The 144,179-nt window shown below is 37.5% G+C and overlaps 2 long non-coding RNA genes across 2 annotated transcripts; one reads left to right on the top strand and one right to left on the bottom strand.

Moving 5' to 3' along the window:
• The first annotated feature begins 38,720 nt into the window (after positions 1 to 38,720).
• LOC123566930 (uncharacterized) lies at positions 38,721 to 101,729 on the top strand. The gene is made up of 4 exons (XR_006689651.2): positions 38,721 to 38,802; positions 51,775 to 51,886; positions 82,668 to 82,814; positions 99,833 to 101,729. It is a non-coding gene; the product is annotated as an uncharacterized lncRNA (long non-coding RNA).
• A 14,983-nt stretch (positions 101,730 to 116,712) lies between these two features.
• Positions 116,713 to 140,919, bottom strand: LOC141407605 (uncharacterized). Its single transcript, XR_012417271.1, has 2 exons — positions 140,787 to 140,919; positions 116,713 to 127,327 (listed from the first exon to the last, which is right to left on the bottom strand). It is a non-coding gene; the product is annotated as an uncharacterized lncRNA (long non-coding RNA).
• Between the last annotated feature and the right edge of the window lie 3,260 nt (positions 140,920 to 144,179).

Raw genomic sequence — 144,179 nt, 5'->3', positions numbered from 1 at the left:
GATCACTGAGAGGGAAGATGGAGTGGGGTTGAACAACATATGTAATTTATTGAATAAAAGTAAAAGTTGTTATTTTCCTTTAACCTGTCCCCCATCCGCTGACCCCAGAAGGCTCCTTGAGTGCAGCCTACAAGTTGCTCTGAAATTCCCAGACCTGTCCTCTCAGCACCATACAGCTACTGGTAACTATTGAGGGAAGTGACAGACATTTCTACTCGAAGCCTTTAATGTGGAATCCCTCTGTTCTGTCAAATCTGTCTGTCTGCCCTTAACCTTTCAGCAAAAAGCACGTAGCTCTGTTAGCAAGCACCTCCTGTAGAAGAAAAACTAAATTTACTCCCACTGCTCCACATTCCACACTGTGGGTGTCCCATCCCTGAGGTCTCAGGATACCAAATTGGGTGCTATTTCAGGCGTATATGCAGGTAGGCTTCTCTCAAATTGTGTGTACAAACTCAACTGGAGGTGGAATTCTCTGTATTAGAGAAGTATTTCGAAGTGTGATAATATTTAGCTCCCTGACACCTCTTAACAATCTTAATTATTCTGCTCCCTGGAGAGTCAAATGGAGTTGGTAATTATAGAAAAGAAAGTGATAAAGATCAACAATTTATTTCCCCCCAAAACATTCTCAGACTACCTGATTAAATCTTTACTAGGATCTCAGGCTTACAGTACCATAATATCAATCTTGAAGGGATTATATATTAATAAAACATATGTTAGTAATTCTATGAATAATTAACATTTTGAAATAAATGACAAACCCCTATATTTCACCTTCTGTGTACCAAGCAGTGTTTTAAATGCCTAATGTATTATAATTATTTTAATTCTCAGAACTTAATAAATTTGTCATTATTATTAGTTCTATTTTGTAGAAAGATTAAGTACCTCACGAGGATCACACAACTATTGAGTGCTAGAGGCAGTATTTAAACTTAACCTCTCTGGTTCATTATCCTGTGTATTTTACATCTCCAAAATCACATGCGTATCATCTACCTGCTTTAGGAGGCAGGGAGTATTTTTACATTTTGCAGGAAAGGAAGGAAAGATTGGGAGAAGCCATATGATATCTCAGAGTTTCGTGCAGAACATTTCTGGAGTTAATTCAAGACCTCTCCTTATACAACAACTTAAAGGGCACCTGCAGTTTTAAAATGCATGCTACCATCTCCTGTCTGGCACAGAACAGAAGTCATTTCCCAAACGCAGTTTTGTGTCCTTCTTACCCACTCCCATCACCCTAGTATTTGCCTCTCCAGTTGTAATTTTTGGTTTATTCATCTGTCTCCCACACTAGCTTGTAAATTCCTCTCGGGTAAGAGGTAATTTTCTCTTTCCCCCAACTTAAAATGGTTTTCCTGGGTTGTAAACTGTATTAGAAAAGATTGCATTTTCAGCAACTAAGTCTAGTGGAGACAGCAGAACCCTAGGGTCAGCTGAATCTAGGTGAAATTGTAACTTGCGATTTGATATTTCCGTGGTTTGGACTAGAGCCAGATAGGTTATTTTTCCAAATGAGCCATGTCCAGGTAGTTCCTGATATTTTAAGCATCATGATGACAATGTCAAGTAATATGTTACATCCTAGACTTAAAAATCTCAATAACTGCAGAGCAGATGTGAACTTTTTCTTTCTTCATACCTCTAGGCTCAAGAGCATGGATGCCAAATCCATACTCTCTGGTTGAAATGGAAATATGTGGGGATTGGCTTAAGTTTAATGAATGAAAACAGCATAAAAAGAACATGTCAATATTTACAACAACTAAAATTGTAAAGTGTGGTTTACAATTGGGGACAGGCTGGCTTTCAGTGAGGTCAGATGGTGGAAGAGAAGCCCGGAGAGGAGAGTCAAGTGCCACTCACACTGTCTCTCCCTCCTCTAGAACTTCTTTCCTCTTGGGTCACCATCTTTACAGTCAAAACACAGAGACTGCAGAAGTCACCGTGTGCAGTGATTAAGGATGATTAATTCCACATCTTATTCACTGGACCATAGAAAACACTGCCCACTTAAGTCTGGTTCAACACATCACCACTTAATACAAGTCAATTCTTCCTTCACAGTTGAGTCACAGAGTAAAAGATTTATGATTTTTAATGGTGAAAAGAAAGATAAGAGCTCATTGAGGCAAGTGGGAAAGAGACAGCTGTAGGCAGCTGTGGGCATCCTACCAGTTCCAAGACCAGAGGAAAACTGTTCCAGAGATGGATCTGCCAGACCAACAGTGAAAGCTAGGGATGGCACCATTGACAACGTGTGCAGATCACTCTTCAGCTCTCCACAGTTGTACTCCTTAAGTTCAGTATGTTGACATTTGACCAGCCTCATCTGTCTCACATCTCTAACACACACACACACACACACACACACACACACGCACGCACGCATACAGGTGTGGGCCTTCAGCTTGATGGAGGAAGACAGAGAGCAACTGCAGTTTGTTTGACACAAGAGATTGAGCCTCTCTCCAGCAGAGTATGGGGAACTGTGGTGACCTGCTCTTTGTAGAAGTTTTCTCTTAATTGCTGAGATCCTGGGTCTTGCACTGGAAGATAATGAATCGGTCTGTGGCCCAACATTTGTCTCCAGTTAAGCCTTGGGTAGATGAAAAGGGTAACCTAAAGGCAAGGTTGATGCTTGCTTGTGTACACAGGAAGCACAGTTGCTCTGACCAAAGATGTTGGCAAAAGTGCCTCCACATGCAGGTATTTTTCTCAGTGGTGCCGGCTCCTCCAAAGTCAAAGAGGGTACGTTGGGTGGGTGAGCTCCTGATGTTCTGACCTAGATGAGACTAGAAGCATCTCCCTAAAACTGTAGGGCATTTTCTCTTGTGACTGCAACAGATGTGCTCTGGCCATAAGCTCCCCACGTGCTCTGAATGTTGGTGGGTACAGTAGTATCTCCGAGCGCAGGTGTGGTGCTGACTGTTCCTATTCACTACCTGTGCTCTGGATAGGTGAGCCCCAGGTGCTCTGACTATACGCAAGAATAGTGGTATCTTCAAGCATATGTACAGTGCCAGCCTCTCCAACTGCAACATATGTGTTCTACCCAGGTGGGCCCCGAGTGTGCTGACAAATGGCAGGAACACAGGGACTTCCAATCACAGGCATGCTGCCGCTGCTTCTCATTGCATGGGTGCTCTGAACAAGTGGGCATCAGGTGCTCTGTAGGAAGGTGGGGCCAGAAGTATTTATCTCCAAGCACAGGTATAGTGCTTCCCCCATTACATCACTTGTGCTCTGGACAGGTGGGCCCAAGGTGCTTGACTCTAGGCAGGAATAATATCAGCTCCAAGCACAGGTATGGCGCCAAGCCCTCTGACTGCAGTAAACATGCATTAGCCAGGGGATCCCCAGGTATTCCAACAAAAAGTGGGAAGATAAGTATTTCCAAATGCCAGCATGATGTTGGTCCTTCTAGCTGTAGATGAGCTCTGATCGCAAGTATCCCAAGTGATCTGCGACGAGAAACAGCATTGTCTCCTCTGGCACCTGTTTTTTCTTAGTATTATTGTCTGCTCAATAGTAACAGGTATGCTTTGAATGATAGGGAAGGGGCTTCTGACCATAAGCAGGAAGAAAACGGTCCCCCAGGGCAGATTTGCTTTCCATAGAGTTGGCCTTTCCAACTGTAACAGGGGATAGACCCTGATGCTCAAGTTAAGCCTCACCAACAAGAGTAGTAGTGTTGGGTATCCTCCTGAGTCCTCAAGCAAGCTGAGGGCTCCAGATGCAGAGCTGGAGCATGAGGCAGCCATGCCTACCCCAAAGCTGCCACTACCCACAGGGGATATGGATCCTGTAAAAGTAAGTGGGTCTGCAGTGGTATTGGCTACAGGAAACTGCTAGGCATCCTGATTAGGCGCTAGAGCTAGAAGTAGTAACTAAGTGCTAGGCATCCTGATTAGGGTCTAGAGCTAGAAGTGGTAACTAAGCCAATGGGGAAAATACCTAGGATGTCACCAAATGCCAGCTAGGTAATGTCAGGGATGCCAAAGGTGGAATATTGGGGGGGCAAACCCTTAGATGGAGTTATGTGACCAGTGGGTGGCTGTGCTGCAAGGAGGTTAAGTCTGAAGCTTTTGTTGAGAAAGAGCCATCACAGCTGGTGGATTCAGGCTGCAACTCACTAGGGAACCCAACTGTGGGCTTAGGGGTAGCTCCTGGAGCAAAGGAAAAGCTGAAACTTGCAGCTGGGCCACTGAGTGACTGTGCAGGCAGCTGGTGGATGCTGAGGCTGAAGTAATGCTGATACTGGATGGCATGTTCTCAGAACAAGAAAGCACCATGGAAAATGGAAAGAAGCTCTCACTGAAGACTGCAGAAGATATGATGGGAAGAGGGAAATCTGGGAAGGAGGCATGGTATGTATATCAATTCCATCAGCATCAAAGGCTGAGTCTACAGGTTGAATCTACAAAGGTGCTGACTAGTGGAGTGGAGGCTTCTGGAAAGCTGTGCTAGGTAGGCCAGTACAGATAGGGTCACTGGGGAGAGTGGCTCCTGACTAGCCCCTATCAGGGAACCCAAATATGGACTGAAGGGTGACTCCTATGCCAAAGAAAAGGCTGAAAGTTGGGGTGGGGCTGTTGACCATGATTGCATGTAAGCTGGGGATATCTGCTCCACATTACAAATGACCTGGTCAAATGGGAGGGAGCCCAAGTTCATCCCAGAGCCTAAGGGAGACCTGAAGAAGCAGCTTAGCAGGGAATGGTGTTCATGCCAGTCACACCAATGTCCAAAGCTGGCTGCTGGGTCAAGTTTGCAGATGTGCTGGCTGCAGGGGTAGAAGTGACTGGGAAAGCAGAGATGGAATGGCTAGTAAAGCAGGCGGATACTGGCGGAAGTCTGGTGGAGGGGTCTGCATGAGTAAGGTGGAGAATCCACACACACAGATGTAGGTGACTCCTTGCTGTCAAAGACTTGAAGGACAGATTGAGGTGTTAGAAGGTGCAGAGAAGTCAAAATCAGATGACCCAGTAGCTATAACTGGAGAAATAGAATGCAAAGGGCTTCCATGCTTGTTCCTAAGTGAATTTCCCAAATATGGGCTTGAACTTAAAGAAAGAGATCCATGGGGAGAACAAGAGAAAGCAAGCTAGGAATTGTGCATTTTATTACAGAATTGATATCTGGTGTTGGGGTACGTACAGAGGCAGACAGGATTGGGGCCTGGCAAGAAGGTCAGGCAAGTTAGTAATTGAGATTGTGCCCTCAGTTGGAATCTACAAATGAAAATGGCCAAGGGCAGAGAGTCTGCAGTCTCCTCTGAAGACGGAGAGAAAGCACAGGGGGTCTGAGTGGCACTCTAGTCCAAGATGGGCTTAGTTTTATCCTGCAAGAGGATAATTTTCCATTGGTACTCAGCTTTCTTCTCTAAGCTGAGGTCCCAGCAACAACTATACCAAAACACTTATGCCAAAGGAGCATGGCAGATAGCGGCAGCCCAGGCAGTATCAACAACCTTGACATTTTCCATTTACAAGGCCTTCAACTCAAGATGTGGGTGGAGAATTCTTCCTTGATGGAGTCTTTGTTTAGGGTTTCAATTTCTTTCTGGTTCAAACTTGGGAGGTTTTATGCTTCCAGGAATTTATCCATTTCTTCTAGGTTTTCTAGTTTGTGTGCATAGAGGTCTTCGTAATTATCTCTGAGGGTTTTTACCTTGACCATGTCTTCGGAAGCTTTTCTCCCTGCATCTTCTTCCCTGGCTCAGCAAGGCTGGGGAGCTGGACCCATGGCCTGCATCTAGCACCTCCTGTGCCCATCTCTTGAGCAGCAGGGAGCATGATGCCATGGGCAGAGAGCCCTGCTGCACCTGGATCTCTCTGCAAATGCACAAACACCTCCAGCAGGGTTGTATGAGCTGGTGATGGTGCCGCCTTTGGTGAAGGAGCTACTGGGCCCACCGTCTTCATCCAGCACTCCTTTCTTACCAACGCTGTCTTCTGGGAATTTGCAATTGAGATTTCCTGCCAGAAGCTGAAAATTACAATGAAGAAAGTGAGGATTCCAGTGATGTCCGGAAGCCTAAATGATAATGGCACACTCCCACTGTATGAGGGGCCGCTTCTCTTACCGTCCTCCTCTTTAGCTAATCCTTCCTGGCACTCTCCTAGGGCTCTCAGCTCATTTTGTAATGGTCAAAAATGTGAGGGTGGGGGATCCTGGATGACAGTTCACCAGGTAAAGACAGTCAAGTCCATTCGTGTCCTGGAGGAGGAATCTTGATTGTTTCTGAATGGCAAAGAATCTTGTTGCCAATAGACAGCGCCGGCTTCTTGTGATAGAGGCGCCAGGACACTAAAGGAAGGCTCCCCGGAGAGCAGCACTGAGCCCACTGCATGGGACACTGCTCTCAGGGGTGACACCAAACCTAGAACGTGTAGACTCTGGATCCTGGTTTAACCGGTTGGTGAACAGGCCGAGGACAGGCTCGACTCAGGGCAGCGGCGTGATGCGGACCAGACTGCGGAACACAGCAAGCAGGGAGAAGGCACCGCAGGGGCGCAGCTTACTGGGGAGGTCACCCATGAGAGCAGTTTGCGTTTTCCGCGGCTCTTGTAGTGCTGAGGGAGACTCGCAGAGGTATCCCAGCTGCCCTCTCCTCCTCCGAGGCCAGCATACACTGTCTGTCGCATGCTTCTGACGCACCACTGGATGCGTGACATAGAGCGCGCCAGCAAAGGGCGTGAAGAAAATGCGTCAGGGGTCAATGGCAAGGGCGAGGCCCCGGCCGGGGTCTGCGGGGCCCTCATCAAGCAGGTCCCTCAGACTCCTCCCTGCCGCCGCCACTCAGGCGACACCGGCCTTCCTTTTGGATGATGGAAACAGTTCTATCTTATTTAAGTTGGTGTCTACGTTTGTCAAAACTTGCCGAACTGAGGATCGCTTGAGCCTGGGAATTTGAGGCTGCAGTGAGATATGAACACGCAGGTGAACTGCCATTGCACTCCAGCCTGGGAGGTATAGTGAGACCCTTTCTCAAAAAGCAAACAAAAAACGTACCGACTGTATACAGCAAATGGGTGCCTTTATTTTATGTAAAATGTAACATTAAAGGGTTAATTTGAAAAACGTTTGATGATGGAGATGCAGACTATCATTTCAAAATCATTGCTTTAGGGGTAGATTTGCTACAGAGATGAAATTGACAAAAATCCAGGAAACAAGGGTAAAGCCTGTTGATAAGTGTTCTGGGTTTATGACATTTTAGAAGATTCAGTCAGAAAAAAATAATGCGAATGTAGTGGCATGGCAGGCAATGGGAAGAGAGGATAGCCAGGCAAGACAAGGAAAGCAACACAGAAAGTGGAAGAGGTTTTGTGAACATATACACCAAGGTGACTGGCCCTTCTCAGAGCATCCACTCCTACATCCACGGAGAAGGCTTTGGAGAATGACATCCCAACTCCTGATACACATGCCTAGACGGAGGACCCCTGACTCAGACTGGACCAATTTCTTTCTAGATTGAGCTAATCAGCACACAGAGATAACAGTTCAGTTCTTAGAGAGAATCACTTATGGATGGGGCTGTCTTGGCTTCTCTATGCTAGCAAGTCCCTGGACACCAGTTTACCAAGATACCCTCCCTACCACCACCAATACTGATAGATCAGAGCTCAGGACACTGTCTCCCCCAGATTGACAATTTGCTAAAACAAACCAAAATCAATATTCTCCAGAAGAATTTTTAAAGGACCCAGAGTCTCATGGCATATTATTCAAAATATCCAGGACATAATCCCAGATTACTCATTATACAATGAATAAGCAAAATCTAATATTCAGCAGGTGCAAACCATGAGATGACACAACTGCTAAAATTATGAAAGAAGACTTTAGAGACGCTATCATATTTGATAAAGCAAGCTGGTGAAGAAATAAAAACAAATACGGAAGCTACCATAACTATGTTCCAAGATGTAAGGATGATAATTGTTAGAAAAATGGAAAAATAAAACTTCCCAATGAAGAAATAGTATTAATGGCTATAATTCATAGTTTATTTTCTCCTGCTTAATGGCACAGTTACACTCCATTTTCTAGTCTTCCTTACAGTTAGATGTGACCATGCAACTGAATTTAACTGATGGCTTGAGTGGAAGTGACTTTACAGAAATAAATATGTACCCTGCATCCCCTTTTTCCACTTTTGCCATCTGGTTGAAGACAATGAGACCTGAATTTAGAGCCACAATATGGAAGAGCCTGGGTTCCAGAGCCACTGTCTGGAGAACAAACACCTGCATCCCATTGGCCAGGAAAATTACACAGATAAGAAGTCTCATTCTATTGTCGTTGAACGGTTGCATATCTTGGGATTTCTTTGTTATAGCAATTTAACCTGTTCCAACTTGATAAACTGTTGCTCTGGAGATAACATTAAAATTGACATTTGTAAATTTTTCCTCTGCATATATAAGTGTGATCAATATCGACATCTATTAGATATATAAAGTCTTAAGGAAATTAGGACATTGACTTAAATCTCTTCCATAAAATAATACTCAAGTTTCCAAGTAATGCAAAATATTTTTTTCAAAAGAATGGTGAAACTTTTCTTTTTACTTTGGATGGTCCAGTTTTTATAAAGGTGGAGATAAAACAGAAAAAATAACAGAGACTCAGGAACCTATGGGAAAATATTAAAAAATCTAATATTCAAGCCATTAATGGCCAAAGGAAGGAAAAGGAGGGAGTTACCAATATGGAAAAGTGGAAAGCTAAAGTGAATACTATAGTATTGTATTAGAAATGAAGGAATCAGTAAAAAAATTAGAATTTTAATATAGATGATTCATTCATGTCTTAGTTCAGGCTGTCATAACAAAATGCCATAGACTAGGTGGCTTAAACAACAGAAATTTATTTTCTCACATTTCTGAAAACTGGAAGTCTGAGATAAGGGTCTTAGCATGGCAGGTTGCTGGTGAGGGCTCCCTTCCTAGCTTATAGATAGCTACCTTCTCACTGTATCTTCAATTGGGGGAGAGGAAGAGCGAGCTCTGTTCTTATAAAGGCACTCATTTCATCATGAAGTCCCTACCCTCATCACCTCATCTAAACCTAATTACCCTCCAAAGACCTAATCTTCAAATACCATCGTGGTGGAGGTTAGGGCGTCAACATATGAATTTGGGAGGTGACGCAATTCAGTACATAGCAGTTCATAAGTATAAAAATATGTGGGTTTGTGTATGGGTATGTTTCATGATTCAGTCTGTTAAAGAGGGTACCTAGCCTTGAGGACACTCCGTTAGTAATGAGCATAGCTAGCACCTAGTTCTTAGTTTCCTAAATACCATTCTATAATACAAGAAACCTGGAATCTTTCCAAAAATTGCTGACTTCAGACTGGATTGAAAATTTTCAGATGAATCTGAGATACCTCATACTAAAGAATAAGAAAATGGTCAAAGAACAGTGGGGCATTGTCAGTACAACACAGAAGCCACATAGGAGGGCCTCCCGCTGACCAAATGAGGAAAAATCTGAGCATAAAATAATGATAACAGATTATGATTTATAGAATGAAATAAAAACCCATGAGATTTGTGGTGATGTAAATGAACCAATACATATATATAGAAATAACTTAGATATAAAGGGAATCTATTCCGTTCACTGGAATGCCAATTAATAAATGTAGAAGGAATAATGAAATTACAAATTCATCTTTTGATAACAATCATAATTAATTTAGCAAAGCACAAATCATCAATAGGTTCTAAAACTTGTGGGTGAAAGTGTGATGAGAATTAGAATATTCACATTGTCTTAAATACTTACATGATCTTTTTCCATTTGTAATTAGTAAACTCTATAAAATAAGTTTATTATTTACAAATGGCAAAATAATGATTTTATGGTGAGAAATCTGGGAGACACACGTTAGCCAAATATCGAAGTTATCAGCAGTAATAGGATGAGTTGACAGCATGTTCTTACTGGTGTGACACAGTGAAAAGTGTACAGACAATCCCCAACTTAAGATGGTTTGGTTTAACAATTATTTTTGACTCTACAATAGCACAAAACTGACACACATTCAGAAGAAACCATACTTTCAATATTCAATAAATTATATGAAATATGCAGCATCTTATCATCAAATAGTCTTTGTGATAGATGATGTTGCCCATATGTAGGTGTTCAGAGCATGTTTAAGGTAGGCTAGGCTCAGCTATGATGTTTGGAATGTTAGGTGTATTAAATGCATTTTTGACTTACGATATTTTCAACTTACAATGGGTTTATCAAGATGTAACTATCATATGTAGAGGATCATCTGTATTTACTACATCACTGCTATGATACTCCTGCCAAAAATAAATAATTTTAATTTAGTCATGAAGAAACAACAAAATGAAAATGAGGTATGTTTCACAAAACACATGGTCTGAAGGAATGACTGGATAAAGAAAATGTGCATATGTACAATAGAATATTATTCAGCCATAAAAAAGAAGAAAAGAAGAAAATCCTGCCATTTGTGACAATATGGATAAATCTAGAGGACATTATGCTAAGTGAAATAAGCCAAACACAGAACAAACAAACACTGATCTTATTTATATTTAGAATGTAAAAAAGAACCTAGAGAGTAGAATGATGGTTGCTATGGGCTGGGGATGGGTTGACGGGAAGACTGTGATCATAGGGCACAAACTTTCACAAATAATATAGGAGGTATTAAGAAATTATTTTAGTAGTTAGCAAAGGTAAAAGGTCCTCAGTAAGTTTTTTTCTTTTAATAAAAAGCAGCCCCCAAACCATTTCTTTTCTAACAAAAAGCAGCCTGAAAAGTCGAGCTGCAAGCATAGATTAGCTGGAAGCCTGCATATGTAAATGCAGGCAGCTGTACTAAAAGCCAGGTTCACCCAATATGGTGATTCCCACTCCCTTTTCTGTGTCACCACTTGTGCAGGTTTCATGGCACTGGCCAGGTAAAGCCATGTGTACAGGTGTCATGGTGCAGCCAGACAGAGGCTGCATTTGCATAATAAAAGATCAGGGTGTGAGGGCCAGTCTTTTTGGGGGCTATGTAAATGGCACACCTGGTCAAACCAATCCCCTGGGGCCTATGCAAACCGACACGTCTTCTCAAGTTTCCCAATATAACCTACAGCTCTCCGTTCAAGCGGAGCTTTCCACTGAGATTCCTCCTCCCTCTTTGTGGGGGAGCTGTTCTCTTCTTTCGTGCCTATTATTATTAATTATATATTATAATATATATAAATATAATTATATATTTACATATAACAATATAATATATAACATATTGCTATTAGATATTATGAGATATGTATTTTATATAATGTATTATATATTTTAAAGATTATATATTATATATTTATATAGTATATATTATATAATAGTATATTATTGATATATTTTATATTATAATAATTATTAATTTATTAAGAAGAAGCCAAAAATAGATCATCTATTTTTTCTCTAAAAAGAAAATTTTCCTCTCCTTAACCCACTCCGTGTGTGTGAGTTCATGTCGTTACTCTTCACAGCGCAAGAAGATGAACCACAGGTATTTCCCCAGACAACGAAGCTGCTTCCATAAGATTAACAAATTCTGGGAATGGGTGAATTTGTTGGATGTAATGTAGAGTATGGGTGATGATGAATGGGTTAATTAATTTATTTATGATAATTGCTACACCATGTATATCTAACCATCACACTGTACACCTTAAATATGTACATTTATTTGACAATTAAATATTTTAAATTAATTTTTTAAATGTCAACTTCGTGAAAATTAGGGAAAACTAAGGATCTACTCTAGATTAAATGGGTCTAAAGGAACATAACAACTAAATGCAATGTATGATCTTGGAGTGGCACTAGAACCTGGAAAAAAAAAAGTTATTTAATGCTCCCCTTCCTGCAGGTTTGTGTATAGAACACATTATTAAGGCAATTGACAATGTTTGAGTAAGGTCAATAGGAACCAATAATTTAATTCATCAATATGAATTTTCTAAACTTTAAATTACACTGTAGTATGAAAGAAAATGTCTTTTTTTAAAGAAATTATATGTTTAAGTGTTTAAGGAATTGGAGCAACATATCAACAGTGTATTATCAAATACTAAGTAGAAAGTGTAATAGAGAAAAACATACCATTTACAATTGCAACACACTCTAAGATACCAAGGAATAAATGTATAAGTGTTATAAAATGTCCTAGAATTAGCAAAGAATAGCTAAAGAAATAGATAGATTTACTGTTTTCACGGATAGATTTAATATCCTAAAAAATCCAATTCTTCCCAAAGTAATCTCTAACACCAATAGGATTCTAATAAAACTTTGAATGGTATTTCTATAGAATTAAACAAACTGATTCTAAAGTTAATTTATTAATGAGAACCAAAAATAGATAATCTATTTTTCTCTAAAAAGAAAAAAAAAGGATCTTCCCTTATAAATATTATTATGGTAATTTAGACAGTGGAGCATTGCCACAGCAAATGAAAAAATTGAGCAATGCAATAAAGTATGCCTAGAAATTTTGCATAGATATGTGGAAATTTGGTGATGGTGACAAAGCCTGTCTTCTTGACAAAACTTTATTCAGGCTCCTCCAAGTTCCTTTCCCTATTCACCTTCATTCTTGACCAGTTGAGCCTAGTTTTAGCAAAGAATATTGCTATTCTAGTTTATTCAGAATTAGATATAACCCTTTACCTATGGTATAAAATGACAGACATCTTAACCTATAAAATAAATTAAGGATTGATATCTAATCAAGTTCCTCTTCTCCCTCACCCTGCCCATGAGCTATAAATCTCCATTGATCCTTCTTATATTTGGAGTTGAGTTCATTCTTTCTACCCTACTGCAATAGTTTCTCCCCTATTGTGATAGTGTTGTGTAAAACTTGTTATTTTTGATAAAAATTAGGATTTTTTTTCTTTAACAGTAGTAAAAGTAGACATTTAAATCTTTGGGGAAATGGAAGTTTTTTTTTTTTAATTTTGGTGTCAGAGTTGTATTCAGACAATTGGCTTCAGACCTTCATGCCACAAATGATGATGGTGATTAAAATCAAATGAACACTTATTTTATTTTATAGGTTAAGATGTCTGGCATTTTATACCATAGGTAAAAAAAAATCAAATGAAATAAAGATGTGAAAAATAAAAACTTCAATATTTTAAATTTAGTACTAATTAAACCTTAGTTGACCAGAGAACACAGAATTTGTTTTCAGGAACCCTGAGAGTCTATACAACTTTAGCACATATAAAGCCCTAGATTGGCCATTAGTCTTTGCTTCAGTAAATAAGAAAGACTAGGCCAGGGGCCTAGATATACTCCATGAATTTTCTAAAGAAAGATATGACATGTGACATGTCTTTTACTCATGTCATCTTTTTGTATAAAGTGTCTCTGAGACTAGTGTCTAGTATGACATTATGGGAAATTCCAATATAAATACCATCAGTATCTTTGGGGGTTGAATGAATTTTAAAATAAATTGTCTCTGCATATAAGAAGAAAGTATTTTAAACTTATTCATTTTTCCTTGTCTCTTGTGAGAGAAAAAACATTGTGACTAATGTGATGATAGATGACAGCTGGCCACCATTCTCTGTTTGACAAGCCGTCTAGAACTTGAGGTCAGTATTAAGTCACCTTTACTTTCTTCAACAGACCTTGCTAGGCGGCAAGTGAGCCGAAGACAGAGAATATACTGGAAATTCCTGCCTCACAGAAAAACAAGTGTGACAGACATTTTTAGAAACAAGCGTTTCTTTTGTCTCCGACACCTTAAGACAACTTAGTTCTTCCTATTTGTAGAGACAGTGAGCTGTCTTCTGCTGTACAACTAAACATATACATGTGCACGCACGCGCACACACACACACACACACACACACACACACACCCCCTCCTCACTCTGCCCCACCATAACATGCAATAAAGTAATGAGCTTCCAAAGAGTTATCTGTTTTGTGAGGACAGCACCCTGCCAGTTATTCCCAAAAGCAGCTAATTTTCATGTTTTAATGGCATTACAGAAAATCCATTCCCTACTCTTGTTAATACAAGGTCATCTGACCATGGTACAGCTCTGTTGATGGCTTCGTCAGCGCTTTCTTCATCTGAGGTCAGTCAGCATTTCCCCCAGCTCAGTTCAGCTTCCAAGAGCTCTCTAATCTGACCCTCTGTATTTCAGTGCACAGAAAGCTGGTGAGCAGGCACAGCAGAGAGAGAAGGGGTAATAGAAATAAACATTCTTCTTATAAAGAGTTATTCACAAGAGTTTGAATTTGAGGTGACAATGAAAAAGAAAAGCAATTTCGTAAGGTTTTCTTTTTGGTAAGGTTTTTATTTTATATATTTTTTGTCTTCATTACCTAACATTCACAGGTGGTTTTTATTATTAACATCTAAGAAAATCAGAGGCAGCTATGATGTTGCAGTATGTTGAGTTTGAATTCAATTTATGATTCTAAAACTCTGAACATCGAAATTTAGGAAAGTCACTAATTCTATTAATTTAATTTCATCATTTTCAAAAGAGGGATGTAATAACTGTGGCAGATTTCATAAGTTTGGTTCACTCCATCCCCATTCTAAATATCTCTACTGGCCCATTGTATTAGTCATGGTTTTCCAGAGAAATAGAATAAATATATATATGGGAAGAGACAGAAAATGAATAAATGTAGAGAGAGAGAGAATATACACCACACACACACACACACACACACAGACACACACGCCCCACACATACACACAAGAGAACCAGGAAGGCCAGTGGTATAATTACAATTCAGTTTAGTCCAAAGTCCTAAGAATCAGGGGGCAGATGGTATAAGTCCCAGTCCGAGTCCAAAGGCCTGCAAACCAAAAGTGCCAATTTTCAAGGGCAGGAGAAGATGGATGTCTCAGCTCAAGCAGAGAGAGTAGTGAATTTGCCTTTTCTCCATTTTTGTTCTATTCCAGCCTTCAATGGATTGATGATATTCACCCACACTGATGAGAGTGATCTTTTTCTTTACTTTTTTTTTTTGGTGGAGGGGCGGGGGGCAGAATCACATTCTGTCACCAGGCTGGAATTCAGTGGAACCATCAAAGCTCACTGTAACCTTGAAAAACTGGCCACAAGCAATTATCTTGCCTCAGCTTCCCAAAACCCTAGTGTTACAGGAGTGAGCCATTATGCCTGGCCAAGAGTTACCTTCTTTACTCAGTCTACTGATTCAAATGCTAATCTCTTTCAGACACACCCTCAAAGACACACCTGGAAATAACCTAGGGATTCCTTACCCCAATCAAGTTGATAAGTAATATTAGCCATTGCAACCATGTTTTCTAGAAAGCCAAAACTACAACCAGACCTTTCAATAATGCACCTTTTAGGCAGAGTTGGCCATGTGTCATGATTCTGGGCAATGAGACACAATCTCTGGAGTTTATGAGAAAGGCTATGCTTTTCCCACCCAGTCACCACCTAATCCTCTATCTCCCACCTGATTTGCCCTGCCTAGAAAATGGTTGAAATAATAGGCTAGAACAGCCAATCTAAGACCACGAAAGGAAGAGCAAAAGAAGCATCAAACCTCAGCCCTATTTTCCTTGAGCCATTGTAACACTCGTCCTTATATCCCAACAACATATATTTGCCACACAGAAGAGAGAGTGTGGATTGAGCAGGGGAAAGGATAACAAGGCTTAAGAACATTACCGTTTGACAGGAAAATAAGTTATAAAATGCTTCTGATGCTAGAAATAGGCTATGAGGGAGAAATGAAGGTGGAGGAGAGACGCAAAGTTCTTAACACCTCCCTTCTGTCAATACCAGGGAGTAAGGTAGGAAGTGAGTAGCAGAGACACCAGAGATATGTAACATCTTTCCCGTGGAGGCAGTTTTGCCCTTTGATTCCAAGGGTATGATTCGTGAAACTTGCAAGTGCTTTTGAACCAAGCTTCTTTAAATGTAATACACATAGGAATTACCTAAGGGTTTTATTAAATTGCAGATTCTGACTTATCAAGTCTAGAGAGGAGCCTTATATTTCTCCCGTCTGACAAACAACCAGGAGATACCAATGCTACTACACATTACACTTTGAGTAGACAGGGTCTGGAAAGCCAGGAATGTGAAGACCTCATCTTTTGATGTGGTAGAACAAGTGAGACACGGGATGGTGTGGGAGATGAATAGGGTATTGAACTGCCACACATGTTAAATAAAATGATTTTCATTAGTTTTGTTTATTTTACTTCCTTCAAAGGATGTAAGAGAAAAGAAAGGAAGTGGAATAAGTCACTTGGTAGGAGACTGGGACCCTAGTTCAGGAAAACAATTTAGGAATTTTTTGAAAGGCCAGAAATGTCTCATATCCTGTTGTTGATTAGATGCTTGAGGTTTCCTCTTTAACACTACTAAGATCTTCTACACATCAAAAGGTCTTTGGTTAGTAGGGATTTTTGTTAGTTTGTTTTAGTGTAACAAGTGGGACCATACACAAAGAGCTTTGAGTGGATTTGTACAGTAACTGAATAGAGGAAGCACAAAGCATGAGCTAGAGGCCGTGAAACGGAAGTCTCTTAAAAAGTTAACAGTCATTGGATGGAGATTGGAATTTTTGCAAGTTGTAGAATGGGAGTTTGAACCAATGCAATTTATATATTAAGAGACAGAAAAGTTCCAGCTATCTCTTAAGTTACATTTGCATCTAAGAAACACGTGAGAAGAAGCAAACATTAAAACAAATAAATAATAGCATTATAAGTGTGATTTCCAGTTTGGCATGTAAGGATCTTGGAAGTCTTTACTCCCATCCTCACAACAAAAAATAAAAGCTAAATAAACTAAAAATTAACAGCTCTTCTTAGATCTAACAGAAAATCTAGGTCATAGGACAAACCACTGCTTTTCAAAACTGGAGAGACAGAGTCAGAGAATCATAATTTACTGGAGCAGAAAACTCTGTGGTAACCAATAACTGGAAGAAAAACTTAATCCACAATTAACAAATTGCTGGGGATTCAATGTGGACAAGTTTAAAAGTTAACAGGTCTATATTCAAGAGAAATTATTTTACCAGATCCTAACCGATTGGGGTTTTACCACAGCATAACCTACTTGGGAGAAGGGAAATACACAATTCCAGCACCCTCTTGCTTTTCTGTTTCACCAAAGACTAACAAAATAAAACTGAGAAGCACTAACAAAGGTCACAACCCAGGGGCATAAGCTCACTAAAAGACTAATACCTAACCAAATAAATATAAAACACCTTCTCTCCACCCACATCTTACCACCACATCAACAGGACTCCTATATAACAGGGCAATCCAACTGAAAGAACTACATTAATCAGCTTTTTTAAGAATGGGTCTCTAAAAAAAAAAATAACAATAGAAGAGAGAAAAACAAGTTAACAAGATGAAATTTGAGCCAATGACACCTACAGCTACAAAAAATAGTAAACATGGCCTAAGTCCTAGATTAATACACATGAAACCTCACATAAAGGCCTATTTACTTCAGCCCCTTTTACACAGTACATCATATCAGACTTTCCAAAAAATTACAAAGCAAATGAAAAGACAAAAAGCAAAGTTTGAAGAGAGCAAAGCATCAGAACCACACTCAGATGTGGTAGAATTACCACATTTGGTATTTAAAACACTTATGATTAATATACTAATGGTTTCAATGAAAAAACAGATACCGTGGCAGAACAAATGGGTAATGTTAAACAGCGAGATAAAACCCTAAGAAAGAATCAAAACCCTAGAAAATAAAACTACTGTATTAGAAATAAAGAATGCCTTCGATGAACGCAATAAATAGAATGGGCATCACTGGAAAAGATCCAGCAAACTTGAAGAAGCATCAATAGAAACTCCTAAATCTAAAATGCAAAGAGAACTAAAAAGGATAAAAAAGAAAAGAATATCCAAGAACCATGAGACAATTATAAAAGATGTAACATGTCTGTTGGAAGCACCAGAAAGAAAAGAGAGAAAAATAAGAGAAGAAGAATTTTAAGAAATAGACTGAGAATTACACAAAATTAATGGTAGACATCAAAGTACAGATGCAGGAAGATCAGAGAACATGAGGCAGGATAAACACTAAAAGATTCACATCCAGGCATATCATATTCAAACTGCAGAAAATCAAAGACAAAGAAAAAAATCTGGAAACAAGCTAGAGAATAAAACACCTAATCTATAGTGAAGCAAAAATAAGAATTATGTCAGACTTTTCTTCAGAGACCACATATGTAAGAAGAGAGTAGAATGAAATATATAAAGTGTTGAAAGAAAAGAACTACCAACATAGAATTTTGTATCCAACAAACTATCCTTCAAAAGTGAAAGAGAAACAAAGACCATACGAAGCAAAAATTGGGGAAATTTGTTGAGATCAGTCATGTCTTGCAAAAAAGATGTTAAAAGAACTTATTCAGAAAGAAAGAACATGATATAGATCAGAAGCTCATGCCTACATAAAGAAAGAAAGGGGTTGGGCATGGTGTCTCATGCCTGTAGTCCCAGCACTTTGGGAGGCCGAGGCGGGTGGATCGCGAGGTCAGGAGTTCGAGACCAACCTGACCAAAATAGTGAAACCCTGTCTTTACTGAAAATACAAAAATTAGCTGGGCATGGTAGTGCGTAGCTGTAATCCCAGCTACTCGAGAGGCTGAGGCAGGAGAATTGCTTGAACCCAGGAGGTGGAGGTTGCAATGAGCCAAGATCACACCACTGCACTCCAGCTTGAGCAGCAGAGTCTCAAAAAGAAAGAAAGAAAAAGAACTAAAAGAGTAAGTAAAGGCAAAATAAAATATTTTACTTTTTGTTTTACTCTCAATTGATCTAACAGATAAGAATTTGTTCAAAATATTAATAATAATGGCAATACTGAATAACAGCAGTATTATAAGGAATAAAAGAGAGGAATTAGAAATACTCTTATAAGTTACTTGTGATACCTGTGAAGTGGTATAGTGTTATTTAAAAGTGAACTTGGATTAGTTGTAAATGCATATTGCAAACTCTAAGGCAACCACTAAAAATTGAGACATATGAGCAACATGAATCTAGACAAACTTACTTAAACGGAGGTCCTAGGGGAAGACATGATTTTCAGCACTTTCTCACCTTATTCCACATACTTGAGATCGTTTTAACATCCACCACCCTGAAATCTAAATCTAGCTTCCCCAGTGACTGAAGCCTAAATATTAAGAGAGGATTTCTTTATTGACCTAAAGTCTTTCACTTTAGCTTCCTCTGTAAGGATCTATCTCCTCCATATCTACTGACAGTAAGAAAGTGTTCACAATTTGTGTCAACGGTATACAGAAGCTGTGATAAACTAGTTTATGAGAGCCTAAAATTTTCAGGAATTTTTGCCAACCAGTTGTTAAATGCAGCCATTATTAAAATACAATTTCAGAAGCTTACAAATAAATAACTATATTAAAATAATGATTAAAAACTCCAAATTAATCATGTTTTTATTATTTTAAGTTTATTTATGTTCTTGAGGTCATTTGCCTATTTTACTGTGTGGTGAAAATACTATGAAATGGTCACCACCCAAATCCACATTCATTGTGTTGGAAATTTGAAACCCACTATGGTGAGATACCACATAAACTGACAAACTCCACAATCAGGGATTTTTGTTTTACTTCATAGAAGTGATTGTTAAACATTTACCACCTCAACACTGGGTTAGCTGTGGCTAACAACAGCTTATCCTTATTTGTTTCATAAAACATATGTTTTCCTTATGTGATACCATACATCTTTATATCTTTAACCCTTTAAAATATTTGATAATCTAATGAGTAAATATATCTCTCCTTTTTCTTCTTTTTTATGAATTTCTTGTGATATCCATATCCTTATACATTTCATAACAATGAAACAGTTAGTGCTGAGTAAAATGGCAAGAAACTTCAAAAAGTGTCAGTAATAGCAATCAATCTAAATGTATTAAATATCCATCTAAAGACACATCAACAAACCAATTACTTTTCTTTTTTTTTTTTAAAGCTACATAAATAGTAATTTAAAAAGAATTGTACCTAAAAGGAAAGGACTTGGAAATGCTGAAAAGTGTAAGAGATAAACTCAACGAAAATACAGCAGGTACAGTAATATGAATTTAAGACAAAATATAGTACAAAACAAATAAAAAGACCAAAAGGACATCTATCATAGTGAAAAAGTCAAAATTAAAAGATAGGTAATAAAAATCACTACATAATTACAATTGATAATGTACTTTAAAAATAGCAAAACTGAGAAATACATTAAGACATTTGCAAACTTATAATAGATATGATTTTTATCACACCATATCATAACTTAGAAACCAAAAGTCAAGCACTGCATGTACTCACTTGTAAATGGGAGCTAAATAATGGGTAGATATAGGCAAATGAAGGATAAGAAATTAGTTAATGGGTACAATACGCACTCTTTGAGTGATGGCTATACTAAAAGCCCAGACTTTACCATGATGCAATATATCCATGTAAGAAAACTGCATTTGTACCCCCTAAATCTATACAAGTAAAAAATAAAATAAATGGCAAATTTAAGCATGCTTTCTTAAAAAAAAAAAAAAAGATTTGAATATTATAGTAGATATGCTTGATTCAATATTGATCTTTTTATTTTACAAGGAACACAATTTTTTAAAAACTTGAATTATTGAAAAGAACTGACCATGCATTAGGCCTGATAATTTCCAAGTAGATATAATATAAACCAGTTTACTGAAGAAAATGTCAAGATGTTGTTAATTAAAAAGCAAGTGAAAAAGAAGAGCCAAAACATCTATTATCCTAGAAAATTTTTAAATCATTGTAAATAATTAAGTTAAATTTGAAATCAAATAGAAATTAAAACTAGTTTTAAATTGATAAAAATAACTATACTATATAGAAACAGCAAAAATGACATATTCACTAGAAAAAAAATTTAGAAGTGAAGTAACTATTTTATAGCTTAATAAGATAGAAAAGCAGCAACAAATTGAACGACAAATATTAGATGACAGAAATTAGGGATAAAATGTTAGCAAAAAATAATAAAATGGAAAATAAAAGGTAGAATTGATCAATAATATCAAAAGTTCCTTTTCTGAAAAACAAAAATTTTAATAGAAAAAGCTTTGATAGAACCAATCAACATGTATAATGGACAAGAAAATACTATCTTGAATGCCTAAAGTATACCAAACAATCTTGCAGAAAATAGGCAAAGGACATCAACAAGGAATTTATAAAAGAAAATAAAAAGGAGAGATATATTTATTCATTAGATTATCAAATATTTTTAGAGTATTTATAATATAAAGAGATAGTATGGTAAAAATAATACTTATATTTGAATTTTAGATTTCTATTTTGTGTTAATTAAAAATGAAATTCACAGTTTACTTCTTTCAAATCTACTGTATACACCTAAAGAAACACTTGCCCAGGTCCACATGGAGGAGTGTAAAATTGCTTGGGGCAGCATTGTTCACAATAAAAAAAATTTTGAAATTTTTATAAAAATCCACTGATGGAACAACATTGAATAAACTATAATATATCTTTATCGTGGAATGTTTTGCAATGGATATAAAGAAGGTTGATGATATTTATATATTAACATGAACATATTTTAAATGAAATACTGCTAAATGACATACCATCCTTTCCTTCAGAAAACTTTCTCTTATCACCTAATATTGTGTTATATGTGGTTCCTATGTGCTACCTACTTTCAGCTCTATCTATGTTGAAATTTGTTACTTGTCCAGTTATTTCAATGGACTATTGATTTCATGGTTGTAAACACTAATCTACATTGCTTATGAAGGCTTAGATTTTGATCCTCACTCAATCTTTCAACTAGCTTCAGTTTCTTCTCTCCTGATTGGCCTTCTTCACAGTCCAGCCACCAGGGCACCACATGCCTTTGTGGATGTCATGGAGATATCATCAGGTGGGACCTCAGAGCTTCCTTCCCAATCAGGACAATGGACACAGAAACCCACAGATTTAACACAATGGCCATTAGCGTTTAAGAGCACACACGGAGTTGATTCAAGAATGAGGTCACATTGCTCCTTCTCAGAGGGAAACTGCTTCTCTTGTGGGCAGCTCAACTTGTGTCCTGGATCACAGAATGCTACCTGATCTGAGCTCCTCTTCTAATCGGGTCACTGAAACCTCAATTCAGTACATATAGCCTGGAGTTCATTATAATAAAGACTAAACCTCTTTCCCTTAAGGGAATCTTGCCACCTAATAAATAGCAATTTATTTTTATTAAGCTACAGGTTTGAAAAGCACAGGAAATTTGCATTTTTGAGTCTCTACAGCATGACAGATGCTGAGCTTTGCATTTTACCTACTTCACATAATTTAAAAACCCTATGAGACAGGTCATCCTCATTTTAAGTGGAAGTTTGCAGCAGAGAGGTTAAATGGTTTGTTCATGGACACATAACTATTATTGATCAGATTCATAACTTAAACTCAGAGCTGTCTAATTCCAAAGCCCGTGATTTCTTCACCAGCTACTAAGATCTATGTACAACTAAAAGACAAGGAAATGTCTAGGACCTTGCTACTCAAGGTATGGTCTGAGGAACATTGGCATCATCTGGAATGTTATTAGAAATGAAAGCAACTAAATCATAATTAAAATTTTTAAAAGTATTCACACCCAAATTTTTATGCACATTAAAGTTGAAAGAGCATCTATCAATGATATGTGCCAGATTTGTAGATCAGGTCACCAAGTAGATGACCGGGTGTAGTTTGGGTGACCATCCACTGAGGTAAGGCAAAGAGGTACAGGAACGTATTGAGGAAGGGGAAAGAGCGGCCCACTTTTGAACAGTTGGAACTTATGCTGAAGACATTCAAGCAGAAGATTACAGAGGAGAATTGGATATAGTATGTTGGAGATCAGAAAGAGAGCCTGGCTGGAGATGTGGATTGGTATTCATCAATATAGTGTGGAATGTAGGACCATAAGTGTGCATAAGCCTAGAGGGAAAAAACATGTGGAAAGAGAAGAGAGCCAAAGACAGTGGTACCCCAGATGCTATTATATGAGAATTTGAAATTCCTCTGAACTGTTTGTCTTCAAGATGTAGAACTAGAAACTATATGTTGAAAGATGCTGGTTCAATGTGAGACAGCGATTTTCAACACTTGGAGTTCTGTGAATAAATGGGCTTTCTGGGGAAATAAGGAGGAGCCCTCCTTGTATCTCATCCAGCACAATACACTTGTTAGGGATGCTACAGAGAGAATTTAAATGCTGAAGCACTGGGACTATTCCTACCCTGAAATTCCACCATAACCAAGGCTAAATGATTACATTAAGAGTAAATGTCCCAGCATGTTCAAACTCTAGCATGCTTAACTGCAATTGCAACAAAACAGCATCAAGTTTTGATGTTAAAAATATACAGAGAATAAAAGGAGATAGCTGCCTCAAGTTTTGTGTGGCACAAGAATTTGATTTGTTTCAACCCTTACAAGTTGCTGTTGTAATTTTTGTGCCACTGTCAGATGCAGACTTGAGTTGTGTTAGGAAAACATAAAGCAAAGAGCAGTAAATTAGAATTCTTAGAAAACTCTATGATCCCTTTTCTCCATAATCCCCAATATAAAACCTTTCCTCCACTCTATTGCTAAAACTCTCATTCTAAAACAAGATCTTACCATGCTAGGTATTGGGTGAGATAGTGGAGAAAGATTACTTTTGAGGAAACCCTGTTGCCTTCAGTCTAGAATCCAACTTGTTGATTTATGAGTGGCAAGTCACAGTCTGACCCATCTCCTTCTCTAGGCAATTATTACATGACTTTTTCCTCTCCAAAATGGTGTTCATTTATTCTTCCTCTGGGAAACTCCTTCTCATCTCTTAAGATCCAATTTAAATGTCTTCTTCTTAGTAGTGCCTTTTCAATTTTCCAAATTAGATTTAATCATCCCACAACAATCTGAGCATACTTCTAATAGAGCAATTGAGACACTTTTCCGTAGTGATGGGGGTTAGCCATCTTTCTCGTAGCATTGTGTTTAGGAGCAGATTCTGTCCTTTTCATGTTTTGTCATCAGCACATTGACTGCCCTTAGAAGTGCCTATGGCTCCAAATGTTTACCAAAGCTGTGCCTCTCTGACAAGTGTGTGTGTATGTTTGCCAAACTGTGCATTTGCATTTGTACACACACACATATAAACACACACACATTCCAAATCTCTCTTTTGTTTGTGTGTGTGTGTGTGTGCGTGCGCGCGCACACGCACACCCACACCCAATTGGAGTTCTAATCTGGCTTTTGTCTTACTAAGTGGGCTCTTAAAAAGATACAAAGAAAATGAAACAAAACATAAATCCGTTTTTCAACAATCTAAAATAGATTATAGTTAGTTTATTGTTGTGGAAGATAAACAAAAGGGATTCCTTGTTTGTCTCAGCCCTCTTCTCACTAGATGATAGATGTTTTCTCCACCGTCTTTATTTCTGTCATCACCTGGCTTATGTATTAATCAAGGATTCAGAGGCACACACAGAAAAACCAGTAACCAAAATCTATGATGGAAGACTAACGAGTAACTACATTTTCCCCTTTCATTATCTGTGCAAAACTCAAAGTGGGGGTTGAGTGATCAATTGCATAATATGCACAGCATAACCAATGTCTGATTTAGATGAAATATTTTGTCCTTAGGTCTCTGTCTCTGTGTCTGTAATATAAGTAGATTTATAACTGCTATACAGAGTTACTTTGGAAATTAAATATTCTAACATAGGCCGGTGCTGTGGCTCACGCCTGTAATCCCAGCACTTTAGGAGGGAGAGGTGGGAGGTCAGGCTGGTTTTGAGGTCAGGAGCTCAAAACCAGCCTGACCAACAAGGTGAAGCCCCATCTCTACTAAAAGTACAAAACAATTAGCTGGGCATGGTGATGCATGGCTGTAGTCCTACCTACCTCGGAGGCTGAGACAGGAGAATCGCTTGAACCTGGGAAGCAGAGGTTGCAGTGAGCCAAGATCATGCCACTGCACTCCAGCCTGGGCAACACAGCAAGACTGTGTCTCAAAATAAAAAAAATAATTCTAACATAAATAAAAATTCTGAATATGTAGTAATAGTAGTTACCTTGTTCCCAAACACTTGCTACAGACGTCTGTCAACAAATGTACCCCTGTGCCCTTCACCTGCTCTCTGTTCTTTCAAGATTCTCAATTCTTATATCATATGACATGCTCCATACAGAGCACTAAACTGAGGAACCCCCAAGGATAATAGCTTATCCTATTTGATCAATTCATATCACCATGACTCTTGCAGGTTGTGTTCCCTGGAAAACAAACTCTGAAATAGAGATTAAAATATAGGAGGTTCACTAGAATGTGTTCTTGGGATTGATACCTATGGAAGGGAAGGAAACCAACTGGGAGAAGAGAGAAGTTGGGCTGCAGTGAAGTCTCAATCAAAGTCTCAGCTTATTTAACTCAGACATCTAAAAATGGCCTGGTGCTTCAGAATTGTCCTGCACTGGGACAAAAGGTTCAAACCCTTATACCTTTATATGAATCAGTTACTCCATACGGGTTACCACGAGAAGAAGGTACAACCATGGAAGGCAACTCTCCTTAGGTAAGTCAGTTCCAGAAAAGTGTGGATGCTGAGCATTGCCTATGAGAAGCTGCCTTTCCTGCAGAGGGAAAAATAAGTCTTTCAGCCTTGAAAAAGGATATGGGTGGAATATAATAATGTCCACTATAATTACATCATTTACAGAGCTCAGTACTGCCAAAAGTATTTAGGGGGAAAAGTTGGGAAGAATTGATTTCTGAAAGTTAAAAAATTTCAAGAACAGTTACATATTTGATTATTTTTTAAAATAATCAATTTTGAAAAATAAAGAAATGGTGGGTGGAGAAGAAAGAGAGGGCAGAAGGCCATTTGTGGGCTAATGCTGAGGGCAGCAAAATACAATCTATAGCCAAGGATTTGAATCTTGACTCTTGCTTAATAGCTATGTGGTTCTGGGAAGTCAAGTAACCCCTTGGACTTCTACTTTCCCATTTGCAAGTGACAATAGCAACTATTTCACATGATAGTTATAAAGATTATGAGATATTGTATGTGTAACCCATCATGGTGTAAAGGAAAGATGGCATGGAAAAAAATGGTGTCATTATTATTTTAGGATTGGCTTTTACATAGATAACTAAGGGAGTCACTGTGTTAGTCAGGGTTCTCCAAATAAGATAGATAGATAGACACATAGATGATAGGTAGGTAGGTAGAGAGATGAAAGAAGAAAAAAAGAAAGAAAGAAAGAGAAAGAAAGAAAGAAAGAAAGAAAGAAAGAAAGAAAGAAAGAAAGAAAGAAAGAAAGAAAGAAAGAGAGAGAGAGAGGGAGGGAGGGAGGGAGGGAGGGAGGGAGGGAGGAAAGGAAAGGAAAAGAAAAGAAAAAAGAAAGGAAAGGAAAGGAAGAGAAATATCTCTCACACACACACACACACACACACACATACAGATTTTATTATAAGGAATTTGCCCAAGTGAATATGGTGGCTAACAATTCTCAAGATTCTCAGTTGCCAAGCTGGAGAACCAGGAGAGAAAATGATGTAGTTTTGTCTGGGTCCAAAGGCCTGAGAACCAAGATAACTAATGGTATAAGTCCCAGCCTGAAAGCTTTAGGGCTTGAGATCCAGGAAGGGCAAGTTTCAATCTAAGTCTGAAAGCAAGAAAAAAACCAATGGCCTACCTCAAGCAGTAAGGGAGGAGTCTTCCTTTTCTGACAGGGTCAGCCTTTTTGTTCTATTCACACCCTCCATGGACTGGATAAGACCAACCCATATTAGAGAGGGCAATCTCCTTTACACAGGCCATCAATTAAAATGTTAATCTTATTCAGAAATACCCTCACAAACACACCCAGAATAATGCTTGACTAAATGCCTGGATATCCCATGGTCCAGTCAAGTTGACATGTAAAATTCATCATCACACACTTTTCACTCCAGATTCAAGCATTGTGTTACAACTCCTCAGTAGTCTACATCATAGAAGAAATTCTGGAGTGTATCTCCAACCAAATGATCTAGTCTCCATGAACTGTCTCTGGCACTGAGCCCCGAATTCATCTGACAACTACCCATCTGTAGTCATATCAGTGTATTCTTGAGTCCCTGTCATTACGGACAGCTTCTTAATCTGTTATTCTTCTGGTTTACTTTCCCAACATCCTGCTAAATGCACAGTTCTTGTCATTTATTTCTAGGCTCATGGGCATTTGGAGAAGAAAGACTTCTTCAATCTAAGGGTAAATAGGAGGAGGAACGAAGGTTCACGAGAAACAATATTAAAAATAAAACTAGATCTTTTGTCATTTAAGAATTAATTGCCCCAAGCCTTTCTCCTATATTTCTATGAACTAGAAAAAAATGGTGTCTTTCTTCTTTGCAGCCAATAAAATAACAAGCTTGACACTACCCTAGCATCTCAAGAGATCAGGCTCCCAGATGCCTTCCCATCACACAGGGACAGGACCTGCAATTAGTAGAGACTCAGTGGTTGTTGGTTATATGCCCAGTTTGATTGTTTGAGAGTAACTGTTCACCTCTTAAAGACCTTGAGCTTTTGGCTTCATAGACTCTAAATACTGTTAACACAATTTGTTTGAAGAGGGTCATTGCCCAATAATGCTGATCTATTTTTTTCCACTCAGCAAATGGATTATTTGATTGTCTCCTCTTCCCAATTAGCATCAATGGTGGATTTTCTAACGGTGTGACCTGAGCTTGAAGGTTAAACACAGAATGCTTGTGTGTTGTTCAAATCAATGCTGTTCTGACACAGCTATTCCTCACCTTAACTTCCATTGATGATTTGATTTAAATCAGCTGTTTTTGCTAATTCTGTAATTAGTGACTTGGCAAAGTACTAATCATATTGGGAGGTAGAGAAAAATAACTCAGATTTACATACGTAATGAAATTTCAGCATGAAAAGGTTGCTGCAAAGAATGATAATGCATAATATGAAACTCAAGTTTACACAAAATAAAAATGAGAAACTCACAAAATGCTCTAGTACCTTAGATCCATACAGGTTTGTATTTCTCCATTTCGTGAACACGTAGTGTATGCCAGGATTGTGCCAACTGCTATACATACATTACTATATTTTCCACAGTGACCCTAAAAGATATCTATTATCAGTTGCATTTTACAAATGAGAAACTAAGACCTAGGGATGCTCAATATTTTTTCAATGTCTCATGGCCAAAAAAGCAAAGAAGAGAGATTCAAACTTAGATCTGTTTAATCTCAAATTTCATATTCTCCAAATTATTTTCCACAACTCTTAGCTATTTTCCTCCACTCCTGATGAGTAAAATTCTACTAAAGTCACATCTATCACAGTTCAAGAAAGTTGAATGTTTTGTCCTTTTTCTGATTGTTCATGTGAATGGCTGGAATGTTGTGTCTAGTGGATCTACAAAATAAGTTGGTTATATGGAGCCTGGTCTCCATTTAAAGATCAAAAATTATCTGTGCATTTGGCCATGTGTTATAAATTTTTAACAATGTTGGAATTTCTGCTATTAATTGTGTGCACCAGCTGATATAACAGGTCTAGAAGTGTCAATTCCACATGCACGTAATTGCCGTGGATGTGCATTTCTTTGTTCTCAGCATTCTATAGCATTCCCTGTATTTTTGTTCCAAGAAAAATTCTGATGATTAGAAAAATGTGACTTCTTTTTCTATTATTCTATGCTATATTTGGAAACAAACATCTAAATGGTGGCTCGAGCTGCAATATTTTTCAGTTGTTTCCCCTTAGCTGTGGTTTTGCCTTTTCTGGTTTCAGTTATCTGGGGTCAATCAAGGTCTGAAATAAGTAAGTATAGTACAAAAAGATATTTTGAAAGAGAGAGTGTGTATGTGACACAGACACATAAATTTGACAACAGTATATTGTTACAGTTGTCCGATATTATTATTTTTTCTAATACATTTTAATCTCTATCCATTAATAGGCAAATTCACAGACTTTGCTTTTATTTAAAAAGAGATAATCATTCAACTTAAAATGATACATAAATGACAAAGAAGAATAACAAAGTAGGATAAATATATTAATATACATAACTTATGTTAATATAGATAAAATAAACAGTAGTGAACTAAAAATGAAAAAAATTAATAATAAATTCAAGTACCTTGTCTTTAAATAATTGGTTTAAAAAACCACTAGATTATCTAATCAAGTGTAAAGAATAAGAATAATAATAAATACATAGCAGGAATGATTAATGTGATTAAGCCACAGATATGGAGATTAGAAAAGTATGAGATATTTTATCATTTGCATCAAAATGTTACATTTTAAAATGTTATTTTATTTGATTTCTTTAATCATTATTTTGTTTTGTTTTTGTTTTTAACTTTTATTTTAGGTACAATGAATATATGTGCAGGCTTGTTACATGAGCATATTGCACCAAGGTAGTGAGAATAGTACTCGAATAGATAACATTTCGACCCATTCCCCTCTTCCTTCCCCCACCCCCAGTAGTCTGCAGTATCTATTGTTCCCTTGTTTATGGCCATGGGTGCTCAATGTTTAGCTCTCACTTATAAGTAAGAACATGCAGCATTTGGTTTTCTGTAGCTGCAGTAATTCACTTGGGATTATGGCCTCCGACTGCATCCATGTTGCTGCAAAGGACATGATTTCATTCTTGTTTATAGCTGTGTAGTATTCCATGATATATATGTACTACATTTTCTTGATCCAACCAACAACATATGGGCACCTAAGATAAGTCCATGTCTTTGCTATTGTGAATAGTGCAGCAATGAACATACAGGTGCATGTGTCTTTCTAGAATAATGATCTATTTTCAAAGTATATATCTGGTAATGACATTGGTGGGTCAAATAGTAGCTCTGCTTTAAATTCTTTGAGAAATCTCCAAACTACTTTCCACAGTGGCTGAACTAATTTATATTCCCCTCAACAGTGTATAAGCATTCCCTTTTCTCTGCATTCTAGCCAGCATCTGTTTTTTGTCTTTTTAAGAATAGCCACTCTGACTGGTGTGAGATGGTATCTCATTGTGGTTTGATTTGCATTTCTCTGATGATTGGTGATATTGAGCATTTTTTCACATGTTTCTTGGTCACTTGTAAATCTTCTTTTGAGAAGTATCTGTTCATATCCTTTGCCCTTTTTTTTTTTTTTTTTTTTTTTTGAGATGATGTCTCACTGTGTCTCCCAGACTTGGAGTGCAGTGGTGCAATCTCAGCTCACTGCAACCTCTGCTCCCTGGGTTCAAGAGATTCTCCTGCCTCAGCCTCCTGAGTAGCTGGGACTACAGGCATGTATCACCATGCCCACCTAATTTTTGTATTTTTAGTACAGATGGGGTTTCACCATGTTGGCTACGCTGGTCTCAAACTCCTAACCTCAGGTGATCCACCTACCTTGACCTCCCAAAGTGCTGGGATTATAGGTGTGAGCCACCACACCTGGTCTCCTTTGCCATTTTTTAATGGGGCTATTTGTTTTTCACTTGTTGGGTTGTTTAAGTTCCTTATCAATTCTAGATATTAGACCTTTATCAGATGAATAGCTTGGGAATATTTTCTCCAATTCTGTCAATTGTCTATTTACTCTGTTGATTGTTCCTTTTGCTGTGCAGAAGCTCTTTAGGTTAATTAGATCCCACTTGCCCATTTTGTTCTTGTTGTAATTGCTTTTTGAACCTTAGCCAAAAATCATTTGTCAAGGCTGCTGTCACAAAGGGTATTTCCCAGGTTTTCTTCTAGGATTTTTATAGTTTGGGGTATTATGTTTAAGTTTTTAATCTACCTTGAGTTAATTTTTGTATGGTGAAAAGTAAAGGTCCACTTTCAATCTTCTGCATATGGCTAGCCGATTATCCCAACGCTATTTATTTAATAGGGATTTCTTTCTTCATTGCTTGCTTTTTTGTAAGCTTTGTTGAAGATCAGATGGTTGTAAGTATGTGGCTATATTTCTGAGTTTTTTATTCTGTGCCATTGGACTCTGTGTCTATTCTTGTACCAGTACCATGCTGTTTTGGTTACTATAGCCTTATAGTATAGTTTGAAGTCAAGTAGTGTGATGCCTCCAGAATGTTCTTTTTGCATAAGATTGCTTTGGCTATTTGGGTTCTTTTTAGGTTCCATGTGAATTTTAGAATAGTTTTCTGACTCAATGATCTGTCTAATGCTGTCAATGGAGTGTTGAAGTCTCCCACAATCATTGTCTGGTTGTCTAAGCCTTTTTATAGGTCAATAACAACTTGTTTATGAATCCATGTGCTCCAATATTGGGTACATATTTATTTAGGATGGTTAAGGCTTCTTGTTGGATTGTACCCTTTATTATTATGTAATGTCTTTCTTTGTTCTTCTTATTTTTTGTTGGTTTAAAATCTGTTTTGTCGGACATAAGAATAGTGACTCCTGCTCTTTTTGTTTCCAATTTGCATAGTAAATCTTACTTCATCCTTTTATTTTGAGCTTATGGGTCTCACTACATGTTAAATGGGTCCCTTGAAGACAGTAGAGGATTGGGTCTTGTCTTTTCATCCAGGTTGCCATTCTATGTCTTTTAAGTGGGGAATTTAACTCATTTACATTCAGGACTATCATTGATATCTGAGATTTTGATCCTGTGATTGTGTTGCTAGCTGGTTGTTATATAGACTTGATTGTGTGATTGCTTTATAATTCCTGTGGGCTATGTCCTTAAGTGTGTTTTTGTGGTAGCTAAGCAGTTCCATGTTTAGCACTCTCTTAATGACCTCTTATAACTGGTCTAATGGAATTGTATTTCTTCAGTGTTTGCACATCTTATAAAGATTTTATTTCTCTTTTACTTATGAAACTTAGCTTGGTGGGATGTGAAATTTTGGGTTGGAATTTTTTTTAAAAGATGCTGAAAATAGGCCCCTAGTCTCTCCTGCCTTGCAAAGTTTCTTCTGATATGTCTGCTGCTAGCCTAATGGGGTTCCCTTTGTATATGACTTGACCCCTCTCTCTGCGTGCCTTTGAGATTTTGTGTGTGTGTGTGTGTGTGTGTGTGTGTATTGATCTTGATGAATGGCTACTTTGGGGGTGGTCATCTTGTATAGTATCTCACTGGGGTTGTCTGTAATTCTTAGATTTGCATGCTAACCTCTCTAATAAGGTTAGGAAAATTTTCATAGACTAGATCCTCAAGTATATTTTCCAAGTTTTTTATTGTCTCTCCTTCTCTCTCAGGAATGCCATTGAGTCATAGATGTAGTCCATTTACGTTGTTCCATATTTCTCAGAGATTTTGTTTACATTTTTTCCTTTATTTTTGTCTGACTGAGGTGATTTGAAGAACCAGTCGTTGAGCTCAGAGATTCATTCCTCAGCATGGTATATTCTACTGTGAATACTCTCGACTGTATTATGAGATTCTTGTAGTGAATTTGTTAGCTCTAGAAGTTCAATTTGGTTCTTTCTTAAAGTGGCTCCTTTAAGCTCTTGGATCATTTTACTGGATTCCTTAAATTCTTTGGATTGAATTTCAACTTTCTCAATGAGTTTCTTTGCCACCCAGATTCTGAATTCTATGTCTGCCATTTTAGTAATTTCAGATTGGTTAAAAACCATTGCTGGGGAGCTAGTGGACATATTTGGTGGTAAGGGGACACTGGCTTTTTGAATTGCCAGAGTTCTTATGCTGTTCTTTCTCATCTGGGAGGATTAGTGTTCCTTTCACTGTGGTATAATTTAAGTATAATCAGTTGGCTTCACAGATGTTTCAAGAGGGCCAAGGCCCCAATGCAGAGTCTTTATTTGTGGCTGAATTCTTGCCGTTGGTTTTATAGGGGCATGTATTAGCAAAGTATTTTTGGCATTGTATTGTGGGCTGAAATCCAGTATCTGGCTCCTAAGAATAATGACTGGTAAATAGACTGAGTGCCACATGGCTCCATTGTATTTCCTCCTGTTTGCAGCCATGTTCTGCAGTGAGACCAAGAGAGAGGTGACTTCCTCACCAGATCCACTCCTGCGCTTTCAGGGAGACCCCTCAGATCACTGGCACTGCACCCTTGTTTCTTTTGTTAGGTATTCTGGACTGCAGGGCTCCCTTGGGCAGAGGTCATGGCAGGGAGATAGGCCACACCTTTTCTTGGCTAGCCCTGTGGAGGGAGGCAGCCCTGCAGCAGCCCACAAACCATGCAACTCCCTCTACTCAGTGCTCTGGGAGTGTATTAGTCCCTTCTCATACTGCTATGAAGATACTTCCTGAGGCTAAAGGAGGTTTAATTGATTCACAGTTCCACATGGCTGGGGAGGCCTCAGGAAACTTACAATCATGGCAGAAGGTGATGGAGAGGCAAGTACCTTCTTCACAAGGTGGCAGGAAAGAGAACAAGAGTGAAGAGGGAAGAGCCTCTTATAAAACCATCAGATCTTGTGAGAACTCATTACCATGAGAACAACATGGGGGAAACTGCCCTTGTGCTCCAATCACCTCCCTCTAGGTCCCTCCTTGAACACGTGGAGATTATAATTCAAGATGATATTTGGGTGGGAACACAGAAACAAACCACATCAGAGATTGTGGGCTTTGCTCCGGCTTGAGTATCAGGCACCAATCTCAGGTTGGCACTCCTGAGCTGTGTGTGCACTGCAGGCCCGGGGAGTGCTCAGGCATTTTGTTCCCTCCCCAGCTTAGGGGCAGCAGGGGCACAGACCTAGGCAGTGGTAATGGCAGAGGACCTGTCACTTGTGTCTGTGAGCTCCACCCCAGAGAAACACAGAGCTCCTCTCAATTGGAATGATTAGCGAGGGGTGGAGTAGCTGCCCTGGCACTCTGTGCCAGAGTTGGGAAGGGGGGCTTCCTAGAGAAGAGTGGGAGTGGAGCTCACTGGGAAGACAGTCACAGGGAAGACTGTCTGGCCTCCTCTCTGTAATGTGGCCATGGCATGCTGGAGGTAGGAACAGAGCAACCAGATTCTTCATTCCCTTCCTAACCCTGTAATGGTGGCAGTGTCAGAGGTGCTGTCAGTTGCCTTTGGGAGCACCACTCCAAAGAAATGCAGAGCCACTTCCAATCAGAATGTTCAACTTGGAGTCGGGTAGCTGTGCTGAAGGCCCAAGCTGGAGAGTATGAGGGCTTCTGGTAAAGAGCAGCGGGTTAGGGTCTCACAGGGAAAACAGCCTGTCCTCCTCTCCATAGCATAGCTGCTGTAAGCTGTGGAAGCAGACAGACAAGCAATCAGATTCTTTGTTTCCTCCCTAGCCTGGGGGAGCAAGGGTGGATACTGCTGTGGTGGCAGTGGCAGAGAGCCTGCTGACAGTCTCCAGGAGCTCTACCCCAGAGAAACACATGGCTGCCACTGATTGAACTGATTAGGCAGGGGTAGGGCAACTGTGCGGGAGCCCAGGCCAGCAAGCTCTGTCCAGTGAATAGCAGCAGGGTCAGGGACCCATGTGGAAAACAGTCTTGCTACTTTTCCATATGGCGGCAGCAGCATGCTAGAGGCCCATGACAGTTCTCAGGTCAGGCTCGTTACTCCCTTCCCATCCTGAAGGCAGCAGGAGCAAGGATAATAGCAGTGGCAATTGTTGTGGGCCTGGGGATTACCTCTGGGAGCTCTGTGACCTGCCAGAGTGCTCAGGCAGAAGTGGGGTGGCTGCACTGGGGTCCCAGGCCAGTGGGCTTTGCTTGGTAACACGCAACAGACACAGGGTCTGCAATCCTGCTCCTTAGCACTGTGGACGCAGCCCCTATTGTGAGGGCTCATGAAAGAGTTTCGCTTCCCTTACCGGTGGGGCTACAGCAGCTGACAACAGGGTGTTCAAGGATCCAAGACCCATAGGGTTCCCCATGGGCCTGAGTGTGGCTCTTCTCAGACTCCAGGCAGCTCGCTGTGTCAGGCTGCAGGCCCCGGGGGTGGGGGGCTATCCAGAGATGATCTCTTGTGTTCCCCAGCATTGCAAAGGTTTGTGGCAGAAGTATGAGTCCCAGGCGCTCTCACTCACTCACTTTTTCCCCATGATAGAGAGCATCCCCTGGCCTTGGGCCAATCCCAGGTGGGCTGTTGTCCTGCCTCAGTCCTCTCTGCTTCCATGGATTGCTGTTGCTTGCTTGATTAATCCCAATTTGCCTTCGTAGACAATCCACTTCAAGAGCTAGTGTTTACCTGACACCCTGTCTCTTCTCTATCAGAGCAGCGCACACTAGCTGCTTCTGGTCAGCCATCTTGGTGCTTCTTTCTATTGTTAGTTATTATCGTTAATCTCTTACTGTGCCTAATCTATAAATAAAACTTTATCATAGGTGTGTATGTATAGGACAAAACATGGTGTACATAGGAGTGAGTACTATTCAAATTTCAGCTTCCACTGGAGTCTTGGTATATTCCTCATGGATAAAGGGGGGCTATTGTATATAGCAAATCACTTAAAAACAAATAAATACATCCAATGAAGGAAAAAGTATGCTTATTGAACAATCATCAGACAGCATTGTTTTATATTCATTACCTCATTCTATCTTTCGAGCAACCTTATAAGGTAAGGCTTTTTTGATGAAATTGGGGCAGAAGAAAGTTAAATGTCTTGAGCTAGTACTCAGTGAACTAATGATGATTAGTGCTTCTGATATCAGACCCCCCGTACTTTGCATCTATAAAACAGTTAATTAACCAATAGACTCTTGTGCCAAGGCTGGAATGCTTTAAGAACTCCCTCTCCACATTGAGTACGCAACACAAACATAGAGCTGTCTCAGTAGTCACTAATCAATTGATAGGAAGTGGCACACACTTTTAAATCCATTTCTAACTTTACCTCCAAGATACTGCTATGGCTTGAATGTCCCCTCCAAAACTCTGTTGGAACTTCATCCCCTATGTGGCTGTATTGAGAGGTGGGCTCTTTAAGAGGTGATTGGATCATGAAAGCTCTGTCTTCTTGAATGGATTAATCCAGTCATGGATTAATTGATTAAATGGTTAATGGATTAATGAGTTATCACAGGATTGGGACTGGTGGCTTTATAAAAAAGAGTAGGAGAGTCCTGAGCTCACAAGTGCAGACCCCTCACCAACAGACACCGTGCTGCCTCTGGATTCTTCAGAGAGTCCCCCCCCCTCCCCCAGCAAGAAGACGTTAACAAGATGCAGCTCCCTCAATGTAAAACCTCTCTTTCTTCATAACTGTACGAAATAATTTTTTCAAGTAAATTGCCCAATTTCAGGTATTCTGTTATAAGCAACAGCAGACTAATAAATACAGATACTAATATACTGGCAGAGCCTTTTAGACACTTAGAGAAGGAGGCAGGCAGCCACAAACACCCTGCTGCCTTGCCTATCTTTGGCTGGTTAATACATCACTTATGGTGGATCTGTGTGCCACCCTCTCTAATAGGTCACCCAGACCCAGGGCATACAGGTGATTACTTGGGTCAAGCTGCCCTCTCCAGAGACAAACACCAACAAGCTCAAGGTCTTATCACTCTGGGGGTCTGAGTCACCACTGTTTATAGGACTCAAGTTTCATTTAACTAAGAAAACACATTTTAAAATTGATTTTCTCTCAAAATGTATTTGGGTTTTGTAAATGAACACAGAAAATAGTTTTCTAAAGTTAAATAATTCCTTGGAGAGAGTTTGCAGAACAGCCTCTAAGTTAAACATGTGTATATAAGCCACATTTCTTTCTACACCACTCAGTGAGGTCTCTTTATAATTTAAATCAAGTAAGATGAAGAAGGCAAAGGGCCTACACCACACTCAAAACTTTCTCTTTTTATTCTGACTCCCTTTCTTCCTAAAGATCCCTTCCCTCAGATGCTTCTGTGAATGATTGACAAAGATTTTCAATCAGTTAAGTTCAATTTTAAAATTAAATTACAAGTACTATATTCAAAAATTTTTTAACAGAAAAAAGTTCAAAATTGCAAAAATCATGATTTTAATTATTTGTACCTAATATCTTAGCTTCATTTTTTACAACACTCTTTGAATTTATTCTTTAATAGATTAAAAAAATTAAAGAGAAAATGTATATTTCCTTTCAAAGAGAGAAATGTTCAAAGACACTATGGAGAAAGGCAGAGAATGTAGAGTCTATAGAAAGCCATTATATGTAATTATATTTGTAGAATAATATTTGTAGAAAACTAAGGTTTTCTAATTAAGGTTAAGATTAAGAAACAGTGATGTAGACCAAATCATTGTGCTACAAGAATAAACTATATTTGCTACATGATTTCTACTCAAAATATTTTTCTAAATACAATTATAGAAAATACAAACAAATAATTTAGAAAATAAATACATCCCAGTCTCACAGCACTTAGGCAAGATTGCTATTTGTAACACTATTGCTAATATTTTTATTATTTCCATCCAGTAATTTGTCTACATATAGACACATTTAAATATGTTTATTTTTATAAGTTTAGAATTTTATGTAAGTTTGTATATGTTTCTGTGTGCATCTGTGTATATATATGTGTAAACATGTGTATATGTGAGTATATGTGCATATACATTCAAACAGGTGTGTACATCTGTGCATGTATGTGTGTCATATGTACATATATGCATGTGTATATATATGTTTTATATGTACATATATATAATCATTTCTGTATTTGTACATGCCCAATTTTAGCTCAGGACTCTCCTCCTTTTCTTATAAAGCCATGTACATAAGGCATGTACAAATATAGAAGATTTTCTGTGTTTATCAGTATGAGTGCATGTGTCTTTGTATATTCAAATATAGGTATGTGTACACTTGTGTCTCAATATGTGTGTATGTGCATTCATGTTTGTGTTTGTATACCTGCATATGTGTGTATGTGCTTTTACTAAAAACACATGTGGTACTATAATTGTCATTTAACTCTAAAGAATTTTAAATGTTGGTTTTTTATTCTTTGTTCCTTTTGATCTCATATAGTTCTAGCCTTATGTTCCATAATTTAAAAGATCAAATAGTTTTACAAAGTTTGTTAAAGAAATCTCACCACATTTCTCATTCCTTTTAAGTAACTAATTTAAAGTCAGTGAGCCACATCTTCTGTTATTTGACTTAATGCATCTAAAGAATATACTTAGGTTGTTAAAAACCTCTAATCTTAAAATTATATATTGACTTTTCAAATATAATATGGATTCTTAGCTGTTTTTTACCGATTCTTTGCAAAACCACTCCCACCCATCCTAACACCCCCACACTTTTCCCAATATACTTTAATTTTGGCTAGATCGGTAGTCATGCCTACTTCAGTATGTCCATAAATATTATCCACCATTGATTATATTGTTGCCTGAACAACATATTATTTTCCTATAGTTTATTTTCTGTGAGCTCATCATTACTTCACAACCAAACTTTTTCAGCAGTGAAATTCTCATTACAAGAAGTTGAGACACATTAGGTATGCTGCCACTGTTATCTGCTTGAAGAGACCCTTACAGATTTTCTTAGATGCCTCAGGCTGGACAGAAGGGATCCCTGTCCTGCTAGGTACCTGCCTTTTTAGAATCTTACCATCTTCCTGAGGATTCCATTTGCTTCTGTTGCGTTGGATCCCTCTATTTCTTGGATTCCTTATCGTTCTCCTTCTTGATTTACTCCACCGATTTGGCGGGACATATCCTTTAGTGGTTTCCTGAGAAAGAGGGTGTGTAATAGGTAAAGTTTTAAAGTATTCAGTTTTGATAATTTCTTAATTAACTCCCACAATTAATTTGATTGGGAATAGATTCTCAGTTAGAAATAATTAATTTTGAAGGAAGTTCTACATTGTTTTCTAGCTTCCAAGGGTGTGATTGAGGTCTATAATGACTATCGAACCTCTGATTCTTGATTCTTTCTCTCTCTTTCCCTGTGTGTGTGTGTACATTATACATATACATATACATATACATATACAATATATATATTCTGTCCCCGTAATCACATAAGGTATTTTCATGTAGGTCTCTTTTCATTCAATATATTAGGTGAACAGAGTCTGTTCACTTTTTAAACACTTCTTTTAATTTCTGGGAAAATATTTTCCATTATTTCATTGATAATTTCCTTTCCTCCCTTTTCTTTCTTCTCTCAGGAACTCATTTCTAGGGTTAAACATTAGGTTACTGGACCCCCTAGACTGGTTCTGTAATTTATCTTTTCTCGCACATTCTCGTCTCATTTTCTGTGTAGACTTGCAGGATATAGGATTCTAGTTTGACTTTTTTCCTTTAAAAAAAAAAAAAGGGCTTTAAATATGTTATTCCATTGTCTTATAGTCTCCATTGCTGTTTTCTGATGAGAAGTCAGTCATCATTCTTACTATTGTTTTCTCTATTTAATATGTTTTGTTTTCCCTGGCTACTTTCAAGGCTTTCTCTTTATTTTTGGTTTTTGCATAAGACCCAGAGTACTGGTTCTCTATCTCTTCTCCATACTTAGGCAGATAAATAGATTTCTCTCTGATGTCTTCCCTCCAGCAAAGGTCTATGTATGCTTAGCTATTGCTGCACAACACTCTCCAAAACTTAATGGCTTAAAACATCAAAGATTCATTTTCTGAGAATTTCTCTGAGTCAGAAATCTGGGAGCCACCTAGCTAGACAGTCTGGCTTTAGAGTCTCTCACAGGACTGCAATCAAGATGTGGCTGAGTTGGGAGACGTCTCAGGATATGACTGAGGAAAGAGACTTCTAATCTCAAAATAACTTCCAAGTTCACTTATATGGGTCTCTCCACAGTGCAGACTCATGAGCAACCTAGAGAGAGTGAGAGCGAGCGATGGCAAAGAAGGAAGACAGAATTTCATATGTAACCTCAGAAGTAATGTCACTTTTGCCACCTTCCATTCATTACAATCTAATTAATATGCCCAGGCCAAACTCAAGGGGAGAAGATCGCTCAAAGGCACGAATATCATGAGGCAGGGATCACTAAGAACATCTTAGAAGCTGCCTATGACAGACTGTGTCTGCCTTCTAATCTATATAAGTGCCAGAGCTCAAGTGGGTTTATCTAGTTCTCCTCTGACCTCAGACAACAGCAGGCCCAGCATACCTGTATCTCAGATAGGGGTCCCTACCTTCACTCTTTCAAGAGAGCACTTACTTAATAAGGTCCTTGGAAAAGAGACAGTTATAGATTCCTTTGTGTCTGGAGCCCCCCAAGATACCAACCATTCCAGACCACAATAAGCCTTTACATTTTTATTTAAAAATTCAATAACAGCCACCTTCACCTGTGTCTATGGTGGCTTCTACCTTCTCATGTTACTCTGCCAAAGGTGAAAGCAGAATCCCAACTTGGCAAGAAAAGACTGGTAATTTCTGGATTTTATTTCATTAGGCTGCTTTGTGATCTCAGCTTTCTCATGGACATAAAATGACTGTCACTTTGTATGTTATCTGGTTAGTTATAATTACTACAGTAAGGAAGACATTGTATTATGGCTTTCCGCACATTATGTGGAAGCAGTACTGATTTGTTCATGTGTTTTCCAATTTCCTTCTCCATCCCCGTGTGTTCTTTCTACCTATCTTTGTCCTGTGGCTTTATTTCTCAAATGATAAAATTAAAACTCACCTTATTGTTATTTTGGTAAGGTTCTTTGAGAAAATGATGCCAAACATGTCATTCAGCTCTTCATCTCTTATATATATTTGTGAAAAATAATTAGTTAGAAGCAATGGGCATAGACGGTCTGTGGTTGGTTGTTTAATATTGAAGTGTATAGATTTGAGTATGATACTTTTGTTTTTTTTTTTTTGAAACAGAGTCTCACTCTGTTACCCAGGCTGGAGTGCAGTGGCATGATCTCGGCTCACTACAACCTCCACCTGCCAGCTCCAAGCAATTGTCCTGTCTCAGCCTCCCCGGTAGCTGGAACTACAAGGCACCTTCCATGACACCTGGCTAATTTTTGTATTTTTAGTAGAGATAGGGTTTCACCATATTGATCAGGCTGCTCTGGAACTCCTGACCTCAGGTAATCCACCCATCTCGGTCTCCCAAAGTGCTGGGATTACAGATATGTGCCACCACACTCAGCCCTGAGTATACTACTTTTATAATTCTTAACCTTTTTGACTTTATGCAATAAATGCAGCTAGATATAATAATATCTTGCAGCCATATATAAACATAATTTTTAGAAATTATAAGACTTCCTTTGTGACGTAAAATATGCTGAATTTTAGTGAATTTCTGAAATCTTTGGAAAAAGTTTATTCTCTATGTCTTAGCTGTAAAAATACTATTTTATCTATTAGATGAGTCTTAACATTATTCAGTCCTCAATATTCTGCCTTATTTTTATTTATATAACCTATTAATTGTGAGAGAAATATGTTCAAAAACTTACTCTGATTATTGACTTGTAAGCTTACTTTTACATTTCTAACAGATTTTGTAGTATATAGTTTATCATTGTTATATTATGGTTATAATGTAGACTTGATAGGTGGTATATTTTGTCACCACAAAATGTCTCTTTTGGTTCTTTTATCTACCTGTGGTTAGTTTTGGAAATATCTCTATTTGTTCTTTTTCTATTTTTAGTTAGCTTTGTATTTATACATCTTGTTCAGTTTCTAAAGTCTTTAAAACAGCTTTATTTTCTTGAGAATATCCATTTCAAAAAGAGAATTTCCTTTCCCCTTTGAATTGTGTTAGCAAATGTTTTAAAAAATCAGTTGACCATAAATGTTAGGGCTTAGTTTTAAACTTTTAATACTGTTCCATTGATTGTATGTCTGTTCTTGTGCCATGCTACAGGGTCTTTATTACTCTAGCTTTATAGCACATTTTGAAAGTTGGTACAGATCATAATCTCATAAGATACAATCCCAAACACCAAAGTCTCAAATACTGAAATCTCAGAAGATCACAATCTCTAAAAATCAAACTCCATAAAGTCTAAAAATTCCTAACATCTAAAATCCCAAAAATGATAATTCTGAAAGATTAAAATCCCGAATGTTGAAATTCTTAAAGCCAAATTCTGGGGAACGTTTAGTACATTTTTGGTTGTGCACAGTATAGTTGCATCATGTTAAGTGGAACTATCACCTTGCTATTGTCTTTATTTGGAAATTAAGTATAACTTAAGAAGATGTGAATGGGTGACAGGTTGACAAGGGATAGATTTGTGGACTTAATTTTAGGTGTTGACTGGATTAAGGGATACCTAGAAACCTAGTAAAGCATTATTTAAGGTATGTCTGTGACAGTGTTTTCAGAGAAGACTAGTGTATAAGTCTGAGAAGACTAGGTGGGGAAGATCTATCCTCAGTGTTGGCAAGTTCCATCTAATGGGCCAGGGTCCTGCAGAGAACAAATACATAAGCCAATTTGATCTCTCTTTCGGAGCTGAGACAGACTTTCCTTCTGCTGCCTTGGGCATCATAATTCCAGGCTTGCTGGCCTTTGGATTCCAGGACTTCCACCCCAGCTACTCTCCAGGTCCTGAGGATTTGGTGTGCAAACTTAGAGTTACATCATCAGCTTTCCTGGTTCTGAGACCTTTGGACTTGGATTGAGCCACTCAACCTGCATCTCAAGGTCTCCAGCTTGCCGACAGCCTGCTGTGGGACATCTCAGTCTCCATAACTGTGTAAGCCAATTCCCCTAATAAACCTCCTCTGATATATCGATCTACATATCCTATTTGCTCTGTATCTCTGAAGAATCCTGACTAGCACAGGTTTGGTACTGGGGAAGCTAAATATCATTTCCTCTTACTGTATTCCTTACAACACAGTGGACGAGATCTGTGAAATTGTTCCCTCACAAAATGGCTCTGATAAGTTAAGTGTACAAGGCTACATAATGGTGAAAGTTAAAAGTTTAAAAATTAATTATTATTGGTTCTACAAAAGCAGAAAATTGCTTACTTGCAATGGCCCAGCAATAATCAAACTTTTAAAAGGATAGCATATGCTTATACAATTTGTACATCACAATGACTCCCCAAATACAAGTGCAATGAGTGTTTCAAAGATCATAGAAGTGAAAACACATGCAAAAAATACAAGAAATTTTCCCTACCAAATTGTTCAGTCATATACGACATCTGCCCCTTCATCCATAGCACCAGTTTGCTATGCTATGCATTTTATCTTCACGTAATTTTCAATACTGAAGATATAAAGTGTATAAAGACTTTTAGAGAGCTCTAATTCATTTTATGCACTTTTCACAAATTTGACTCAACGAAAGTGCATTACCACAACATGGACATTGTGTGTAAGCATTGTATATGCATGTAAAAATGTGGACACTTCCTCACTAAATAAAGAGATGTCCTTTTTATACATCTGCATAACTTTTGTTAATGACAAGATTTCCTGAGATTTCAGCTCTTTGGGTGACTGCATACATAGTGGTGACCCGTTGTGTTTTTGATCCATCTCATCAAAAGACAGGTTGTCGACCAGGTGCAGTGGCTCATGCCTGTAATCCCAGCATTTTGGGAGGCCAAGGCAGGTGGATCACTTGAAGTCAGCAGTTAGAAACCAGCCAGGCCAACATGGTGAAACCCTATCTCTATTAAAAATATGAAAATTAGCCGGGCACAGTGGTGCATGCCTGTAATCCCAGCTACTCGGGAGGCTTAGGCAGGAGAATCCCTTGAACCCAGTGGGGGACAGAGGTTGCAGTGAGCCAGGATTGCACCGTTGCACTCCTGCCTGGGAGACAGAGCAAGACTCTGTCTCAAAAACAAAACAAAACAAGACTTAGGTTGTCCATCACAGCATTTCAAATAACTGCAGTTATAAAGCTGGGTGCACACAATTACCAACCATAGTGATTTACATTTATACATTTTGCTTTTTGACCTGTTTCTTCATGATTACAGTTTATTTGCCCATAACTGTTATATCCATGTAATTGTAATTAGTATAACTGAGTGGTTATGTTTACAAAATATGTAATTATTGCCTATTTTATCATGCAAAGTGGCCTATGAAGTGTTCTATCATGTTTTTATGTTTCTCAAATTAAAACCTCTTTACAAATGTAAGTAAATATCTTTAAAACATTTTTAGAATTATATTTTCAGGATTTTGATCTTTCAGGATTATGGTTTTCAGGATTTTAAACTCTAGAGATTTTGATCTTTTGGAATTATGGCATTAGGGATTGTGTCTTTTGGGATTATGGGCCAAACCCTTTGAAATGAAAACTTGTAAGTTCTATGACTTAGTTTATCTTTTTCAAACTGTTTGGCTATTCTAGGTCCTTTACATACTCACATACATTTTAACATCTCCTTGTTAATTTCTGCAAAAAAAAAAAAGAAAGAAAGAAAGAAAAGAAAAAGAAAAAAAAAAACCTGAAGTGAATTTTATAGGGATTGCATTGAATTTAAATTTTTAAAATATTTTTATCTTATTGATGCTATATAGTTAAAATTGTTTTTATAATTTCATCTTTGACTATTCATTGCATGTAGAAAAACTACTGAGTTTTGTATTTTGACCCTGCAACTTTGCTGAATATATTTACTAGTTCTAGTAAGTGCATTAAGAATTCCTTAGGATTTTTTACTTACAGGATTATGCTATCTACAAATAAAGACAGTTGTACTTCTTACTTTCATCCTGAGTTCCATTTCTTCTCTTTATTGCATAGGCTACAACCTCTAGTGAATTTTACAGCATAAAATTCTAGTATAAGATTGAATCAAAATGGAAAGAAAGGACATCCTTGCCTTTTTGCCATCCTTAGAGGAAATGCAGTCTTTCACTAAGTTAGATGTAGATTTTTCATAGATGACTTTGTAAGAGTACCATTCTACTCTATTGTTATTTGTTGACAACTTTTACTATTTTAGCTTTATCTCAATTTTTAATCTATTGAGATAATTATGTAATACTGCCTTTTAGCTTATTAATATTGTAAATTATGTTAATTGCTATTTTAATATTAAATCAAGCTTCTATTCCTGGGATAAGCCTCATTTGTTTATGGTGTATAATCCCATTTATCTTTAGCTGGATTTGGTTGCTAATACTTTGTTGAGAATTTTTGTATTTATATTCCTGAAGGATACTGGTCTATAGTTTTCTTACAATGTCTTTGACTCTGGTATATGAGACAAATACTGTCCCCTTAGAATAAGTCGGGCAGATTCCCTTTCCTTCCGTTTTTTCCTTTATCTTCAACTTACACTTTTTGTGGATGAGTTCGTGAAGGAATACTATTATTTCATCTCTATTTCATAAATTTTTCCAGTAAATACATCAAACATGGAATTTTGTATGCAGGAAGATTTGTAATTATTAATTCAAATTATTTGCACATTGTATGTCTATTCAGATTGTGTATTTTATCTTGAGTCATTTTTGATCATTTCTATATTTCTCAGAATATATCTATTTCAACTAAATTGCCTAACTTGTTGGCATAAATTTCATAGTGTCCATCAATAATACTTTTAACTTTTATAGCATTAGTAGTCATGTCCTCTATTTTATGAATTGTTTTTCAAATGTATGTTTTCATAGTTTAATTTTTGGCCAATATATCCAAAGATTTGTCATTTCTTTTTATACTTTTATACTTTCTAAAGTACACTTTTATACTTTATACATTTTATACTTTTTATAATTTTTAATTATATGTTTGTCATTTCTTTTTATACTTATACCAAAAGTATATTTGATATTTTATTTTATGTTAAATAGATATTTTATATTGTACCCTTTAATTTGTTTCTTGTTTTATTTTGTTGCATACTTTATTTATTTGTTGTTTTCAAAAATATCAGGTTGGTAAAAAATTTTGCACATTTTTAAGTTAGTTTCTTAGTACTGCTCTAGGAATTACAATATACACTCTCTTTTGTCACAATTAATTTCAGATTGGTACTTAATTTCATTAAAATACAAAATATTTGCTCCAATATAACTCAATTTCTTATTCCTTTTTTGTGCTATGTATACATGCATATATGACTTACATTTTATAACATGAAGTCTTTATACAATTTCATAATTATTGTTACATGCAAACATCTATTAAATCAGTTAAGAAAAAGGGAAAATATATATTTACACAGGCTTTTATATTTGCCTATATAATTATGTTTTCTAGTGATCTTTATTTATTCTTGTGAATTGGAGATACTATCTGCTTTGACTTCTTTTTAGCCTAAAAGGCTGTTATTTCTCCTAAGGAAGGTCTACTAGGAATACATGCTATCAGTCTTTGTTTTTCAGAAAATGTCTTTGTTTCACCTTCACTTTTGAATGATAGTTTTTATGGATGTGTATGTGTGTATCTTGGTTGATTTTTTTCTTTCGGCACTTTGAATATGTCATCCATTGTTTTCTGCCCTCCATTGTCATGTTAAGAAGTCAGCTGTTAATCACACTGTTGTTGTCTGTGTGTGATGAGCCTTTTGTTTTTCTTCTGTTGCTTCATTTAATTCTTTATCTTTGTCTTTGTCTGTCAGTAGTTTGAATATAACGTCTATGAGTGGATCTCTTAATTTATCCAACTTGCATTTCCTTGAAATTATTGAGTGCAAAAGATCAATGTTTTGCAACTAATTTGGGAAGTTTAAAACCATTATATTTTCAAGTAATTTTTCTGCCTCATTCCTACTCTTCTTTTTCTAGGACTCTCCTTCACATATGCTAATAAATTTGATGTTGTTTCACAGGTCTCTGAGGTTCAATTCTTTTTTCTTCATATTCTTTACTTACTCTTCTTTGGAATGTGTAATTTCTATTGCTCTATTTTTAAGTTCACTGTTTCTTCACTATATTTTTCTCATGATGGCAGATAAATTCTTCTAATAAATTTTAAAAATTTAAGTTATATTTTAACTCCAACATTTTCACTGAATTCTTTTTCTAAAATCTCTCTTTATTGATATTCTCCCACTCATTATTTTATATTTTAAAAAATTCTTTAGTCATGATTTTCTTAAGTTTTTGAAACATATATAGTAACCATTTGTATCTGCTAGGCACAGTATCTGCTCTCCATCTGAGATAGTTTTTATTGATTGAATTTTTTCTATGTATGAGTTACACTTGTTACTTTCTTGTTACTTGACATGTCTCACACATTATTTTGTGGAAGACCAGGCTTGTTGTTAGATAATATATTAAAGAAATTATTGGTTCTGGTTTTCCTACAAGGTTTTTATTACTGTTCTTTTCTGTTCTTTTTGTTTGTTTCTTTTTCTGTGACCTACCTGGTCTCATTCTCCTGTTACTTCCACAGTGTACAACTCCTGAGATATCTGCTCATTCTAATTTGTTCCTGTTTTTATTTTTAAGCATAGCTTCCTAAAGCTCACACCTAAGTCAGTATATATTAGTAAAGAGCCACCGACTGGCCAGGTGTTTTGCCCTGAACCTTGAACTGATCAGTCTTTCAGCATTTGCTTTTGAATGAATGTATGTTATGCAATGTATTCAAAGTTTTAAAAGTTTGCAAATATACCGCAGTTTTGTTTTGTTTTGTTTCCCCTGGGCCTCCTCATGTCTCCTCTGCATGTGTGGAATAACTCATATTTTATCCAAGGCAGTATAGACAGGTAGGGTTCTCCTCATTCTATCCTGTGCATATAAACAGTCTTGCAAGTGAATACTGCCTTCTAGACTGCCAGGACTATGTCAGAACTTGAGAACGCATACTATGGCTATCTTAATCCTTAGATCTCCTTGTCAAATTTATGGCTTGTCTGTCAATCTTGCTTGACTAAACTAATATTGCAACTTTAGACTGCAATGTTGGCCTCACCTATTTCTTTTGCCAGTGAGATCACCACTGTTTCATACCCAGAAACACAGCATATTGCTGACTCTGCTCCAAAGGAAGTCAACCTTCAAAAACATATCTGCTGTTTTTCGCAGCTTTCCTGGCCCTGGTAAAACTACCACACCTATAAACCTGTCAGAACAGCAATATGAAACTATTATTTCATTTGCTTCATGCATCAGTGTTGTGGTATGTGAAATGGTTTTGTGTTGCTTTGAGGTTTATGTGTTGTTTAATTTAATTTTTAATTATTGTTGTCTAAATAGTTCCTTCAGGCTCATTCTGAAGTTGTTTAAATTTCTCAATGTGAGGTTATATTTTTCTTTGCCCTGCTTATCATTCAGTGAGGTCTGTCAACCTAAAGGTCTTTTTTTTGAGGGAGAGGGATCTAGGAAATATTTTACTGGTTATTTATTTCCTTCCTGTGTCTCTAGTCTTTCCCTCTGGAACTTCTAAGAAATGGTTGTGGAACACCATGTTTTTCCATTTTTTAAATTTAAGGTTTCAGATTTTCCTTTTATTCTTTAGAAGAATTTCACCATTTATACTTGTGTTTTAACAATTTGCTCTTCAGTGGTGTTTTTGCTATATATTCTATTAATTTTTTAATGTATACAATTAGTAGTTTTAAGTGACTATTGGGTTAATGATAAGACAGATGTATTTTATGACACAATATCATTTCTTAAAGATCTGTTATTGAAAGCCTCTTTATTATTGTATTAAATCTGCTTGTTAGGATTGATGATACCTCTTCTTAATTCTATAAGTTTTTCTCAGGGTTTTCTAGCTTTTTTATGGGTTGTCATCTCTGTTTTTAGATCCATGTAAGCATGTGTGTTAATGCTATAATTTAATATTGACACCTTACTTTATGCCACCAGCCATGGAGAAGCAGTAGAAGGCAGTAATCAGCAATGCACAGAAATACTCATTTTCAGTAGATAGTGATGACCATACCACCTAGCCTTCCAGGGCACTGCACTGTCTTTCAGGCCTCACATCTTCATTATCTGTCATTGTCTGGTACAGATGTTTCTGATACCCTGAGCTTTGTACAAAAGGCATGAAAAGCAAGAGATCAAATAGGCTCAACAAGCAGATATGATACTGCAACCACCCAGCCCTGAGTAGTTTCATGATTCCTTTCTGGCCCCTGTGATCCTTCCATTTCTTCACTTGAAAAACCTTGACTACCTTGTATTCTTTTAAGCTAATTCTTTCCTCAGTCTGTTACAGGCTACTTTTTTTTTCAATAAAATCTTATCTGCCTACTGTTTCTTGAGGAATTCTCACAATATCTGGTGTATTAAGGTCACACTTTCTGTTCCACTGTACCCTTCCAAAGATTGTCATAGATTTAATATTAAAAACTTTTTGTCGATTCTATCTGTGCTACCTGCCAATTTTAAGTGTGCTAATAAACCACTTATTATTGTATAGTGATTTTTTTCACAACATTGCATAGTCTTGCCTTTTTTTGCCCATTGTGAAACCACCAAAACCTAGCACATTGGAAGTTAATAAATTTTGAATGAATGAAATATTTCTTGGACTAATTCTACGTATATATATGTAGTTTAATATTTTATAATTATAAATTTATTTAACACTTTTGAAAATATCATTTGTTTCTCAAATTTTAGTATACTAATGCTTCAGTCCACACTATCTCTCTGTGTTGCCCTCTAAATAATTATTTAATAACTTTTCCCAGTTGTATAATTTTGGTTTGCGTTATGCCTAATCTACTGTTATATTATTATTTCAAGTGTTTGTTTTTCAGGAGTTGTGCTTGTTACTTTTAAAGTCTAATTTTTCATAGTCTTTTGCTTTTTTATCTGTAGACTCCACTCCCATCTTCAGTTATTTCAAAAAATATTTGTGTTCCCCGTCTCTACTAAAAATACAAAAAAATTACCTGGGGATGGTGTCACACGCCTATAATCCCAGCTACTCTGGAGGCTGAGGCAGGAGAATTGCTTGAACCCGGAAAGTGGAGGTTGCAGTGAGCAGAGATCTTGCCACTGCACTCCAGCCTGGGCAACAGAGTGAGACTCCGTCTCAAAAAAAAAAAAAAAAAAAAAAAAATCGTGTCTAAGTACATTTATTTCTGAAGTCAAGAGAACGGTTCTACTCTGTTTTTTTGTTTTTTTAAGTTGGTTTTTAATTATAAGCTTATTTTCTTTGAAACTTTACTTGGGAGAACTCTTTGAGGTGTTGGATAAAGGTGGGTTACTTCTAAGAGTACTTATACTTGCCTTTTCCAAGTTCTTAAGAACAATATCAACTCAGAACAACTTAACATAAATTCTTACCCCATGGTTTTAATTGCTACCCTGCCAGTATAAATGTGAGCTGTAAACCCACATTAGTGTTGGCTTATGGCCTACTTACTTATTCCAAAAGGAAATTATTTTCCTCTTTACTCAGCACCAAAGGCCTAGACATAAATTATTTCTTTAATTAGTTAATTTAAACATAGTAAGAATATTTGTGTCTAACTATACTTATTCCTGAAGTCTTTGAGGGTACACAGGGAAGTAATGTACTTCTGGTCCACTGTGACAACATTATGTGGACTCCCTTACTAGGCTCTCATTCAAAGTTCGGAGTAGGCTTCTGTTTATTTGTTTGTTTTCTTTTAAGCCATACATCCTAGATCATAAGGTTACAAAAAACAAACACAAGGTCACTAGGATCCAAAAATTATGTACTGTTCTGGGTTCCCACTTTTAAATAGTTTTTGGAATCTGAAGTTTTTTTTATTTTCTTGTCTACCCAAGAATACATTCGCTAACCCAGCATTTTAAATTGTTTTTATTAGACTAGTCTGTCAAGGTATCTATTTTATCATAGTGCTAGAAGTAGATGTCACTTTTTTCTAATATGAAAATGACTAAAATCTTATTAAAATCAACCAGATGATATACTCCAGACATGGGGCACATTTCCCTAAAAACAGTATCATTGCACCAATTTGCATACTGTTATTTATGTTTTTCACTTAAGTTAACTATCCACCTCATATCTTCTTAGCCAAATTCCAAAGTTTTCACTGCTCAAGTTCAGCCTCCAACTTAAAGTTTGTCTGGATATTCCAGTCAATATTCATTTAAAATCTTTCTTGTTCATCTATTAGATACATAAATAATATGTTATGGGGTTTTAAATAAAATATAAATTATCATGTTGGGAGGTTGAGCTTAAGACTGCATAAGTTAGCAAACACTAAAATGGGGTTGTCCTTGAAGCTGTAAATAACACAGAACATCAAATCTTACTTATTTGTTTGCTGCTTACAATTGCCTCTGCAGGATGTAAACAGCGACAGTTCTTAAGGCTGCCTTGGGATGGTGGCAGCTTTAGCCACTAGATTGTACTTATCGGTGGCCCCATCAAAAAAAGCACTCCCAAAACAGGAAACGTAAGTAAAAATTAGTCCTGCTTCACATCCCTTCTTCAGCTGTGGAATGGAAGTGTTATCCGAGGTGTCATTATTGGCCCTTGGTGCTTTATGGTTCTGAATAGCCTGTCCTCTACGGACTGTGGCTGATGCCTTTAACCATGCTTCACCTTCAGAAGCAGTGGCTACAGTTGCAATAGTTAATTTTACATGTCTACACGGGTATCACATGGTGCCCATATTAAATATCCTTTCTCAGTGTGTCTGTGATGGTGTTTCCCAAAGAGAATGAGCATTTGAATTGGTAGACCCAGGAAAGCAGATTGCCCTCCCCAGCGTGGAATGGCATCATCCAATTCATTGAAGGCCTACATAGAACAAAACGTGGAGGAGGGAGGAGTTTGCCCCTTTTTCTCTGCCTCTCTGCTTGAGCTGGAACATCTCGTATCGTCTCCTCTTGCCCTCAGATTGTCTCCTTTGGTTCTTAAGCCTTGAGACTCAGACTGAATCACACCACCAGCTTTTCTGGGTCTGCAGCCTGCAGATGGCAGATTGTGGGACTTCTCATTCTATAATTATGTGAGCCAATTAGTGTAATAAGTCTCCTCTTATATATAAATAATATATTATCATTATATATACAATATAGTATATAGTATATATGAGACATATATATAATGTTATCTATAACTATATGTTATATATATATTTTTAATTGGTTCTGTTCCTCTGGAGAACTCTAATACACCCATTATGGACAGCAAGATGACACACACTCCCTGTGGGCCTTCCGTATGTCCCATATGGTCGCTGGGGCCATGGAGATAGAGGGCAGGAAACAAACATGATTTCTGTTCTCATATTGCAGAGACACATCAGAGTAATAGAAGAAACAGGCCTAAAAGAGGTAAAATCAAGATTGAATTCAAAAACGTGTATATATACATGAAGAAAAAAGAAAATGGCATCGTGATAAGTGTTAAGTCAGAGGAAATTTCTGAGCCATTATCCCTAACTTATTCAGGGTACAGAGCAGATACAGAGAGAAAGAAACATGTGCATGGAGAATTACGAATGTACAGAATATTTCAGTAAAACGGCAGCATCTTACTTACCATAGGGAGATACTTGAAGTTATATAAGAATGTATTATGCTTTACACTATTGTGTATTCTAGACACTATAGTGTAAAAATGATGGTTTATAGTCATAGTATAAAGACTATGGTATATAGTCTTCAAGAAGTTACTTGATTTTTAAAAGTAGAGTCCGTGGTACTAGAAATATTGACAGCAAGGGTGTGTGTGTGTGTGTAAATAAATTGGCTCACACAGTTGTGGAAACTGAAAGGTCCCATAATCTGCAGGTGGCAGGCTGGACACTCAGGAGAGTAGTTGCTATAGTTCCAGTCTAGGTCTAAATGCCTGAGAACTCGACATCCTATGGTATGAGTTCTAATCCAAGGGCAGCAGAAGACTGACAGCCTGCCTCAATCAGTTAGGCAGAGGAAAGGAGTAAATTCTCCCTTCTTCAGCCTTTTTGTTCTATTTATGACCTGACCAAACTGGATGATGCCTACCCACACCAGGGAGTGCCCTCTGCTTCACTCAGGCCACCAATTCCAATGCTAAGCTCACTGAGGACACCCTCAAAGACACCCAGAAATAATGTTTAGTCAAATCTGGCTAGACATTGACACATACAATTAATTATCACAGAGTGCTGAATTGACACATAAAATTAATCATCATGGGTGCTTGCATCATGGGCCATTGCTCCTCTAAGCTCCTCCTCAACCCCATCACACACTAGGGCTCCTAGGGAGCCACACCAGATAGGGAGCCACACCAGATAGCTTTCCACTCACGTATGTCCCCACACTGCAAGAGCGCTGACCTTACCTAGTACCACACACCCATGCTCACGGAATCCACAGCAACCAACAAAACAACACAAAACCAACAAACACCCACCACCATTCCCTCTTATACATACACCCACTCTACTGATAGGGCTGTTTAAAAAGAACAAATACATATGTCCTGTTATCACTTATAATTCAAGTCCACTTAATAACAATGTTGTGTATAAATAATATTTCGCTACATTTTCCAGATGAAGAGTAGCATTCAGAGAAGATAAATAGATTCCCCAAGCTCACACAGCAACATAATGACTTAGGTCTAGTGTCCCATGAGTTTCCAATATCAACACATCATGCTCTAATGATGTATCAATGTAGCCTCATCAATTATCACAAATGAACCACTCTTCTGGGGAATGTTGACGATGGAGGAGGCTGTGTGTGTGTGGCACTGGGGATATATGAAAAATCTCTGTACCTTCCACTCAATTTTGCTTTGGACCTAAAACTACTCTAAAAAATAAAGTCTATTTAATAGAATTACCCTCTGAAATATTGGGCAAATTCTAAGGTCTTGCTCAGGGGACAGATCAAAGGCTGGTTCCTCACATCCTTCCCCTTAGCTATCTCAGCACCAGTTTTTACAATTTCTGTGGGTGATCTGGGTTGGGCATCTTAACTTTCTGGCTTCCAGAGGAAACAGAAATTCATGGGACTATGCTGAACTTCTGGCATGGTTTGAGGTATATTCATGGTTCAGAAAGCATGTTATAAGTGATGTCTGTGATAGATGATTCCCAGTTCTGCACCCTAGAATTTCATGGTGGGTGAGAGTTTGAATTCCCATTGGTCAGTAGGTATTTTTGCTTATGATTCAATTGAGACACAGCTAGAGTTCTCAACTCCAGAATTCTCCTCTCAATAATATTCCACACACGTTCTCATTTTTCTGTCTTATATCGTTTGTCTCTCTGCAACCATCTCATCTGATCTCAAGAAATTACTCTAAGTAATATTTGGAGTTAAAGGAATGTCTCAAACTTGTTTGTTTTGAAATTTTTTAAAGAGTCAGAGGATTAAAATAATACCATGTTTTAGATTTAAAAAAACTTTAATAACCAGGCTTACTTAAACAAATAAAAATGAAAGATTAAAACAAAATATATTATGCAAACCAAAGATGCAATTGTTTAGTTGTTATTGCTGTTGTTGAGAAACGCAATTTAGTGGGATTAAGTACTGAGTAGAAAATCACAAACGACAGCACAGCTTTGTTTTCTGCATCTGTCTTATTACCTTTCCACACTCTGATTCTAAACCCCATTTGTCTTAAGGATGTTTTTTAAAGGTTATTTCCCATATCCCACTTCCTAATAACCTTGACTTCGTTCATGAATATTTTTGTACATCTACAAGATGTGTAGCATTGTATCACGGGCTCAGGATTCAATTACCTAATTTATTTGTCATCCCAGTTCCTACGAACCAGGTATTTTTTTTTTTCATGCGAATGCGTGGGCTCAGAAAGTCCAAGTGATTTGCCCAGGGTCATGGAGCTAGTAAATAACAGAACAGAATATAAATGTATGACCTACCTCAAACCACTGAACCAGACTGACTCTCCAATATATCAGGCTGCCATAGTTCTCAAAATCCACTCACTCCAGTTTTCTCACACACAAAATCTTAAGAAAACGAATGGGCAAGAATCCTGGTATGTTTCCTGTTGGCTCATGATATTTACAGCTGATATATTTTTAAGGATCTCAGCTTTACATATCAAGAGAATATTATGCCTTAATTTATCTGACTACAAGTTAAATCCTATCTATGAGATACATACACACTAAGTACATTCAATAAAAATATACATCCAATCATCACAGAATGTTCAATATCACTCACTCACACTCAATGAGTTTAATAAAATCAAGAACTAGCATACTTTAAGCATTTACTCTGAAATATGTCAAGTACGTTTGCATATTTTGCCTCCTTCAAGCTTCCCGACAATGTTATTTATTATTTACATTTGACAGATAAGAAAAGTGAACATTAGAAAATTTAAGTCAATGGTAGAGCAAGACACAAACTTCTGAATCTGAGTCTAAGGCCTGTGCCTTTAACCATAACATTCATCTGCCTATAAAAGGAGGAAATCAGGATTTGTAGAGCATGCACACATTTTATTATTGAGCAGGAATAAGAATGCAGGCCTCTATATGCCCACTGCAAAATGTACTCTGCCTTCAGATAGCTTAAGTTCCTAGGTATAGCCTTATGGTTAAGCTGTAGATTGCTAAGACCTAACCTATAATACAGTGCTTCAAACTGCATTTCACAGTTCTGGCATTTCCACCTGCCTCGTGGACTGGTTATCATTTTGGAATGAACCATTTGCAGTGCTAATTCCTGGGCTAAATAACAATAGTAATGATGACAATAATAAAAATATTCAGTAGTGGTGGTGATAATGATGTTATCACTACAGGTTCCACTCCAAGTGGCTTTGTTTGTCAGAGAATTGAGCAGAAAGCAAATCAGAAATCTGAAATGAAAAGGGTTAGCTGGTAAATTGCCATGTGTGAATCTGCTTTGATTTTTGCATTTTCTGCAAGACAATTTGAATTCTAAATGGCACTCCAACCCAGAGAGTGTGAAATCTGAAACCCGCACTGTGAAAGTCATACAACTGAGATCTGATAAGTAACCTTAAGTAATTTGAGACTTAATGCACCATTAAGATCATTTCTGTTACCATCTTGTAGCAATTGTGGGGCCAATTTTAATAGATAGATTTCCTTTTAGAAAGGCTGGGACCTTCCTCCAGTCCTGAATGGCATGCCTGGACTGTGAGATGTCAATGCATATACCATCTAGCCATAGTGGAAAAGTGACTATTCTTAAAAAGTTTCAATTAAGCTCCTCATTTGATCTTATTTAGCTGCCTTGTAAGTTGGTTAGATGGAGACTTCAAACTTTGTGAGCACATGTGGGTGCGGGGGGAGAGGTTTATGTGCCCGCCTCTTCTTGCTCTCTGTACAAGAAGAACGAGGCTTTATTAGGATCCTTCTCCATGGCAGATGAGTATTTACTCTATGGAATACTTTATAAGCAAAACAGCCCTGCCTCAGAAAGAAATAATTAATCCTCAGAAGAAAAAAATTACCTCTAAGAAAGGAGATTGAGGCTGAGCATCCCAAAACTACAGAGACTCAGGGGTATGATACCAGGCAGTGAATCAGACATCAAAATATGAACTATTGCCATAACTGAAAAACAAAAGGCAGATGTCTTTTCATAAAGGGGTAACTCTTATCTCCAACTTCGTATCACTGCTTTAGAAAAATGGCAGTATGCATGTAGTATGAAATGGTTCTTCTGCTAGCAAATTTTCAGAGGAGAAAATTTACTTTGAATCAAGACCCAAAACTATGCCTTATAACAGTAAGGTTTCACTCAGAAAATTAATATTAATTAATTAATTTAGACTCTGGTACCTAGAAGTGTTATGAGTGGCTCATTCTGTCCCAGACAAGCTACCATTGCTTTTCTGAGCCAAAACATGGGGATCCTATACCATCCATACATCAGAGCATAGCATGTGGCTGCTGGTCTCGAACTCCTGACGTCAGGTAATCTGCCCGCCTCATCCTCCCAAAGTGCTGGGATTACAGCCACTGTACCCAGTCAACAACTTTTCTACAAACCCATCAGCAAGGATTAAGAAGTATTAACCCTGTTTATAGTAATTATAGGCTTTTAAAAATAAAAACATACAATTCGATAGTTTAAATTTCTTACAACACTTTCATATAAGCATGTTTTTTAATTAAATTTTAGTAAAATGTGCTTTTTAATGGTTTCAAAATATTTTGTTATATGAATGTGTCAAATTGTATGTGCTTACTTATGCCTACTATAGCTACTATTTGTTTTTGAAGTGAAAAGAAAATTTTTCTAATTTATCAGTCTTGACTTTAAGTGCTTTATCTTTCTCCAAAATATAACCTACTCTAAAAAAGAAGGATAAAAAGAAGCAAAAAATATCAAATATCTACTACAAAACAAGCTTATAATATACCTTATCTTATCGAGTCCTAGAAATTCTGAGATATGCAATATTATGCCCCCAATTTTTAGCATTTCAAATGCAAAATTTTGAAAAGTCTAAATAGGTGGTTCTATGCCATGTGTCTAGGAATCTTCATAGACAGACTTTTTAACCCAGTAGTATCAGATTCCCAGTCCATGTTTTACACCGTAGCAGGCAACAACTGGTTTCAACAGAAGTAGAATGACAATTCCAAACTGTGTGTGCCATCTTTCATCACTTGTACAACTCAGAATATTTATACAGGCCACTTTGGCAGAAGAGAGACAAAGGGCTCAAAGTAATTTGGCTCTTGCTAATTACAAAACATAATCCAAAATCTTTTTTTTTTTTAACCACAACCACTTCAGAAGATTGTTCCTGTCAAATACGTCTCAGCACATCAGTCAATCCTGCTGCAATATTTCCCCCTCCTTGGCAACCAGGACCTTCTTGGATCTGCCCATAGTGACAGTTTGAGCAATTTTAATTAACAAGCACAATTAGGCTGGAGGAGATTAGTTCCCTAAATACCACTCAGTCCTGTTTTCTCTTTCATGCTTCCCAAAGATTGCAGCTGATACTACTGCCCAGCAGTGTGTTATGGAGCCTGAGGGCCAGCAATGTCCGGCCAGGGGTTCAGGCTCAGCCTTGCTGTGAATCAGATGGGGATCAGGAAAGAACTTGGGCAAAAGGCCCTTTAAAACCCATCCAAGATACAATCACCACCAGAGCCTTCTCCAATTTCTGGGATTTCATTTCAGGGAGAAGAAAATGTGTCAAGTTACTCTGTGCTTTTAGCAAAGGAAAGGAACTGGTTTTTCCAGGTTTCCAGCTGCAGGAGCCCATCAGCACACTCCTGAAATTGATGGCTCTGTAAAATCCTAATATTTGGAGGTGGATGGAAAGAGTGTATAGGAGGGCAAGTGAGATTTTAAAAAGCTGATTTATAGCTTTGGATATATAAAGATGAATTTATTTATTAAAATGCAGTAGCAGATTAAGGCATCATTCAAGAAGTGAATACATTACTAAGTGCTTTGAATGACAACTCTGGGAGTGTCCGGCATATTTTGTTTCTTTCTGTTCCATGTAACATCAACTAAAAAGGGGCTGGCTTATGTAAAGAATGGAAAAAAGAGTTTTAAGATGCAACTCACATAAAGGTCCAAACCTTGCCCCTTGTCCTAGTAAAACCTCAGATAACATACTGCAGCATTATTTTTACTTTACTACTACACAACATAATGGAACTATAAAATCAGTCTGCTTGGGTTGGAATTCTGGCTCTACATCTACTGGCTGTGTGACTTTGAGCCAGTTACTTATTCTCTTTGTGCCTTAGCTTCTTCACCTGTAAAGTGGAGTTAACAACAGTACCATACAACCTAGAGTAGTTACAAGTATTAAATGAGATACTATTTGTAAATTGCTTCAAACAGTGTCCTGAACAAGAATTTATTACATAACAAGTATTTTTTGAGTGCAATCATTTTCTTGTCTTTCTTTTTCACCTGGCCATTGAAAACTGAGCAACTCCAGGCAGGATGGGCATAAAAACATTTTGTCTTCCACGACTCTTACTCTGCCCCAATTTTCCTCTGAGAAAAGTGGGTCCATCCAGTTGAACATCTCCAATTTCCTGCCCCTACACACTTCCATGCATTTATACTGCCAACTTTCTCTCCTTTCACCCCGTAGCTTCAGGAAATTAGCTGTCTCTCCTTTTGTTCAAGGTGAACCCCTTCATCTTTCCTTAGTTCACATCCTCCTTGGAAATCTTACTATATTCCAATCTTCTCTCTTAGCAACTTATCGGCTTGTGCCTCCTTCAGTGTATAAACATGTTCAAGTCATAACAGAACAAGACTCTCCTAATCACTTGTTTCTTCTTTTAAAAAAGAATCATTTTTTTTGTTGTACTTTATTCTTTTTCTGCAATGTTTTGTCCAGGGTTTGTTTGCCCATCCTCTGACCCTCTGTTAGGATATATAAAAAAAAAAAAAATTAATGTTTTTTTTTGACAAGTTTTAGGTTTATAGAAAAATTGAGATGAAAGTACAGTTTCCACATACCTCCCCCTCATAGATTTCTCTGTCATGAACACCTTTCATTAGTGTGGTACATGTTAGAATTAATGAGCCAATATTGGTACATCATCATTCACCAAAATCCATTATTTATGTTAGGGTTCACTCCTTGGGTCGCCTGTTTTATGGGTTTTGCAAATGTATAATGACATATATCCTCCATTACAGAATCATACAGAATTTTTCACTGCCCCAAAAATTTCTTATGCTGCATAGTTTTGCCTTTCCAGAATGTCATGTTTGGAGTAATACAGCATGTGGCTTTTTTCACTTAATAATATGCATTTAAGGTTCCTCTCTATCTTTCTACGGCTTGATAGATCATTGCTTTTTAGTGCTGAATAATAGTCCATTCTCTGAATGCATTACTATTTATTTATCCATTCATCTAGTAAAGAACATGTTTTCTTCCAAGTTTTGATAATTAGGAATAAAGCTCTTTTAAATATTCATGCACAGGTTTTTGTGTAAATATGTTTTCAACTCATTTGTGTAAATACCAAGGAGTGTGATTGTGGTTCATATGGTAAGAGCACATTTAGTTTTGTAAGAAACTCTTGTCTTCCAAAGTGGCTGTATCATGATGCATTCCCACCAGCAATGAATCAGAGTTCCTGTTGTTCGACATCCTTGTCAGCATTTGGTGGTGTTAGTGCTTTGGATTTTGTCCATTCTAATAGGTGTGCCATAGTATTTTTGTTTTAACTGTTTCAATTTGCAATTCTTTGATGACGTACCATGTTGATCATCTTTTCATATGCTTAATTGCATCTATCTAGCTAACATTTTTTTTTTTGGAGGGGGTGAGATATCTGTTCAGATCTTTTGCTCATTTTGAAATTGAGTTGTTTCTTTATTTTTGAATTTTGGAGTTCTTTGTATATTTTGGATACGAGTCATTTATCAGATAAGAGTTTTATAAATATTTTTTTCCCAGCTGGTGGTTTGTCTTTTCACTCTCTTAACTATCCTTTGCAGGATAGAAGTTTTAATTTTAACAAAGTCCAACTTAATTGTTTTTCATAGATCCTGTATGGGGCATTGTGTACAAAAAGTCATCCCCAAACCCAGGGTCACCTAAATTTTCTCCTGTGTTATCTTCCAAGAGTTTTATAATTTTGTATTTTACACATTTAGGTCTGTGGTCCATTAGAGTTAATTTTTGTGAGGGTGTAATATCTGGGTCTAGATTCATTATTTTTACATGCAAAGTCCCATGGTTCTGGTACCATTTGTTTAAAATATTACCTGTACCCCAAAAAACCTATGAAAATAAATTTTTGTAGAAAAGAATGAAGTAATGAAGTAATGAAGACAGTCAAGTATAGCAAAAGAACAGACAAATAAAACAAGAGAACAGAATAGAGAGCACAGAAATGGACTCCCACAAATACAGTCAAATGATATTTGACAAAGGAACAAAGATAGTATTTTGAACACTCGTTTATTTTTGTCTACAGCTCCTTAATTTCCACCATTTCCATCATAATCACTTTTCAGATTGATGATTTTTCTGTTTTGTTTTTTTTTTTTCAACTAGGACTTTGGATTCCCAGCTGGCCCCCAAATGAAAAATCTTCTCCCTCTCAGCCTACCTAATTATGGAGCGATTTTAAAGATAAATAAGTAAATGAACATAAGCCAATTAACTATGACGAATCACCCAAATACTTGAAAAAACATTAGTCTTTGGCAATGCAAAGGGTATACTTCATGAAATAGGGTTAGAGTTTCTTGCCTGAACCCAAACCATACACTTTTGTAAAAGCCAGAAAGTAAAATCCAGAGGGGGTCAAAAGGCTCAGAGATAAAAACTCTCAACTTAGATAAGTAGGGTGAGGCCGTACTGGGAATGAAAGAATGAAGAAGGGATGAACTGATTACTTCTCTATTTCAAAAACACTCCTTCTCAATCTTTGCTCGTATTGACCAGTATGGCTAGTAGAAGGGAGAAAAGAATGGTTAGGTCTATGAGCCTTATTTTAGAGAAGACTGAATGTTAGGGTAACCAAATGCCTGGGAATTGGAGCCTTTATTCCTCCTCCAAAAACATTTTAACAAGGGGAAAACATGCTTTTCTTGTTAAATCCAATTTTACTGAAAATTCTGTTACCCAAACTATGCCATTTACTAAAACTTTTTGTTGATTGAAATTTTACCCTCATTTATAAAATCTACTCATGTCAGGTGATATTTTTTAATGAAAGAAAAAGCCAGCATATCACTGGAGAGAATTGTTTTTCACAGTTTGAAGACCTTTTCATAAGAGAACCATTGATTTTATAAGTTGCGAAGGATTTTTTCTTGAGTCATGCATAATTCAGATGGAGAAGAGATGGACATAACTGCTAGATGGATTGACCAATGCTACCACCCAGCGAGGATTATCAACCAGTCGGAGCACCCTAAAGCCCTGTGCTCCTACAGCAGAAGCCCAAGGGAATGAAAGAACAGAAGGCAATTTCCCTAATGTAATAAAAAACAGTTCTTTACATTTATGTAAGAATAAATATAATGTTTCATGGATAGAATAAATAATGATTATCAGAGCTCATCTTAGCTCTTACAGAAGTCAAAGATGAGATGGACCTTTTGCAACACTCACAATTCTAGGGTGAGTTAGAAGTAAAAAAAAAAAAAATCAGTTATATATGATTTTAAAGTTTTTATTATACTTTCCTAAGCTTTATTGTATCTTGTTTACTCAGGACAATTTATTCATCTATCTGCTCTGCTGAGTCACCCTTGTAGCAAGCCTCAACTTTGTGTTCACTTTCATGCGACCACCTCCGTAGAGACCAAGATCACTTGAGCATATATTATAAATTCAGGTAAGCTTTATGCTGAACATGGACTGCAAAATAATCTCTGGTCAAATGATAGCTATTATTTGAGCCAATCATACTCCTCATACAGAATTTTAGCTGAGAAGTAAAAGAACAAATTAGAATGGGCTATAAAGTTGATATGTCTGGGAGACAGAAAGCAAGCAGGAGCAGGAAAAGGAAATCACAACAGGTGCTCAGAGAAAAGCAAAGATGAGTCAGTGAGGACCCTGAATGGGAGACAGCAGTAAGGCAACTTCCCAACTGCTGTGTCTTATAAAGCCGTTCCTGTCTTTGGAATTCGGTAAAATGTCACTAGCATCCTTCTATTAACCACTAAGGCAGTTATTTCATGAGTTATCTGGAATAAGCTCCTGTTCTTTTGAACCAAAAGGGCCTTGTGCAGCCATCCTCATGACTGCCTGTGAAGATAAGCAGTAGTGTTATCACAGGAATAGAGAGAAGCAGTGTCAGCAATATGCTTGTCTAGTGTTCCATAGATTCAATTCATCAGAACCACCTGGGGAACTTTTTTAAAAATAAAGATTCACAGACTCATTCTGGTTCAGGATGGGCTCAGGAAACCAATGTTTTCTAAAGATCCCCAAATATTTCTCATGATAGCTAGTTTGGGGAACTTAAACTAAGGGCTCTTAATCTTGGAATTACAGATATCTTTGAAAACGGCATAATACTATGATCCTCTTTTATTATATGACATTCACATGTACTTTTGTATAATTTTAGGACACCTAACCCAGACCTAGCCCAGTGTCCTTTCTGGGAGTAGATAAAAAATGACCCATCCAACAGCCAGTCAATGGGAAGCAGCCAAGCCACACCTATTATCTGAGCTATTAGAGACATTTTTCAAATAACAAGAAAAAGACACAAGATACATTTCTTGGTGTCCCAAAAGAAACCACACTAGGTGTTTCAACAGAGTGTAATAAATAAATACAAAATTGGTTGTACAGGTGTTGAGGAACTGAAAGAGATAATAATTCCAGGAAGCCATTTATGACCCAGGGAAGTAGGGCAAAGAGTAGGGGCTAGGATTCTCAGAACCTCTTCCCCAAACTCGTGTTGGTACTCCAGGAGCATGATGGAGGAGCCCTGCAGACCCACGCCGCTGATCACTGTGGAGAGAATTTTAATCATTTGTTGCTGGTAAAATTAAAGAGAAAAATGAAGCTGATTCTGGAAGTACTGAAAGTAGCTGGGGGCTGGAACCAACTGCTGCTACTGGGACAATGCTAACAGGCATAGAAATCAAACTAGAAGCAAACGAAACCCTTGTTTTTCCTCTGCCTTGCAATTGTCCTCCAGTGCTCCTTATTGGTGGAATAGAAACAAGAAGTGTGGTGATTTGTAAATATACCCAGAAATCACTTCAAAAAGTGAAGGCTAATTCTACTCTCTTTCACTGTAGACCGAGCTTAGTGACTCACTTCTAACAAATAAAGTAAACTGAAAATGATGCTGTGCAACTTTGAATACTTTTCATAGAGAAGAAAGGGTGACTCAGAGCGCAGAACCAAAAGTCATGGAAAAGTATTCTTGGGCAAGATCAGGCTAAGAAAAACTTTTATTATTAGCCCAGCTGAACTTCAGATTTTCTATGGGCCAATGATTCTTTTGAATCCTGCATTCTTCCCCTTCTTGAACAAGAATGTGTAAAGCAGCTATTCCTTGCCTGCATCACTGTTGCATGTTGAATATGTGAGGTAGAAAATTTATCTATCTCAGAGGTTTTCAGGCTTGGAGAAAGTGCACTCAAGGAGCTCTATTTTAAAAATGACCTCTCAAGCAAAAAAGAGGCTCAAGCATACCTGGATCTGATTTAGATAATGAGATTATGATATCAGAATATTGGGGACCTGAGAAGGGGGTGTGTGTATTTTGCACATGAGGGGAATGTAAATAATTAGCCAGAGTGTACACTATGGTAGTTTTATTCTTGGACCTCAAATTTTTAAATATACATTTCTTCACGAAGTGGGGTCTAAGATTACTCCCCTTGTGGTGGGCTGGACTTAGTGACTCATGTCTTACAAATAGAAAAAACTATAAGGAACAGTGTGCAACCTCAAAGACGAGGTCATAAAAGGTACTATAGTTTTTTCCTTGCTCTCCCTCTTGAAGCAAACATTCTGGAGAAAGTTACCTCCCATGTCAGAAGACAATGCAAGCAGCCTATAGAGAGGGTCGTATCCGACAGCCTGTGAAAAATTGCCAACAACCATGTGAGCTTGAAAGAGATCCTCTTTCAGTCAAGCATTCAGATAAGAATGCGGCTTGGCTGAAATGTTGATTAAAACTTTGAAAGACCTTGAGGCAGAAGCATCTTGCTAAGCTGCATCCATGTTCATGACCCACAGACACTGTCAGAAAATAAATCTGTTATAAGTCATAAATTTGAGGATAATTTATTACACAACAATATATAACTAACACAGATGGCAAAAGGGAAACAGTTTCCAGAGTCTTAGATTCAACATCATGAAAGAAAATATATATTAGAAGATTTGGGACTGAGAGACAAATTAATCACTGTTATGGTCCAACATTTTCCTACTCAGCATCCATTTATACCTCTGTAAATATGTGTAAACTTCCGCACTAAAACATTAACACTTTTATGCTTAACAAGTTGCAGATATCATTCAACCAAGTAAAAGACACTCTCACCTTCTCTGCCAAAATAAGCAATTCAAATTCCCAAGAATCATGGTATGATCTCCAAGTGAAAGTAATCCCAGAATCCTTTTCTGGGCAACTTCTTGTTGAATGAGAATTTTCTTCTTTTCAGTACTAAACTAACTAGCAGAAGGCAAAGTTGTGATAACAGAAAGCATCTGCAAGAGGGTTCATAAGTATAATGAAGGGAACAGTTAGTTCTGAATCTCCCTTATTCTCTAGGCCACAAATCAAATGTCCAAGTTCAACCAAGTACAATAAATCATCATTTGCTCTAACCCGAATGTCCTCCAAAATTTATTTGTTAACATATTTGCCAATGTGATAGTATTAAGAGGGGGGGCCTTTTGGAGATGGTTAGACCATGAGGGCTCCACTTTCATAGATGAGATTAGTGACCTTAGAAAAGGGCTGGAGAACACTAGCTAGGCCCCTTTGTTGCCCTTCCATTTTTTCTGCCGTATGAAGACACAACTTTCATCCTCTGGTAGCAACAAAGCACCATATTAGAAGCGGAGAAAGCAGCACTCACCAATGAACCTGCTGGTGCCTTGACCCTGGGCTTCCCAGCCTCCAGAATTGTGAGAAAATAAATTTCTGTTCTTTACAAATTGCCCAGTTTCATATATTATGTTATGGAAGCACAAATGAAGTAGGATATCATTAGTATGCCAGCTATCTTAAATAATAAAACCAAGGCAAAGAGAATAATGTTACAACGTAAATATAATTAACAATATAGAATTGTACACTTAAAAATGGTTAAAATGTTAAATTTTGGCCGGGCGCTGTAACTTACACCTGTAATCCCAGCACTTTGGGAGGCTGAGGCGGGCAGATCACGGGGTCAGGAGATTGATCCCATGCTCGCTAACTCGGTGAAACCCCATCTCTACTAAAAATACAAAAAATTAGCTGGGCGTGGTGGCGGGCACCTGTAGTCCCAGCTACTCTGGAGGCTGAGGCAGGAGAATGGCGTAAACCCAGGAGGCAGAGCTTGCCGTGAGCAGAGATCACACCACTGCACTCCAGCCTGGGTGACAGAGCGAGACTCCATCTCAGAAAAATAAAAAAAAAAAAAGTTAAATTTTATGTCATGTATATTTTGTCACAATTAAAAATAAAAATAAATAACAGGAAAAATGAATAAGTTACTTGACCATTGTTACATGGCTATTAAGTATCAGGGCTGGGATTTGAATTTAGAATTTAAGAACAATTGGTCTTATTACCTAGGACTTAGTGAAGTCTTCTTTGGGTTGAATGTTATTAGAGACTTTCAGGCTTAGGTACCTTGAGGTCCATATCTCTTCCCAGATTTGGAGAGTTTTCAGCTATTATTTATTTAAATAAGCTTTCTGCCTCTTTCTCTCCCTCTCCTGCTTCTAGAAATCTCATAATGTGAAAGTTAGCTCTATGCTGGTGTCCAATAAATCTTGTAAGCATTTCTTCACGTACTTTTTTTCTTTGCGTATTTTCAAATGTCCTGTCTTTGAGTTCACAGATTCTTTATTTTGTTGATCAAGTCTGCTGTTGATTCTCTCTCTGTGTTGTATTTTTGCATTTCACTCATTGTATTATTTAGCTCCAATAATTCTTTTTTCCTGTCTCTTCACTGAACATTTTATTTTCTTCATGTATGTTTTATTTGATCTTGTTGTCTGTGTTCTCTTACAGCTCACTGATTTTTGAAACAATTATTTTAAATTTCTTATCAGGCTGTTCACAGATCTTCATTTATTCAGGGCTAGTTCTTGAAATATTGTTGTATTCCTTTTGTCATGTCATGTTTCTTTGAGCATTTCAGTTTCTTGAAGTCTTGTGTTGCTGTCTTTATATTTGAAGAAGCAGTAACTTCCTCTAGTTTGTACTGACTGGCTTCAGGAGAGAAACGCCTTCACCAAGTATCTCAGCTAGGAATTCTGAGACCTTTTCTATGGGTATACCCACTCCACACCTCTTGTTCCCTCTTGGGGTGTGGCGTTTCTTAAGATCGTTTGCCTTCCCTCCATCCTGCAAAGCCAGGTCAGGTGCTGAAAGCCTCCCATGTGTTTTCCCTAGGACAGTGCCCTGAAATGTTCAAGTTTATGTGCTTTGTCCCAGTCCCACAGAGTCAAACCAACTGTCTGTACCAGAGCTGTCTTGTGCTCATCATTTGCAAGGGCATGCTTGGAGAGCTGGCCTGAGGAGAGTGGTGAGGTGCATGCAGAATTCGAGTTGCCTATGGGCCAGTTGTGGGGGAGTCCACAGGTGAGATATTTTAAGCCACTCATGGATGAGCTGCCTGATTGAGTCCACTGAGCAGTTAGTACGGCCCGTGGCCTCTCTTCTGTTCCCAGCTTCTTCCAACTACTTAGCTATGTCCAGCACTTCAGTCTCCTGGGTGGAGCAAGAAAGAAGTGGGCCTATTGGCAGCATCTTGCATGGATGGGAAAACCAGACACTTATTCACCACATTTTTATTCTCCCCTGAGTGAGAAATCATGGGCCAAGCGGAGTCTATCTTGGCACAGAGCTGTGCCACATTAGGAGAAAGGGTGACATGGGTCAAGTGAAAATGTCCTTTGCACCCCCTTCAATGAATCTATTCTTAGATTTTTTTACTTCAGTGTGTACTGGGACTCCTCCATTGACTCATAGATTCCTGCCAAGGTACTCTTATTCCTGGGTGTTTGTCAAAATTGATGCTTTTGCAAGGGAATAAGGTAGAAAGCTCCTATTCTACCATCTTGCTGATGTTACTCTCCTTAGGAATTAAAAATTTATTACCAATACTCGTTATAAAGACAAAACTTATTTACATTTTACAGCCTTTTGCATTTTACAGTGGTGAAGAATTAACAGTGTAAGAATTAACAGTATGCATAACTAATGTAAACTTTCTCATTATATACTTGACAAAAAAAGAACATTGTATCTATTTTTCATTTTCAAAGTATTTAAGATTATAAATAACTAATATTTTATCCTTTTTTTTCCAGTCTGTGTATTTTCTGTGGAGCAACTAGAGTTTTTAAATTTTTTTGATGAAAATCTTTTAGTCAGATGAAGTCAATAACTAGGGGCCCAGAAAACTAGATGCTTTCTGAGAGTAAAGCTAGAAAGTAAAATACCAAAGGTGAATTTAATAGTCAACCTTCTTTTTCAGGGATAGGTCACCTCTATGGTCAAAGTAATAAAGAAGATTTGGGATCAAACCAAGGAAATATAGCAAAGTTTTGCATTATTGACAAAATTAACACATATAAGGGAAGAATAAAATTAGAGATCCAGATAAAGGGATGTCCAGAGAACAAAGATTTGTGACTATCTTCGGGAATGTCCAAGGAAGAAAACACTCCATCAACTGACACAGATATTTCACAGTCCTTTCCTTAAAACGTTAATGAAATAAGCAAGGAGTCTTATTTCATACTATAATTATCTAGGAATAATACTAAAATTAACAAGAATAACCATTATTATATAGTATATAGTAATAATCACTATCATTATTCTTGTTATCCATAGTATTATTAATAGCTAATTATCATGAATGTGTATGCTACTATTATTTTGTGATAGAGGTTGTAAGGAAAATTCACCTTTATTGCTTTCTTTAGGTGTTCCCCAAGCAGAAAATGAATGAATCGATTTCACATGTAGTTTTCTACCAGGCAAACATGCTAATATGGGCATAAACTTTTCATACCATTCTATTTTTCAGTGAAGTCAGTAACCAATTTATACAGAAGCCCCACATGAGTTTGGTGAGTGTGTCTCAAGTCATTAACGATGCTGATCTCTGTGTGCTGACAAAAAAATGAATTTCGGAACCAAAAATGTAAGGCCCTGACCATAAACCACAGTTGTCACATTTTGTCACCTCTCTGATAAGGACTTCAGCCAGTACCTTTCTACTACTGTTATCTGGAATCTTGCTTAATTCAGCATCACAAATATGTTTTAAGTGTTTAGTTTTTCATTCATGGAACCAAAGAAAAACAGTATTCTCTCTCTTTCTTTCTTTCTTTCTTTCTTTCTTTCTTTCTTTCTTTCTTTCTTTCTTTCTTTCTTTCTTTCTTTCTTTCTTTCTTTCTTTCTTTTTCTTTCTTTCTTTCTTTCCTTCTTTCTTTCCTCCTTCCTTCCTTCCTTCTTTCCTTCCTTCCTTTCTTTCTCTCTCTCTCTCTCTTTCTTTTTTCTTTCTTTCTTTCTTTCTCTTTCTTTCTTCCTTCTTTCTTTTCTTTCTTTCTTTCCTCCTTCCTTCCTTCCTTCCTTTTTTCCTTCCTTCCTTTCTTTCTCTCTCTCTTTCTCTTTCTTTCTTTCTTTCTTTCTTTCTTTCTTTCTTTCTTTCTTTCTTTCTTTCTTTCTTTCTCTTTTTTTCTTCAGCATTCATGTGTGTTTCTTAGGTGCTATATGCTGCTGCTGCAATATACCATGCAAGAACAAAGAATGGAAAAGTGTAATGGCTTATACCAGAAGTCTCCTGTAAAATCTACAGGATGGAACTTGGAATTTACTTTGAACTACCCTTCCATCTGGCAGAATAAGCAGAGCCTGTTTAACATTATGTACATAAATTTTCTCATACTGTCTTTAAATGAAAGCCTGTATGAGCTTCGCTACTATAGGTCCTGAAGATAGCTTCATGGTATAGGTCACACTTGCATCTCTTTCCCACTAACACCGTATTTCAAGACACTGGAATTTTCTGGTGGAAGGGTGGTGAGGAAGATGGTCTTATTTTAAGTCAAAAGTCCTGACTCATGTGCACAAAAAAATCATGTGTTATATGTGAATCAAGTAATATCGTTGGAATTAAAAATTCTCCCCTGGCATGGCCACATTTTACTTTTAAATTGTAGAAAAGAATAACCGAGTTGTACAGGAACTGGCTTTTAGAAAAATGTCAGGTACAGTTCTGCCTTGGCTGGGCTAAATAATCACAATATTAGCCAGGAGACAGGGAAAGTGGGTGCATCCCTCAGTTGGGGGAGTTAGGAGAAAATGCCTCTCTGAAGGCTGACCTGCATTCTGTGTCTGAGCTCATGGCAAACTGTCAATCAGTAGTTAAAGTATAACCCTGGATACAAAATGAAAACACGGAACTTAGATTCTCTTCAGTGCTTATCTTTTATCTGATGCATTCTGCTGAAATGGAAGCAGGTTTTCATAAGGAAATTTTACGGCTTTTTTGCATAATCTCTCTCTCTCTCTCTCCACCCCCACACACACATCCTCATCTTTTCTCTCTTGTCCCTCTTTATATGTTTTTCCTTTCACTGGAGTCTGCACCATGAATGATGACATGGATGTTTTGCAAAATTCCAAGCAATCGTTGATTTCTCTCCACAGTGGCTTAGTAGCTGCTTTCATAATTCTTAAGCTCCCAAACTCATTTCCTCCTCCTCACTTTCAAAGAAGGGCAAATTACCTGTTTTATTGATATAACTGGAATTTGAGAGAAACAGCCAGTGACTATCTAGATAAGAGGTAAACATTACCAGTCTTTCAGGCTCAGTTTTCACTCTAAACCCCATTCAATTCTTTTGACAACTGATTTCACCGGAATGTAGAAATGAATCTGTATGTGCCACGCTGTGTTACTGAAAGTTAACCCACCCCTTCTCTTCCCTTTTATTTGCGCAACAGAGAATTGAGGAAGGAAATGTTCAAAAGTCTATTTTTTCTATACCCTCCCTATTCAAAAGTGCATAACATTTGCTAATGCAATTTATAGTCACTTGGCCTGGTTCAAATGCTGGTTCTAGTACCTTCTACTTGTGACATAATCTCTCTGGCCTCCAGTGTCCTCATCTTTAATACAGGAATTGTAATAATCCGCTTCGTACGATAGTTGATTCAGTCTATGCTTATTGAGCACTGACTCTATGTCAGGCATTCCTTTAAGCCTCTTTCCTGCTTTAACTCAATTTATCCAACAACTACTTTTGATATAGGTACAATACTCCCCCTTTATCCACATGGGATACATTCCAAGACCCCTAGTGAGTTAGTGAGTACCTGAAATCAAGGATACCAGATATTTTTTTCTTCCTGTACATGCATACCTATAATAAAGCTTAATTTATAAATTAAGCACAGTGAGAGATGAATAACAATAACTAATAATAAAATAGAACAATTACAAAAGTATGCCAGTATAACTACTCTTGTACTTTAGGATTATTTTAAAATAAAATAAAGGTTACTTGAATTTAAGTACTGCAACACTGTGACAGTTGATCGGATAACCAAAGAAGGTTACTAAATGACTCGGGTGGGTGGAATGTGCTACGTGGATATGCTGGAAAAATGGAGGATTCATGTGCTTCTGGATGGCATGAGAGTTCATCAGAATGGCATGCAATGTAAAACTTTTGAATTGCTCATTTCTGGAATTTTATATTTAATATTTGTGAAACACTGTTGACCACAGGTAACTGAAATCGTGGAAAGTAAAACTGCAGATAAGAGGAAACTATTGTACTATCATTATTCATATTTTGCAGATGGAAAAATGTGAAAAAGAACCACATTATTAACAGCTGGGCAGTGACTAATGCTGCAATGCAGGACAATTTACTGAATCTGGATTGGAGCCCGGGATTTAGGTTCTGCGCCTAAGCTTCTGAGTCCCACGTCTCTGAACCCTGTATCTATATCTTGGAATGGTACCATTCTCCAACGAGCTCTGTGCTGTGGCAAATATGCTGAAACATACTTGAGGGCATTTCAGTGCACACTGATTTCTTCCTGACCCAATAATTATCTCACAAGCTAAGTGATCATTTTATAAACGGCTACGTTTTTGCAAAGGGAATTAGGAGGGGATGGATGAGTAAAGAGGCAATGCTGCAGACTCCCATTTCCCTTCCAAGCAGCTTTTAGATAGAGAAGAAGAAACTCACACAATGACTATGCTAGTAGCTTTTATTATCTCACGTTTAAAGGAGAAACACCCAAGACTTAAAGTAGTAAATTAAATTGTCCAAGGTCATCAAACAAAATAAGTAGTGGTTACATTTCTAATTCTTTCTAACTCTAAAGAACAAACTCTTCACTGCAAAAACCCTGCTTCTCTGTGATAGTTTTAAGGATGTTCACTGATTATGTTTGGCTCTCCATCTTACGGCACATGGTAGGTCTGCCACTGTATTTGAGTGGAGATTATTTTTCACTACTTACTTTCCTCTTCTTGTTTGTCTCAGACTGTTATTATTATGTAAAGTTCTGAACACAGAGGAATTGACAGGGAGGAAAAGGAGGTAGGCTAGTATGTAAGTATAACATAATTTTGTTATAAATGATTTGGTCTACACAGACTACAATGTGCTCAGCACATGTGCAAATTAGTAAGAGTTGATTGTGAGTCAGTTGATAAAGGAAGAGGCAAAGCAATGTGTTAAAGCAGGAACATTACAATATCTAGTCAACCCCTAGACTGAGTAGAGTCACTAAGAAATTTTGCAATATTAGGCAAATTCCATTTCATTGAATCTCTGATGCATTAACCACAAAATAAGGTTTTAATTCAATGCTTTATGTCATAAATCAGTATATAAAATAGAGAATGGTCACTATTACATGAGAGGCCAGTATTAACAAATTTCCCTGTGTACTAGTTCATTCACCATGAAAAGTTTTTGGACCGGCTCATGTTCCTATGCTTGTATCCAATTTTCCAAACATGTGTATAGTATACATAGATACTTTCTGGTTCATAAGTTCTGCGAGATGACAGGCCCATGCTAGCAGTAATAAAGTAATAAAAAATTTTAAAAACTAGCCCATGCTAGTCAGTTGTTGACTTTTTGTACTAGTTTTACTGTGTAATATATTTATCAATACTTGTATTTGTTTTTAGGGATCCAATTTATCTTTTCCAGAGCCTCATTCTCAATAACCACCTAACCCGATCAGTGCTAAATCTACCATCAGTGTAAAATCTAAAACAAAAAACAGAAGAATACCAGTATAAATATTAAAAAGCTTCAAACTCCCACCTGGCCTTTTGTTCAGTGCAACTAAAGTCAGTAGATATGAGTCAATGTAGGCAATGGATTGAGCCCACAGAATCCTCAACCCTTCTGTGCTCTGTACATCTCACAGTGAATTCAAAGCAGAGAGAAAAAAAAACTGTTTACCAAGTTAAGAACCATGTTGTTCTAGCATCTAAGATTAGGCAGTTTTCAAAGGCTAAGTCAGCATCCTGTTCGTTCCTTTAGAACACTAAATACTAGAGAGAACATAACTAATTTGTTATTGACCTAATTTTTATGTGTCTCGCCATGTAGAAGAGAACTCCATAAGCGGAATGATTTCAGTGTCTTATGTCTTCAGAGCCCACTAGAGTCCCTGGTATTGGGTAGACCTCGAAAAACCTTTGCCATGAATTTAAAAATATGAAATATTTGTGGGCATAACGCACATTTTTCATTCATTCATTCAATCAACAGATTTTGAGGTCTTGTGTATCAAGCACAATGGAGACGCACAGATAAAGAAATTAGATATGGAACTTACCCTCTGGTAGGTAAGATGGACATTAAATTATTATTTATATAATTAGATATTTAATTACAATTTTGAAAAGCACTACAAATAAGAAATGCAATTTGCCAAGGAAACATATTATTTGATCTAAGCTGTGTGAGATAGTTTAGTGAAGGATTCCCTGACAAAGTGACACTTTGAGGCAAGATGTAAGGAATACTTGGTAATTAATGTGACATGTCTCCAAGAAGAAAGGACATTCCAGAGGAAAGAATATGCTTCAAGGTCCTGAGATGGAAAGGCTAAAGCTGCATTCAAGGACTGAGAGCAGCTCAGTGTGACCAAGGAAGGGTGAACCAGAGTCCTATGGGATCAGTTTAATGAGGCAGGCAGGGATTGGCTATTCCAAGAACTTACAGGTTATGTTAAGGTTATTTTTTTTTTCATTGTCCCAAGAAGAAGAGGAAGCACTTGAAGGGTTTTAGCCATAGATTTGTTTTTAAAAGATCACTGTGGCTGCACTAATGATAATAGCTTAGAGAAATATAACAGTGTATGTGAGGAAACCAGTCAAGAGGCAAGGCCATGGAGGTGAAAGTGAAGATTAAAAAAAATAATAAAGAGGATTTGGAATTGGGAAGAAAATTATGTTGTAAATTTGATGACAGATGATGATTAAGATGTGGAGATGGGGTAAGAAAATGTTAAGGATAAATCTCTAATTTGTATCTTGCTTGATTCAGACACATTCAGACCAATTCAGGGCCATCTTATTCATTAGGCTCAGCAGGCACAGTGCCTGGGGCCCACAAAATTTTTAGAGGGACTGTCAAGAAATTTTTTGATTTTCTTTTAATCCAAAGAGCAAAATGAGCTTTAGGAAAGACAATACTTAAACATATAACATTAATATATTCTTCTTTATACCAATGCAATAAAATATAACTTTTAATATTCTTATGGAGGAAACAAGAGTGCCCAGGGCCCACGGAAGTTATAATGCAGCCCTGGAGCAACTGTCACTGATATAACAAAACTGGATGAAGACCAGGTGGGCGTGGGGCTGGAGGCTATGGCAGCACAGGGCAAGTTGGCTCTAACATCAGTTGAGTTCAAGGTACCTGCGAAACATCCAAGTGCAAGTGACAGAAAGTCCTTCAGATATACGACTTGAAAATTACTATGGCATTCTCAATGTCAAAATGTATGGAGTCATAAAGTGTGGATTTCAGTTCCAACTTCACCATTGTGGTAAACTTTGGTTACTCTTACTACCTTAAACAACATCATCTTTCCTCCAAGAAATGCTTCAAAATACATGGTTTTGTCGATGGTGACCCCTTCGCCCAATTGTAGTGAGAGGTTACCTGTGGGCTTAACCAAAATGAGCCAATCAGAGTCCTCCTGTGGGATTTTGTATCTGACAGTGGTTGGAAAGACCCCTGTGACTTTCTAGTAGTAAATCTACTAGAATGTGTCCTTGAAATTGCCAGGGAAAGGGTACACTACCACATACAGAAACTTGCTTGAGAAAATGAAGCCAACATTTACAAAGTGACAGATTCAGTATAGAGAAAATTCCAATGCCGTTGTCCTCCCTGTTTCCAATCCTACCACCACATCTACCCTTGCACTCTCTAGATCATTGACTGATAAATTGTCTAGTCTGTTTAGGGTAATAACACTTTTGATTTCTATCATTTTCAAAAGCAGGAAAGATGGCCAATATAACCACAAAACACCATGTGATATTGTCTAAGTCGTGTAATCTCCCCAAGTTTCAGTTTTCTGGTCTATAGGATGAATATGGAAAAACAACATCATAGGGTCATGATGATTACATGAGAAAATCAGAGAATTGCTTTAAAGTTCAGTGTACAGCATGCACATATTGGTTATCATTTTCACGATGAAGAAGAGAGAAAGCAGGAGGGACTTCCAGATGTCAACATGGGAGCTGTTTGACCCACACAAGGTCTGGCTCAGTTACTGGGAAGCCATTACATGTGGTTTAGAGAATGCCTTCTCAATGTGCACCATTAGATCCAAGAAGAGTCATTATTATTTTTCTGTGGTACTCTCCACTTCATGTTTTTCCTTTTCTGTTTTGTTATTGTTGTTGTTGTTGCGACTCCCTCTTTACAGAACATGTTGATCTTTACTAATTTTCCAACATTTGCCAAAAGCAGTGAGCTTACTCTGTATGAAATTCATGTAGAGCTGTGATGAGTTGCCTTCCACCTCACTTAATGCTCACAGTGAAAAATTCATTCCCTGTGTCCTCTAAGTGTCCTTTCCTAACTGTACTATTGGCCTCTCCTCATTGCAGTATGAATTATGTCCACTATCTCTCACTGATTAGACCGTGAGTCTTCGAGGGCAGACATATAGTCTCATTTATGTGTGTACATCCCCAGCGCTAATCACACAGTATGTACTCAACAAACATTAGTTCAATAAACAGATGAATTTAGATACATATCACAAACTCACAAAACACACATTAGCATCTCTAACACCAGTAATGCGTAATGTGTACTGTAGAATCTGAAATAAAATCCAAGCAGCTGGATTGAGATTTGAAAGTATATATGTGGACAAACAGGTAGTGCTCGGCTCGAGAGTGGCCTGCATCCCCTTTATGAGAAAGAGGCCCCGTGAAGGTAGATGTGAACTGTCTTTAGTTCAGCCTGTGGCAGGAGGCAAGCTCTCATTAGGAGTACCTGAAAAACGCATAAGACAACTGGTTGTTCAAGACACTGCAACCACACAGCTTTACTCTGTCTGGTTCTTACTTTATAGGTCTGTCGTTAGGGCATCTATATTTTATTTCTGTAAAAACTGGTAACGAAGTCAGAAAGAGCCTTTTGTGGCATCACTATTTGTAAATTATACAGGCATAAAAGAGCATCACAAAGACTAGAACTCATATTTTTCATTCTCCAATAAGCATACTATCAATTAAAAACTCAAGGTCAAGAAGCTTAGCCAAGTTTCCATCCAGATGGAATTGATAATAAGTGTTATAAAGCACTGAAAACAGGGGATTCCAGCCAAAGCAAAGACAAGTCATAAAAGGTACACACCTCCCTAATGTGGTAATAACACCACAAACGTGGGTCTTAGTTTGCCACAAATCTGCTTTTTCACTCTGTTTTTCAGCAAACATGTATCAGTGCCTACTATGTGCTGAAGAATGCATAGAAGCTGCGGTCATGAGAAGGTCCCTGAGAAAATGAGAAGAAATATATACGCACAAATTCAGACCCAGATGTACACGGATGCATACACCATGTGCAGCTAGTAGTGCAAAATCAGTCAAAGGCAGTCATTGGTGATCGCTTCTTCAAGCCTGTGGTATGGGTTGAATGTGTCCCTTCAAAATTCACGTGTTTAAGTTCTGACCCCAGTACCTCAGAATGTGCCTTGTTTGGTAATAGCTTTTCAGCAGACTTAATTAGTTAAGTTAAGATGAGATGATACAGGGGTGGGGTAGGCCCCTAATCCAATATGACTACTGTCCTTATATCACAGGAAAAGTTGGACACAGACACACATACAGCAAAAACACCATGTGTAGATAAGAGTCATGCTGCCACAAGCCAAGAAACTACCAGAAGCTAGGAGAGAGACCCGAAGCCAGTCTCTATTTCCTACTCCAGAGCGAGTGTGTGATTGGAGCATGGGATGGAATTTATGCCTTCAGAAGAAGCATGGCTCTGCGAACACCTTGATCTTAGACTCCTGACATCCAGAACTATGAGATACTATATTGCTGTTGTTTAAGCAATTCAGTTTGTGGAACTTTTTTACAGCACCCCCAAGAAACTAATACAACTTAGTTGACAGAGGATTAAATGACTGATGATTAAATGACATAGTGTATATGAAAAAGCTTTTCGAACTTCAAAGTTTAAAAGCACAAAAATGTACATCATCCATAGAGGTCTTTTGCACAGCCCAAATTATATTGTGTTCCCAAGCAAGTCTGAGCCCCAAGTTTTAGATTTCAAGAGCAAAGCACAGAATCTGGATCTGTACCATACAATCTAGGAGGCACTTGCCACATGGGAGCACCGAAATGTGCCTAGTTCAAAGTGAGATGTACCATAAGTGTAAAACACACACCAGATTCCAAAGACTTCCTTTGAAAAAAAATGTAAAATTATTCATTAATAATTTTTATATCAACTACCTATTGAAATGATAAAATTTTAGATGCATTGAGTTAAATAAAATGTTATTAAAAATAATTATTTCCCCTGCTTTTTCATTTTCACCTTTTTAATGTGCCTACTGGAAAATTTACAATTACATATGTGGCACATATTCTATTTGTATTAGACAGCACAATTCTAAAGGTAAAATGTATCCCTACATTTTCCTGAAATCACTGAAAATAGATACTATTTTCCATCTGGTTATGTGTCAATTATAACAGAAGGTCTTCCTTTAGATCACCGAATCAGAGCACTTTGCAGTTAAGTGCAAGGAGGTTTGCCTGCCAGTGGTTCCATCAGCTGCTCCCACCTCACCAGGGAAGGTTTTAAAAGTTCAGACCTTTGATCCCTTTCCTCTGCTTGTCTTCATTCCATCCCCTAAGGACTCCAACTCATCCAGCTGGTGACGAGATTTCAGATTTTATTTCACAATTAGGTTAGAAAGCCAGTGTCCTTTGCTCTTCATTGAGGAGGCAGTTTTTGAGAAATGACCTCCCCTTGGCCAAACAGAAAAGACTAAATGTTCTACCTTCGAAATTATATAGACTACCATTAAAGTTACAGCCTGTCACTTACTATCCTAGGACTTTTCACAGATACTTAGGGCTAAGCATTAGCCAGGTGATAGAAATACAGATAATTACGAAATAGATTCAGCCATTAGGGGACTGAGAAGCAATTTGGGAAACTAGCATTTACCTCCAGGGTTACAATGATCTTTGAATGACAGCTCATATGAAAAGTGCAGTGTTCTATATGGACACAATACCTGTTAGCAGGATTATCACCGCAAATTAAAAAGTCTTAGTACTGTGTCTGACACAAAGAAGTTTTTTTGTGATACAGTCCCCCCCACTTTTATTACCTCACAATTCACTACACTTTTCAATGCCCTGAAACGTCTCCCAAAATATTCACTTTAGATATATGAAAATTAAAATCCAGGAAGATATATGACACAACAACTCCCATCCCCCAATTATACACTCACTGTCGAGCAGGAAATGAAGAGAGCAGACTACTTTGTGGGGCTATCCCCAGTCTTAAGGAACTTATCCATATTAGACAGGATTGTGTCAACTGAAACTATGGGGACAAGCTCTGACCCTTGGTGATAGGCTGCCATGAAGTTGACAGGATGCCCCACCAAGCAGGAATCAACACAGGACAAAAGTATAATCCTCACATTTAGGATGCATGGCAAATTCAGGACCTGCCAAACACTGAAAAGCAAAGAATTAAGGAGACATTCCTGATATATTCCCAGACATATTCTATGGGCATCTCCTCGCACAAGGCTCCCAAGGTATATGCTCTTCTTACCTTTCCAGGATGAAGAACAGGATTTAAGAAATAGAGAAAAGAAAGCTTAGTTAACAGTAGCTTACTTCCTTGAAGAAACCAATATTAACATCAAAAATATGTTTCATTTAAGTCTTTTTCTCTGCTTATGTTTCTAAAATTGGTATAACACTTTATAAGTAGTTTTGTATTCTGTCTTTTCACATATATAATATGAATTAATCCATGTTAGAAAATATTCTTTCAAGTATCATTTTTAATAGAAAAACAACATAGCATTACATGTATGTATGTATACCCTCCATGATTTGTTTAACATTCTTTATAGTAATTATTTTGCGATAATGAAAATACATGATACAGTATACAAATGCCAGACATGAATATCTTTGGTCATCAGTCTTTGTTTCAGAACATCCTTAGATTGCATCAACGAGCATAAACAATTTAAAGACATGTACTTCATGTCGTCAAACTGCTTTCAAGAGAGTCTGGACCGCTGCAATTACACTAAGAGAGCAGGAAATGCACATTTTAGCTACACCTTGTTGAGTCAAAAATCATTGGGTTTTAAATTTGCTAATTACATATGCAAAATAATAAGATCCCATTTCTATTGCTATGCTTGCTTTGATACCAAGTAAAAAACAATTTTTAAAATATTTATCAGTTATTTGACTTTCTTTGAGAAATGACGATTCATACCCTTTGCCCACTTTATTACTGTATTAGTAACTCTCTACCACTGCTTGTAATACATATGAGTTCTGTATACACTAAGAATAGCAACACTTCATACCAATACTTCTTCAGAATATTCTGTGAATACTCTCCTTGGGTTTTCTTTATTTTTAATTTTTCTGTGAATGTTTTATTTTTGTATTTTTTAAATGTAATCAAAGCCATTATTTATTGACTTTGCAATTACCTTCACTGTTTTTATGTATACTTAGAAAGTCTCTTTCCTGCAAGGTCCAGATAAATATAGAAAATGTTTTTCTCTTTTAAAAGAATAGTTTTATTTTTTAACACCTATTTCAATTAATATAGTTGGAAATTACTTTACTGAACAATTTACTATGTCAAGAAATTATTTCTGATATCAAAGCATTTATAGATTATGCTGAGATAAAAGAATGTCATAAATGACTATATGTAAGAGATTTGATGAATTAATTTTCTTGTAGTGAAATTCTATGTTGTCTTAATAATCTTATTCTTGGAGAATATGTAAATCAGAAAAATGCTTATAAACTAGTATTAACTGTAAACAGCAACTAAAACAATTTTTATAATTTAATCTCTATAAATGTAACTGCATTTAAAGTTCTAACTGTATAAGCTGCTGTAATATAAAAATAAATATAGGTAGATTCTAAAATGTTAAAATTAGTTGTTTCTGGATTGTAAGATTACTATTGATTTTTATTTTATACTCTTTAGTATTTTCCAATTTTCCTACAATAGGCATTTATGACTTTTAAGAATAAAAAGTAAAGGAATGTCATTTGAATTGAAAATAAGGTATTGCTTTTCCCATTAACACTTTAATAATAATACACTTTTTCATAGGCAGTTCTTTTTTTCAAAGTGCTTCATAGTTGTTTTCATTTCTTATTCCTTTCATGGATAAAAGGAAAAACAAAGTGGAAAATAGTTCCCTTGAGGCATGTTTCTAGGTCTGGGATTAGTCAGACTCGTTGCCTGCCACCTCTTTCAACACTAGTCTCCCATTCGTGTTGTGCTTTTTGATTTCCTGTGAGTACACCACACCTTTACACCCAATTCATGCCTTGGCATATGATGATCACTTCCTTCCTTCCCCTTCCCCACCAATTTCTGACTGCTGACAATATTCCATCTCAAGATATTTTTCTTGGCCTTCCTGCCTATGTCCCCTCTGCCTTCTCTCTTCTGCTTCATCACACCTTGCAACTCAAGATCTGCCTCCCCTTCTGAGCCACGAACGTTCTGTTGGAAGCACTGTATCTCATTCATCTTTCGAATAACATGATTCTTACTCATTTGTAAGACCCAATACAATGAGACATATAGCTTCTTTACTTGGCTGCATTACATGTACTTTTCAGTAAACTCAAAAAACAAAAACATACACTTTCAGCATTCAAAATATATATCTATAGTAACTTTATTTCCTCAAATGTTAAACATAGAGTTAACATATGATCTACAAGTTTGACTCTTAGATATATGTCCAATAGAAATAAAAACTATCTTTACAAAAACTTGCATATAAATGTTAGTTAGCAGCATTACTCATTATTATTCATATTCATAATAGACAAACACTAGAAACAACTCAAATCATCCACTAATCAAATAATGGATAAATGAATGTCATATATTCATAAAATGGAATATTATTTGCTAATAAAAAGAAATAACATACCAATACATGCAGCAATATAGATAAACTTCAAAAACATTCTGCTAGGTGAAAAAGAACCCAGTTGAAAAAGATCACGTTATATAATATGTCCAGAATGAGCAAACCTATAGAGGCAGAAAGGAGATTACTGGCTAGTGAGGGATAGGGGTGGGGGTGTGTGTGTGTATGTGTGTGTGTGTGTGTGTGTGTGTGTAGGGTGGGAGGGATAGGGGAGTGACTATTAATGGGTACAATTTTTTTGGAGTGATAAAAATGTTCTAAAATTATGGTGATATAATTATGGTAAAAGACTATGGTGTTGGTTTTACACCTTTATAAATGTATTAAATACAACTGAATTAAACACTTTAAGTGGGTGAACTTTATGGTAGGTAAATTATTTCTCAAAAAACTATATATACACAGACATATATATATATATATATATATATATATATATATATATACAGCTTGAAACACAAAAATCCTTACTCACTTTTTTCTTTTTCTTTTCTTTCCTTTTTTTTTTTTTTTTTTTTTTTTTTTTTTGAGACAGAGTCTCGCTCTGTCGCCCGGGCTGGAGTGCAGTGGCGCGGTCTCAGCTCACTGCAAGCTCTGCCTCCCAGGTTCACGCCATTCTCCTGGCTCAGCCTCCCGAGTAGCTGGGACTACAGGCGCCCGCCACCATGCCTGGCTAATTTTTTGTATTTTTAGTAGAGACGGGGTTTCACCATGTTAGCCAGGATGGTCTCGATCTCCTGACCTCGTGATCCGCTCGCCTCGGCCTCCCAAAGTGCTGGGATTACAGGCGTGAGACACAAAAATCCTTACTCTTCATGGGAGTGGCAGCCCATCCCCACACTCTACCCCATAGCCTTGCCACTATCCACCACTGAAGGAGGAATGTGAAGATATGGTCATGGATAGACTCAGGAAATATGAGATTTAGGGACATCTATTGTAACTACTCTTGGAAACATTTTAATAATATTTTACATTTTGAAGCATCAGGCTGGCCAAATAGTCGCAAAGTCAAAACAACCCCATTAATTCAACTATATCAAAGTGGCTGTGTATAAAGGTGCTACTTTTCCACCTCTTCCTAGCCCCCTAGGGATTAGTGGTCAATGGTTTACTTCTCTGACTTTCCATAGATCCCTGTTTATAACTCTTTTATGTTGTGGTATTATTGGATTTTCTGTATATTTCTCCTAAAAGGTTAGACTCACTGAACTATGAACCCACAGACCATATGGATTCATTATGGAACTTCGTCTTCTAAATACAAGCTGGAAAATGGTAATGTTTTATGTTTACTGAATAGAATTTTTAAAAAGCCAAAAAATAAGAGATGGTATCACTGCTAACTTTAAAAGTATACGCTTTCTACCTCTATTCCCAGGAAGATGTTAAGCAATTTATTTGATGTCCTTCAAAAACCATCTTTATAATGAAACAAGAGAAACCATGATTAAATATGAAATTCAACTTGCTGCACAGCATAACAAAAGTACAGTGGAATAAAAAATGAAGGAGAATTTTGAGTCATGTGAGTAGCAGAAACCCAAATATCCTTGATGATTTAATTTTACCTGAATAAAACAGGGGCTAGGCAAGTTGATCTCAAATATCTTTTTTCCTGGGTCTTGTACAACTGAAATTTATGAGCAAGGTTGCTTCCATACCTCTATACAGACTCGATGCTGTGCCTCCACACCAGCTGCCGGAGAGATGACAAATGACAATCAAAGAAATCACCAGGAGACAATGGCCTCTATAAGGCCCACAGGCTTATTTGTTGTGAATTAAAATGCTCAAACTTCAGATTCACTCTCATCCTCTGTATTTATGGTTCCTTCTGCCTTGAAGCAAGCATAGTGAGTGCCATGATAAATTGTTGAAAGTCTGTCTCATTTCCAGGCAGACCCTGTAAATTTCTGAGCTGTGCTTTGCAACCCTTCATTCTGATTTGTAACGTTCAACCGCACTGTCAATGACACATAAAGGGTCTGCAAGGCCTTTTTCCTTTGGCTGAGCAGTGGCCATGAGGTCCTGGCCTTTCATTATCCCCAGAATGTCACAAAACCGTACTTAATCAGAGCATCCAGCCCTTTTCAATGAGGATGATGTGCTTGTCTTCCCGGTCAAGACTTTTGTCTAAGAAATGGCAGGTGCTGACCGGGGCACAACCTTGTCAGGATGTGTGATTTTGGAATATAGTAGGGAGGGTAAAGTCCTAAACAGAAGGTTCTCCCTGTACTTAGGATAAAACCCCAAAATATCAATCCCCTGGGACAAATATTCTTTTCTTAAACACATATTTATAATGTGCCCAGCACTCTTGTAGAAGCTTGGGAAATTGGAGAAAACAAAGCAGAGCAAGTCCTTGATCTTTGGGGCTTAGATTATGTTCCTTTCACTGAATGAACAAAGGAGTGAATGAGTGAATGCACATGATCTTTGTCTTCACAAGAGTTTGCTAATCCCATTGCTATTTAAATCATATCTGGCCCACTAAGCCAGGCTTACAGCACAACCCCGGCAGCTAGTGAAAGTAACCTAAAGGATAAAACAGTTTTTCGAGATTATTTCTCCGTACCTTTTCATACATGAAATATTAATACCTGGCCCCTAAATTCTGGTTTTCTTTGCCAACTTCAAGATTTTTCTCTGAACCTGTATGATTCTGTTCAATCTCTCAACCTCCTGCTTGGTGGGCCTTAACATTCACACACAATTTTCAGTTTCATATCCTCCTTCCACATTTGTGTTCTTTCAAAATTAACTATACATCAATAGTGCAGCTCAAGGTAGCACAGAAATTCACCTGCTCAGAGGATAGATACAGATCACTATGAAATAATTGTCTCCATGGAACCTAGAAAACAAAAGAGTGGGAAATTAAGACTTCATCTTTTCCCATTTGCCAGATAAAGGTGTACTTTGATGCTAGACATTTACTTACAAAGACTGGACAATAAAACTGAGACCCAATTAAAGCCTGGGGCGAAAGAAGGCAGAATAGCTGGATTTGTATCTGAGGGGTCTCTTTCTCAGCAGTGTTGAAGACAACCAAGGGAGCCTAACATCCAGGGTGGCTGGAAGGCTGAGCTTTCCTCAATCCGCACAACAAAGCGGAGGCTAGAACTATAACAGAGAATCAAACCAGAAGCCAAATACTCCAAAGCAAGTTCTGAATAGGAAACACAATCATAGGTATAGGTACATTAAAATACGAAGGATTAGGCAGTGACAAAAGAATAGCGATGAAGACAGGAAGGAAACACTCAACCCTTCACAGTCTCACAGGAGGTGCTGAGCACTTTCACATACAATAGTTCATTCCATATCCACAACAATTTGTGTGAAATAGATATTATTAAAAACTCATTTTGAGAAAGGACAACAAATTGCTGAAAATCTGAGAAGTGAAACAGCCTACATAAATCAGACAGATGATAACCAGAGACCCAGGAATAGACCCCTCATCTCTCTGGTACCAGGAGATTCATGGTTCACCTTCACTAGCTTTATCGTCATAGCAGAACAATGTGGAACTTTACATAAAAAATCTTCCATTTTTTTAACTTTTATTTTAGGTTCAAGGATATATGTGAAGGTGTGTTACATAGGTAAACTCATGTCATGGGGGTTTGTAGTACAGATTATTTCATCCCCCAGGAATTAAACCTGGTACCCAATAGTTATTTTTTCTGCTCCTCTCTCTCCTCCCACCCTCCAATAAACCTCAGTGTCTGTTATTTCCTTCTTCATGTTCATAAGTTCTCATCATTTACCTCCTGCTTATAAGTGAGAACATGTGGTATTTGGTTTTCTGTTCCTGCATTAACTTGCTGAGGAAAATAGCCTCCAGCTCCATCCATTTTCCCACAAAAGACAGGATCTTAAAAACCTCCCATTTTACTTGACTGGACTTAATGTTCTCATTTTTTCCCCTAATTTGATGGGACAGTAAATGATTTGGTCTATTGCTAGAGCATGAGGAAAGGAGAGCATAAATTGCTATTTACTGTTCATAATTACATACCTGTATCAGAATCAGCTTTTGAAAACATTGTAAACTAAATAGTAAAGTGTTTCCAGAGTTTATCTCCACTGTATTAAGAAGCATTGTAAGAACAGGATTGGGCTCTAGAGATTTGGGGTGACTTGGAAGATGAGAGTGCAAGTGAGGCATGTATTTTCAGCCTTTAACTGGCCTGATACCCTAAACCTAAAAAGAATTCCTCATATTAAGATATCATAAATATTGTTTCCTATGTATTATTTACTTTCATCTTCATAACCTCTAAAGGTTTGGGTATCACTGTTATTGCCCTTATATAGTAATACTGAGAAAACTGAAGCTCAAGATAGTTAAAATGTTATCCAAATTCTCTTCTAACAGTGAACTTGCTTGTGCTAGTTTATTGCCAAGTCAAATGTGACTTCAAAGCCAGACTTTGTCCTGGACATGACTTACTACTCACTAGGTGTGTGCTATGAGACTTTATTTGAACTATGAATATGAGTAGGAATCTGTGCAGTGTGTGTGTGTGTGTGTGTGTGTGTGTGTGTGTGTGTGTGTGTGTTTCCCAGCAGGTGACTTATTTATTAATACTACCAGCATGTTCACACACTGGATCCACCTACTCTTAGGCTAAACTCTGCATCAGCACTGTGGTAGACTGTTACTCAAACCAAAGCTCCAGTGGTCCTTTAGCTACATCTTGATAATAGCCAAAGGATAAATGCACACATGAATACCTGAGATCTTCAGTGCTACTGCTTTAGAACTGGTAAAATATGTTCTTTGAGCCTATAATATTGATACATTTGTATTTTTCTTTTAATTTTCTTGGCCCTGACTTTTTCTCCTTCTACTTTATGAGTTCATTCCATTATTTAGTGTGTATATATATTCTTATATATTATATATTTGTACATGATTGGAAGAGCATAAGGAAACAAGGGTGTAAATTATATATAATTTTTGCATATATACATGTACATTTATATATATGTGTAGGTGTGTGTGAATACCGTTGGCCCTTGAACAACATGAAGTACTGTTGACCAGAAGCCTTACTGATAACATAGTTGTTAACATATTTTATATGTTATATGTATTATATACTGTGTTTCTACAATAAAGCAAGCTAGACAAAAGAAAGTATAATTATGAAAACCATAAGAAGAAAAAATGTATTTACTGTTAATTAAGTGGATCATAATAATGGTATTCATCCCAGCCACCCTCACTTTAAGTAGACTGAGAGGAGGAAGAGGAGTGGTTGGTCTTGCTATCTCAGTGATGGCAAGGGCACAAGAAAATTGACATGTAAGTGGACCTGCCCAGCTCAAGCTTGTGTTGTTTAAGGGTCAGTATATCACACTACTATATGCCAGGCACTATTCCAGGCACTTGGAGTATGTTAGTGAACAAAACAGATGTAATTTTCTGCTTACTTTTTTGCAGAAGGCTTTAGAAAATAAATAATAAAAATAATAAATTATAGATACGTTAGGAGTTGAAGTGTTATGGAATATAGGGCAGCATGGGGCTGAAGAGATATAAGTGGGGGTGCAACTTTCACTTTTAATTAGGGTGGCTGGGTAGGCCTCTTTGAGAGGATGAACTCTGAGCGAATACTCTAAGGAAGACAGAGAAGACCATTTGGATTTGGAGGAGAGTTCTGGGAAGAGTGAACAGTCCGTGCAAAGACCATAAGGCACGAGCATGCTTGACATATTCAATAAATAGCATGGAAGCACGTGTATGTGGCTGAAGAGAGTCAGAAGGAGAGAATAATGATAAGTTCAGGGAAGTCTGAGGGTTGCAAGTCTACAGGGTTATTGTAAAGACTTTGTCACATACTCTGAATGAGACAGAAAAATGTCAGGAGAATTTGAGCAGGGAATGACTTTATTTGACTGACTTTTTACAAGAATCACTCCAGTCGCTATGTTTAGAACAGATCTTGTGATGGAAAGGTTGGAGGCATGAAACCAATTTACACACTAACGGCAGAAATTCAGGCCAACGATAATGTAGGCTTGGGTCAGAGTGATAGCAGAGGAGGTGCTAATAAGTTGTCAGATGCTGAATACATTCTGAATGTAAATCCAGTAAGATTCCTTGACACGTTGTATGTGGGGTGTAAATGAAAGATAGCAGTCAAGGAAGTTTCTAGGTTTTCGCCTAAGAAACTTAAAAGAAAATGTTACCACTAGTTGAGATGGAGAAGGCTGCAGGTGAAGCAGATGTGAGGGTGAGATTGGGAGCAGAATTCAAAGTTCTGCTTAGGTATGTCACTTTTGAGATCTTTATCTTTTCTGAGTGGAAAGTTCACGTAGGCACTTGGATATACACATTTAGACTTCCATAGAAAGTCTAGATGAGGTAAAGTTTGGAGTTATAGATTGAGATCTATCAGAATATAGATGTTATGTAAGCAATATGAATTAAAGTCACCAAAAGAGAGAGTCGACTTAAAAAGAAGAAAGCCATTACAACATTTAGAATTTAGGTAAAGGAGGAAGAAATGTAAGCAAAGAAGAAAGAACAACAAAATAGTATGCTGTATCACAGAAGTCAAGCAAGAGTACTTTTTAAAAATAGAGATCTTGAATCTAATTATAATTTACCTTAAAGTTGAGGAATTTGAGGAAGACATTGCATTCGGCAACACCAGGTTCATTGATAACATTAAAGCAGTAGATTTACTGGAGTTATATGAATATGAACCAGAGAGGAGAGAAAGAAAGAAAGCAAGATGAGGAAACAACACCTCGAATGGACAATTCTTTGCATGTAAGATAAGCTGAAGGTAAAGATTGTAAACTGTGAAGTCAGAGTATTTTCCTAAACTTAAATCACAGCTCTACTTATGTATTAGCTTTTGAAAGTTGCAAGCATTATTTCACCTTGCTAAGCCTCAGTTTTCTCATCTGGAAAATACAGTTACTAATAGTACTTATTTCACAGGTGTTTTTGTGAAAACTAAATGAAGCAGTCTATGGAAATCCCTTAGCACAGTACCTTGTATGTAGTAGGATTTTTAAAAATCCTAGCTATTATTATTTCTATTAAAGCCATTAATATTAATAAGCCTTTGAGACATTTTATTATGAAGAGAAGAACAGAAGCAGGAGTTTTATAACCTTGTACGTAGCTTTAAATATAATTCTAACTATCTTGTCATATATGTCATATATGTATATGTATACATATATATATACACACTCACAAGTGTACAAACATAATGACTCACATATGTTACTTGAAGTTGGAATAAAAATAGTCATGGTGCACATATTTAGTAAACTGTTACAATTTGTTTCCATTTTAAGATTTAAATATAACAGCAATTTTGATGTCCCTGAAAACCTCATTAAGCAGGATTCAACTGTATAAGCATTTAGATCAAAGAGCATAGTTCTTTTGAGGGAACTTTTAGAAGTATAGAGCTTTAGAACTCTATAAGTTACTCAACTATCAGATGATTCAAGTTGTCATTGAACCATTACTTTTTAAAGTAAGCATATGCTGCGGTTGCCTGGAAACCACAATCTATCTTTGAGTTCATGAAATTTCTGAACCAGAATTCTATATATGGGTCAAATATCATGTATTTCCACAGGATGAGAAAATCTAAAAGTTCGGTAAGTGCAATCAAAGACAATACGACAGAACTGACCCCCAGAGCTGCCAAGAAATTCAGAAGACTGGATCATGATTCAGGAACTAAACCAACTCATTGCCAGTAAGAAAACAAAACCAACAACCAAAACAACTGACAAAAACGTAAGTATTTCCAAAGCTGATTTTTAAAATAAAGTTTAAAACATTTATGTTTACTTATTTCAAGCCAGATTTTACAACACTCTATTTGCCTGTCTCAGCCCCGAACATCTTACAGGCTCTTTTAGTGCCATGTATCACTGGAGTCATTTATTCAGCGACTACCAAAGATACTTAGGAGGTAAGGTTGTTCAGATTTAGTACATTGGAGGTGAGAGAAAGGAGTATCGACTGATGGAATTCACTAAGAAAGGAGATGCAGGAGATGGACCAAAGTTGGGGCATGAGATCATGAGTTCAGCTTTGAACATGTTGATTTTGAGATTCTTGTTAAATCTCTAAGTGAAGATGTCAAGAAAGTATTTGAGTATATGAGTTAGTGGTTCAGAGCACAAGAAACTTAGTCTAGTGATAAAAACTTGGAAATAACAGCATGTAAGTTACCAATTGAAGCCTTTAATCTTGGGGAAAGGACGTAGACTGACAAGAAAATAGACCCTAACAAAAACCCTGAATAACGCTAATCTTCAAAACTCCTATCTGCTGGTTTAAGTGTCTGGGAAGGGTCCACAGTAATTCAAGAAAAACTAAAAAAATAGTTATTCAAGTTAAGGGAAACAAGTTTAAATAAATGGGTCATATTCAATTGATGAAATTCTATGAGTGGTTAAGTAAGATGAGAGCTAAAATATATATACTGGCATCAAGGCACAGAGGTCACTGATGTCCTTAGTAAGTAAAAAGTTGGTGAAGTGCAGGCATATATTTGTTTCAATAAAACACAAGCTGTTTAAGCATGAGAGGAAACAGAAAATGCATTCCTCTGTCTTTTAAGAAATCTGTGAATTGAAGCAGAGAGATAGAACTGCAGCTAAAGTAAGGAGTGGAGTCTAGAGATATTTGCTTTGATTTGGTTTTACATTACAATCTGACATGGTGTGGCAAAGTGAAAATAAAGAAAGAGAAGCGACAATATAGGTACAAGTTTCCTGAGAAGAAAGTGATAAGACTCAGAACAAAGATGCATAATGAACTAGCCATAGGTAGAAGGATGGATATTTCCTGAGAGAGAGAGAGGCTGAAGAGAGGCACACATACAGAGAGAGAGAGAAAGAGAGAGAGAGAGAAACAGGTGCAGATGACAAGTAGAGGTCGGTTTATAGATTGATGGCTTACATTAACGAGGGTCCTATTTAAAGATCTCCCACCTCAAGCCTCCATCTGAGAATTAAGGAGAACACAGGAGAGTCAAGATTTTGAGAAATATGAAGACTTGAAATAATCTTAGGAGAGATCACTGAGTAGAGAAAAATGGTCATGAATGTAGTGGTACCAACTGATTTTCAATTGCACAGAAAAAGAAAGATAGCTAGAAAATTGTGTTTTATTTAGAGTAGATGGGTTTACAAGAATTAGAAGGAAAGACCAAAGTACAAGCCTTGAGGACACTGGAACAAGAAAGTATTCGTGGGGAAAACCAGATTTAAATAATGTATCACAGACAGGAGAATAATATTCATTACTTATTCATTATTGTATCTCCAGCAAGGTGGGTGTGATCATTTTGTAAAAATTCATCTTGTAATATGATGATAAAATGTGCCCTTTTTCTATGTACATGCTATATTTCAATAAAACAGTTTTACAAATAAAAACAACACAAAAGTACCAGTGAATTACAAGTCCACAGTTGTATTCAGTCTACTCTAGCCAGAATGTACTTTTTTAAACATCTGCTGCCATAACAGGAAAGAGTATACTGAACCTGCAGTTTAGTTGTTTGATTTTCAAGACACTATGGACATAGCACACCAAGTCATTTAAAATGTATTGGAATAATGCTGTTATGATCCTTTTTTATGTCTGAAGGATCAATATCAATATACCTCTTTTTTCCTGATACTAATCGTTTTCTTTTTCTTGTTATTTCTTGATTACTTTTGGCAGGGGTTTGTCATTTTAACGGCTTTTTTCACTAAAAAAAAAAAAATTAAAAAAAAAAAACTATTGATTTTCTTCATTCTCTGTACCACAAGTTGCTTTTTACATCATTAATTTCTGTTCTTATCTCCTTTACTTCCTTCTATATCATTTGAATTTAATTTGCTGCTCTTCAACTTCTTGGTATCAATACACAAAACAGTGTTTTTAAGTCTCTCTTTTCTAATATACATTTAAGGTTAAGATTTTCTTCTTTCATTGTGGTAAAATTAACAAAAGTAAAAGCTACATATATTAAATGGACATTATAATGAATATTGGCAGATATATTTACCCATATAGCCACCATAACAATCAAAATATAGAACATTTTTTCTATCATTTCAGAAAGTTTCCTCATTATCTTTCCCTGTATTTCTTTATATAAATAGAATCATAGAGGTATTATTTGTATCTGTCTTATTTCTTTTAACATGTTACAATTTATTATATTTTAAAATGTTTGCTCCTTAATATTGAGATAAATTTTGCAACCAGTGAAATACACAGATCTTAAATGTATAATTTCAATAAATTTTGTCAAATGTGTAACCAATCTTCTCAATCAAGACATAGAATAATCTATCGCACCAGGAAGGTCCCTAATGCAACATTAGGCAACTACTTCTCTCAATCACATTATGCAGATTACTTTTGCCTCTTCTTTAGCTTCACATAAATGGAATTGTACAGTGTGTATTTTTTAGTGTATAGCCTCTTTCACTTGGCATAATATTTTGTAGATTCATGTATCAAGGGTGTAATCTTTCATAGTGTTAAGAAGTATTCCAAGTATCAATATATCATAATTTCTTTGTGCAAAAAGTGTTTATGCAAAATATTTATGCAAAATTATGTTTATTATTTAGCTACCATTAATGGACATTAGGATTTTCTCTTTAGTAGTTGATCATTATGAATAAAGTTACTTTAAACATTTTTATGTAAGTCTATTTGTGGATGTAGGTCTTCATTTCTCTTGAATAAATTTCTAGAATTACTAGGTAAACAGATAGATATAGATTTACCCTTATAAAAAACAGATAGTTTTTAAAGTGATCGGACCACTTTACTGACCTAAATCAGTGACGTGTATGGGTGTTCAATTTGTTCCACATATTACTCAACACTGGGGATTGTCAGCTTATTAAATTTTAGAAATTATAGTGGTAGGAAGTGTTATCTTACAGTGGTTTTAATTTGGATTTTTCTGGTAGCTAACAGTATTGATCCCTTTTAATGTGATTTGGGTCATTTATTCATATTTTGTGAAAGCTTATGTTCATGTCCACTGCAATTTTTTTGCATGTTTTCCAAGTATTGATTTGTAGACATTCTTTATATATTTTGGATAAAAAGTCATTCTCCAAATGCTTTCTATGCCTCCATTAATAAGATAATGTTGTTTTTCTTCATTATGTTAATATGGATATAAAGGATAAAGTGATTTTACAGCTGGATTAGGATACTATAATTACATGCACGGACGCTTGGAAGTTTGGCACTGACTCTTGACTCAGATATAGACAGTGTGATAAACAATGTTTATTGTGTGATGTTTAATATTTGAAACTCCCCTGGCAGCATGCATGAATGATGTATACTTGGCATAATCATATAGATAGTCTTCTTTGGCCGTATAGCCAGAGGGGCACCAAAACTCTGCTGGAAAATTTAGGGAACTCTCCTGAAGCAAAGTGTTACTGCTCAAATTTTAGTGGTTGAATCCAGAAGTGAAGGACAACCTTGTGCAAATAAGAAATACCCGCGGGAGCTGTGCCTGGAAATCTCTTGCTTGCCTGCACAGTCTTTCTCCTGTTCTTTCCTTCCGCCCACTTTTTCTCCTCTTTATTCTGCTGTACCCTAATTTTTGCTTCATAAAGATACGTTCTATGGCTTTGTAGGTCTTTTCAATTATCTATTACTGTTGTAATCTTTGCAAAGAGGAAATACATTTATTGATGGGCAACCACTCAGTTGAACTTCCTAGGATTAGCAGACTTAATAGACTGTGCTTTGTTTTTGTTTTCAGAATTTGGCTATTTCATCTAAATTTTTAGGATCTTAACATAAAATTGTTTGTGGGAGTCACTTATTGTACTTGTAATATCTGTAGGATCTCTAATGATAGCCCCTTTTTTCATTTCTGATATTGATAATTCTGTCTTTGTCTCTTTCTCTTCCTCTCTGTCTCTCTGTTGCTCTCTGTGTATGTGTCTAAGTGTGTGTGTGTGTGTGTGTGTGTGTGTGTGTGTGTGTGTGTGTGTTCTGGCATGCATGTCTGTCTCCTCTGACTAGTCTTGCTAGGGTTATATCAATTGCATTAATTCTTCTAGAGACCAACTTGGACTTTCTTAATTTTCTCTATTGCTATGCATTTTCTATTTTATCTTTTTGCTTTTATCTTATTTACTTCATTTTCTGTATTTTACGATTAAGTTGTCCCTTTTTTCTATATTCTTAAGGCAAAACTTAGTTTGCTAATTTTAAACCTTTCTATTTCTCCAATATAAGCATTTTAGTCTATAAATTTTCTTCTAAACATTGTTTTAGTCATATCCACCAATTTTTAAATATTGTGTTGTTATTTTTAGTGAGTTCAAAATATGTTTTAATTTTCTTATATTTCTTTTCTGACACACATGTTATTTAGAAGGGTAATACTAATATGATAGAATATGTAATTTTTCTGGGTTTCTTACTTTTTAAAAAGTTTTATTATATTAGAATAAGAAAAGAAATCATAAGACGTTGAATTCTAAAAATTATTGAGACCGGCCGGGCGCGGTGGCTCAAGCCTGTAATCCCAGCACTTTGGGAGGCCGAGACGGGCGGATCACGAGGTCAGGAGATCGAGACCATCCTGGCTAACACAATGAAACCCCGTCTCCACTAAAAATACAAAAAAAATTAGCCGGGCGTGGTGGCGGCGCCTGTAGTCCCAGCTACTCGGGAGGCTGAGGCAGGAGAATGGCGGGAACCCGGGAGGCGGAGCTTGCAGTGAGCTGAGATCCGGCCACTGCACTCCAGCCTGGGCGACAGAGCGAGACTCCGCCTCAAAAAAAAAAAAAAAAAAAAATTATTGAGACCAATTCAGTCATCATTATGTCACTTTCTTTGTTAAGGTTCCATGTGTATTTGAAAGGGATGTTGCTGTTCATATTCTTTTACAGATTTTATATATTCCTAATGTTTTTTATGTAACATTTATATCAATTATTCAAAGAGGATATTTAATATCAACAACAATAAGTATAGACCTGTCTATGTCTCTCTTCCCTTTTGCTATTTTTGCTCTGGGCATTTAAAGTTTGTCTCTCTTTTTTTTTTTTTTTAAGAGAAAATTCTCACTCTGTCACCCAGGCTGGAGTTCAGTGGTACAATCATAACTCACTATAGACTCAAACTCCTGGGTTCAAGTGCTCCTTCCACCTCAACTTCCCAAAATGCTGGGATTACAGGTGTGAGCCACTGTGCTCAGACTGAAGCTTGCCTCTTTTACCATTGTGTAGTATCTTTTTAAAATCTGGAAGTGCTTCTTTTCTGAAGTTTATTTCATTTAATATTAATCTAGCCACTTGAATTTTATTATGCATACATTTTTATAGCACATCTTTTTCCTCTCATTTTTGAACTTTTCTGGCCTGTATCATTAAACCATGTATCCTGTTGAGAACATGTTGTTGAAGGACTTTGCTTTTTTTTTGTATCTTATCTGAAAAATTCTATTTGCCTTTTTAGTATATTTACACTTAATGTAATTATATATATGTTTAGTCTAGGTCCATAATTTTGCTACTTGTTTGTTTAATACTTTTGTAGGTAAAACCTCTGTTTATGTGAAACCATTTGGCCCCTGCCACTCTGAGTTATCATCATCCTCACTGAATTCAGGAAGCCAAATTCAATAGCAACATCTCCCACTGTCATTTTTGGCCTAAGTAATAGCCACGATAGACCCACAAAATTAAATAAAAGAACTCGACAGTACTCGCCTCACTAATGTACTTTTAAAGGCTAGATGAAAAAAGTGTCCTCTACACTATCATGTGACACACAGGGAGTAAATAAGCAGGTCTAACGTAGTATTGCAGTCTAGCATTTCAACTTCCTTTAAGCTGGATACTTGTCTGTACTATACTAAGCAAATTTTGGCATTTTCTCTTCAATAATTGTAGGCCACCTTTAAGTTCATGTATCAGCCAACTAACAAAGCACACTTTTAAAGCCAGTATCAATTTGTACAATCAATTAAGAATCTCTGCTTACAGTACCCAAGTCAACAAATTTATTCCATGATAACTACATTTCTTCTACCTTTACTCTATGTCCTTAGAATTGTTTTCCAGACACCTTCTTTAGATTTCTATAAATATAAATTAGATAAATTTTGCAAAACACTGGGCAGAGGAAATTACGGCATACACCTACGAGTCACACTTTGTACTTGACTCTCGGGATCTGTTTGGAATTAAACCTGTTTATAAATCTAAGAGCAAGACCTCTGGTAGAAGTCTTTGGTGGAGGTGTTAAGAAATATCAGTAGTTTCCTTTAAGACAAACTTAGAAGAGACCATTTGCTTTCTTGTCAAAGGAGTGTTGATAGGGTGAGGGGCTGCTGTTTCTATTGACAAAGACAGCTGAGCAATATTTGGAAAATCAAAGTTCTTAGCATAAAAACCTGCCCAGAGGCTGTGTGCAGTGGTTCACACCTGTAATCCCAGCACTTCGGAAGGCTGAGGCAGGAAGATTGCTTGAGCCCAGGAGTTTGAAACCAGCCTGGGTGACAAAGAGAGACCCTGATTCTACATAAAATAAAATTACCTGGGGGTGGAGGTACACACCTGTAGTTTCAGATATTTAGGAGGCTAAGGTGGGAGGCCTGCTTAAGCCCAGGAAGTTGAGGCTGCAGTGAGCTGTGATTGCACACTGCACTCTAGCCTGGGTGACAGAGCCCCAGTACTTTATAAATCAATGCCCTAACTTTACCAAAAGAGACCTTCAAAGATTTTGAATTCATTTACATTGCAATCTGCCCACCCACAGGTTTAACATTTATGTGTGCTTTTTAGAAACTCTATCTTGTGGCTAATAAAGATATGGCATTTTTTTTCTGGTTTGTTGCCTAGAGCTTGAGTTAAAAAGTCTTGAGCTCAAAATTTTCTTTCTGCACATTTTTCAGTAATGTAGAGGCAAATGAACAATCCACAGTTCCAATATTCCATTTCCATAAAATGTCCTGTGGTATTAAATATTAGGCCATTCAAAGCTTTATTGACACTTAATTCCTGGTGACCACAGATGACAGTTTAAATAAGTGTTTGCCACAGCATGGTGCAGGCTGCCAATGCGTTTACTACCAGCATCAGCGTTATTAATGCCTCTAGATCTAGTCAGAAAAGAGAACCAATCCAGATTTGTATCTCTAAGATATTAATGAAAAAACTCAAACATTGTAAAACATTTCAAGAGGTTTTCTGAGCCAAATGTGAGGACCATGACCTGTGGCACAGCCTCAGGAGGTCCTAAGAGCATGTGCTCAAGATGGTTTGGTTATAGCTTGATTTTATACATTTTAGGGAGACTGAAGTTACAGGCAAAGGCACAAACTAATACATGTAAGGTATACATTGGTTCAGCCCAGAAAGACAGGATATCTCAAAATAGGAGCTTCCAGGTTATATGTGGATGCAAAAATTTCCTCACTGACAATTGGTTGAAAGAATTACGCTTTACCAAAAGAGTTGAAGTCAGCAGAAAGAAATGTTTGGGATTAAGATAAGGGGGGTTGTGGTAGCCAAGATTCTTGTTATGCAGATGAAGCCTACAGGTAGCAGGCTTCAGAGAGAATAGATTGTAAATGTCCCTTATCAGACCCTAAAAGGTGTCAGACTCTTAGTTAAATCTTTCCTGGATCAGGAAATGATCTGGAAAGAGAAAGGGATTCTCTATAGAATTTACATTTTCCCCACAAGGCACGGCTTTGCAAGATTATTCTAAAATATATTAAATAAATATATTTTGAGGTAAAATATTTTGATTTCCTTTAGAGCCTGTTACCTGTCATGTGATGTTATTCCAGGGTTAGGTTGGAATTGGTATCTTATTGCTACAAAGAGTCTGTTCTATCGGTCTTAGGTTCAATGTTAATGCTGGTCAGTTGCATCTAAAAAACAAAAGGGAGAGGGTATAGTGAAACTTGTCTCAGACCGTCTTCCTATCATGGCCTGAATTGATTTTTCAGGTTTCTTTGGAATCCTGAAAGAAATCCCCTCTTTGGCTGAGGGGGTGGGTTACATTCAGTCAGTTGGGGGGCGTAGAATTTTATTTTTGGTTTACAAAGGTTCTGTCTCTCTCAAACTCCTTCTGCTACTAATAACTGAATTGACTAGAGATCAGAGAATCAAAGCCACTATAAGTGCTATGGGATAAGAGAACTATTGTGGAAATTAGATCTTACAAAATTTTGAGAGGAGGTGGGGAAATGATAGTCTAGAAGGCAGAGTTGAGGGATCAGAGGAATAAGACATGAATCAGTCCTCCTGAAGCATTGATGTGAGGAGGTAAGTTAGAGCTTGAGAGAATCAAAGAAGCCACATGTGACCAGCTGCCAGTGGGGGATGATGAGGGGTTGATGTGTACGGATGTTGATGGGAAGTGAGTTCCTATGTAACTATTGCCTGTATGCATCTGCAACTAAGCATCTGGTAATAGACTGGGACCATCTGCTGGTGGGCCTTTGTGCCTGCTTGACTTAGAGCTTATGGAGAAACTGAACCTGTGTGACCACTGAAGCTAGATCATAAATTCAATACAGCTCCTGCCCGGCTCTCTCTTAGCACGCTTGCCCTTAGAATCCAGACACCATGCTATGAAGTCCAGATCATATGGAGACCAACTAAAGTCTCTGGCCCTCTGGCACAGCAGGGATCCCAGTCAATAGCCAGCACCAACTTACCAGTCATGTGCATGAGCCATCCTGGAAGCAGATCCTCTAGCTTTCAGTCAAACCTTCCCCGCTGACATTAAGTGGAGAAGCAACACACTTTCCCCACCAAGCCATACCCAAGTTGCCAATTTGTGAACAAAATAAATGTTCATTGTTATTTTAAGCCAAGGATTGACAAACTTCCCCTGCAAAGGCCAAATAGCAAATTTTCCAAGCTTTGCAGGCCACATGTTGTCTCTGCTTATTTTTTTTCCCCCACAAAAGTTCAAGAATAGTAAAAAAACAACAAAATATTCCTAGCATATTGACACACAAAAACAGGATGTAGACTGGCTTTGGCCCATGAGCTAGAGTTTACTATGTCCTGTTTCAGGCCACTAAGTTTTACAGTGATCTGTTACATAGTGCTAACCAGTTAAATAAATTGTACAAAGCTGAATTTGGAAAATTAGGAGAAAAATGAGAAGCAAGGAATCACATATGTCTGTCTGTGAGTGTGTGCATGTGTTTATTTGTATACATTCATACACAAAGTACATTTCATACGAATTCTTGTAATATCTTTATTGGCTTAAACATAGAAGATCAAATACCCAACAGAAACAGAACAGCAATACATAAAAGCCCCCATTATATATATTTTATTAAAAGGAAAGGAACAAATATATATTAAAAACCTCCCATATTCCAGGATCTCTGTGGTACCATGGCATGCATTATTTTATTTCTCTTTAAAACAATCTTATGAAGGAGGTATTGTTATCCCTGTTTTACTAATAATGAAGCTCATTTGGACAAGTCAAATAATTTTCTCAAGGTCCCATAATTATTCCTTGATTAGTAATAAGCCGAGCTTGAATTCAAACTTAGTTCTATCTACCAAATTCTAAAGTCTATGTCTTTAAGGATTAGCTGAAGTGGATCTTAAATAAAATCACTTCAGCTAAAGTATCTTTCTCACTTTTCCTGTTTTACGGAGGAAGGAAGTGAGACACTGAGAGTTCCTTAGAATCAGAGCATGATATAACTGGCATTAAGGTTTAATTCCTTCTGCACATAACTGTCTTATGTCTCTATTTGGCTAATTTTCAGCTGCACTGTATTTAATAGGTACATTTATATGTAATACATTTTTATGTAATAAGGGATCTAAAAGTTTAGATACTATTAGATTTCATTCATGAGCTAATTTGTCTTCAGAATTTATGAACAAAATTTAAAAATTTCAGCAAATAAATAAGATATACGTTAGCCTCCCTTATTCATAGTTTTATTTTCCACAGTTTTGATTACCAGTGGTCAACAAAGAATGGAAAATATTACATTAATCCTATCGAACTTTGGGGCCATTATTAGGTAAAATAAGTGTTGCTTGAACACGAGCACTGTGATACTGCCACCATCGGTCTGATAACTGAGATAGTTACTAAGTGACTAACAGCAATCCAGGCAAGACAGAGAGGATAATATTTCATTATGCTACTCAGAAGGGTGCACAATTTAAAACCTATAAATTCTCTATTTCCAGAATTCTTTTATTTACATCATAATGCCTACATCATTCGCCTCCCTTCATCTCATCACATAGGCATTATATAATCTCACATCATTACAAGAAGAAGGATAAGTACTGTATAATAAGATAATTTCAGAGAGACACAGACCACATTCTCATAACTTTTATTATAACATATTGTTATAGTTGTTCCATTTTATTAACAGATATTGTTAATCTCTTACTGTGCCTAATTAATAAATTAAACTTTATCATAAGTATGTATGTATAGAAAAAAAGTGTAATATATATAGGGCTTGGTGCTATCTGTGATTTCAGGCATCAACTGGGACTTTGGAACACATCCCCGAGGATCAGAGGACTTCTGTATGTGTGTGTATTCTTGGTGAGTGACAGAAAAAGAGAGTTGTTTCATATGCATTTACTTGGAGGCATAGAAGACACGCTGAAAGATAATGTTGTTTTGAGCTGGCATAGTCTGCAGGAATCAGTGTTCTTTTTGGGCTCTGTTTTTGTGATACATCTAACTCATGCTAAGCACCATAAAAGTTTATGGCCCAGAGACTGACAGCCAATTCCTCTCGGGAATGTACATCCATCCACCCTCTATGGCTGATTCTTTCTGATCTCTAAGCCTGCACTGAGGCACTTACTCAGGAAAACTTTTATCAAGTGCTCGTAAAAATCTGCGATCGACCTCTTGCTGCAGATTAGAATATCATCAGAAGATTTCTGTACGCCATGGAAGGCTTTTCTCTTCCTCAGTGGAGAGAAGATGAATGGTTTTACAAATCCCTGAGGAGACTCTGCGGAGCTATAGACAGAGATGGAAGATCTTCCCATTGAAGCCGCAGGGCTCCATCTTAGCGCTGGCATTACAACGCAAAGTCTGGAGAGAACAAAGTCAAGAAGCATGCCTTTAGTCCAGTATCCCTTTATTTGGTAGGCCACTGTGCTGGAATTTTCATCAATACTCAATTATCTTCTCCTGGCCACATGCCAGGTGATAGGATGATAGAAACAAACAAAATGAAGCAAAGTCACATAAGTACTTCTGGCCAATGAAATGTGAGCCTAGGCATGTACTAACTGTTGTATTTTTATTCATGTTCCTTTTCTCTGCTGCAGGGATTGCAGACGCTTGTGTTTAGATGGAGACGATGCAAGATCAAAGCATCTTGAAATGTATGTACCACGTGAAAGACAGAAACTCTGGAATGCCTCTGAGACCTGCAGCAGAGTTTGAGTGCAAGGGAAGTAAGCTGTTATTGCATCAAGCCACCCAAATATGTGGTTTTGTCCCTGTGGCATAAACTAATCTATCCTGATTAATATACGTAGCAGCTTCATGGTGCTACATCTATCAACATTCTCCTGCTTCTAAGGAATCTATCCAATGGATCTGCCTTTCACAGTTGGTACTTCAGAATAGTGAAGCAAAAATACATAATTTCATCATGTAAACCCCATCAGCCTCACCATCTTGGTGGATCTTTGTAAATGCCATTTGTTTACCAAATAGAGACCAATTATCAGCTAAAACTGAGGACCAACCTGGTCAATTTCCAAAGGTATAAGCAATGTTGTTTGTTAAGTATCCCTTTCTTAATCAATTTTGGAAAGGCTTACCTTAACATGTATCAGGAATTTTAGTTTGTTTTTTATCAACTCTCAGTTTTCTGCCACTGTTTTACACATTTCAGATTCAGTAACATCAGCCTCCTTAAATTGTCACTATTATTGATGAAATACCCTTCTTTATCTCTCATTACTTTTGTCTCAAATTCATTTTAGAATTATTTAATTCAAAACTATATTTGGATTTAAGTTGCAGTTGTGTTAAGTTTATAAGGTAAATTAGAAATATTAAACATTTATATAATATTTAGCTGAAATATTCAAGTATATGGTTTGTCTCCATCAATTCTACCTCTTTATTTATCCCAATAAAATGTTATAGTTCCCTTTACCAAGATCTAGTGTACCTCATATTAGGTTTAGCCTTAATTATTTTAGATAACTTAGTTTTATTATAAATGAAATCTTCATTATTATTGTTGGTTTAATGGGATGATTTTATCTTTGTTATATCTATTTTATTTTGGCTCCTTTATTAAAATCATAAACTTGAATGCAAATCAAACACTTTAATTAAGCTAAATCCTTACTAGATTGGTGGAATACAACTCCATGAACTTACTATTACAAATGTTCATAGCAGCAGTATTTGTAATAGTACAAAACTGGAAATCATTCAAATGTAAATCAAAAGAGAAATAATTAACTAGCATATTCATACAATGGAATACTGCAGTTGACAAAGAGAAGTAATTAGTTATGACTCAACTACATGTTAAGTGAAGGATGCTGAATAATAAAAGATCCTTTATGAGTCTACTCACATGAAAGTCAAAAACAGGCAAAACTAATCTAGGCCGATAGAAATCAAAATATTGGTTATCTGTAAAGAGTTGTTGACTGAAAAGGGACAAAAGGAGATTTCTGGGTTGATGGAAATGTTCTGTATCTTCAGTTGAATAATGTTTACATGGGTGTATACATATGAGCTATACATTTTTATCAATTTTGCTATATGAAAATGATACCTAATTAAAACACACATACACACAGCCTGCAGAACTAATATAATGGCGATAAAATTAAAAAGAGGGTGGCATTTACTGGGAAGGGCATTTACTGGGAAGTTACCAGGAAGGAAACTTCTGGAGTGGTGCTCTGGCTGTTGGATATTTGAAAGTCTTCATGGGTAAAACCTGGACATAGCAGTCTTGTATACTTATGTATTTTTTATGTCAACGAAAACATCTTTACATTAACAAATTATTTTCAATTAATCTTTTTGAATTTTCCTGGTGTACAGTAATAATACTCTGTATTATTTTTTATTTTATTTATATCCTTAATTCTAATTACCAGAAAATTTAAAATACTGCCTTTTGTTTCATTTGTAAAGGCACATATCTACCAATATTGACCATAAAATAACTTTTGCTTGTATAATTTATTATATTAAACAATATTCCTCTTCAACAAAGGATATTGTAACAAACTTAAAAGGCAAATGAACAACTAGGATTATATATTTGTACCATTTAATATCATCAAAATAGTGAAGAGCTTAAATGTTTTGTAGAATTCCCAGGAACCCCATGTGAGCCTGGTACAGTCTGTGGCTGAAGTTTATTAATAGTTATAGGCCTATTAGAATTATTTATTTGTTCTTATCTGAGTTTTGGCAGATTGTATCTTGCAAGGAGCTGGTTCATTTCATTTAGTTTATCTAATTGGTGAGCATATAATTGTATAAAATATTCCTTTATTATTATTTTAATGTTCATTGTGTCTGTAATAATGGCTCCTCTTTCATTTCTGATTATTTTAATTTGTCTTCTCTTTTTTTCTTAGTCTGGCTATAGGCTTATTGATTTTATTGGTTTCACTTTTTTCTGGACCTAAGAAGAGTTGATGATTTTTCAGTTTTTAAATTTTTAAAAATTGATATATAATGGATGTACATATTTGGAGGGTACAAGTGAAAATTTCATATATTCATATAATTTGTAAGTCAATGTAATTGAAGTACCCATTGCCTTGAATATTTGTCTTTTTTATGCTAGAAACATTCAAATTATTCTCTTCTAGCTATTTCAAAATGTAAAATAGATTATAGTAAGCTATAGTCACCCTACTGATCTGTTGAACACTGGATCTTATTACTTTTATCTAACTGCATGTTTATAATCAGCCTTTCTTCATCTCCCTCTTTTCCCATCCTTCCCAGTCTCTGGTAACCACTTTTGAACTCCTTACATACTGGACTGAAAACCAGAAGTTTGCTTTTTAATTTTTTTGCTTCCTCTTTATTCTCTCTTTATTTCTCCATCTTATTTTCTTGTTTTCTGCGGGTTACTGGAACTTTTTAAAATTCCATTTTGATGTAACTATAACTTTTGGTAATTCAGTGGCTTTTATTAAATACATTTGAGGTGTACAAGTGATTTTTTATATACCTAGAAATATGATTACCACAGTCATGCAGATTAACATATCCGTCATCTCACACAATTACCTGTGTGTGTGTGTTTGTGTATGCATGTGTGTGTGTGTGATGAAAACATCTTAAATCTACTCTTTTAGCAAATTTTCAGTATACAATACAATATTATTAACTTTAGTCTTTATACTGTTCATTGACTCTCCAGACTTCTTTGTCCCACATAACTGCAACTTTGTGCCCTTTGATATACATCTCCCCATTTCTCTTATTTTCCTACCCCTGGTAACCACCTTCTACTCTGTTTCTATGTTAGGCTTTCTGTTTTTTGTTTGTTTCAAATGTGTTTATATTGCTCACTTAAGCAATTTTATTACGGTTTCTTCAAAAATCATCACCAGATTGTTCTTACAGTTGACATTGTTGACATCTCTGTATTTATTTTTTTCGTTAAGTCTAAGATCTTGCTGATACTTAATATAATGAATGACACTTGATTGAAACCTGGACATTTTTGTTTTATGTTATATGAGACTGTTAATCATATTTAAGATTTCTGCTTTAGCTGCATTTCCTTGATGTCAGTCCAACAGGAAAAGAAAGTAGGTCACTTCATTAATTCGAGGTGGAAGCTGAAGTCCAGGCACCCCATTCAGCCTCCAAGGGGACTTTTCCTTACTGCTAGATAGAGATGGGAGTTCTAGCTCCCCACATGGTCTCTACTGACACTATAAGGGGTGGGAGCTTCTTATTGCTAGCTTCTTACTGCTAGCAATGATGAAAGTCCTGACTCTCTACCAGGACTCTTCCGAAAGCTCAATAACAGAAATGGGATGGAGTATATTTCTGGTTGGGGTGAAAGGACAGACTCCTCATGTGGTTTCTACTACACCATTAAGGGCACAGGTGTATGCTTGTTACTGGCCAGTGAGGAAGAAGTAGGCATCTCTTCTAGCCTTTGTAGACTGGATTTGGCAAGGAAAGCACTTTATTGGTCAACTCATCCAGAGATTTTGGGTGGGCTGGCTGGTGGTTGCTGCTGGAGTCTTTGAGCAGGCTGCCCTGGTTCCTGGGTAAGCAGGTGGGTGGGCCTTGTGCCTGGGTCCACCGAGATAGGACTGGAGCCTGAGTCCAAAGTGGTGGGCCTAGATCTTGGGTTGTTAAAGTCAGTCCTGGATCCTGGTTCTGCAGGGGCTTACCTTGTGCCAGGGTGGGTTTGGCGCCTAGGTCTGGGGCATGGTCCTGAATTCTGGGTCTGCAAAGCCAGCTGGTGCTGGGATGGGCCAGAAACCTGAGTCCACAGGAACAGGTCCTTGTGTCCTGGGTTCGCAGGTGCTGGCCTAGATCCCTAGAGTGGTTCTGAAGCCTGATTCACAGGGACTAGCCCAGCGCTGAGATATACTGAAATAGGTCTTTACCTTGAATCTGTTGGAGTGGGCCTGAACTCTGGGCCCACTGGACCCTGGGGCCACAGGGGCTGGCCTGATGCCTGGTTTTATGGGTGCTGATCTTGTGCCTGAAACCACAGCATCTGGCCTGGTGCTAAGACGGACATGGAGCCTGGGTTCACAGAACTGAGCCTGGAGCTTGGATCTGCACAGGCAAGCCTAGGTCCTGGGGCGACAGGGGCTATTCTGGCTTTGATGTGCCTGGAGCCTGGGGATTTGAGGGTCAACTTGCTACTGGGGCAGCCCGGCACTGGTGCAGGCCTGGGGTCTAAGTCTCCAGGGGCTGGCCTGGTGCTGGTGTGGGCCTGGAGGCTGAGTCCACAGATGATTGCCTGGAGCTTGGGACCACTGGGGCTGGCCTGGTACCAGGGTTCACTGGGGCAGTCCTGGAGCTGGGATCCCTGGAGAAGTGTAATCCTTACTTCCCCCTTTTTCCCCTAAGCAGATTGTCTCTCTTCACACTAGGATTGGGAAGCTGGTGATACAGGCCATATGAAACTGTCTTTCCTTTTCAATGAGTCTTCTTATTCCTGTGCTCCACCCAGGTGCTTTAACCACTCACCTGGATTCCTTACCTTTTGCAAAGGTATTTTTGGATGTGGACAGTTGTTCAAATTGATGTTTCTGCAAGGAGATAGACACTAGAAAGTCCTATTCCACATGTTTTTGCCAAAGAACATCTTTAAAAGCTTCGTTTTCATTTTTGGTTTAACCTGTTATAATCTAGATGTGTATTTTCTTAATACATGATGATTTTTGCTATTAATTTTTGTTTTTATTGCTTTATGACTTAGTGTGTGTTTAGTTTTGAAAATGTTTCATTTATTCTTGAAAAGAAAGTGCACTCACTGCTCTTTGAGTGGAAGGTTTAGAGAAATGACTCTAAGATTCCATATTTGCCTGTGCTAGGACCCTAAACGTTTGGCAAATGTGGGGACAATTTTTATGCCAATTTCTCCTCCTAACAGGATGCAAACTTGACTTATCTTCTTCTGGTAAACACACATATAGTGCATTGTTCATGTTCTAATATTTGCTATGGGTAGGCTGCTTATTTTCCTGCTGAGTTCCCAAGTTGTGGGTGTTTTTGTGTGTGTTGAGTTTTTTGTTTGTTTGTTTCCTTTAAAAACAGAGCTTCTTACTCTGTCACCCAGGCTAGTGTGCAGTGGTGCCGTCACAGCTCACTGCAGCCTCCCACTCCTGGGCTCAAGCAATTCTCCTGCCTCAGCCTCCAAAATAGCTGGGACTATAGGCCTGCATCAAAATATCCATCTAATATGTTTTTGTTTTGTTTTATAAAGATGGAGTCTCACGTCATTGCCCAGGCTGGTCTCAAACTCCTAAGCTCAAGTAATTCTTTTGCCTGAGGCCCCTAAAGAGCTTGGATTATAAGCGTGAGCCCCTGCACTTGCCCAGGGTAGGTTTTTTGTGTCCCCCTTCAATAATTAAATGTCGTATCCAGGTTCCTACCTTTAAGAAGGGAACTTGGTTCCATCTCTGGCTTATACATGGTTGCTATTTATTAGGCATCAAAACCTCAGCTTCTAGGATATATTTGGTCCTCTTACTTCTGTGCACAGCTAAGTTCCACTTTCTGATCATTATTTTAGATTTGAGTTTTCATTTCATGTAGCATTGAGCATTTCCTTTTATTTATTTATTTATTTTTTGCTTTTGTGCTCAGATACATTGTTTTAAGTAATTGTTTTTCATTCATTTTTTTACGTATTTAGAATGAAGTCAGATTTTTTTCATCTACTTAACCTCGTCACTGAGAAAAAGTGCTTTTGCTTTGAATTCCAGGTTGGGCTATCTGATGTTAAGATCTAGCCTATATTGAATGCCACATGTACCTTCAAGTCATGAAGAATAGTAAATAAAGTAACTAACATTTGTTATGCTATTATTGAGGATTCTGAGTCTAAAGTTCTACCTCTGTGTCCTGTCATAGATGGTGTGGCATGGGGGATTGCAGAGTACAGATTGGAGTGTGGATTCAGGAGAAAAACTGCATTATTTCAAATCCTAGTTCTGATATTAACCATACGACCTTGGGCAAATTACTTAGCCTCTTCTTTTCTCATCTGTATAATGGGGTAAAAATATTTACCTATTTCATGTGCTTTTGTGTAAAAGTCAGATTATACTAAAAGGTAATTGTAATAATGTAACTTACATACTGTTATTGTTCCTTCACACATTGCCTAGCACAAAATAGACTCTTCCCCAAAAATGTGTTGAAAGATAACAGAATTATCAATATTTAAGTAAGGAAATAAAACTGAATGTAGACAGGTAATTCAGCCTGTGTCACATAGTATAGACCAGAGTTTTGATGGCTGTCGGTTTTACTGTTGATGACTAGGATTCATCAGCACGTGGAAAGCTCTCTCTGGCCAGCTGTATCACCATGAGTAAGGAAGACTGTTCTGCTGTAAGCATCTACATTTTTCTTCACCACTTTTTCCTCTACTGTTTTTTTCAATATTCCTCTTCTCTGTGATGCAAAAGACATTCATTATCTTTTATTATATTCCTTCTTTCTCCGGACTTCTAAAATTGCCTGCTCTCTTGTTTTATACCAGTGTCGTCGTTGTTATTGTTGTTTTTTCTTTAATGTAACTTCATTGGGTGTTTTTATCTACTTCTCTCTTCTCTAGATCAATAGTCGCTGTCCCCCTCACCTGATAATTCTATTAGCTTTCATTTTCAAGTCTCTTAAAGCCTTAGGGGAGAAATCCATTTGAACCTCTTCCTTTTATAACATTTTGTCTTTCTCCAAAACAGAACAGTTTTCTTTACTGCGGTGGCAATTTTGTCCTTTCTGATGCCCTTTCTGCTGAAGTTTCTGTATCTGCAGGGGCTTCGACAACCCTTGGCCAAATGCTAGGATGTTAAGAAAATTTAAAGTTCATATTAGACGGTCAGCCTGGTGAGTTTCTAATGTGATCACTGCCGGCATCCTCTGAGGTTTCTATTACAGAATCCTGCATTTTATTGCAAGAAGAGTTCTGTCTTTCTCTGGGCCTCTTTTTCACTGTTTTGATTTACATGAAGGCTATGCTAACCCCAGGATTCACTGATAGTGGAAAGGCGGGAGACCCATTTTCTTCATGGTGGTCTACCACACAGCCAATACCACTTGTGATAAAGTCTAGACTGGTGGGTACCCCTGGAAACAGCATGGGAAAAATGCAACTTACCCTAAATCATTTATCTTTATACTTCCTTAAACTTCTGTAAGATCAAATCACACACCCTAATGCTCTACCTCTCTTAGAGAAAGAAAAAAACTCTGACATCAGAGAAAGGAGAGTCCTACAATCAGAAAGGAAAATCTACTGACCAATTTTTGTGCACCTAATGTTATGAACTGGACTGTGTCTCCCCAAAATTCACAAGTTGAAGTCCTAACCCCCAGTATCTCAGAATGTGACTATATGAGGCCATTAAAATGGGGACTCTAATTGAACCTGATGGGTTTTCTTATAAGAAAGAAAATGCGTACCCAGAAAGAGACACTAAGAATGGGCAGAAAGAAAAGCTCATATGAGAACACAGAGAAAGGCGGCCATCTGCAAGCCAAGAGAAGAAACGAACTCTGCCGGCAACTTGATCTTGGACTTCCAGCCTCCAGAACTGTGAATGAATAAAGGTCTGTTGCTGAAGCCATGCAGTCTGTGGTATTTTGTTATTACAGCTCTGCCAAACTAATACAAATTGTATTGTCAGTCCCAGTGCCTGTTAAAACAATCATCATTGAGGTTGCTTTGATGTCCCCATTCTATGGATAAAAAGTATGAACCTCACCAATGTTAAGTAATTTTTCTGCAATACTGGGCTAGAATTCAAGTGCAGAAAAGGGTAGCCTTGTATTCACAGCATATTCTTACCCACTCCCACTAAATTGTGGAATTTCTCCACAATTCACAGGTAGCTAGAACTCTCTTTATCAGAGAACCACCTCTCAGTCTTTGGACACCAGAGAAAACTAAGGAGTGCCCTTTGTTTGGGGACCCAGGTTTGAAAAATCCTACACACAGGTAACAACACAGCCTAGTGTCAGGCCTCTGCCTTTTCAATGCTTGAGGAAGACTTGTCCATTACACTAGGATCTGTTCTTTCCAAACCTGGAGACAGTCTCTGCTGTGTCTGAGAATAGGAACTGATCCACTAGAACCTCGCCTCTATTTGTGGCCACATGACTTAGCCAGGAGCCTCAGCCCACCCCATCATTAGGTTTGGCCACTAGACATTCTTGGACCAGCAGAAAGGGAGCAGATGTGATGACAACCATGTCACAGCAGAGGTTTCACGAGATGTTTTATGGTCCTGGTAATGTGTGCCTATTTCCTTCTCCCACAATACGGGGCAGCCAACAAAATGTAACATTAGCAGGGAGTCCACGTTACATTTTGTAAGCCTCTGAGATTTGGCGTTGTTTTTACCTCTGCAGCAAAGCTAATTGAACCATGATATTCACACTGGCCCTCTCATTGTATCAAATACACTGATGCACTGATGGTTTATGCTGCCTGGGGAACTCTTCCGTTTGATCCACACACGGTTTTACATTTTGTTATTCAGATTTTTAGGCAACTACTCCTTATTCATAGACTATTCTCCTCCATTATTTTCTACTAAGATTTAATGGTCACTGAAATTGTATTAGGTATGCATTTGTTAATTTGTTTATTGCTTATCTTCTCCAGACTATAGCTTCATGAGAATAAGTGTAGTGGTTAAGAACACAGATGTGTTAGTCCAAGTGCCTCCTGCATTTTAATTCCGGCACCAACACTGGTCAGCTCTGTGACACTGGGAATGCTATTTAACTTACTGGACTTTGGTTGCCTTATTTATAAAGTTTAAATAAAAATAGAATAGAACTCATAGGGTTGCTTTATGACTAAATGAGTTAGCAGGTACAAAGCACTCAGCACTGTGCCTGGCACGTAGTAAGCATTTGAGGAAGTCTGATATTATCATTAGTGTTGGATGTCATGGCATCCAGATCTGATAACATCCCCAGGATATTGTAGGAGTTTAATGATTATCTGATCAATGGGTGGGTAGATGAATGGATGGTTGGGTGATTGCCATGAAGATTTCAGAAACGTTGCTGACAGAGAATAACATATCATAGGTGAGAGTCAGTGACAGTCAGGTGGAAGTCTAATGTATACAAAATGTTTAGATATATTCTTGACAATTAGTCGTTAAGATAATAATAATGATATTAACAATAACAACAGATAACAATACTACCCTATATTTAGCATCTACTTTTGTTACCTATATTATTACATGATTGTAAAAGGGCTATCATATTTTTAGGTAGGACACAGACTTGGAGAGAAGTTACCTGGGCTTACTCAAAATTTCACAGATTATTGAAGCTGGAGTTCGAATGTATTCTTCTTTGACTAAGTAATGCTGCCACGTGCTTATTAAGTGATTACTCCTTTCTTGTCTTCTTCTAGTCCTGCTTTACTAGGATGATTCAGGTTGTCAATCTTAGTCTGATAAACAGCATAATCAATTTCTTTGAATCAACTAATTTTCTGAATCATAGAACAGGTGAAACAAAGAATCCCATCCCAGCTTCATGGTAAGATCCATGATGGTCACAGAAAAGCTGGCAGTGATCTGCCGAATAGGTGTGGCTGTGCGCCCCTTCTGCCGCCTGCTTTCTGGTCACCCTCCATGCTAATACCGATGGCATGTCCACTCTTTAGTGGTCATTCTGCTGGGATAAGGGTTCCAGAAGAAACAACAGAGAAATGAGATACGTCCCTGGCACTTGAGGAGTGAAATGGTTGAAATAACTGCTATTCCTGAAAGGAAAGTAGTTGGAATGTGCTCTTTCCTTTACTTTCTTTTCTAATAATTACACCAATCTTTGCTGTACAGATAAATGGGAGCACCGAGACGTTTTGAATGTGCCCAAGGTTACAGAGCTGAGGAAGCCATGTGGCTAGGATTCAGATACTGGAAGGCTCTGTTCACCTTCTACTGTGTCTCTACTCTTAGGTATGAGTAACACCTCATTTTTTCCCAGTTAATAGTGAAACCAGGTCTAAAGGCAAAGCTGGTCAGAGATGTACACAGAAAGTAGCATGATGACAAATGCATCTGTAGCATGACCATTTCATAAGGGGTGTGGATTCCTGCATAGAGCACATCTGCAGCAATTAAAGGATCAGTTGATGCTCCGGTCTTTTCAACTGCATGGTTCTCAGTAGCCCTATGTTTGAAGTGTTTTCTCACTGTACATTGCATTTGGGTAGCCCACATGTGGCCTGAAGCCTCTCCCTAACTGCTATGCTTTCGATAGTCCTTACTAGATGTGCAGACCATGCATTCCAAGTGTAACAGTGGCCACATCCCCTCACTGAACACCAGCTTCTTTGACCTCTCCCTCCTTGCTGTTTCCAGTATGTAGTTTTTCAGAAACACAGGATTGACTCTGGGCCATAAATCATGGCCAACTTGGTGGCATTCGCTTCCCTCCAAAGGTGGACACATGGCAGGCTACCCTCTGCTCTGCAGAGAAGCTGCCGAAGAGTCACGTTGCTTCAGCATTATAAATCAGTACCAGGCATGCGACAGCATTCTGACAGCAGGACAATTATTGTCCTAGAAATAAGAAATGCAAATTTCTCTTCCCTCATTGTGGAGGCAACCAGCAGACTTATTCTATGATGTTGATCAATGACTTTAATCTATACCCGCCTTCTTCCTTGCAGCTCAGCACTGAGGCACTTTTTGATTTCTCTAGGTGTCATCTGAGTCATTTGGGCCACCTTGAAGGGGTGGCTATTAAAATGGTAAGTTGGAGAGAAATTTTAATTGTAACTATTTCACCTGAAAAACTGAATTCTGGAGGCTTCAACACTTAGGAGCTGTGTGACCTTGACAATTTAGTTGGCCTCTCTAAGTAAATTTCTTATATGACAAATGCAGACAAAAATATCTATAGCAGAATCTGGCTTTGTTCTGTACACTGGGAGAATTGCTCATTTTGTGTTTACTACTATGTAGTTAGCATTATTTGGCCAGAGTGGTTAGGTAAGAAGTGATGTGAAAGTGAATCCATACTAATGAATCAATCAAAACACCAGAAAAATAGGAATAGATTCTTTACCAAGAGAGTGTGCAACTTTATTTTTCACATAGTAATTGACAAGCAAGTCTAGCTGAAGAAAACATGGAAGATAATACCAGAGAAAAAGGAGACCAGCATGAACCGCACACCTGCTAGTTTTCAGTCACTGTCTAGGACCATTACCACATGTAAATGACCTTCATTATCCTTCATTTTCCTCAACCAAACATGAAACTTCTGGATTGTTTTAATAACATTATTGGCAAGCAGGTTACATAAAAATATATTCTACCTATAAGTCACAAGATATTTACATAACGTCACAAATTTGATGCAGAAATTCTGGGTGTTGGAAGAAAATGTATGGTAGGAAATCCATTTGAGATGATGCAATGTGGACCATAGATGCATCAAACAGGAGTAATTAGAGAGCTAGAGGCCATAAAAGGTCCAAAGTATGCCAGAAAAAGAGATGAACACAGATCAATCTCTCTGGCTGTGAGTAAAGCTGCGATGGTTGGCTCATAAATTTGTCTTGCCTAATAGCGCCACAGTTGTCCATTAAGGGATGTGGTTATTGGAACCAGTTGCAGCAGCTCACACCTGTAATCCCAGCAATTCTCCTCCTTTACTCAGGGATTCAAGGTCAGCCTGGGCAACATAGCAAGACCCTGTCTCTAAAAAATTTTTTAAAAATTAGCTGGGCATGGTGGTGCCTGCCTACAGTCCCAGCTACTTGGGAGGCTGAGTCAGGAAGGTGGCTTGAGTCCAGGAGTTTGAGGCTGTAGTGAACTACGATCGCCACTGCACTCTAGCCTGGGTGACAGAGTAAGACCCTATCTCTAAAAATTAATTAACTACAAAATAACTTTAAAAAGAAATGTGATTATTATGGTCATAGAAAGATGCTAAACTGTGCCTCTTCTGGATACATTCTATTCTCTATCCAGGGACATCATAAAGTTTTGAGATAATAATTTTTGAGAAACAGAGTGGTTTATCTTCCTAACATTATACCAGAAATTTGAGCAGGCATTCCAACAAAGGAGAGCCTTGTAGTATTTAAACTTCAATTGCATCTTGTTGCAAGAAAGTTGATGTCTTTATGAAAGGCCTCACAAGGTCACTAAGACCAGAAATATTCTGCCTCTGCTGGGATAACTGATGGATCAGTTGATCACAAAGAAAACTGAGGATGCAGAGAGGCCTAATCAAAGCTCTGGATTCACTATGAAAGAGTCTTGCAAATAAAGAAATTGTCTATGTACACTCTCCACTGCCAATTAGCTAGTCATGATGTATTATCAAGGCAATAAATTGTGAATATATATGGGAAGGGAGTGAGGATAATAAAGACATTTTCTGAATTTTTGAGCTCCATGAGAAAATAATGTGACTTATGAACTGAATGCTTGTGTTCCCCCCAAAATTCTTCTATTGAAGCCTTAACTCCCAATATGATTGTATTTGGAGATGGAGTCTTTAGAAGGTAGTTAAGGTTAGATGAGGTTATGAGGGTGGGGTTCTTATGATGGGATTAGTACCCTTACAAGAAGAGACACCAGAGATTCTCTCTCTGCCCCCATGCACACATAGAGAAGAGGTCATGCGAGCACAGAGTGGGATGGCAGTCACCTACAAATCAAGAGATGAGGCATCAGATTGAAATTTACCCTACCAGGACCTTGACCTTGGTCTTTCACCCTCCAGAATTCTGAGAAATAAATTTCTATTGTGGTATTTTGTTATGGCAGCCTGGGCAGACTAAGAAAGCAACCATTAGAACTATGTCTAAAATCTTCGTTCTAGGTTCTTCCCTCTGAAAAATTAATTTTAGTTTTTATCTGACAGTGGCATAAAGCTGTTGAATACAGAATGCAATGGACATTTAGCAAAATATTCTGATATGTTAAAAAACAAGCACCTTACTTCAAAGGTTTAATCAAAGAAACAGACAGTTGTCTCTGGAACTGTCTGTGGAGCTTGGAGAGGTGTGATGTAGTGGGAGTTGAGAATAGCCCTGATTGTTACAACCACCAGCTAGCTATCCTACTGCTTGCTCAGTGTCCCAGCCTTCTCATCCCTAAGCTCCTGCCTTTAATGACTTATCCTGGAAATCTCAGACATGTTACTTGGCAGCTAGATACATGAAAAGCATAAAGAGAGGATCAGCAGTGTCTGCTCATTCATCAACAAAAAGGCTTTCTAATTCTTTTTCTTGTCTCCCTTTTAGCTATCATCATCCAAAGGCTGTGTCTCATCATTTCTTACTGTGAAAATATTTCAGCATTCCCTGCCCACATGTCCATGACTCATGGTTTTTCCACAATACCAACAATGCATTTATTTCATGGATCTGATAATTCTACAAAAACAGTTGATGGCCACCTTACCATCTGACTATGCTCCAGTCCTGATTTGTTGCTCCAGCTTCATCTCTGGTCAACACCCTCTCTGACTCCCGGGCAAGCTCCATAATTATACTACCCACCATTGCTAAATGAATCTTCGGCATTCCCTCTCGCAGTAGTGGCCTTCCTAAACTTTCCTGTCTCCAATGCCTTTAAACCCCAGCCCCATTAGTTATTGTGGTAGGTAGAATAAACATAATCTTTGGTGAGAGAGAATTAAGGTTGCAGAAGGAATTAAAGTTGCTCAGGAATACAGTTGCCCTTAATCTTATCCTGGATTATCCAGAGGGCCTTATGTAATCACAAAAGTCCTTTAACATGGAAGAGGGAGGCAGAAGGTCAGTGATAAAATGTGAAAACTCACAATTGGTCATTGTGGCTTTGAAGATGAAAGAGGCCATGAGCCCAAGAATATGAGCAGCCTCCAGAAGCTGAAAAGGCGAGAAAATGGAGTCTTTCTTAGGGACTCCAGAAAGAATATACCCCCGCCAATGTCTTGGTTTTTAACCCTGTGTGATCCATTTTAGACTTCTGACTTCCAGAACTGTAAGATAAAAGGTTTGTGTTGTATTAAGTTACTGTGTGATAATTATTAACAGCTCTGAAAGGAAACTAATACACTTATGTTCATTCATTATTTTATTCATATTGAGAATCATTTAAGTTCCTCAATTTGCTAAGCACTGTGGTAGAAACAGAAGAGGTAGAAGATAATATGCTGGCCCACAGGCATTTGAAATCCACTTTGGAGAGATAATAACAACTAATGTTTACTGAACACTTGCTCTGATAGTCATGTGCTATAGACTGAATGATTGTGCCCCCTCCCAAAATTTGTATGTTGAAATTCTAACTCTCTATGTGATGGTATTAGGAGGTGAGGCCTTTGATAAGAGATTATGTCATGGGAGGGAGCCCTCATAAATAGGATTTTTATTTATTTATAAGGGCACTTTTTCTTAAGTGCCCAAACAAAAAGATCTCAGAGAGCTCCCTCCTGCCTTCCACCATGTGAGATAGTAGCGAGAAGGTGACCATCTATGAACCAGTTGGCCCTCACTGGACACTGCATCTGCCAGCACCTTGATCTTGATCTTCCCAGCTTCCAGAGCTATCAGAAATAAATTTCTGTTCTTTATAAGCCACCCGTTTTATAGTATTTTGTTATAGTGGCCCGAGCTGACTAAGAAAAACATGGTTGTCACATGGTTCATATATTACCTCACTGCACCCTTCCACTCCTTCCACTCTTTGAGTAAAGTAGGCTCAAAGAGGCTAGTAAATTGAATAAATTCACACAATGGAGGAATTGTCATTTGAACTGAAGTTTAAGTGACTTTACCTAAAGTAACTTAGCAACTTTTAAAAATTTTTTTAATTTTTAATTTTGGGGGGTACATAGTAGGTGTATATAATTATGGGGTATCTGAGATATTTTGATATAGGCATTCAATGTCTAATAATCACATCAGGGTTAATGGGCTATCCATCACCTCAAGCATTTATCCTTTGTTAGCTATTATTTTAATAATAAAAGAATAGATAATGCTTTGGTGTTTCAGAGGGAAAAAAAGTACTTTTCAAATTGGCAGAATCAATAATACTTTCTGGGAGTAAGAAGATTTTGAACTGGATCTGGCTTAGAAGGAATACTATACATTAATTATCATATACATAGCAAGGTGACTATTTAAGGCCTCTTAAATAATCCAGAACATAATTGTGTCTGTATGACTGCTGTTCTTATTTTCATGCTAACTGTCCACCAGGGCCTGCTCTTGGGGCCTACAGGCTGTCCTAAGGCCCTTGCCATGTGGTACCCTCTGTTCACAACAGGGTAATTACTTCATCCTTCATGCAAACATGGGAATTTCTTTCTGAGGCTTCGTCTTCTTTTAAAGGACTCACCTAATTCATCCTTAATAAATAATGAATTATGCTCATTCATTTTTTATTCATATTGCAAACCATTTAGATTTATCAATTTGCTAAGTGCTGTGGTAGATACAGAAGAAATGACTCACCTAATTAGGCCAGACCCACCCAGGATCATCTTTGTTCGTTGAACTTAAAGTCAACTGATAAGTTTGTAATGAGCTCATAAAAAGAAAATGCTGCATGCCAAATCAAATTCTGATGTAGTGCTTGACATAAGGGATAGTCTTAGGTCAGGGATATTCTTAGAATAAGCTCTCAAAAGATATGTCCTTGTTGCAGTTGTTGTTGGATTTTTTTCCAACTTTTATTTTAAGTTCAGTGGTACAAGTGCAGAATGTGTAGGTTTGTTACATAGGTAAACATGTGCCATGGTGGTTTGCTGCACAGATCATCCCATCACCATTAAGCCCAGCATCCATCAGCTATTCTTCCTGATGTTCTCCCTCCTCCGATCCCAGTGTGTGTTGTTCCCCTCCATCCATGTATCCATACATTCTCATCATTCGGCTCCCATTTATAAGTGAAAACATGCAGTATTTGGTTTTCTGTTCTTGTTTTAGTTTGCTGAGGACAACAGATGCTGGCGAGGTTGCAGAGAAAGAGGAACGCTTTGCACTGTTGCTCGAGATATAAATTCAACCATTGTGGAAAACAGTGTGGTGATTCCTCAAGACCAAGAGGCAGAAATACCATTTGACCCAGCAATCCCATTGCTAAGTAGATACTGAAAGGAATATAAATCATTCTATTATAAAGATACATGGACGTGTGTGTTCACTGCAGCACTATCACAATAGCAAAGACATGGAGTCAACCTAAATGCCCATCAGTCATAGACTGGATAAATAAAATGTGGTACATATACACCATGGAACACTATGCCGCCATAAAAAGGAATGAGATCATGGTTTTTGCAGAAACATGCATTTCTTTGTTGTTAATTCCATCAAAAATAAAAAACAAAATTTTATTTAGAAATAACAATTCTTTTCACATTAATGTTGTAATGACATACATTAAATTTTTTGTTTTAAAGATCTATGGGTTTTGACAAATGTGTATCATCATGTATATACCATTACAGTATTATACACAGTAGTTTTACTTTCCTAAAATCCTGTGTTCTGCCTGTTCAACTTTTCCCTCATACCCCTGGCTATTTGCCATCTGTATAATTACGCTTCTTCCAGAATGTCATACAAATTCAATCATATAGTACGTAGCCTTTTCATACTGGTTTATTTCACTTAGGAATATGCTTTTTCATTTAATTGTTTTAGATTAACATGATCTCACTATGTTTTCCATGCTGGTCTCAAACTCTTGGCATCAAGAGATTCTCCTGCCTCAGACTCCCAAAATGCTGAGATTAACAGGCAGAAGCCACCATGCCCAGCCAGCAACATGCATTTAAGATTCATCTATGTCTCTGTGTGGCTAGAAAACTTATTTCTATTTATCACTGAATCGTATTATATTGTAGGCATGTGAAACTGTTTATCCATTCACCTAATGAAGGACATCTTGGTTGTTTCCAGTTTTGGTTGTTTCCAGTTTTGAGGGCTACAAAAATTCAACATCTCCAAGAAGATTTTTTGGTAAACTTGAGTGTTCAAATCAGTTGAGTATATCTAGATGTTGGATCATATTGCAAGAGTATGTTTAGCTTTGTAAAAGACTGGCAAACTCTATTTGCACTTGCACCAGCAATGAATGAAGGTCTCATCCACTGCTCCACATTGTGACCCAAAATTGGTATTGTAAGTATTTTGGATTTCAGTCATTCTAATAGGTGTGAATAATCATCTTTGTTTTTAAAAGTCATCTTCCTGGTAATCCCAGCACTTTAGGAGGCCGAGGCAGGCGGATCACGAGGTCAGGAGATTGAGACCATCCTGGCTAACACGGTGCAACCCCGTCTCTACTAAAAATACAAAAAATTAGCCAGACATGGTGGCAGGCACCTGTAGTCCCAGCTACTTGGGAGGCTGATGCAGGAGAATGGCATGAACCTGGGAGGTGGAGCTTGCAGTGAATCGAGATCACACCACTACACTCCAGCCTGGGCGACAGCCTAGAAGACAGAATTCTATCTTCACTGGGGATAGAATTCTATGTTCATTTAAGGATGTTTTGAAAGATGACATTTAAAAAGTGATGTTTTTAAAAGACGATGCTAAAAAGGATAATAAAGATAATTTAAAGATAATGTTACACAGTCTTCTCACTTGCGTTTTTTTTCTGGCAAGAAATCTGCAGTAATCCTTATATCTGTTTCTCTGTGTACAAATGTCTTTTTTTTTCTAGCTTATCTTAAGATTTTATCTTTATCACTGGTTTTAAGCACTTTAATTATTATGTTTCTGGGTACAGGTTAGTTCATATGTTCTATGTCTTGGGTTTGTTGATCTTTTTTAATAGGTGGTTGTAAAATTTTTATCAAACCTTCAACAATCAAAGTTCAAAAGTTCAAAAAGTTAAATTTTTGATTTTGGCAACATTGTAATACAAAATCCATTGGATTTATCCCAAATTAAAAGACTTTATAAATTATATATCACACTTACTTGGTCTATCATGACAGAAACACCAGAGGTCTCAACCAGTGGGCAATAAGAATTCATCAGGCAACATGGCAGCATGAGCAGTAGCAGATGGTTCCTTCATTCTATGAAGAAAGGCAGCTGCCTAACCTTGAGAATTTTCCTAATGAAAGCTTTTTATGTAGTTTTCCCCTATTCCTAGTACACTAGGATAGCACTGTATTATAATGTGTCACTTCAGACACACAGCTTACGCTCTCAGGTCTGCCCTGTCGAGTTGCTGCACAACTCAAGGGGACGTCATTCATATTGCAGAATATTAGGAAATAATTGTTTTTGTTACTAGGCACTTTTTGGAGCTGCACTTCTTAGGGTTTTAATATGCATAGGTGGAAGGATTAGTATGAAGGTAATAATTCTAGATGGGCTTCAATTCTAGATGGGATCTAGAATAAAATCAAGGAACCATGGGATGGTATAAAATAAGCAGTCAGAATGAGCACAGTTAAAGTTAACATATTATAAGGGTTATCGGTAGAATCTGGTGTCAACAAATGGACCTTGACTGAGGTTCTGGCTCTGTCATATACTGAGTGTACTGGAGTTAGGGCTTCATTAAAATGCTAGTACCTTGCTATTAGAGCCAGCAATGTTTAATTGCTATTATAATGTCTGAATGAAATGGTGCAGGTTTAAGTCCTCTCAGCAAATTGCCTGATATACATTGATCCCTCAAAAAGTGGTGGTTATTATTTATTAGACAATGAGGTTGAAGCTGCAATTGAAGGGATAGAATGCAAAAGCTTTGCTAATAGGTCCCATGATTCTGATGCAGTATAGATCATTTTTCTATCCAAGATTATATGGGATCCAGAAATCGGTGAGAAAAAAAATGGAGTCAGACCTGAAAGCAAAGCCAAGAAGCAAAGAAGATTGCGGATATTAACCAACCCAAAGAAAAGAAGAAAAAGTAATAGAGCTGGAATAGAATGAGGAGTCTGGGAACCATGGAGATAAAAGAATAATAGTGAACAGGAAGGGAGGAATAGATAAAGGTCTGAGGAAATTGTCAGGCACTTGTGATTATAGGCAAGTTTCCTCATCTATAAATGAATAAATCTGATTAATAAAACACTGCTCCTGGGAATGACAGTAAGATGAAATAAGGAACCAGCCACATGAACATTCACCACAATGGCAGACAGAGAGTAGACCTGGCCAAGGTCAGCTATTATTATATTATGATGATGGTGTTGGGTAGGTTATGGACACCTTCCACACAGTTAACATTCAGCCATACCTGGCACAGGCCTTAAGGCAATATAAATTACAAAAGAGTAAATGTGGATTTGAAGACACTAAAAGAAGCGCGGGAATGAAAAACTGGAAGTATAGAGACAAAAGGAACATAATGCATAAACATTATGTTCGTGTTCACAGGGTCAGCCATGGCTGGATTGTTGATTCTGTATAAACCTTTTGGAAATGAGCATGTATTTTAAGTCTGTTTCCTTTGCTGATTTGGAGTTGTTGCTGATTTCTTGCCCGCAGGAGAGGCTTTTGTGACCGTAAGAATTTTGAAAGACAAATCAAGCCATTAAAATTGTTACTTCCACTTGATAGATGAGGAGAGAGGTTTGGAGATATCTAGAGATTAGTTCATAGTCCCCTAGCTCATGAGTGATGACTAAGGTTTAAACCCAGTCATTTTCCCTAAATGAACTCCCATTCCATTCTGCCACGTGCTATATAAGGAACATGTTAGATATTCAAACATGGAGGTGGTAACCCCCATAAAACTGAACAGCAGGACAGATGTTGTTTGCCGGAGGCTGAGCCAGATCTGTCTATGAGTGCCAAATTGCTGTCTCAGCGCTGCTGCTGATGCATAGTCTGCTCGCCTGCCCCAGGCACTAGGAGCAACAGGGAGGACCTTCCATATGGCACAAAAGTCCCCAAAGCCCTAGGAGGCACAGCCATGTGACTCCACTGAAGTTGCTTTAACACGTAAGCCACACGCTGCTGGGGCAAGGGTCTAGCTTTGGTCAGGATGAACTTAGGGGCTGCCTACATAGTCCACCTGATGTCTAGGTCTAGGCACTACCTTCATGGCAAATGTGTTTTTCAGTTAAGCAAATTCTGGGTAATTACATAATTTACCGTTTTGATATTTTATTAATGAATGAGCTTGCACGAGATATTGAAGGCAATCCATGAGCATATGCATATTTATGTCATGAAAGCATTTTGGGTTTATTTGTCTCTCAGTACTGCAGAGGCACGGTTGGTATCTGGCGGTTTAAAGCAAGCAAAATGAAATCCTTTCCTTTTACAATTATATAAAGCTAAGTTCTAAATTGGGAAGGTACCTTGCAAATCATCTCATCTACTATTTTTGTAAATGAGATGACTGATGTCTCAGGGGCACCAGTGGAACTTGGTTGTGGTCACAAAGCTGACGAGTACAGAAGCCTGGATCTGCCCCATGATGCCTGGACTTGAGCTTCCCCACTCTTGTGTCTGGTAAAAGTCAAACACATATAAAGTACCAGTTCTCTATTTTTCTCTCCTTTCCTTTTGTTTTTGTTCCTCTTTCATTTCTTTATTATCCAATTTAATTCATAATTTAATAATTTTCTTTCTTGTTCTTTTCTGGTTTTTTGTTTGTTTATTTTTGTTTTTGAGACAGAGTCTAGCTCTGTCGCTCAGGCTGGAGTGCAGTGGTGTGACTGTGGCTCACAGCAGCTTCAACCTTCCCAGTTCAACAAATCTTTCCACTTCAGCCTCCCAAGAAGCTGGGAATACATTCGTATGCCACCATGCGCAGCTAATTTTTGTATTTTTTGTAGAGACTGGGGTTTGCCTTGTTGCCCAGGCTGATCTTGAACTCCTGGGCTCAAGCAATCTATCCACCTCAGCCTCCTAAAGTGTTGGGATTACAGGCTTGAGCTGCCTACCACGCCCAGCCCATTTTCTTTTAATATAGTTAACATTAGTGGACCATGACCTTCATATTATTGGTAGCATGACAGCACTGTTCTTTCTTCAATACCTACATAAACTCATAAAAGTCTTTAGAACTTGCTTCTTCAAACTTCTAAGATTTTAAAAGAGGAGCTCAGAGGAGCTCACACAAATTTCACTGATGGGATGTTATGGCAACTAGTTTCAACATTTACAAGGGAGAAATACTATTGTGATGCCTCATAAAATAATTACTATCCTAATTTTAAAAAGCATGAAAGTATATTTTCAACAACTACTGACACATAAATGAACAGACATCGCATCATTAGCACATCCTTCTCAATTTACATATTCTTTGAAAATCTCATTTACTGAGTTTCTTTATGTCTTCATTTACCAATCACTACCTTGATTAGCCTAGATTAATCAAAATTGCTTTAAGGAAATTGATCAGTTAAAAGTCTTTCTGATGTAATCTGTCAAGCATACCTGATTCAGTCCTACTGTGTGTACCGAACTTAGGCTTTCTTGGGCTCATCTTCTTCACAGATACCTCCATGAGGCTCCGAATATGCCTGGGCAGACTGACGGGTAGGTTAACAGATTTTTTATTTGCTTAAGGGTATAATGGGTTTCATGAATACTTAATGGCTGAATGAGTTTAAGCCAATGACTGAAAACAAAGGCCAAGACCATTGTACTAGACTGTCATATTTAAGCTGCTTTCCTCATCACACCTGCTTCTAAGGAATCTACCAGTCCTTCAGCCAGCAGATGGCCTTTCTTTTACTATATAACCCATGTTCTTCACTTTTTACAGCTATTTGAACCAAAGATGAGCACTTCATGCAAAAGAAGTAAAATAAAGCCTGAATGGTGATTTTTGACTTGACATGAAGAAGCAAATATGGTTAATCACAGTTTTCTTCCAGAAATTTGAAGTAAAAAATTTTGAAAGAATTAGTTCTCATGTGGGGAGATCAACAAACATATGAAAATACAAAACTGACGCCCTGCCCTCTTCCATATGAATAAGTATGTTTATTATTTCATGTAATCATAAAAGATATAATTTGAATTCAGGAATAAACCTCAAAATACAAGGACACCCTATCTAATACTATCCTCCCAAATAAATAGTGTCTTGAGCCCCTTTTCTATACATTTCTGAGTCCTTAATCAGAAATATAACACATAGCAGTCCTTATAGATATAATAATTATAATTATAAATCACAACTTCTGTTTTTCTACCAGTGATCAGGCCATTTATAACTTTCTTCTTCATTAGAATCACAGTGTACTTTTTATTCTGAAAGCCAAGTTCATCTTATGGATGGACTCTTTCCATAGCAAACATTTCAAGTAAACATATTTTAATTTTTTTCCTGCTCCAAATTTTTTTTGTTTACTTTTTTTAGTACAAAGATCATGAGTAAGGGCCCAAAAAATAAACAGAATTTTAGCTCACATGTTTCCTTAAAATCAACATCCTCTTTTGGGAAAAAAAATGCAGATGACTTGTTTCTCACAACCAAAGAATTAAACTAAAACATGCCCTAGTAAACTGAGAAATCCTGAATATCTTTAACATTGACAGGAGTGTATGGAATTCTCTTGTTTGTGGGAGACCCTCACCTGACCTGGCTGAGGATCAGAAGGGAGTGGATGATAAAGCACTATGGCACAGATGTACTTATGTAACCTTCCTACCAAATGCCTACATATTCCTAAAAACGTATAGCAGTGCATTCTAAACACTGGTTCATGGACCAGAGTCCACCTGTAATGATTTTTCTAGAAATGAAAAAAAAAATTCTGTAGTTACTTTTATATAAAATATTTATTAAATTTAAAAATATGTTCTTCATGTAAACATCTCCTCCTTTCTATATTCTGGAGTATCTCACTGGAGAAAGGATATATTCAAATATCCTTTCTTCTGTCAGAAGATAATATTAAATAGTGTTTCTTTCTCAAGATCTCATCTTGGCCTGGTAAAATACTGGCCACCATATGTTAATCCAAACATACATTTTAAATTTTACTAAAAAAATCAGCATAGAGACTACTGAAGTAGAATCAAGACCTGCTGGAAAAATAACCATGTGCTGAACCAGGAAGCCATACAGAAGCCACAGGTAAGGCCAAGAAAGAATGATCACAGGCCCTACAATGAGCTTTGGTGTGGCCAAGGGTGTCACGGTTGCTCAGGAGCCAAACGGTCACCTTAGGAGCTCACAAAGAGAAGGAGGAATCTGGGGGCCAGAGTTTCAGTGATTTTGCTAAAAGGGTAGTTCTCAAACAGTTCTGTTTATTACCATGACTACAGCCTTATTCCAAGTGAGTATCTCCTGGTCTGTGAAGCCCAAGAAAGGTGGATTTTTTTTAAAGCCCAAAGAAATTGGACACTAGACTTAAAGTTAATGAGATACGTGGAATCCTGTGAACATTCCCTCTTCTGTGCACTTGCATATATGGTTTCATTTTTCCACCTAGACCTATGGTTTCTAATCCTGGGTGCATATTAGAAACACCTAGGAGTTTTATATAACCAACCAAAGAGCACTGTGGTGAGTCTGGAGGCCTTGACCTTCTCCACGGTGTGCCCTTGTGTAAGCCACTTCATTCCAGTTTCTTATTACAAAATGAAGTCACTGGAATATATGATCTCAAAGCTTCCTTTTAGCTCAGATGTTCTATAATTCTGTTCTCTTCCACATTTTTTCCCCAAGAAGGAAATGTCATGTCTCGATTCCAAGATGGAAAAATGACTTTAATTTTTAATATATTTTCATTCATTAAATTTTGATTTTTTTTTAAAAAAAATGAAACAACTCAAGTGCCTGGTTTTTATCTTAAAAGCAGAGAGGCAAAGAATTAGAGTACCTTATTGCTTCTTTTGTTGGGGATGCATGGCCATAGTTCACTGAAGGACAGCGAGATCTCTTTGTTGACACACCCAAAGGACTTGCTGGAATTACAGAAGTTGACAGAAGCTGTTCACAGAGAAATGTCTCATCAGAAGCACTCTGCTACAAAACGGCTTGAGGAGGTTGTTAGAGGAAGTTGCTGGCCACCAGGAGTTGTGGCTGCTGTGCACCGCAGAACCTGGACACCGGAGAAAGTGCAGGCCCTGCTGGGGAAGTCCTGTGTGCGACAGGAGCTCAACCTAGAGAAGCTGCATAACTCAGCAGGAGTCTGCACAAGGAGCACACTGGAAGCAGGAAGCAAAACTCTTCCCTTTCTTCTGAAATGTCTCTCAAGCACTCTCTACTATCAAAATTTAGCATTTTGTTTGCTAGTAGAGAAAAAGTACTTAAAGACCTCAGATCCACTTTCATAGAGCAAGCTAAAAGAGTGAATTAGAAGCTGAGATACCATAAATAGATAACATTTAAGCTCTTTGAGGGAGACAGCATGTCTGACTGTTCCTATGTTCTTCTGTCTGGGGAACAAAGGGATTGCAGAATGTTTGTGGAACCCGCCATTACTGTACACATCAATTGTTCTTTGTGTGTTGTCCCCAGAGTCCCCACTGTGCGAGACTGGCCAAGCATCTGGGTTTTCCTCTGATTTCCAACCTGTACTCCGACTTCCCCTTGTGTGCCTGTCTTACCACTGGAACTGGACTCCAGCTGTGGGTCTCTGACCTTGGAATAGTTTTCTCCAGACACTTCCTTTGTATTCTTTGATTCCACAGACTCTAAAATGGGGAGAAATTCACTGAACCATGTTTACTTTAGGTAAACTGGAATTCATCATAATATCCAGTGTGGATGGACACTGAGCAGGTGCTGACTGGAGAAGTTAGGCAAAGCATGATAGTCTCCAGGCTGCAGTTCCATTGGGCCAGTGTTATTTGCAAACATTGTGGGGCTCTGCAAGTCTGAGAAAGAACTAAGGCCCCAGACACCTGAGAAAGAAACTCTAGAGGGCCCCACAAAGCCAGTGAAGACAAATGTGCAAAGGGTTTAGATATTTTTTTCTTTAAATTCTTGTTTATGACTTTAATTTTTAAATAAACTCATTATCAAGATAAGGAGGAAGGATAAAAAATGACATGGACAGAGAATAGAAGGGGAAAAGCTGGAACATTGAGAAGTTAGTTTCAAAGTTAGAAACAATAGCTGACACCAAGCCGAACTGAAAATAATTGAGTGTATTTCCTCATTGCTTCTCATGAAAAATTTCCTCATTGCTTCTCATGAAAAATTTCCTGCTTTCCATGTTAGTTGTTCAGTCACCTTCCTTAAACAGATTAGCTGAGGCAGAGAAAAGTATCATCAGTGCCACAGTCCCTTGTTTCACAAGGATAGGGAAAATGATGCCTAGTATTTTGGCGATTTGACTTTAGAGGACAGAGAAGCACAGACACGATAAATGGAAGCAGTGTATATTGAATGCATTTTTTTCTTCCTCTGCTAGAACTCCATATTGTCACCTGCGTATTGCAGATGATGTTCTGGTTGGAGCTACCAAGGGCCCTAGAAGCAGGAAGTAACATCAGTCTCAAGCTTTGTTCTGCATAGGAACAGGTGTTATCAAGTGATGAATGGAGAAATCTCAGCTGCCCCACAGAGGGTCCCACGAGTGAAGAAAATCTTGAATGTGCCAAGTTCCAGAGTTAGCCTTCCTCTCTACATGTCTTGAAAATAAATCACATTGAAATCATATTGACCTGTCAAATGTTGATAAGGATCTCAGGGATAACTAATTAAAATGCCAGTCAAGCCCCTTTCTGCTGCCTCTTTAAACTGAAGCCAATCATGGGGCTGGTTTGCTAAGCATTTATCTATGTGTGTGTGTGCCCAATTTTATTAGAAATTTAGGATTTTGTTCTTTTTAAATATAACTTTTTTCTACAATTATAAAGATAGCGTATCATGATCATAAACACTTAAAGAAATATAGAACAACAAAAAGAGAAGATTAAAGTCCCACCTTGAACAGAATTTCATTTGAGAGGTCTCCAAGTACGGAAATTCACAATTTTGATGAGAAACAGGAAAAGGAGATGAGGGTCATACATATCTCCATGTTTTTGTGTCCTTTGATCTTTCTCACTTCTCTGTAATGCATTCAACTCTTCCCAAGTTTAAGCCAAGATTCAATAATTTAAAATCTCATCTCTTAATTTTTAATTTCTGTCTTAACATCTGAATCTCCATGTCTTTTCTGCATATATAAGGGATGAGTTGAATTTTTTTTCATATGCTTGTTGGATGAAGATGTCTTTAGATATTCATTGCAGGACAAAGTAAGGGCCTTTGATTTCCTCCAGGGCATTGAAGCAAAATGGCCACAAAGCGAGTTTTCCAGATGAGGTTCTTGATAAGGAAGCAGGCAGGCACAGACAAAAGGCTCAGTGAAGGAGGACTACACTGCAGAATAGAGGAATAGCAGTTAATGAAACAAAATGCCATCAGAAACGTGTTCATGGTCTGGAGACCAAACTTTTATGGGGCCAGACAATCTGTCACAGCTGGCACAAATTCCTGCTTCACCACTGATCAGCCTTGTACACCTGAGCAAGTTACCTAACAACTTGTTACCTTTGTTTGTGCATAAGTGATGAAGTTTGTTAAGCATACGTTCCTCATGGATTATTTTCAGAACTACTACTCATTATTAAAAATCTAGGCAACCCCTGGTGCTGAAACACAGGAGATACTTGATAAGCACTGTTCTCGTGTCTCTTCTCCCTTGCTGCTGATTTATAATCTAGTGGGGTCTGGCGTTGAGGAAAGGTTACTTTTGAAATCATTTTTTTCCTTAGTTTTTTTTTTTTCTTTTTTTTTAGTTCAATATGTGTCTGCCTCCCATTTCCTACCTGAGAGTTTGTAACTCCAGGTTAGCAATACCGAAGGTGTTGCTATGGCTACCGCTATACTGCCACTTTAGGTGGTGAGAAAGCTGCAGGAGGCAGAGTCTGTGCTTTCATGCAGATGTCCTCAAAACTGCAAAGAAAGAAGGGTGAGCCTTGTGAAGGTGCTTGGTATGAAATTCTAGATAGGCAGTGGGCAAGAGTTGGAGTCACACCTGCGATGTGAGGTTCTGGGCACGTCAGACACAGACAACATCCTCCCTGCAACACCAGGCCCCTGCGAATGAGCAAGTGCCTCATTCCAGACTCAAACACAAATTCCCATTTCCCTGATTTTTTGTCTCTTTTGTCAATCTCTTTTCTATTTCCAACTAGATATCCTTTCTTCCTTTCTTTAAAACAGATTCTCCCTGATTTTACTCCCAGAAAAAAAAAAAAAAAAAAAAAAAAAAGGTAAATGCCCTTTTTCCTTTAACTAAACTTGCTTATTGAATTGATTCAGTTTACAGAAGGCAACAACATCCAGGCACATTGCCATTCTCCCACACCATCATGAGGTATTGATCCCTCCCTTTTTGTCTAGATATCTTTGGCATTTTTTCTTTTTTTAGCTTTACTAAGGTATAATTGACAAATAAACAGTGTGCATATTTGAGGTGTACAATGTGATGTTTTGATGTGTATATATATACACATTGTGAAATGATTTCCACAATTGAGCTAATTAGCATATCTGTCACCTCACATAGTTACCATTTTTTGCATGTATGATGAGAATACTCAAGAGCTACTCTCTTAGTAAATTTCAAGTATACAAAACATTAGTATTAGCTGTAGTCACCATGCTATACATTAGGTCTCCAGAATTTATCTTAGAACTAAAAGTTTGTACTCTTTAACCAACATCACTCCTTGACCCCTGAAAACTGCTGGTTTACTGTTCCTATGAGTTCAGCTTTTTTACATTCCCCATATAAGTGATATCATGCAGTATTTGTCTTTCTGTGTCCAACTTATTTCACTTAACCTAATGTCTTCCGGGTTCATCTATGCTGTCACAAATGGCAGTACTTCCTTATTTTTGAATATTGAATAGTATTCTATTGTGAATACACACACCAAAGTTGTTTTTTTGTTTGTTTGTTTGCTTGTTTGTTTTTTTTTTGAGACGGAGTCTTGCTCTGTCTCCCAAGCTGGAGTGCAGTGGTCTGATCTGGGCTCACTGCAAGCTCTGCCTCCTGGGTTCACGCCATTCTCCTGCCTCAGCCTCCTGAGTAGCTGGGAGTACAGGTGCCCGCCACCACGCCCAGCTAATTTTTTTTTTTTTTTTTTTTGCATTTTTAGTAGAGACGGGGTTTCACTGTGTTAGCCAGGATGGTCTCGATCTCCTGACCTCCTGATCCACCTGCCTTGGTCTCCCAAAGTGCTGGCATTACAGGCATGAGCCACCTCGCCTGGCCTATGCACACCAAAGTTTATTTATCCATTTATCTGTCAGTGGACACTTAGGCTATTTTCAAATCTTGGCTGTTGTAAGTAATGCTGCAATGAACTTAGGAGTGCAGAAGTCTCCTCAAGATACTGATTCCACTTCCCTTGGATACATGCCTAGAAGGTGAATGACTGGATCATATGATAATTCTATTTTTAATTTTTTGAGAAACCTCTGTACCATTTTCCATAATGGCCATACTAATTTACATTCCCACCAACAACATATAAGGGTTCCTTTTCTCTGCATCTTTGGGGAAATGCAATTCAAAACTACATTGAGATATTACCTCATACCTGTTAGCGTGGCCATTGTCATTGTCATTCTAACCTGAGACCACATCAGTCTACAGTTTGAACAGAATGTATTTATCAGTCCAGTCAAAATCCTCAACATCAAAGGCAAAAATTATGCATGAATTACTTCTCCAAGCTTTGGACTTGTCATTTAACATACACATCATTTCATCTTCCTAACTATTCTACGAAATAGCTGACATTTCCTCATTTTACAGAGATAAGTACTTTGCCTGAGGTCACAGAGTAAGTAAGTATCTGAGTCACTATATACTGATATAGTGCCTAATACTCTATAATTGCAAAGTCAGTCCTCATTCTTTCTGTTTAGTTGCCTTATAGTGACATAGACATAGTACATTCAGCACAAAATATTACACCTATGTAAAAGTATACACAGCATTAAAAGCTACCAGTTATAACTGACCAGTAATGTTTCTGAAATTTTTTTTAAGTCAGTACAGTATTCATCAATGTAACCTATTTTCAGAATTACTAGTCTTTGGAAAATGTATATCTAGGGAAGCAGAGGAAAGCAAAGAACTGATGTTGCCTATGGCATTTCATGTCTAATGCATAGTACTGTACCCCTCAGCTCCCAGAAAATGAATTCCTATCTTTTTCTCACTTCTTAGAAGGTTTGGTCACTATTCACATAACTAAGAAAATGTACATGTTATCCTTTTCCAATCTATTGCTCTACTTTTCCATTATGAAATAAGGAGGCAAAGGCATGATAGAAAGAAAATGACCTTTAGATCATGAATAATCAGGGTATGAATCCTAGATACTTTCAGCAACCTCATGCAATTATTTATCTTTATAAGAGGTGGCCATGGCTCTCTCCTTGCAAGGGTGGAAGTCATGCTTGTGATGTGATGTCTATGCGTATCAGGACTGCCCTACGTGATATGTTCTCTGTAATATCAGGCTTATCCAAACAGGCAATAATTATGTTCTGGAGTCTCAAGCACAAATTCATTTTTCTAGTATTTTTGTCTCTATTTTCAGTCTAATCCCTATTTCCAACCATATAACCCTATTACTATTTAAACAATTCAGTGAAAATGCATATTTAAAGTTCCTAGTAATTTATCTGGCACAGAGTAGATGCTCAACAGAATGAATTTCCTTGTCCTTGTCCTTTTCCATTTCAAAAAGGAGAACAACCCACTTCTCTGGTTTGGGTACAGGCTACTCTTGTTTTTTGACAAATCCATTATCCACAGGCAACAGGTCTGTGAGAAGTTCAGGAAAATCAGCATTTACTCAACAAAATGGCACTCTGATATCATTTCCCTGTGGGGTTTAATTATTTAATAAGCTTACAAATACCCACCATATATGAAAGGGAGCAAATAGAACAAATCAGGGAGTTGGACTTTGAAAAACTCACAGCCTGGCTGGGGAGAGAATGACCCAAGAAAGAGTGGTGACTGTGGGATAAGAAATGCTGCATCTAACTGGGGGACTCCAGATTAGAACCACAGAGTCATAAAGAGTGTGGGAAGTCTCTCTAACCGCAGTCAAGTGAAGAGATGATGATGGAATTGAACTCTCCACAAGCGTTAAAGACCAGTAGTTCTTCCAGGTTTCAAGATGATATAAACCCTCCACCCCTAAAGATAGGACCAAATCTTTACCAGGCAAGCCTGGCAGCAATCACCTTGCTCTCTAGAGGCTGCAACCAAAGACAACCATTTCCAGGAGTTAGCTGATTTAAAATATTAGTTCCTAGTGAATTTTAGTTCAGTATTAGATGTGAGCATTAGGATCTCTGTGTAATACATGGGAGCAGAGAAGCTTCATCTATACTCTTAAGCTGCATTGACAACGTCCAGTTTAAGACAGAAATTAGACAAATCTCTGAGTCATTTGAGAAACCAAGCCAACTTTCAAGTATTGGGCTGAGCAGGCTGCCCCAACAGTCTACACCAACTGTTAGAGGAAAGGACGATTCACCTTCACTTCCAGAGCCTTCCTCAATAAGGGAAGTTCTGTGCTACTAGAGAGACCCAGGCAACGTCTTCCTTTAGGAATCCTGCTGAAAATATGAGGTATCTTGGCTAGTTTGTGTTTCCTCTCCACTGTCTGAAGTTTAGAGAAAACAAACATTGGAAAACAAAACAAAACAAAAAAGGAGTAAACATTCATTCAGCCCACATTTGGGGTCAGACACTGTTCTGTGTGCTTATCTCCAACTGTGCTAGACATCATTAACTCTACTGAGCAGCTGCAGAGATTAGAATCACGGAGTTAAAGTGACTTTCCCAAGGTTACTGAGCTGGTAAAGGGTGGAGATCCGATTCAAACTCATGACTGAAAAAAAACTTACAAGATTTTTTTATTCTACCACATTGCACCTCCTGAAACGACAAGATTAGCAGTTCCTCTCTTTGTTTCTCTTACCTTCCTTTTTTATCTCCTTCTCTATCTTTCTTTGTTTTCTCTACCTCCTTTGTATTTCATTTCTTACCCTCGCTCTTGATGATATTTGTGTGGCATAGAGGTCATGCTTGTTGACATTGGTTTATATTTCTCACTGCACATCATTTTCCAATAAAGTCAAATTCCTATCTAGGGGGAAAGCTTTCACTGAAAAGTTAGAAACAAACATTATATATGCCTAACCATCAAATTACAAGCATCATTAGCTTTCTTCTATTCTCTCTTTATCTTTTTAATATATTTTTAGAGTTATTTATTGCTTAAGACATCAGTTTGTTGAATGACACTTCCAGTCATTACCTCCAAAATATATAGGATTGTTATGGGATCATACACTTCAGGCAGTATTAAATTGCCAAAGGAAGATTAAGTCTTTTCCTACAGTTTAATTCTATAGAAAATTTTCCTTATATTCGTATGTGTTGTTTCTACTCATGATTCATATGTGGTGGCTGGTAAGTATTAGGTCCGTCTTTCATTTGCCCCTAGTGTTCAGGAGAGTATTTTATTGTGATGTCATGAAATGCAAGGTTAATATTACTCAACAGGTCATATACACCATTTGCTGTCCACCACGAAGAAATACAATTAAGATTTTAAGCAAATAGACTGTCAGAAAGGAATGCATATTGCTCTTAAAGGCACAACTTCAGTGTCATTGAAGAGTTCAAATGCCTGCAAACCCTGTTAATAACATTGTTTATTTCAGAGACTGGCAGTTTTTTAAACAGCTGATGGAGCACAAATGTAGGTCAGTGTTGGGAAATTATGCTGAGAAATGCTCCATACCTCAGAATTGGGTCATGCCTTGAGGACAGCACAAACATAATGACACCACTGTCTCACTGTCCATGCCTTGCTCTTGGCCAAACCTGCCCAACTCATTTAAGCAGCCACATCCAACTTTATGTATGCACTAAATACAGACAAAACGAAATCTACAAATTATTCTAACTCTGACATGCTCACCTTATTAACAGATGAGGACAGGGAGTCAGAGTGTAAGTTTAAATAGTCAAAAATAGGAGAGTGTTTTGGTTATCCAGTAGAGAGTAACAAACCATTCCCAAGCTTAATGGCTTAAAGTAACTGCCACATTCATTTTGCTCACTAATCTGCAGTTTGGAAGAGTTGGAAAGAAGGGGTGGCCTATCGTTGGTTCACTTGGCATTTGCTTAACCACTCAAAATCATGAAGGCATCTTATGAAAAATACCTGCAGAACCTGTAACAAAGAATGAGTTATTAAGTGCTGTTTGGACATCCAACAACAGAAATGGCTCTGGACTCTGCCCTGAGATAGAATGTCTGTAACCTTAAATTAGAGAGAGCCTCCACTTAATCCTTGAGAGGTTAGTGGTTCTTTTGACAGTCTCTGACCCCTTTTTTCTGGAGGGGCAATTCTTTCCCTTATCTAAAGAATGATAAACGTGAAAAAACACGTGCAAACTATTGAGAAACACTAAATTATTTGATTTTGTGTTTAAAGCAGCTTTTTATACTAATGAAATGTATACAGTTTAAGATTATCTAGTTCTAATCAATTCTGTTGACAGAAGCTCCACACAATAGGCAGAATAACCTTTGGGAAAATAGTATACACATATGTGTATGTGTATATATATGTCCATATAAATGTATACACATTTACATATTTAAATGCATATATATGTGTATAGTTTATATTCATAGTTATCTAGAAAAATATTTTTGCATACCAGGATTATAAACAATTTTTTATAGTAAACCATTTTCTAAAAAGTTTTTCTCTCTACATTGTGTGTGTGTATATATGATATGAGTGTATGTGTGGGGGGGGTGGGGGGGTGCATATATACAGATACTGGCTGGGTTAATAAAAATCTTTGAGGTTTTTACCTGCATTCCCTTGAGTAGTGTTATTGTGCCTTAGGTTGGGGGATAATAGGGAAGTCATTTATCCCATAATGTGCCATGACATCTCTCATGATGTCTTTCATTGAAAAGCCAAGCAGATCCAGACAAAGTTTACTACTGTTTTGATATCAAGCTTCCTTTAGTTCAGTAGCATTCTCTAGTAGTTTTTAACCCTATTGAGCATATAAACATTCTAAAACTCCCATGCTACTTCTCGGCAATAAAGAGCATATTGAGGCTTTCTAAGGTCCTAAATGCTTAGACACAGTAGTACAGACATTATCTCTTAGGAGGACTGTTTACTCCTCACACTTGTTTAACTTTGTCCCTTACTCTATACCTCACCAGCTTTTCTGGGGATTTTGTTCCCTTTCTGGCCTGATTGGCTGTGAATGGAAGATTGGGATCGTTTGTGGTTGGGATTTACTGATACCTATAGTATAATCATTTCTTCTTTGATTACACTTGGAATAACCTGTTACACACTGAGGGAAATTTTATTCTCAATATATCCACCTAAATCTTTTGAGTAAGTCATAAATACCTTCCTTTCTCCTCAGGAACTAGATGTCTAATTATCAAAAAATTATCAAATAAAAAATAGAATCAGGTGTCTCCTGTGTCCACTGTAACAGCCCATCTCTGAGGTAGTGGAAACAACGGACAGGGCTCAAGATAATTTAAGATATTAAAATATTAGAAGGGAAGTTGGAGATGGGAGTTTTAAGGAACAAATTTTTTAAAAGGCATTGGTTAATATTTCCAAATAACATCTTGTCATGATGGGTTTGTACCTCATGTATATTTCTTGTTTATCCATGAACGATCTGCTCTACTAGGTTCTGTACACTTTACAAAATAAAATAAAAACTATGGTGATGACATCCTAATTTCATCACTTGATGCTTAGTTATCCTTATAAAATTATAAACTACTTTATGATTTTGAGAATGTTTTGTCATCTGCAATATAAGCAACTTTACAAAAATCTTCTAAAAATAAAATAAATAATGAAAGTAAAACACAAAATGCAGCACCTGATATTTAAAAGTCTGGCTATTTATCATTTCTTTAGTGACATTCATTCCTCTGAATCATGATTCAGACAAGATCCTTCCTTTGTGTTTCCACAAGGACTCAGTTAAAACATTTGTGTTACACACTGGTCAGAATTGGAACCCAGATTCATTTGTCTAAGTACATGATTCCTCACTTCTACTTTTCCCAAGAGTGTCAGAGAAAAGCTTTGAGCCTATTACACAAGAATGAGCAGAAGTCAACTATGTGTTTGATCAGAATTAAGCGATCATGCGACAAGAAGTTATCACTTGAAACTGCTTCTAGAAGGTCATCTGCAGTATATAGAATTATTTAATTGGCTTGTCCGGTAGTTGAAGTCTAGAAAGGTGGAGGCTAGAAAGTATGGACCAAGTGTACACCCAAAAGTGAATCCAAAACATTTTGAGAATGGGAAACACTTAAAATCAGTCAATTCAAAAGACACATTAAATTCAAAAGAGCAAAAATAAAACAGATGACTGACTCCTCAAAAGAAGTGATGGAAGGCAGAAGATATTGAAAAGGTATCTATAAAGAACAGAATAATATAACTGTCAAACTAGAATTCAATTCACATTGGACTCATCCTTTGAAAGAGAAGATGAAAGCCTGCATGGTGGCTGCATGATGATGCCTGCATGGTGGCTCACATCTGTAACCCCAGCACTTTGGGAGGATGAGGCGGGTGGAACACCTGAGGTCAGGAATTTGAGACCAGCCTGGACAACATGGTGAAACCCCGTCTCTACTAAAAATACAAAAATTAGCTGGATGTGGTGGTGAGTTCCTGTAATCCCAGCTACCCGGGAAGCTGTGGCAAGAGAGTCACTTGAACCCAGGAAGGGGAGGTTGCAGTCAGCAGAGATCACACCACTACACTCAAGCCTGAGCAACAAAAACAAAACTCCATCTCAAAAAAAAAAAAAAAAAAGAAGAAGAAGAAGAAGAGATAGAAATATTTGCCACACACACACATCCAGAGGGAGAGAATGAAAATTTCTAGAAAACCATCATTTAAAAAAGAAAATAAAGTTATCAAAGAAGGAAAATAATCTCAGAATAACACATACAAATACAGAAAGAAATGAAGAACAAGTCAATGGGTTTGCATGTTAGTAACTCTCAACGAATACTAACATTTTAATATTATAAAACTATAATAATATCTGAAACATTTTTTAAAAATATGTAAAACTAAAATATATGACAAAAATAGCAAAGAATATGGTGGCCTATAAATATAGAAAAATGCTCTAATGTTTCCACTATCTGGAAAGTGGTAAAAGTAATCATTTTAATTAGGCACAAGTAAATTTTTTTAAAGAGACATTGTGTTCTCTCAGCTAACCACCAACGAGATAGTAAAAGCATGTTTAACAAAATAATGTCTAAAGGAAGAGACTATACAATTTTTAAAAACTTGATTACTAAGAAAATACTAGAAAGGAATGCTAACAACAAGTACATCAGTTGTGACACACTGAAAGAACATATAATTATATATATATATGTATATATATTTTTTTTTTCTTTTTTTTTTTTTTTTTGAGACTAAGTCTAGCTCTGTCGCCCAGGCTAGAGTGCAGTGGCGGGATCTCGGCTGACTGCAAGCTCTGCCTCCCAGGTTCATGGAATCTCCTGCCTCAGTCTCCCGAGTAGCTGGGACTGCAGGTGCCCACCACCATGCCCGGCTAATTTTTTGTGGTTTTAGTAGAGACAAGGTTTCACCTGTTAGCCAGGATGGTCTTGATCTCCCGACCTTGTGATCTGCCCGCCTCGGCCTCCCAAAGTGCTGGGATTACAGGCGTGAGCCACTGCGCCCGGCTTAATGATATATTTAAACTCTAACATATCATGAATTAATCTAAATTGAAGTGAACTAACCTTTTTAATTAAAAGAAAAAATATTAGACCATTAAAACTGTATTATCTTAAGAGGGATAATTTTTTCTTTTTCTTTTTTTTTTTTTTTTTTTGTGACTGTGTCCTGCTCTGTAGCCCAGGCTGGAATGCAGTGGCGCGATCTCAGCTCACTGCAACCTCCGCCTCCCGGGTTCACGCCATTCTCCTGCCTCAGCCTCCTGAGTAGCTGGGAGTACAGGCGCCCGCCACCACGTCCGGCTAATTTTTTTTTTTTTTTTTTTTTTTTTTGGAGAGATGGGGTTTCACCATGTTAACCAGGATGGTCTCGATCTCCTGACCTCGTGATCTGCCCACCTTGGCCTCCCAAAGTGCTGGGATTACAGGCATGAGCCACCACATCCAGCCAAAAGAGATAAATCTTAAATGTTAGAACAAAAATTTCTGAGAGCAATTGAATAGAAAAGGTGTGCAATGCACAAGCTAACTAAAAAATATCAGGCATAACTACACTAATGTTATTTAAAAGTAGTTATTAAAACAGGAAGCTTTACAAGAGTTAAAGAGGAATGTTTCAAAATGACTAAAGGATAAAATCCACAAAGACAATTTCCCAGTTCTAAATGCATATGCCTAATAGTACATCCTCAAGATTACACAAAGCAAAAACTATAATGGAGCAATAAACAATATCCAATTATTGTGGAAGACAGTAACACATCTCCCTCAGAAACTGATAGAGCAAGAAGACAAAATATCAAAAAGGATCTAGATGGAATACCTTTTCAAACTTGACTTAAATGATATGTATACAATATTGCATAAAAACTCTACCAGAGTAAGCATCCTTTTTAATTATGAGTATTCAGTGGTATGTATTAATACTATATCATAAAGAAATTCAAAAGAATTAAAATCTTATATATTCCCTGAGAACAGTAGAATTTAGCTAGAGAGTGATAACAAATGGACAGTGGAAATTTCATACATCTTAAAATTAACCATGAAGAACAAAGTTGGACAAAATGTTCTACTGAGTACCAAGATTTTTATAATGCTAAAGCTAGTGTTGTACATGTACCAAGCAGAAAAAATGGAAACAGAATGGAAAGCTCAGAAATAGATCCACATATAGGTGATAACTTGCTTTATGATAAAGGAGACTTCAGAGCAATGGAGAAAGGTTTTTTTAAATCAACATGAGGCATTTAGATAGCCATGTAAAAATTAATCTTTATCCTTAATTCACAAATACACAAAAATTCAGTGCAGGTGGGTTATAATCAAAATGTGAAAGGCAAATAGTAAAGCTTTTACACAATAACATAGGAAAATATTTCCATAAACTTATGGTAGGAATGATGCCTTTACAAAAATTAGCCAGTGGTGGCATGTGACTATAATCCCAGCTACAAGGTGGAGGTTGAAATGAACTGAGGTCATGCCACTGCACTTGAAACTCTGTCTCAAAAAAAAAAAAAGACATATTAAAAATAATGCAAAAAATTAATAAATATAAATAGCTGATTAATAATTTGAACTATGTTAAATTAACACTTATGTTCATCAACAGACACCATTAAGCCAAGTTACAGTATGAAAGATACTTGCTGTATACCCAGCTAACAAAATATTTTATGTAAGAAGGTCTCCCCCAAACAGTAAGAACCAAATAGAAAATGGTAAAATGCCTGAACTGGCATATCACAGTTAACATATCCAAAAGTCCAATAAACATTTGAAAAGGTGCTTATCCTATCAATTATCAGACAGGCAAATAAAAACCAATAGAAAATATAATTGTCAGATTTTTAAAAATAACAATAATATTTGTTGGGGAAGTGTGGAAAAATGGAAAGTTTCATAGTTTTCTGTTAGAAGTGTATGTCATATCCGTGCAATCACTTAGGTACGTTGGCAGTATCTTAAAGTTCATTTCACATATATATTCCTGACACAGAAAGTCTACTCTTTAGTATATTGTCAATATAAATCTATGTACGTTTTAGCAGCATTATTTGTAACGCTAAGTTGTAATGGTAACAACACAAATGTCCATCAATGTTTGAATGAATAAATATATTGTGTCTTATTCATACTGTGATCCTATACAGAATTGCAAATCAATTAAACTTACATAACAAACATACGAACAACACAAATTGGCCTTGGAAAATTCTGAGTAAAAAAACCAGACCTAAGAGAGTACATACTATACAAATTTCAGTTAACAGACAGAACTACCTAATAGTGTTAGAATAGTAATGACCTTTGGCAGGAAGCTACTGAGAGAGGCATCCGTGATTTTATTTTTGAAAATTAATTTAGCTATACATTCATGTTTTGTTTTTCTGTGTGTATAATTTAAAAGTTTATAAAGGAAAAACACTTGGGCCAAAATGTAAGTGATTTGATAAAATTTTGTCAGTAACTTTTATGTATTTCTAAATTCTTTCTTCAAGTCATGTTCTGATAAATGACGGGAGATCTGGGGATTTGGGGACCACCTTAAAACCACCCTTCTCCCCACTCTTCCCTTTCCTCTTGGTTTTGCCCTGTTGAGTGTCAAGCTCCACATGCAAAACTGCGATGTCCTACTCTCCATGATTACTCTCCACCAGTCAGCTCTTGGCCTCTTTCTGTAGGGAAACATTTTATAGGATTACAGAGTGGAGCTATGGGGGTGAAGGAACTCTAGACGTTACCCTCCTCCTTCTGCAGTAACAACTTGGGTAGTCAGACTTGAGGAGGGCTTCACTGGCCCGGGGCACCTTTTACTTGGGTGATCTATTCGCTCTTTAATAATTAAAGGAAGCCTAAGACGAGCCCTGAGGAAAGGGAATAAGGCTAACTGCAGGGAGACTCTGCCACTGGGATTTACTTCCATCATGAGATTGCTTGTGCTGTGTCCATCTCAGTTTCCTAGGGCCGGAAAGTAGAGAGGTGCAGCCTCCCACAGTCATAAACTCTTGATTCCCAAAGGGTTAAGTGTGACCACTTGGAAAGCAGCAAATCCAGGTGAGGAGGAGAGATTTCCACAGGAAGACTGCAAGAACTATAGAAAGAATACTTACAGAGACGTTGACCTGACCAGGTTGTAATTTTCTGTGTAGATGCCTTCAGGGATCTGAGTCACTTCTCCAGGTGGCCTGGAGACCTAAATGTCAACAACTGGAGACTCATTCCTGAGTCTCATTTTTCTCATGTTAGCGTAAAATGAACCACAGGTCAATCTAAAGTGTTGCAAGTACTAATAAATGCTCTTCTTGACCTCATCAATTTTGACTCATACGTTGCTTGATTTAACCAAAAGATTGTATGAAAAATGCCCCTCCTTGAATGTCTTGGCTCTGCAGTGGAGTTATCATGGATAGCTATCATAGCATCTTCCCAGTGCAGAGTGTTACCATGTTAGCTGTATCCTCCATTCCTCCATTTCTAGGTCACAATAATGAATTACTGGGGCATTTTGTGCAATGTAACCATGCCCCAGTCCTGCCCCGTCTGCTGTTAATTGGGCTTGTCAACTTAAAAAAGAGAGACGTATAAAGGTAGAAAAGGAAAGGAGGCTTTATTTCATATAAGGGGTTACAACCTGCAAGTTGGCCATCTCCCAGGCCTGGAAGCACAGCCTCCAGCCAAGACCAGAGACAAGCACTTCAAAAGAGGAGGAGTTGGGTTCAAAAGATGAGGGCTTACAGCTTTATTCTGAACGGGTTGACTAAACATACATATTCAACAGGTAACAAGAGGAACTGTGAATAATCACGGAAGTAGTCCTGACACATGTGTATTGAACAAACATGCATATAACAAAACTCATGTTCATTTTGGGGTGGAGACTTAATATTTAAATGTATTACAATTAGGCACTCTACATCCAAAGGCATTTTCAGGACAAGAAGGCATGCAATGTACAACCTCTGTAAATTAACCACAACCAGCCATGGTTAGTAGTCTTCTTACCTGGAGAAACTTACTAAAATCAGTCTCTTCTCCAATCAAAGCTGCAGCTATGGCTGGTGGGCCAGGGCATCAGTTAGTCAGCGTCTATGAGCTGGATGAGTTGTAATTGCCTATCTCAAGGCCAATGCTTATTTAACTGCTAGGGAAAAAAAAAAAAAAGAAAGAAAAAAATGTGTGGCAGTTAGAACACAGTTTATCCTTTAAGTGCAGGAGTGAGTGACTTAACCCTTGCCTGCCATGGCCTTAGGTCCTATTTCTAATTTTGGTGTCTTAATGCTACAATGAGTCCATTTTGTCAGTCTTATGATCTCTAGTTTAACATTAATGCTGGTCAGTTTTTGTGTCTAAACCATAAAGGGAGGGGGTATAATGAGCTATGTCTGACCTCCCATCCTGTCATAGTTAGAAACTCAGTTTTTAGGTTTTTCCGGGGTCCCCTTGGCCACAGGGCATCCATTCAGTCGATGAGGGCTTAGGATTTTATTTTTAGTTTAGAGTCCTCATAACCAAGATAGGCCAATCAGAAGCTTGTCTGTGAGTATTGAAATTTAAGACTGAGTGAGATGTCATGCCTCTATGTTTAGATAATACTGATATTTAAAATGCAGAAAGTGTGGGCCACTCTTTTTTTTTAATGATGTAGACTTGCAAGTGAAGAAACTTGGTCTGCAGAGAAGGAGATAAATAAGAAATATATATACAGAAAAACTGTAAGCCTCAATTCTAGTACTATATTCCTGCCCTTGGACTTCAAGAGACACCCCTCTTTCATTATTAGAAGAAATTCTCTCATTTATGCTGATTGAGGTAATGTGAGATGTTTTTATTTATTATGAAAGAGAGCTAATAAATAGAAATATTATCACACTGAAAAACAAGTGGGTAGGTACTCTTAGCATGAGCATTACCTATGCCGATTCAAAATATCTGCTCCTTTAAATCTATAGCTTAGGTTCAAGTAGAGTTTTTTCCCCATCTCAAAGACCTCTTTTTCTTACATGAAAATGCTAAGACTAGTTTATCGTCTCTGTTTTGCAGTTCGCCTCTGGGACCAAAGGAGACAAAGGCAGTTATTTAGTTTTGTTTCATGATTGTCCTTCAAGATGCTGAAAATTGTAATTTTTGGCTTATTGACTTTTATCTTCTTGCAATTTGTTAATGCTTTCACTTGACTGCATCTTATGCTACAGATGGGGAGAGAAAGTAGCACCAAGTCATTTTTCTAATATTTACTGTGAAGATCTTCCAGTAATTCTTATTCCCAAAAGAGCAAGCATTCTGGGCCACTTTCCCTTGGCAGAAGGAAGCAGAGACTCTTTTGTGGGCATTCCAGACAGCAGTGGAGGAAGTGTGCACATTATGTGCAGACTTGCCTTCCAAACCATGCTGATGTGCTGTAGATCGATCCGCCAGGCAGCAATTACACATTCACGGGGGAATCGATGCAGCTAAATTTACATTGACCTCAGCACAATAGTTAGTAGTGGAGCAAATCCCTTCAGGCTCTTGTCCAGGGAAATGCAAATAGATATAGACATGTATGTTCCTCAGAAAATCTTTTTCGGGAAACAATGGTTGGCCAGAAGATTATAGATGGATCTTGGGCCACCTGGCATCTGCAAGTGTTTTGAGACCTTAATTTTTGTAGTTAAGTTTAAGCAGGAAAAGAATAAGGAAAAGCATGTCATAAATAATAGTAACCTTAATAAAAGTCAGTGAGCATTTTTTCACTTAATGTGTGCCACTCATGGTGATATATTTATAATTAGCACAACTATAAGGAAAGGTATCATTATTATCACCTTATCTTATTGATGAGAAAACTGCAATTCAGGAAAGTTAAGTTGCAGAGTCCACGTGTCAAAACTAGGACCTAACACAGGCAGTCTGATTCCAGTGCTCAGAGTTTGAGAGCACACTGTGAACTGTTTTTGTTGTTGTTGTTGTTGTTATCATTCTTCTGACTATGAGGCACCTGCCAAGTCTTCACCCCTGAGGTCTAGGCAAAGACTATCAGAGAACCACAGAACCAAGTGTAACCTGAGGAGCAGAAAGGAGACCTGGCATAAGGGACAGCAAGTGGACAAACATGGTCAGCAGGCAGGAACAACAAATAGAACAAATCAGTTCATGGTCGGCTGAGATCATGGATAGCAAATGTGTCCAAGCCCCAACAATGAATGCTTGGGTGCATAAGAACATCTGCAGTGCTAGCTCTGCATGCAGGAAAGATACTCAGGTACCAGGGCTCTCCCAGACAGCAGGAGGAGTGAAGCATCCTCACATCAGTGCATCTGCTCTAGAGGGAGCACTGGCTTGTATCAGAGCCCATGGTGCCCTTCCTCTGTGCCACTCTGTGTCCCTGTCCAGGCCTCATGACTTTCTGAACTTCTTTTCTGTGTGAGAGGAGAAATCTGTATTTTGACTGCATTCATATCCATGAATGAACCCAAGGAGAAGGGGCAGAGCTAACACTGGTTTGGGTTCCAAATCTCAGAATCTTTTGACCACACTTCCCAGCATCATCCCATCACAGATGATTTAGCATCTGCCAAATCTTTGTAAACTGTCCATTTTGGAGAATTTCTTGGACAGGGGAGAGTAACCACTTCATAGGCCATGCTTATATTCTTGCCACCCCAAAGGCTGCCCCTGCCCAGTCCTTAGCTGTGGGATGATAAATACACCTGAGTGGCTTTGCTTCTGTCATGCATCCTTCAGCCAAAATTCTCTCCTAGGGCAGAATGTTCTATGGTTCATGGTTCATTCTCAATTTCTTCTCTCTTCCCTCACCTCAGCTTTCCCGTCATCTCTTAATTTTGGTTTGGTTTTCTGAAGAGCATCACTCCTCAGCTAGTTTATCTCAGCCCAGGTTGCCTAGAATACCTACTAAGGTTTCTCAAAGCATTGGGTGCCTAAATACGTGCCTTTTACAACTCACCTTGATCATTAGATAGTTCTGGTAGTTACCGGTTTTTCCCAATACTTGCCCATGATGTTTTAATCCCCTAATAAAACAACTAGAAATCCCTAGATTTTATTTTTCATGGGCAGGTGGCTTGGGGAGACTTAGGATCTCCTGAAATTAAGACTCCTCTGATTCAACAATTATCTGAGAATCAAGAAAGAAGAATGTGAAAAAAAATGAGAATAATGAAACAGTTTAACATTTCTGAGGAATAGACTGGAGGTAATATGACATCTTAAAATTGGAACTGGAAATCATTATTTGTTTGCCTGGCAAATTCAGTCCTGATTAATTGTGAAAAATGCCAGTTTGGAACCAGTTACTTGACTGAGTTGTTTAAATCACCCTTATCAAAGAGTTGTTCGAGGACTACCTAACCAGTCTATTATTAGAAGTATTTGCAAGATCTAGAGCAACAGTAAAGA

The sequence above is a fragment of the Macaca fascicularis genome, chromosome 9 (assembly GCF_037993035.2).
Source record: "Macaca fascicularis isolate 582-1 chromosome 9, T2T-MFA8v1.1".
Taxonomy (NCBI): domain Eukaryota; kingdom Metazoa; phylum Chordata; class Mammalia; order Primates; family Cercopithecidae; genus Macaca; species Macaca fascicularis.
This window is presented reverse-complemented; position numbering and strand designations above follow the sequence as displayed.